This window comes from Silurus aristotelis (assembly GCF_946808225.1).
Source record: "Silurus aristotelis genome assembly, chromosome: 25".
NCBI classification, from domain to species: domain Eukaryota; kingdom Metazoa; phylum Chordata; class Actinopteri; order Siluriformes; family Siluridae; genus Silurus; species Silurus aristotelis.
Genome location: NC_139598.1, coordinates 11222682 through 11327524, shown reverse-complemented (window position 1 = coordinate 11327524; position 104843 = coordinate 11222682). Strand labels below are relative to the sequence as shown.

General features: G+C 37.4%; 4 protein-coding genes and 3 long non-coding RNA genes across 13 annotated transcripts; 4 read left to right on the top strand and 3 right to left on the bottom strand.

Annotated features, from left to right (window-relative positions):
• The first annotated feature begins 2697 nt into the window (after window positions 1-2697).
• LOC310719795 (receptor-type tyrosine-protein phosphatase H-like) lies at window positions 2698-76914 on the top strand. Of its 3 annotated transcripts, none has more exons than XM_083529902.1 (18): window positions 2698-3016; window positions 9231-9315; window positions 10434-10694; window positions 11024-11287; window positions 14275-14538; window positions 15594-15857; window positions 16321-16575; window positions 17130-17223; window positions 18316-18363; window positions 18462-18543; window positions 18658-18748; window positions 18873-18946; window positions 19114-19251; window positions 19964-20086; window positions 23341-23501; window positions 23619-23754; window positions 23870-23993; window positions 76847-76914. In XM_083529902.1, exons 1-18 carry the CDS (start codon window positions 2963-2965, stop codon window positions 76897-76899), a joined length of 2571 nt encoding a protein of 856 aa, XP_083386028.1. In that variant the 5' UTR covers window positions 2698-2962; the 3' UTR covers window positions 76900-76914. The 3 variants fall into 3 exon arrangements, with proteins under 3 accessions (XP_083386028.1, XP_083386029.1, XP_083386030.1); XM_083529904.1 differs by lacking the exon at window positions 2698-3016 and adding an exon at window positions 8916-8980; XM_083529903.1 differs by lacking the exon at window positions 76847-76914 and having other exon boundaries at window positions 2699-3016; window positions 23870-24586.
• LOC310719841 (putative nuclease HARBI1) lies at window positions 24657-43423 on the bottom strand. The gene is made up of 3 exons (XM_083530004.1): window positions 42451-43423; window positions 25324-26512; window positions 24657-24868 (listed from the first exon to the last, which is right to left on the bottom strand). The coding sequence occupies exons 1-2, from the start codon at window positions 43190-43192 to the stop codon at window positions 26049-26051; spliced, it is 1206 nt and encodes a 401-aa protein (XP_083386130.1). The 5' UTR covers window positions 43193-43423; the 3' UTR covers window positions 24657-24868; window positions 25324-26048.
• LOC310719905 lies at window positions 30848-31942 on the top strand. Its single transcript, XR_014531600.1, has 2 exons — window positions 30848-31620; window positions 31655-31942. It is a non-coding gene; the product is annotated as an uncharacterized lncRNA (long non-coding RNA).
• On the bottom strand, window positions 38654-40192 carry LOC310719895. Its single transcript, XR_014531590.1, has 2 exons — window positions 39474-40192; window positions 38654-39343 (listed from the first exon to the last, which is right to left on the bottom strand). It is a non-coding gene; the product is annotated as an uncharacterized lncRNA (long non-coding RNA).
• Window positions 45471-62977, top strand: LOC310719853 (enoyl-CoA hydratase EchA19). 4 transcript variants are annotated; one of them, XM_083530024.1, is made up of 7 exons: window positions 45471-45703; window positions 45949-46044; window positions 52349-52513; window positions 52698-52795; window positions 53232-53376; window positions 56108-56257; window positions 61832-62977. In XM_083530024.1, the coding sequence occupies exons 1-7, from the start codon at window positions 45667-45669 to the stop codon at window positions 62053-62055; spliced, it is 915 nt and encodes a 304-aa protein (XP_083386150.1). In that variant the 5' UTR covers window positions 45471-45666; the 3' UTR covers window positions 62056-62977. The 4 variants fall into 4 exon arrangements, with proteins under 4 accessions (XP_083386150.1, XP_083386151.1, XP_083386148.1 ...); XM_083530025.1 differs by having other exon boundaries at window positions 45480-45524; XM_083530022.1 differs by lacking the exon at window positions 45471-45703 and adding an exon at window positions 45727-45787.
• Window positions 54045-56099, bottom strand: LOC310719913. Its single transcript, XR_014531608.1, has 2 exons — window positions 54288-56099; window positions 54045-54242 (listed from the first exon to the last, which is right to left on the bottom strand). It is a non-coding gene; the product is annotated as an uncharacterized lncRNA (long non-coding RNA).
• Window positions 63519-97887, top strand: bmp6 (bone morphogenetic protein 6). 2 transcript variants are annotated; one of them, XM_083529995.1, is made up of 7 exons: window positions 63519-64478; window positions 80309-80498; window positions 88464-88612; window positions 91150-91344; window positions 95716-95792; window positions 97272-97382; window positions 97471-97887. In XM_083529995.1, exons 1-7 carry the CDS (start codon window positions 64073-64075, stop codon window positions 97618-97620), a joined length of 1278 nt encoding a protein of 425 aa, XP_083386121.1. In that variant the 5' UTR covers window positions 63519-64072; the 3' UTR covers window positions 97621-97887. The 2 variants fall into 2 exon arrangements, with proteins under 2 accessions (XP_083386121.1, XP_083386120.1); XM_083529994.1 differs by having other exon boundaries at window positions 63520-64478; window positions 95713-95792.
• Window positions 97888-104843: the final 6956 nt, after the last annotated feature.

The following is a 104843-nucleotide window of genomic DNA, read 5'->3' as shown; positions in this document are numbered from 1 at the left end:
ACAGTAACAGGATATAAAGTATTCTTTATACATTGTAAATGTTTTTTGACGATCACTCTTCTATGGTAGAGTAGTGGTTTTGCTATTGCAACATAACTACCATAGGAAAGGAAGCAGAAGCAGATGTTTCCCCTGTAAACACTGAAAGCTGATAAGGTTGAGAATGCTTTAAGGCTGACTTCACTTTTTTCAGAAGGTGCAGTTCACATTATCTTTGCTTATAACAAGTGCAAACATGGGTTACAGATATTGGTTCCAGATAATGGATCTGTCTCAAGGACCTCACAGAGCCTCAGGTCCACAACTATATTATTGTTTATTAGCAACAATAACTATAATCTATCATATCTTTTCATTTTTAAAGCAAAAACAGACACTCCTCATTTACTCATGTTAGTAGATTTTTAATTGTGTGTATTGTTTCCATCATACTGTGAAAAGTTGCATATTGTTTTGGTTTATCGGTATATGCACAAACAGTTGTGTGAAAAAGTGTTTGCCCCTATTTTTTTGCATGTTTGTCACACTTTAATGTTTCAGATCATCAAAATAATTCAAATATTAGTAAAAGATAACACAAGTGAACACAACTTGCAGTTTTTAAATGAAGGTTTTTATTATTGAGTGAAAACAAAATCCAAAAGTACATGGCCCTGTGTGAAATGAAGAAATTCATTGTATTAACATAATATAACTAATGTAATATGATTGTTTCTATTAATATTAGAGGCTGTTTGACACATATTGTTTCAGGGGGTCCCTGTCCAATGTCTCATCACCTCCATCACCTAAGGGGTCCTTGACCTGAAAAACGTTGAAGACCCCTGGAAAAGAAAAAGAGCAACAGTTCAAATAATACAGCACTGGTGGAAATAATACAGCACTGACCCCTAGAGGACATATTCTCGGGGAGTTTTTCCTTGCCACAGTCGCCACCGGCTTGCTCATCAGGGACAAACTTATTTATAAAGAACATATTCACTTTTAATCAACACATTATCTGTGTAAAGCTGCTTTGAGATAATATTCATTGACAAAGTGCTTTTGACAAATAAAAATGAATTGAAATTGAATTGAATATCCATGTTAAATTATGAAGAATGATCTCTTATTTTTATTTGTAATAGTTGTTTGTTTGTAATCACATAGTAACCTTCCCCACATGCACATTAGCCAATGCCCCAGAGATTTTCCATGCTCTGTAATGAATCTCATGCTACCTATGATTCAATTTAATTACTTTTTAGATATATAGAGGTAAAGCAGCTAAACAGAGATTAAGCAGTTAAATAAAATTATGTATACATTTGGTGTCTATAAGTTTGTTTCTTATAATTGTAAGTTTATTCTAAATGAGCATAACAGTGGTGACTGTAGCAAGGAAAAAGTACCTGAGAGGGCATGAGGAAATGAATGGATCCAGACTCAAAAGGGACCCCATCCTCATTTAAGTGGCACCAAATATCCACACATTACATTTTAATGATTATTCAGGTGTGCACTGATAGGCAGTAAATGCAACCTGGGGTCCTGAGCCACTGTAGTAGACAATTTATATTATTTACAGTCCAATCTGACTTCAAAGTTCTTAATTTGCTCAGTAATTTCATGGATCTTTAGGTTGTTGATGTTGAACCATCCCCAGCTGCACAGTGGAGTGGTCTCCAATTGAACAGAACTCCATCCAGAAGTAGGGCATCTGGAAGAATCAAGCTGATCCAAAGAGAGGAAAAGGAAAGAAACACTGGCCACTGGTACCTAAGCAGCATGTCATCACAGAACATAGACAGAGCATCATTACCTGCTAGCATTGTTTTTGGTTAAGCAATTTCACCAGAATCTTCCAAGTACAATTCCTGAAGAATCATATTAAGCAAAAAGCACATTTAATTGATTATTGATCAAATCATTCCTTCATCACATAATGATGAATAAAAAAGAAAAATAATCCCACACCAAACACCCAAACTGATATGCTGCAAATGGCATTTGTCATCATCCATACGTAAGTATGAAGAAAATCAATAAGAATTATGGGTTGTGTTATTCATAATTTTAAAATGTTTTAAATAATCCAAAACAAAAACATCCTGAACTTTTTTTATAATGCAACACATCTTAGCATGACATATTCTGTTTACCTCATACTGCTGCTTGTTCCAGCCTATATTAACTTAAGCCTCTAATGTTTGAATCATATATAATTGAAACTCTGAGTGTTAATATAAATTCTAAATACTTTTCTAAATTCTAAAGAATCATCATTCCCTATGTTAAAATCTAACACTCAAGTCCACAAATAATCTAAAATAATTTTAGTAATACATTTTGATACTATGCAAATATGCAAATAAGCCACTTGGCTATTTTTTGTAACATTATTGTTTTATTGTCCTAAAGAATACAATTTATATGAGTTCCCTGATCTGCATGTTAAAATTACATTTTTTTTTGTAAAACTGACAGAAATATTCAATCAAAGGTCATGTTAACATTTAGCAAAACACAATGTGCTTTATAACAGTTATGATAATAAAGGTTTAAAAGAAAAGCTAAGGTAAAAAAATGAATAAATAAATAAATAAATAAATAAATAAATAAATAAATAAATAAATAAATAAATAAAGGGAACTATGTGCATCAATACTGTTAGTACAATAAAATAGTTTCAAATAAGGAAGTATAATATAGGGAGGGCAAAGGTTGAAGTGCTTGTATATTCCCAGCAGCATTAAAAAGAGAAGTGCCATTATAAAAGGGTATGATTAGTCATTAAGTGAGAGCAGAGGACGACTGTGTGCCTACAGAAAAAAAAATAAGACAAAATAGGAAGTAGTTTTCTATTATTCTGTTGTTAAACAGCTGTTGAACTAAAACTGAAGCAGGGGAAGGTGGTTTTTGGACAAAGTGTGTAAACGGAGAGACTCATTACGCTTTCTGTGTTGCTTGAGCTGGTTTCATCATGGGAAGAATTTTGTTGTTGCTGTCTCTGTGTCACCTTTTGGCTCTTGTGTGGGTAAGTGTCATTTGTTTTGCACTGGAAAGAGAAGCAAATATATAAGATTAGACAGTTTCTAGACATATGCTTTCTACAGTTTAAGAGGAGACCAACGTTTATAGCTTCTGTCAAGTGTAAAACCAGTTAACCTTTGGACTTGGTTAATTTTCCTTTTTGCTTCAACATAATCATCAGGTAAATTATCCTGAAATATAGACCCTTTTATGGCATATATTGTAAAAATAATAATAATAACATAAAAAAAAAAAAGAAACAGCAGTTTGGCTGTTCGAACTGCTTTGGCTGTTAAATGGTTTTAATATTAAACAGAAATAGAAATTCATGAACATTCATTTTAACCAATATATAGGTTTGATAATCTGTCTGAATATACAGAACAACTGAACTTATGTCACAGGAAACAAGTATACATAAAGGCTTTGATTGAGTGAGAGATTGTTTTAAAGCTTGCTTTAAAACAATCAAAATGACAAGTAATTGAAAAGTAATTCAGACACAATTCCAAGTGTCATGGTGAATTGTGCGAATTGATTTTAGACTTGTGTAACCTTTTGTAACAAGCTTTTGCAACCTAATTTGGTTTACATATTTGAAATTTTACAAGTTGGGTAAACATTCAAGAGAGGAAAACAAAGCCAATTAAAACTGGAATTTTTGGGGAATTTTCATCTCATTGCCCCTAAGAGCTATCTCAAACTGTCCACTAAATTGCATTCATATAATTAAGGAAAGAATGTGCCTATTTTTATCCACTTCCTTATTGTGGTTTTGAAGTCCAACATTGTAGCTCTCATCTGACTGTGCTGCTATGTAAGCTTGTCCAAGCATGGCTAATTTCGTTGCATAGCTAAGATTAACAATAGATTAGTGGGGTTTTCTTTTTTTGATTGTTCAGAGAAGTGCGGTAAATACACATATAATCTACTCCACACAATGCCCAATATTACTGTTAAAAAAGAATGGACAAGCAAGCTTGGGAAACAGAAAACTTTATTTATATTATATATATTATTTGGAAAAATGCTTAACATAATGTACATAATACAATAAGAGAAAAAAATCATATATTACAACCATAAGATAGCCAATATGTCTGCTGAAGCTATGCACTAAATTTCAACAAACAATTTAAAATAGTCTAGAAACTGTAACAAAGATTCCAAAAGTTTTTAAGTGGACAAACATTTTGGTGGCTCAATGCTATGTGTTTACTGTAATTTCCGGACTATAAAGCACACTCTTATATAAGCCGCACCCACTGAATTTGACAAATATTTTTATTTTTTAACATAAATAAGCCGCACCTGTCTATAAGCCTCAGGTGTCTACACTAATGTACTTTACACAGGCTTTAACGAAAGACATGTTACACACGGTGTAACGGTTGAAATATGTTGCGCTTCTATTAGGAGCATAGCGGTATTTTGGGAATAGCATGCACTGCATTCTTCCGGTATTACTGGTGTGTGTAAGACTGAGGATTATGTCCATATTATTTTCTGATGCTCATTTTTAAGTTTCTTTGACTAACCCATAACGCTGTTGCCAAGAAAAATAAAAAAGCACGAGTTTTGGAAACCTGTCTGTGCTCATATGATTTCTATTGCAACTGGAGTTTTAGTGAGCTATCCTATGACCCATACTCAACGCGCTACAACGGCTTGTATCTAAACAGTAGCCGACCAAGTAAGTCATTGTTCCCTGTCTTCCTCCTTCCTTTCACAACTACAGTGGTACCTTGACCTACAAGTGCATTAATGTACGAGTTTTCCGAGGTACGAGCGGTCACTCTGTCGATTTTTTTGTTTTGTTACACAAGCAAAAAATTGAGGTACGAGCTCGAGACGCCACTGCTAGATGGCGAAGCGAAGCCAGAAAGCGAAGCTTGTGACGAAAATTAAGATAAGCAAAGAAGAAAAAGTAAAAATTTTAAAGTTTAGGGATACGTAGTGTACAGGAGTGATAGTAAAAAAAAAAGAGTTTTCCCTCCGCCTCCGCTTATCGCCTCTACCCCCCCTCCACACACACACACACACACACACACACACACACACACACACACCCCAACGACGTTTTCGTTAGCTCAAGTTGTCTTATCTCCAAGAAAAATACACTGAATAAAACCTTATTATAACTTTACATACTCTTTCTATTATGTTTTTATACAAGATTTGTTATTTAGAAATGTATTTTCCAATTTAATAACATGAAACATGAAAACGGAGTGTCATTTTGATGGGCTGGAACGGATTAATGGCATTTTAAGTATTTTCAAAATGGAAAACTGATTTGATGTGCGAGCAAATTGAGATACGAGCTCGTCCACGGAACTAATTAAACTCGTTGGTCAAGGTACCACTGTATTTCTCTGGGGAGTTTATCTTTTGTCATCGTTGTGCGCCACCGGTGGAAGTTTTTCTCCCGAAGCCATGCAGCTCAGAACACAGGTGAGGTTTTTTCGTTTCCGTTCGGAAATTTCAGTGGTCTAATATTATGGGGTTCAGTTTTTTGGCTTCAAGTTTGTGAAACCGGTAAAAACCCAGGAAAAAGCCATAAATTAGCTGCTTCTTTGTTTAAGCCGCGGGGTTCAAAACGTGGGGAAAAAGTAGCTTATAATCCGAAAAATACGGTAAATGAATGAATATTTTGGAGGACTCTTATGACATACACTGGCTGTCAAATCCTTTAACTGTTAAATGTGAAAAGAACCTTATGAATATTCATTTTGTGGCTGTTGTGTCATGATTGTTTAATAGGGCAAATAAATAATCTCTAGGTTATGCATGTAACCCTGGTTCCCAATGATCAATATAATTTAGTTTGCAGATGCCCTGGAGTCTCAGAGGAGCCAAAGCAGCGTCCACACACTTTTTGTACGGGGTGAGAGTGCCCGGCCAAACGGAAGAACCCAATATTGGTTAGCTTCGTGCCAAAAGCAAACCTCAGGGACTTCCTGTGTAGAGGAAGGATGGGTATATGGAAGTATGTGTCTCTTAGATCTATCGTGGCGAACCAATCCTTGGACCTGATCTAAGACACGGCTTGTTTCAGCGTGAGCATTTTGAACCTGAGCCTCATTAGTTCAGCCTATGCAGATTCAAAATGGGACCACCATCCTTTTTGGGAGCTATTAAGTACTGTCTGTAAAACACTCTGTCGCGGGGAGGGACCACATTGATGGCATGCTGACGAGACCCGAACTGAATCTTGTAGTCTCTTTCTACAGTGCGCGAAACCAATGGAGACACAGTTGGCAGGAGTTTTCAGGCTCTTAAGAGAATCAGTCCCTCGAGACCGACCTCTGGAGTGCCTAGAGCAGCTTGAGCCGTGCCCTGAAGCTGTTCTAGGGGCTGCCCAAATCAGCTACGTTTCCGGGCAGAAGCTGAGGGAGCGTTTTCCGAAGTTCACTGTGCCCTGAAACAACGGAGGTTGATAAGTCCATAGTGTGCAAACAGCCGCCAGCCTGACCTGCTGCTATATATGCCTTGCCCACAAAGCCGAGGAGGTCCTAAAGGGGCTTGGTGGGCAGTACCGGGGCCTTAAGGGACACTGCAGCACCGGGGAGAGATAGCCGGCGAGCCTCTCTTCGAATCGTCCCATAGCCACTCTTCCTCAGTCCCACTATGTTAGATAGAGACATTGGAACTGAAGATGTGGGCTGAATTAGGGCTGCCACAGGACCTGGACATCTCAATGTGCAGATCTGGAAAGAAGGGCAGGCATTGAGGCAGTGACCTCGGTCGCAGGAAGTGCTCATTTAATTTATTTAGAGGACGCTGCTCCTGATTCTTAGCTGGCCAAGCGATGTTAAGTTTGGCAACAGCATGAGTTATTACCTCCAAGAGTTACTTGAACTGGACTGGCTGTGGAGGCATGACCACTGGTTTGTCCAATATGGTGCCCCCCACATACCCCTCCTCAGAGGAAGAGAGGTGGAGCGTCGCACCCTTTCCACGGGTGAATACGTTTCCAATTCATTGTTGATACAGCTTGAGTCCCTGAAGGAAATTTAAAAAAAATTTTCTTACTCTTAGAGTAAAGCCTTCATGAACGGAAAAAATAATGCATTTATTATATGACATTTTAATGATTACCTTTGTTTTCTAACATTTAACAGAACTACACAAATAGTGGTATTTGTATTAGGTTTTTGTGATCATTCATAGTCTAATTTAGTTTACAATATAACAATCTGTTAAATAGTGGGAAAAAAACAGCATAAAAAACAGTGCGCAGAACCATATTATTATGGATATGGACTGTTAATAAAACAGTCATACAAATACAACATGTTTACAACACGATTAGCAAACAGCATAATCTGGGCTAGGCAAGAACAAGGCAGAGAAACCAAAAAAAAAAAGATCAAGAACCAGGAAACCCTTCACAACAAGAAAAGCACAAACAAGGGTAAATATACACAGATAGATCAGCATGGAAGCGACACCAACAACACATGAACATAATGACCAATGACACGATGGTGTGGGCATGTCATAATGGAAGGCCACACTCTAGCTTTCTTTTTATCATAGAAACCATACCAGACAAGCAGTGTCATTATTCAGACTGGTTCTCTTTAAAATGTACTTGCTCCTCTCGCCCAAAAATACTGCTATGTGGCTAATATCCCTGGTACCTTCGGTGCTGAAAAGTTTAGCTCACTGCTGAGCTGGGCCTGTAAGTTTTAAGAACATAAACATGAGCCATTGTCTCTTCTCAGGTTGTAGATCCACCCGACTCTTTAAATGAAATTGCTATTTTAAAAAGACATCCACAGGCTGGTAGAAGCCATAATGCCATAAGGTGGGGAAGAGGAAAAATAAAACTGAGGGGAACTGAACCGAGTCATATTCAGACATGAATTTCACACCAGTCTCACCCAATGCATCAAAAATTACAGTGAGTCAAAAACTTGTGTCAGACAAAGGTCAGCCGTTTAGGAAACAAAATAAACTGGGCTATGCAAAAACAAGAAAACCAAAACAAGATCAAAAACTGGGAAACACATGAAACAGAGCATAAATAGCCTGACAATCACAGCAAACTGAACAAGTCACTTGCTAACATGCAATGCACAAATAATTGTGTATTTAATAGTTACACACAAATCATCACAGACTGTGAATGAAACAAGATGTAAACAAGCTGACCAATGACAAAACAAACAAGAAGGAGCATGATTTCCACATATTATAGACAATACTGAAAGCAGAAGGCAGCCTTTACAAAATTTTGACAGTAGATGATTGCAGCAAAGGGCCAGTAAAGCATCTCAAGACTGGAAACTCCACAGTTGGTGATAAACATGAGTTCCGGAACTTGACCAGTCATCGATTGTGAAAGACGTATCCAAGTAGTAAAAATATTATATTCATAATTGTTTTGTCCAATTACTTTTGAGCCAGTGAATTGGTAAAACTATGTTAAAATGGCTGTAATTCCTTTAGTTTAACTAAACCCCTTGACCTAAAGCTGAAAGTTTATACTTTTGATACATCGATTTCAAAGCAGGTATGGTGGTGTATAAAAGGGAAAAAATATTGCTGGTGTCTAAATACTTATGGATAATGACTGTAGATTTACAATTAATTTCTTAAGCATTTGTAGGCACATTATCAGAATAAATGTTTTAAATCTATTTTATGTTAAGCAATCGGGATTTTGAAATATTAATATTATATACCTGATGGATGATGATGAATATTATTAAATAAACATTTAACTCACTCTGTTCACAGGGCTACTTAACTTCAAATCCTACATTAATTACAACATTAAAGGTAAAATTACATCAAAAAAAGTGCAGCAAATTCTGATAAACCCGACTGTAGATATACAATTAATTTCTTAGTCATTTGTAGGCACTTAATGATCATGAATATTATTAAATAAACATTTAACTCATTCTGTTTACATGACTACTCAACTTCAAATCCTACATCAGTAACAACATTAGAGGTCATATTACATCAAAAGAAGTACAGAAAATACTTATAACCTGACTGTAGATTTACAATTAATTTCTTGCTTTCTTGTAGGCACTTAATGATCATAAATGTCATTTAATAAACAGGGCTTCAGGCCTTTTTTTTGTTTGTTTTAATTTTATATATTGCTATACTGATGATGGGTGGTGATGATGATGATGATGATGATGATGATGATGATTAATATTAATAAATAAACAAATAATTAATTTTGTTCACAGGCCTACTCAAGTTCAATGCCTACATCAACATCAGAAATAACATTTAGTCCTACCTCTAATTTAACAGTAACACCCACCTTACCATGTAAGATTTATCTCTTTCTCTTGTATTTCTTTTCTTTCTGTTCCTCTTTGTATTATTATTATTATTATTATTATTATTATTATTATTATTATTATTATTATTATTATTATTATTATAGAATTTTATATGTATGTGTGTGTGTGTGTGTGTATGTGTATATATATATATATATATATATATATATATATATATATATATATATATATATATATATATATATATATATATATATATATATTATGTGTGTGTATGACCACAAACTATCTGTGTTAAGGTCAAGGTTAATTTTATATATATATATATATATATATATATATATATATATATATATATATATATATATATATATATATATATATATATATATATATATATATATATATAAAATTAGATAAATATAAAAAAAAGCATTCAAATGACAACCAATTATTTTGTTTTTGCTAAAGAAATTTTGTTGGGATCAAAAGTTGTATAGGCAAAATTTCATTTCCTGATGATATACATCTCAATTGCTTAAACTAGTCTTTGTATTATTTGAAGTAATGTAAAATTAAAAAGAAAAAGAGTAATAAAAAGAAAAAAAAATTGTATGCCATACATGTACATATATTGTTCTGTAACATCTGTAAAAATGTTGTACAAGTATAAGCAAGGTACCCCTGCTCCAAAATGTATATAAAAAGACTGGCTGAAGTTTGCATATGATCACTAGTTTTCTGAAGGATTTTTTTTTGGTCAGGAATAGCAGAAATGTAACCATAATTACAATAATGATCAGTAAAAGGTTCAAACTGACATTCAAAAGAGCACATACTATCTGTGGTTCATGGGGGAGACAGCATCATGTTGTGGGGGTTTCTACTGAAAAAAGGAACTGGTAAAAATACTTTTGCAACTGCTCCACACATCCAAACTTCAGCTAGTTACAAATTCTTCCAGTTATACAATGTTTCTAAAAATACCAAAAATTTCACTTAAAATGAAGACAACAAAATGACAATTACAACAGTTCTGTGGGGAGAGATGGACAAAATACTGGCAAAACAGTGTGAAAATTTTGTGGAGTAAAAAATGCAATGCAAATAGCTATAATTCTTTTCATTCTTTCTCTCTGTTAGTTCTTAATAATGTTGAAAACGTCTCTGTAATAAATCGCACAGAGACAACACTAACACTGGAATGGGATAAGGTTGATGGCATGAATTACAGTTACACACTAAGCTACAATGGACATAACAAAAGCATCAATGGATCAGGAGAAGATTTAGTAGTGAAATACATAGTCTTAAATCTTACTGCTGGAACTGAATACAGCTTTATACTCTACACTGTATTTGAAGGAGCTCAAAGCACTGGATACAACTTTACCAATGTCACTAGTAAGTGCAATCTCTGTTCAAATAAACTTAAGAGAAAAATAACTTTCAATAACTTTCAACTTTGAAATAGCTTTTGAATAATTTAATTTATTAAGGGAAAATGTCTTCATATTTTTAATTATAGAAGTCAAGTATTTTAGCATGAAATAAAGAATTATTTATTGGTTTAGAAACAAATAGTAATTGATTCTAAATTCCCTATTAGGTGCTTCCAAGTTCATATAATCCTGGGTACTATAATGATGATGGTGATCATAATAATTAATTAACACTGAGTAAAAGAAATTTCTATGTTTTCATTTTAATTTTTAACTTTTTATTTCTTGCAGCTCCCCTTCGTGTTACCAACATTTCTGTAAAGAATCGCAATGAGACTGCATTAACATTGGAATGGGATAAAGTGTGCAACATTTACAATTACAGTTACACATTAATCTACAATAATCAGAACATCAGCATCAATGAATCAGGAGAAAGTTCTAACGTGACATACACAATAACAAACCTTGCTGCTGGAACAGAATATATTCTCATTCTCTACACGGTATTTAAAGGAGTTCGGAGTGCAGAGTACAGTTTTACCACTGTCACTAGTAAGTGTGCTGTCTCTTCAGTTAAAGCTGAGTTTATATACATTTAAATTAAACTTTTAATCTTAAAGCTTTACTAATTAAAATTGAAATGTATGTTTAGTACATTATTAAACATTCTGACTATTTAATATTATATATTACTTATATTTTTCTGAATAAATATAAATATCTAATTAGGTAACGAGGTATTATATTGAGATGCCTTTAATGAATTATCATCTGCTTAGAACTGCAAAACCATCAAAAATATTTTATCAACTTTATAATAATGTGTGTCATGGCAGTGTGATGACATTTTATAATAGCTTCAGTTTAATATCATCTTAAAAATATACATATATTTATCATTATATATTTATAATATATTAACATATTCTATATTGTTACTTTAATTGAAAATAATTACACATGTACAGTTTAAGTCTATATGATAGTATATTACAGTTTAAGTTTATATTATTTCCGATTGTTGACTTTTTTGGGGATCAGATTTATTAAGTGAATCTAAGCAATAGAAATCTCCATGCTCTCATTTTGAACTTTTTATTTCATGCAACTCCCCGCCATGTTATCAACATTTTCATGAAGAATCGCAATGAGACTGCATTAACACTGCAATGGGATAAAGTGGGGAACATTTACAATTACATGTACATACTAAGCTACAGTAGTCAGAACAACAGAATCAGTGGATCAGGAGAAAATTCTACTCTACCGTGACATACACAGTAACAGATCTTACTGCTGGGACTGAATATATTTTCACTCTCTACATGGTATTTAAAGGAGTTCAGAGTGTACAAACTATATCAAATTTATTTTTAATCTTTTAACAAAATTAAGAAAATTCTTCTTATTTTTAAAACATATTTCATAATAATAATCATAAATTATGTTAAACAAAATGTTATTAATATTGCAACAAATTATAAATAGTTCAAGTCTCTTTAATGTACTTCACTGTTTATCTTATCCTGTGTCCTGATCTGTTCGACTTTACATTTAAAATTATTTTAATGTACTATCTTTAAGTGGTCATTTTTGCCATTTCATTGTTTAATCTTGTTCCTTAAATGTCCTTTTCTGACCTAAAAATAATTACCTAATAAGGGAGCTTATTATACTGTGCTGCAAGTTAGAGCAATAAAGGATGGAGATGGAAATGTGTTGACTAGTGAGGAGAGTGTGTTGAGAAGGTGGAGGGAGTATTTTGAGAAGCTGATGAATGAAAAAAATGAGAGAGAGAAGGTTGGATGAGGTGGAGATGGTGAAGCAGGAAGTGGATAGGATAAGTAAAAAGGAAGTAAGAGTAGCGATTAAGAGGATGAGGAGGGGAAAGTCGGTTGGCCCAGATGACATACCGGTAGAAGCATGGAGATGTTTAGGAGATATGGCAGTGTTTAGGAGATATGGCATAGTCTCTGGGACTATGATGTTTGTGGATGATGTGATTTGTGATGAGAGTAGGGGGCAAGTTGAGAAGAACCTGGAGAGGTGGAGGTATGCGCTAAAGAGAAGGGAAATGAAAGTCAGTAAGAGTAAGACAGAGTACATGTGTGTGAATGAGAGGGAGGGCAGTGGAGTGGTGCGGTTCCTCATTGGGGTGAGATCTAGAGTGTGATTATAGTCTTTAAAACAATACAGAACACTGGAGATTGAGAACTAAGATGAGCACTGGAATGTAAGATTATGAGTAATGTCCTTTCTACAGTCTTATACATTCATTTAAGGTTATGGAACCAGGAGCTACTAAGCAACTCATAAAATAGCTCAACACCAGCTTCTCCATGCCAGAGCCTTTAAACACTTAAAGAGGTCCAATGTCCAAACTCTACATAAGGTGAAATTCAAATGGTGCTGGTATGTCTCTAGATGGTTTCCTAGGTGTTTATAGGGTTGGCATCTACTTCTTTAAAGGTCCAAAATCTTCATTAGGTGGGACGTGACTGGAGCTTGCACAACCTCAAAGTTTAGGAGCTAAATGTGAGAATGCTCTACCACCTTTAGTGGACTTTGCTATTCTAGGAACTACTAGAAGTCCAGAGTTTTAAGATCTCAAGGAGCGTGACGGATTGTAGCGTGTTAGAATACTTGATAGATACATGGGAGCCAAACCATTTAGTGTTTTGTAAGTAGGTAGTATGTTGTAATCAATTCTAAACTTAACAAGTAGCCAGTGTAGGGATGATAAGATTGGGGTTATATGGTCATATTTTCTCGACCTTGTGAGAACTCTGGCTGCTGCATTCTGAACTAACTGTATATTGTTTATTAATGATGCAGGACAGCCCCCTAGTAATGCATTACAATAGTCAATACAAAGTAATGGAGAGTGTGTTAGAGAAGTGAAGAAAAGTGTGCAGGTATGGAATGGGTGGAGAAGAGTGGTGGGTGGAGAAGAGTGGCAGGAATGATTTGTGATAGAAGGATATCTGCGAAAATGAAAGGAAAAGTTTATAGGACTGTGGTGAGACCTGCTATGTTCTATGGTTTAGAGACAGTGGCACTGACTAAAACACAGGAGGTGGAGCTGGAGGTGGCAGAACTGAAGATTTCATTTCATTGGGAGTGACGAGGATGGACAGGATTAGAAATTAGTTTATTGGAGGGGCCACGCATGTAGGACATTTTGGGAACAAAGTGAGAGATGCCCAATTAAGATGGTTTGGACATGTGCAGAAGAGGGACATGGGGTATTTCGGTAGGATAATAATGAGGATTGAGCCACCAGGCAGGAGGAGAAGAGGAAGTCATAAAGAAGGTCTATCAATTTGGTAAGGGAAGACATGCAGGTCTGTAGTTGGTTTAAAATATGCAGGTGTAGAGGACAGAGTAGTATAGAGATGGATGGTTGTGGCAACCCCTAATAGGAGCAGCCGAAAGAAGCAGAAGAAGATTGACAGCCCTAGTATATATAGATTCAGTAAATAATTACGCTGCTTGTCCATGCTCTAATTTTGAATTTTTTTACTTTATATTTCTTGCAGCTCCCCTTCGTGTTACCAACATTTCTGTAAAGAATCGCAATGAGACTGCATTAACATTGGAATGGGATAAAGTGTGCAACATTTACAATTACAGTTACACATTAATCTACAATAATCAGAACATCAGCATCAATGGATCAGGAGAAAGTTCGAAAGTGACATACACAATAACAAATCTTGATGCTGGAACAGAATATATTCTCATTCTCTACACGGTATTTAAAGAAGTTTGGAGTAAAGGTTACAATTTTACCACTGTCACTAGTAAGTGTGAGCTCTCTTCTGTTTAATAACTTTCAATTGGTTGCAGTACAAACAAGTTAAATTATTATTATTATTATTATTATTATTATTATTATTATTATTATTATTATTTTATTATTTAATTTTTTTTATTATTATTATTATTAGTAGTAGTAGATAATATGATTAATCTATTTTAATAAAAAGTCAAATGAAATAGTATAAATAATGAGAAATTATTATTACATTTTACTCAGTATAGTGAGCTCAAACTACTCTGGGCTGGGTGTGAGCTACCTGACTTCATAGGTATCACAATTTTAAGAAGAATTCAAGAGCAGAAATATTGTGCCCATGCCACAAGATGCAACCACTCAGCAGTTACAATTGAAAGGACAGACTTAAATTCACAATAGAAATACAAACATGAGCCAAAATGTTTAAACATAGTGGAGGAAGCATTATGGCTTAGGCTTTAAAGGCTGCTTTTGGAATAGAATCAATAATCTTTATTGATTGTTATCATGATAATATCAACCGAATAAACTCAGTCTACAGAATCAGTCTGACTACCAATTTACAGAAAAATGCATGAAATTGAGCATGCATTTTACCTCCTAAAGAAGTGACTGACAGAAGGCAACCCTCAAAAAAACAACTGAAAAAAGCTGCAGTACATATCTGGAAAAGCATTGCAAAAGAAGATGCAAAGATTTGGTGATGTTAGTGGGTCACCAGATTTATGCAATTTTTTCAAGCATGAGATTATGGCAAATATTAATCTTCTGATTCTTAACTCACCAAGAATTTGGTGGTTTTTAAAGCAAAGGTGCCATGTTCTAAATTGTTTAAGAAATGTAGATGTAGCTAAATATAAGCAACTTATAGCTTATCATGATCCAAAGTTGCAAATTCATCTTTTGATCTAAATCTAAATTTAGTGAATAGTAAAAACAAAATAATTAAAGATTTAAATTATGCCATTAAAGATTTTTGAAAATAGTATATTAGCTGATTTTTTTTTTTTACCAAGTTTCTTCATTTTGAATTGTATATATTTTCTCCCATTTTTGCAGCTCCCCTTAGCATTTCCAACATTTATGAAAAGTCTTTGACTGAGACTACATTAACATTGGAATGGAAAAAAGTGAGCAACAACAACAAATATAATTACAGGATAAGCTATAATGATAAGAATACCAACCTCAGTGGATCTGGAGAAGAGTCTTTTGTGACATACACAGCCTCTAACCTTACTGCTGGGATGGAATACCATTTCACCATCTACACTGTGTTTAAGGAAGCAGAAAGCAGCGGTCACAACTTTACACGAATCACTAGTCAGTATGTCTTTTATTTTATATATATATATGTGAAATAACCCATTGTAAGCAAGTATTCAAAAGTATTGAATAAAAGCTTTGCTTTTCATTTTCAATTTTGGAAGTGAAGCAAAAGCCATGTGGAGTGAGGAAATTGTTATACATTGATTAAAGAAATTATGAAAATATTTGGGGTGCCATAAATAGCAGGTGCAACAGTACCACCCCCCGCCCCCCACCCCCATAAAATTACCAGTGCATTGGGTAATTCTGGCTGAACACCATGATATTCATTATTTTTTGTATTATCTTGCAAACTTTGAAAGATTAATGCCATAATTTCCTTTAAATTTGTAGGGACTCCACGATCTTTAATATTTTTTTTTGTCAAATCAGCTAATTATTTTGCACCTTGACTGCAATATTTTTCATTATTAATTTTGCCTGGGCTCTGTATTTACATTGGTTCTTTTCAACCTAGTTCCACATAGTGTTGCTGGGTTACACTGTCAGTATGCTTCAGGCGGTTATGGTCTAACTCTTCTTTGGGATCCTCCAAATGGAAAAAGGACAGCTGTACAGGTTAACATCAGCAGCCAAAGCTTTAGTCACACAGGTGAAAATATGTACATTGATGGACTGCTGCCTGCCCAGTGGTATACCCTTACCGTATCTGCACTCTCTGGACCAATGGAAAGTGCTCCAGTTTCAATTCCCTGTCAGACTGACCCAAGAGGTAAGAGAGACTTAATATATTTTACACAAAAAGCATAAAGAAACATACAAATTAAAAGGAAACAAAAGGAAAAAAGTTTCTGGTTTTGGGCATCTATTATAATCATAATTGTAATCAAAAGTACAATTGTGTAAATATCTTTTGGGGAAAATAGTGTTTATCTCTCTACTATAGTTCCAGAGACTTAACCTCCTATGATCTGGGTGTCCACATACGTGGACATTGTGCACAATGGTGTCTTTATTGTTTTCTGTAGATACAGACCGAGTGTCCACATAAGTGACATCATTTTTTTCCAAGAAGAGCTTCATGTTCAAAGAAAATATATGGTTGTTATAATTATTGGTTCTTCCTAACCCCAAATAACTGGAAAAAATCTAAAATGCAAGCCAAACCAAAGCTCAGGTCTTAGGAGGTTAAAGAATTATTCTACAGCATTTAAACTGCTCTGATGATTCATGGTTGTCCAGCATAATAGTTGCTTGTCCTTTGAACCTATTTGCATATTTGCAACCCCAACCTATGTATACCTAATTGTGACCACATTTTTACAGGAGTCATAGCGGGTGTTGTAACATTCCTTCTGCTAGCCATTCTCATCCTCTGTATTGGAATGTTTATATGGCATCAAAAGCCAAAGCTCTTCAGGTGGGTGTTACTATTGGTTTTGAGAGATAATCTTGTTCACTTGACACAAATGACATAATGACACACTTAGGAGGTTTTACTTCATGATTTATTATGTGCTGTTTCATTTAATGGAATGTCAATTATTTGAGGTGTGAAACAAAATGGAGTCTGCTGTAATACGAAAATATTCCCTGACAAGAATGTGTGGTGGGTGTGTGTGTGTGTGTGCGCGTGTGTTCATGTGTGTTTGTGTGTCCAATATTTTATTGGGGACTAAACAGTATGGCTGTAAGGGCCTGAATGCTGTCTGGTTTTCAAAAAACAGAAACAAATTTCAGCTACATTAAATTAGTTACAAACTAATTATTCAATTCCTGATTTAAAATTGTATTTTACTGTCAGATATTGCTTTACTAAATTCCAAAGTTAATCTTATTGGAGGCAGAATTTAAGCTGGTTTGAGCAAATAGTTAATTAAGTGAACAATCACATAGAAAATGGCAAAATAAGCAACCCTTATGGGTTTCATACTAAAAGCAGATGATTCTAATCATCCTATTAAAGACAATAAGGAACATGTTAAGGTCATGAAGCAGTGGATACTGGTTCAGGTGCAAGAAAGCAGAAAAGTTGTTAATTTGAGAACATTCATTGCAAGTTCACAAAAAAGTGACACTTATGCAGATTGTGTTTTATGAAAATCTGAAAGATCAGCAGTTTCTGAAATACTTACTTAATACCAGCCTGGTTCCTACATCCTGACATTAACCACCATGCCATGATTACAGAGTTATCAAGATAACACTTTATATCCATTCTAATATTTGATTAAATAATCTGAAGTATTTGACTGAAGTATTTGATTATATATGTATAAGCATGATTTTATGCATTGTGCTACTGCCACATAATTGTCTGATTGGATAACTGCATAAATGTACATGTACTCCTGTTAAAGTGTAGGTGATTGCATAGTTAAAAATAAAACAAATACAATTCAAATATATATTTTTAAATGTAGTTGGCTGTTACAGTGCTGGAAGATGTTGTTACACTGTTTAATCAGAATGTGTCCATTGTTCTTTCAACTGTTTATTCTTGTGTTTCTAGTAAGTTTAAATCCTCTAAAGAGACCAACGTTTCCAGTAATAAATACAAGTAAGTAGGATACATTGCACATTTGTATTATTATATTATTTACCACATATTATCTTGTTAAAGGTTGTACTAGTGAAACTTTAATGTATTTTCCCTAGACCAATTCCACTGAACAAGTTTCCAATGCATTTTAACTCCATGCAGTGTGACCAGAACCGTGGTTTCAGTGAAGAATATCAGGTACAAAAACGCAGGCTGTATGGATTTTGGAATTCATGCTAATCCATTTGTTTTGGTTATATGTACTCACTGAGATCAGTATAATCATATGGATAAATACTCCAATGTTTACAGGATTTAAGTACAGTGGGTACAGATCAGAGCTGTACAGATGCTACACTTCCTGAAAACAAGAGCAAGAACCGATTTATCAATGTACTGGCCTGTGAGTGTTAAGCACAAATAACAATCCACTTGCAACAGTTGGTGAAAACATGTGTTTCATTGCTATTTTTATAGTTTAATGGTTTGTGGGTTTATTAATTATTTATCCACTTTTAATTCTCCAGATGATTCTACTCGTGTGAAGCTTGCTGCCCATATTAGCTCTGATTCAGACTACATCAATGCCAACTACATTAATGTCAGTAATTTAGCAACACACTATATATGTAATAAAGCTGAGAAAATTAAAGAACTGTTGTAATAATGTAAATGCCATATTTGAGGTATTGTTAAGGATATTAAGCCTTGTTAAAATAACCAAATCTAAGAGAACAATATTTTTTATTGTGAGTGTCTGTTTGTTAGGGTTATGGAAAGAAAAACAAGCAGTACATCGCTGCTCAAGGTCCTCTCCCCTCCACTGTCAGTGACTTCTGGAGAATGGTGTGGGAGCAGAAGTCTTCAGCCATTGTCATGTTGACCAACTGTACTGAAGGAGGAAAGGTATGCTTGCAGAATTGCTACCTTAAAATACACTTTTAAAATGTTCTCCAGGGCATGAATATTGCCTTAATATGGTAACTTTTGTCTATTCTGAAGTGACTATGACTGCAGTATTTCTATGAAGGTTTTATACTTTACTTTAAACTGAAAGGTTTTAATTTGAAGGGGGAACCACTTGGACCTTGCTAAACTTGCTTTATTAATAAAGGTCATAAAAAGCTGGAGTCCTCTATTGAAAAAAAAAGCCAATCCTCTATTGTAACACAATCTCTGAATTCACCCTAATGGAGATGGCAGTCCATCAAGTCCTTCAGTCCATCAGTCCTTTACACACTGATACACCTAGGGGCAATTCTCCAACATGAATATTTTGGACAGTGGGTATAAAACAAAGAACATGAACCGTTACCTGAGCTGAGGATCTAATTGCAGACCTAAGAGCTGTGAGCTACCCAATACACCACCATGCTGCCAGACTCTAAATTCATTAGTTATGATGATGAGATGCAAACAAATAGAATTGCACAGGCTGTTAAAGTAATGATAAAACATTGTAGAATGATTATTTGGCACAACGAAACTGTCAGACTTGTTCCTTTTATTTTCCTAATGCTTAATGTGAAATGTCAGTATTAAGTGCTCTAAGAAGAACTCATGTCAGAATGGATTTTAATGTATGAATCTCTGGAATCAAATTTTTCTTTCTTTGCAGATTAAATGTGAGCAATATTGGCCAAAGGACAACATGCCCTGCCTCTATGGAAACCTGTTGGTCTCTATCCAGTCTGAACAAAAAGAGAGTTGCTGGACTCGACGAGAATTAATGATCAGAAATGTAAGCTCAAAATCCAAACTAACAATGTGGATGAGTGGTTTGCATCTTGTTATATGATCGCTATAGTTGCTTTAAGAAGACACCTTCAAATGATCTATTAGGGTTATGTACCCCATATATATATATAGTGGTGTGAAAAAGTGTTGGTTGATTCCTGTGTTGGTTGACACACTTTAATGTTTCAGATCATTAAACTAATTCAAATATTAGTAAAAGATACACAAGTGAAAACAACATGCAGTTTTTAAATGAAGGTTTTTATTGTTGAGGGAATACAAAATACAAAATTACATGTCTCTGTGTGAAAAAGCCCCCCTGTTAAAACTGTGGTTTATCACAACAACGTGCGTAAGGATATCGGGTCTTAGAGCAATCATTCTTCTGAGGTGATTTTCACAGTAAGGTACTAAACGAATGTTTGAAAGAGAACCAACCCTGGCGTAACTTCAACCCTTGACTGATTCTGGGTGGAATCTATGTGACCCTGAATGTTAACAAGGTTTCCTGTACCTGTGCATGCCACATAGACCCATAACATAATGGAGCCTTCACAAAAATTTACAGTAGGGAGTAGGTTCTTCTCCTAGTAAGCTGTGATCTTTATTCAAATATGCAAAGTGCTTCTCAATTTTATTTAATTGATTTTTATTTGTATAGCACTTTTAAAAATGGACATTGCCTCAAAGCAGCTTTACACAGATAATGTGGTAAGAAATAATAAATAATATTGTTCTTTATAATTGTAAGTTTGTTCCTAATAAGCAAACCGGTGGCAACTGTGGCAAGTAAAAACTCCCTGAGCATAAGGAAGAAACCTTGAGAGAAACCAAACTAAACAGGGAACTCATCCTCATCTCGTGGCAGCGAATGTCTATTTATTACAGCTAATGTTGAGGTATGCAGTGATAGTGATCAAATGCAAACTGTAGTCTTGAGTCATTGTAGCAGACTTCTGACATTATGTACAGTCCAAATCCTTCCTTAAAGCTCCTGTGTTATTTCATGGATCCCCAGGCGGTTGATGTGAAATCATCCCCACTGCACAGAGTGGCCTTCAATCAAAGAGAACACCAACCAGAGGCAGGCAAAGGGGACGAAGGGGGCTCATCCGAGGAGAGGGGAAGAACACTGGTACCCCAGGAGCTTGTTTAACTCAACTGAGAAAGAGATAGAGAGAGAGAGAGACAGAGAGAGAGGGAGAGATGGAAAGAAGAGGGGTGACAGGAAGAAAAAGATGTGGAATATTAAGTATCCTTGTTGTTGTATAAAAGTTAAGGACACGGTGCAGTTGGGCACTTGAGGTAACACAGGCATGAGAGATCTCTGGGATAAGAGACGGCCCACCTCACCACCATCAACAAACTTGATTGAACACTTGAGAGTAAGGATATATAATCAATATATATATATATATATATATATATATATATATATATATATATATATATATATATATATATATATATATATATATCAATCAATAATTGGAAGCCAAACTGATTAAAACAGGGTTGATGTAGACATATCTTCTAGATCTATTAAGGGCTCTTGCTGCTGCATTCTGGACTAAATGAAACTTATTCGTCACTTTTTCGAACACCCAGTCAATAAAGCATTACAGTAATCTAATCTAGATGTAACAAAAGCATTCACTAGTTTTTCTGCATCCTGTAATATCATATTTCAAATTTTAGCACTATTTTTTAAGATGAAAAAAGGCGATCCTGGTAATGTTATTCACATGAACCTCAAAGAACAGACCAGAGTCTATAATCAAACCAAGGTCTTTTGACTGCTGTACACACTGAGACAGAAAGACCATCCAGAGACGCTACATAATCGGAAAGTTTACTTCCAGCTGCATGTGGTCCTAGTAAAAGTACTTCTGTCGTTCCAGTTACAGTAAGCAATTAAAGCATAATGTTCTTTACACACATTGTTAAGCAGTATTGCTACACTACTCAGTACTTTCTTGAGGCAGTAATTCCAGCCTTGTATCTTTTTGCCTGATATACATTATCAGCTTTAAGGCCTTCTATAGAGAGGTGTGTGCCTTTCCAAATCATGTGAAATCAATTTAATTACCCACAAGTGGACTCCAATCAAGGTGAAAAATCTTAGCAACAATGAAGAGAAATGGGAGGCACCTAAGATAAAAATGTGAGCTGTACATGTGAGATTACAAGCATTTCTAGAATTCTGTTTTCACTTTGTCATTTTCGGGTACTGAGTAGGGATGGATATCATTTACAATTTATTGATACCGGTAATGGTGCGGATATTGCTCCATTAAAAATATCGATATCGATCCTAAAAAATACTGGATCTCGGTACCAATCCCTAGTACTGATTGTAGATTAATGAGAATAAAAAATTAATTTGAGTGATCTAAGTGTCAGGCTGCAACATAAAATTAAAAAAAATAAATCTGAATGGATCTAAGTACTTATTAAATGCACACACACATTTTATATACACATACATGTATAATCTTAAACATTTTTTTTTAATAAATTGACTAGATGGAGTAAATGTTAGGAATCAAATCAGACTAATATTTGGTGTGACCAACCTTTGCCTGCAAAACGCATGTACATTTGCACAGTTTTTAAACACTTGTACACATCTTGGAGAATTAATCGCAGTTCTTCTGGGATCAGGGTTCTGTGGGGGCCAAAACTATTACTTCCAGGACCCCTTGTTCCTCTCTATTCTAAAGAGAGTTCTGTATGACATTAGCTGTATGTTTGGGGCATATTTTGATATGAAACTGTCTTCTACAACCTCACCTTAGTAGGAGTTTGTCTGTTCCTTACACTGTAATTTGTGTCGCACACAGCTTTTTTTGTTTCAGTTAATGGCTGTGTTTCAACCTACATGTGAAATTAATCATTAACACCTGTTGGTATATTGGTTAATCATACACCTGACACTTATCCTACAAAACCCCTGACTTAGTGCAAGTGTACAAAGAGGGCAAAAGAAAGATTTAAAGGCCAAATACTAATCACGAGAAATATCAATTTGATTTGGATTTTTCTTCTGTTAATTTACTTCCATTTTTTTATTAATAAAAAAGAGAAAAGAATGAAAGAAACCACTTATTTTTTCAAAACATTTTTTTTAATTTACAGCATTTTATACTTTTATATATATACATTTTATAGCATTTATACTGCCTACAAACCTTTTCATAGTACTTTTTACATGTGTTTTTATATAAGGATTTTTTCATTCTCTCTCTCCCCCTCTAGGAATCTGCCTCTAAAGAGTGTGCAGTAACACACTTCCATTTCACAGCCTGGCCTGATCATGGAGTTCCTATAGGAACAGCAGATTTACTTAAATTCCGTTGGCTTGTTCGTCAGCACATTGAAACCTACCCCTTTAGTGGACCTACAGTAGTACACTGCAGGTAGACAGTACAAGTCTCGAAGAAATCTTCTGTAAAATGCATGTTACTACTTGTTTTGCAATGTCCTAAAACACCTCTAACCTTTTCATACTTGCTTTTGTACATATCTCTCTGCAGTGCTGGTGTGGGAAGGACAGGCACTCTAATCGCCCTTGATGTGTTACTGCAGCAGATGGACAAAGAACAAATGGTCAACATTGCTGACTGTGTACATCGCATGAGGCTTAGTCGGCCTCTCATGGTACAGACTGAGGTAGGGTTTATTAAAAGGACAGCACCGTAAAGACCATTATAAGTATAAACACTGGTCTGAAGCAAATTTACTGATTTAACTATTTACTGAAGCATTATCTCTGTCTCTCCCACAGAGTCAGTATGTATTCCTGCACCAGTGCATCATGGATTCTCTGACACCAAAGGAGGACTCAATTCCTGAGCCTATATATGAAAATTCTGAAATGTTCTATACTAATGCCATGGCTCTAAAGGAGTATAACGCAGCCAGTTTAGGAGTCTGAACACACCCAATTACATTTTTGACAAATTGATACAATACTATATTATTGCTCTTGTATAACTTATATTACCAGCATACACTCCAGTTTTACTATCCTTAATTGTTTTGGCTTGACCGATTCCCTATAATCATATTAAAATTCTCCATAATTTATTACAATTTTACGATTTCCTTGGATCATTTGATCATAGGAAAAACTTTGCATAGACCAAACCACTAGAGCTAGGGCCATAAACATGGATCGTTGTGCTACAAATGAAGAATCAGGTAACACCCTGGCAACCACTCTGGATATCTAACCAACTGGAATAGCAAAGTAACAATCAATACTCTTGAATATCAAAACAACGACAGAGTAACACCCTAGAAACCAACTTGGTTAGTATAGCACTCACCTAGACCTACCCCAGGAAAGCAGCTGGGTTAGCTGGGCTAGCATGGCCATATGTTAAAATTTTATTATTTTAGAGTTTTCATCTTTAAGCATGTTTTGACCTTTTGATGTTTTAAATTGTAAGCGCAGTGTTTCAGCATTTGAAGTTTTTAACTGAGCTTTAAACATACACTTACAATTGTTAACCACAAAAAAACATGAAAAATCAATGACAATAATAATTATAATAATAATAATACATCAATTAAACTTTTTTGCATGTTTAGTGGGCTCCATCAAATCACTCTCAAAGGCAAGCTTTTTCAAGACGTTACTTCAAGCCTATGTGGGGAAAAAACAAACAAATCTAGAGGATATTCAAAAATAATAAAAAGCAACTGTTAATTCAAACAAATTTACTATTCCTGGCTAAATGTGTTCCAGTTTACTACTACTATTACTATATTATTATGCTTACTGTACTAGGTGGTAACAAAAATTAGCAAATAACAGTGTCTGTATGCACATTTATTGAAATTTGCAATAATTTCCCCAAAGACCCAAAGTTCCACTTGGGGAGAAACCACATAGCAAAAGCCCTGAAATTGGAGACAAAGGTATTCCTATGTATGGTCCAGTGTCCAGGGTATAGTCCAGTGTCAGCTGTGATTGGGGAGAAGGAGGACTACACCAGTGGTTAAAGAGAAATTATTCCTACCTGTGTCTTATTATGGTCAGTTTTCTTGCCCTTTGTGGTTAAAGGCTGTAAACTTTATCTTCTGAAGTTGGAAAGGGAGGCAGCATTACTGAGCAGGGCATGACAACCACACAAACTGTCATAATTGTTGCAGAATAAATCGATCAGCATCAGTGATTACCATTCGTAATCACGAATCAGAAATGTAGGTTTATAACATTTAGCAGATGCTAACATATAGTATAGCTTTTAGACATGCATTGAAATCTTTATCAATAAATACATTCTAATACTGGCTCATTGGGTCACAAAATAAAAAAGCCACCAGTTTAAAACTCTGTTGGAATAGAATATAATTTGAAATGTCTTTTTAAAGAGAACTTCTAATTTAAGCACTTCTGGAAGAGTTGGCATTTGGATGCCATTTATACAGTTACAAAGTTATACAGTTGTTTGAACTTCTAGAGGAAGTTCCAGCACCTAGGTTCAAAACAAGTCTTGAAGCATGCCTACCCTACCCTTAAAGATGGTGTGACTAGTTGAACACTGATCTTTAAAGGTAGGTGGGTGCTGGTCTGTTTTGGGCTTTGTAATATTTAGACCATTTGATATCAGCCTGTGAAAAACCTTAAATTTGGTCATGGCTCTATTGCAATGACTAACTTTTGCAATGCCTATGTGTCATCAGCAAAATGGACATATAGAAATAACAAATAATATGTAAATAAGTAACTAAATTTAAAAATGATGTAGCAGTTGTAACTAGAAAGAAATAATTCAAATAAAAATGTAAATGACATAAAATATACATTACAAACTTTTACATTGTCAGCAAACACAATCAGAATTTTACACAACAGTTTCTACAGTGATTTGTAAAAGACCTATTTCTCTGTGAATTGGTGTTTTGTGCCGAGACTGGTTAGTAGAAGTCAGACTGCAGTTTCATTGTAAAATGTCTCAAGATTTAGGAGAGATCTTGTTTTGTTGGTGCCTTTTCTCAGTGGCTTCTATATCTTCTTGCTCCTCTTGATCCCCAGAATTTCCAAAACACATCTCTATCATGTCCTCTGTTGCCTCTTCTATTTCACAAAAAGTTTTCTGTTCCTTTTTTCTTATTTCTGGATGTGGGTGTAATTGCTCCAGGACCAGTTTGCTGGGTAATGGCACTGAAAACTTTTTAGAGATGTTATGCAGAACACAGCAAGCGGTGATAATGCGAGCTACAGGCTCAAGATTATCAACCAGAACAGTTCCAAGACTGTGTAAGCACTGAAAGCGGGTTTTCAAAGAGCCTAAGATGTGTTGAGTGGATTTCCAAACCAGAGAATGAGCTGTGTTGAATCGTCTGGCCGCATTGGTCTTAATCCGGGCACTTTCCACTGGGCTCAGCACATGTTTCGCTTTGCACAGACCTTTACCACCTGTGGGTATAAGAAGAAAGAATGGGTCCAGAGCATTTCAGCTAAAAGTCAATTTTTTTTTCGAAAAAAGATAGTTATCATTCATTACTTTTTGACAGTCAGTCACCCCGGCTCAGGTTACTATATGTGCAAACTCAATTGGCCCTCCAAATGATCAAGCATATATACAGACCTAGAGGACACATTGGCTTGGCCGCTGTGTGTTTAAAATGTTAGCATCAGTGCCACACTAGGGCAGTATAGAGCTGTAGTCAAATTTTGTGCTGATCATTGACAAAATGCCACAATATTGTATAGGTTTCACAAACCTATAAACAGTAATGTTAAACTATACAGTCTACTATCATAAATGTTCATGTTATTTGTCCAAAATATTATTTGACTAAATATTTGAATCGTGAATATATACAATTTGTGTATTGCTATCTAAATAGATAAATAAATAGATAGATAAAGACACAAAGTCACTGAACACAATCAGAGACACTAGTGCACCGACTTCTTTCTGCAATAGTGCAATGCATTGGGTAATGTTTACTCAATCAAACCTGAGCTTTCAGATTTTTACTGTAGCTGGTGCAAGATGGGCTGGTTCAAGTATTTTATTTATTTTATTTTTTTTTTTTAGTATAATTGCTTATCTTTGAGAATTTTCCCAAGCAAATGTATTCAGAATAATGCAATTAATTATCCAGTGACTAACAATTCTACAAATGGAAATTAATGTCTTAATTAGAAAGATAAATAGAAATTGTTCAATGCCGATCTTCTACGGCACACAAATGGTCTGGTAGGAAATTGGCCCAAACAGCACGTATCCATGGACACTACCAGCTTTGTATGAACAGTCCAGGCTAGTTAAACTGGTGTAATAATGTGGGGAATATTTTCTTAGCACAATATAATAGGACCTTTAAACCAGTTAACACCAATCAATTATCGATAAAATGACATGCTATTTGAGCATAGCTGCTGACCATGTGCTCTTCATCACTCCATTTTTTTAAATAAATCTCAAGAAAATTACATTTAGTGATAGATCCCTCAGAAAGGAAAATTCTGTTTTCTTTTATTTGTTTTAATATAATTTGATAATATCAAAACTGAAGGTGCCATGGTTAATCTAAAATATAATTACATAATATAAATAAATACATTATTAAATTAATAACTTTACTCTGTATGTCAGGGATTCACCCTGCCACGCCCCCCTCTGTAGCTGTCAGGGATTCACCCTGCCACGCCCCCGTCTGTAGCTGTCAGAGATCCACCCTGCCACGCCCCCCTCGATAGCAGTCACGCTGCTTCCCAAGATTACCGACAGCTGTGGCTCATGAAAGATCAGACTACATAAACTCACGTTCTTGAGTCACAGGCTGTCGGTCGTTATATTGTCAAGCTGGACAATCGCGTGGCTGCTCGACCACCGGCTGTATATGCGAATTCCACTTCCGACTTGGATTACTCATTGCCGAAGGCTTTATGGATTATGCTTGGGACATTCGAACTCATAGCGGACAACGCGTATCGAGCGGATGTCTTTGTTTGTTGTTTTCAACGGCTTATGAGTGTTTTTGTGTTGTACGGTTGTTGAAATAAAAGGACAATGATCGGACTATATCGGCTTCCGCGTCTGCAGCCTGACAGAACGACCGACCTATACCGAACGCGGATTCGCCATTCCGCGATTCCGACCGCAACGGATCGGCAGCTGAACCCGGCTTCGGATTTCCTCCGGAAGCTCAGTGCCGCTTCTCGCGGTTCAGATCCACAGAAGCCGGATCATGAGAGCGCGGCTGCGCCACGCCCCTCAGAGAGCGCGAGGGGATTACCGGCTCGTTACTCGGGGAAAAAAGACGAATTGGGCGGATTTCTGCAAGGCATCGGCGAGTATGTGGCTGTTAACATTTCCCGGTTTCCTTCCGAACGAGCCAAGATTGCCCTCTGTATTTCCCTCCTGTCTGGAGAAGTTCTTGCCAAAGCCAGCTCACTATGGAGCGCCAAAGGGGGCAAATTCGGCTCACTCGCCGAATTCAGCGGGCTGCTTCTGGGGAAGTTGGGGATAGAGGTGGTGGATCTCCACTACAGTCCCCTTGAGGAGGAAGGTGCTCCATTCCAAGGTTCTCAAGAGCACGCGGCTCCGTGCCGGATCTCCCATGAGCCTGCAGCTCAGCCCCAATGTTTTGATGAGAGGGCTGCTTCATCTCAGGGTCTCTACCAGCGTGCTGCTGTGTTCCGGGGTTCTCGTGGACGCACCACACCATCTCCGAGCGTTGGCGAGCACACCATGCCGTCACAGAGCTTCTACAGGCGTGCTGCTCTGTTCCGAGGTTCCCGTGGGTGTGCCGCGCCGCCACAGAGTCTTCACGAGAGCGCCGCGCCGCCACAGAGTCTTCACGAGAGCGCCGCGCCGCCACAGAGTCTTCACGAGAGCGCCGCGCCGCCACAGAGTCTTCACGAGAGCGCCGCGCCGACACCTCCGGTCACAGAAGGCGAAGTGACTCCTCCGAGTCCCTCTCCAGACGACGCCACATCCCAGAGCCCCTTCCAAGGCGACATCTCGCCCACGGAAAGCTCGGCTCTGCCCCAGGACCTCCAAGAGAGCTCCGCCTAGCTCCAGGTCCCTCCAGAGAGCTCCGCCCAGCTCCAGGTCCCTCCAGAGAGCTCCGCCCAGCTCCAGGTCCCTTCAGAGAGCTCCGCCCAGCTCCTGGCTCCTCAAGAGGGCACGACTCCGCTCCAGGCTCCTACCGAGAGCTCGTCTCCGCCTCCGAGCGACCCCACGAGCTCGTCTCCGCTTCAGTGTCCCAAAGAGAGCCCCACTGATGTCGTGGACCTCCAGGCGAGCCCTTCTCCGCTCGTGGATCTCCAGGCAGGCTTCACCTCATTTCCAGGCTGCTCAGTAGGCTCCGATCTGCTCCTAAGGGTCCCAAGGAGCGCCCCTACGCCCAGGGGTTTCCCTGTGCACTCACCCCGGCTCCAGGAGTGCGAAAGGGAAGTTGAACCGCTGCCCCACAGTCCCGCAGAAGGCGACGGCTCGTCTCCAGCGCCCGCAGAAGGCGACGGCTCGCCCCCGGGCTCCGCAGAAGGCGACGGCTCGCCCCCGGGCTCCGCAGAAGGCGACGGCTCGCCCCCGGGCTCCGCTGAAGGCGACGGCTCGCCCCCGGGCTCCGCAGAAGGCGACGGCTCGCCCCCGGGTCCTCTTCAGGCCGAAGAATCGCATCCAGGCTCCACGCAGGGTGAAGGATCGCATCCAGGCTCCACGCAGGGCGAAGGATCGCATCCAGGCTCCACGCAGGGCGAAGGATCGCATCCAAGCTCCACGCAGGGCGAAGGATCGCATCCAAGCTTCACAGAGGGCGACGTCTCGCCCCCAGGTCCTCTTCAGGACGTCCGTCCTCCAGGTCCCTCTGACGGCGACGTCCGTCCTCCAGGTCCCTCTGGCGGCGACGTCGGTCCTCCAGGTCCCTCTGACGGCGACGTCGGTCCTCCAGGTCCCTCAGAGGGTGGTACGACGTTCCTGGTCTCCGCCCGGGACGTCCTCCACTCCCCGGTCATTGTCATGGTTGGCGTCCAGTTCCGGTTCCCCGCCATGGAGATCGCTCCGGCTTCAATCCCCGCCAGGGGTTTTACTCAGCCTCCCGTCAGCACCGAGGGCGTGGCTCCGTTCCGGATCCTCCTGCAAGGTGTTGTCCCATGCCGGCTCTCCGCAGAGGATGCTCACCAGGCCTCCGTTGCTCCCAGGCGTCTAAGGAGGCCTTCCTCGGAGTGCCCTGGCCCGCCTGGCATAGGTGGGTTTTTGGGCGTCAGGTGTCGCCCCTGGAGGGGGGGGTACTGTCAGGGATTCACCCTGCCATGCCCCCCTCTGTAGCTGTCAGGGATTCACCCTGCCACGCCCCCGTCTGTAGCTGTCAGGGATTCACCCTGCCACGCCCCCGTCTGTAGCTGTCAGAGATCCACCCTGCCACGCCCCCCTCGATAGCAGTCACGCTGCTTCCCAAGATTACCGACAGCTGTGGCTCATGAAAGATCAGACTACATAAACTCACGTTCTTGAGTCACAGGCTGTCGGTCGTTATATTGTCAAGCTGGACAATCGCGTGGCTGCTCGACCGCCGGCTGTATATGCGAATTCCACTTCCGACTTGGATTACTCATTGCCGAAGGCTTTATGGATTATGCTTGGGACATTCGAACTCATAGCGGACAACGCTTATCGAGCGGATGTCTTTGTTTGTTGTTTTCAACGGCTTATGAGTGTTTTTGTGTTGTACGGTTGTTGAAATAAAAGGACAATGATCGGACTATATCGGCTTCCGCGTCTGCAGCCTGACACTGTAAGCTGCCAAATTAATATAGTTTCAGTGAATCTTAAAATACAATGAGAAACATTTTATTATTGAATTTATTTGAGTTCAATGCCCAACACAACTATTCAGTGACCTTTACAGAGGGACAAGAAGCTGGTCCTTATTTTTCTAAAGCTTTTCCAAATGGATTCTGTCCCATTTTTTCTTCTCATATTTGGCATGGCAGACCAAATCAAAGGTCACCATGGGCTAACTTTTGCCTGCAGTCCCTAGACCAAAAAAACCCCCCCAAAAAACTATTTGTTGACTCAACAACCATTACTTAATAAGCTAAATAGATTAAACTTAAAAAGAACTTAAATTTCACAACAGTTTTATCTCTACATAACATATATTAGTGTGTGCAATTAAATAAATACTAATTAAAAGGCGAATATAAATGTATGTGTAAAGTGAATAAAAAAACAATTAACATCAACTAGCATTGCAATCAGGTTAAAAAGGAAATACATTTATAAATACATTTGATGTACAGTATTTAACTGTGGGCTGCATCACATGCAAATATTCTATGCAGCCAATGAACTGTCCATTTTGAAGCACAATGTGGTGCAGAAACAGTGGAAACTGTTTTCAGGAAAGAAAAAAAAAAAAAAAAAGAAAAAAACTACATCTAAATCAAATATTAGTTTGACAGTTTAACATTTTTCAACGCTCATTTATTGCATTAATGTGACTTGTTCCGGAAATGGAAGTGTGATGCAGAATTTTCTGAATCACAATGTGAAGAGGTAAAAATAGGTAAGGGTTTTCTTTGTGTTAACAAAGATAAAAGTTTCAATTTTGTGTTTTAAAGTTCAGTCGTTTATTGTTTGTCATTTCTATGAATTATGCTTCAACAATTAAAAAAATGTAGTACTTTGGGTTTGTATTTACCTTTTTTATACACATGAATAGAAAAACAGATTTGCAGCGAGTATATTTTTATAAATGTGCATATGGTCGAATGTTTATATGAGTATCTTTGCTTTATTTTCAGGTATGACTATGCATCGTGTTGCATAAGCAAAGCATTGAGTTTTCACTCAACTACAAAATATGAAATATAAAGAAAATTGAAAAAGCTAGCGTAATCAAGTATTTTATGTCATTTAATACTGTTCTATTTTGTTTAAATATGCCTTAAAAGAATTCTCCAATTAGCTTAAAAATGTTGCATTAGCAGTATGTTTTTAAAGCTAATTGGAGAATTCTGGAAGTCGGTCACCTGACCATTGTCTTGGTGTAGGATATAGCATCAAAACTAGCAGAGTTGTCTCTTCACTTTTAAATTCATTTTTCTTTAAAAATCATTTGCCAAGAGTGGTTACACCATCAGTGAAGATAAGTCAAAATAATGTCCTTGTCTCAAAACATTATGGAGGTCTCATACATGTGCTTTTGTGTATCTACCATGAAAAGCAGATATTTTTTTTTTAATTCATGTACTTTGCAGACTAGTGCTGTAAAAATATGCAGAGAAGTTTTAAGTCCATGTTTACTGGTGTACCTCTTTGAGAACACTGATAATCTCATCAGACATTACCAGGTGAATCTCTCAAATACATTGAAACCTCTATTTTATTTTATTTTTTATTTAATGAGATCCAACTTGAAAGTGAACCTCCAAACCTAGATTACTTAAAAATGGCAATGATTTTCACCCAATTTAACAGAAATTAAATAACAGATGCACTTAATTTATTAAATATAAAAGGCGTGGTTTTTTATTTTTTTATTTAAAAATATTGTGTTATTTAAATGCATTTTTTACCATTTAAACAATCTGAATCATACAAATTAATTTTGCAAGTAAATATACATTTACTGGTCTCTTCTTTAAGTGTCTCTTCATCATGAAAGGTGGCTCCATGTATGATCCTTAACTTATAGTGCTAGAAGGCTTGTGCTTTGCTGCTTGGACTAATATATGCAATTAATTTTAGCAACCCCGAAGAACTCAGGTACATATTTGAATTTCTTCAAATTTTATTAGGGATTGACAGTGAAAACTTTTACTCTTTGAACAACAGGCTCCGTTAAAATAAAGAATTTCATTGTTGTTCTTTCAGCTGCTCCCATTAGGGGTTGCCACAGTGGATCATCCATCACACTTCTCAGTCCTCTACATCTGCCTCTTTCAAATCAACTACCTGCATTTTCTTCCCTTAACACATCCATAAACCTCCGCCTTCCTCTTTTCCTTCTTCCTGGCGGCTCCATTCTCAGCATTCCCCTACCGATATACCCCACATGTCTCTCCTTTACACATGTCCAAACCATCTCAATCGAGCCTCTCTCACTTTGTCCCCAAAATGTCCTACATGCACTGTTCCTCTAATAAAGTTGTTACTCCGCCCCCCAAAATATTTTCCCTCATTGCTGATTTGTGCAAATCTCCGCTAAACAACTTTTTTGACTGTCCATTTTTTTTTTTGTTTTCTTTTTTTTCTTAACAGAACCCAGTTAGCACTTGCTATAAACAGATGTTTGTGCAGAACCAAGAGCTGCATCACTTCCTGGTTTGACATTGCACGTGCTGCTTCGGCCAGTAAGAGTTTGTAAAGAGTAATAAAACTAAGACTCACACGTAGAGAATAAAATCCTCCCATATATCATAAAAATCCTGCACTTATTGGCTACATTGTCCATCAATCATTTTGTTTCCATAATGCTACTGGCTGGAAATAAAAGGTTTGAAATTATAGGTGGTGCATAATGAAACATCACGTCACCTGCATGAAGAGTGAATGCTCAAACCCAAGATTCCGCCTCTTTTACTGTTTTTTTTGTTTTTTCTTTTTTAGTTTGTGGTCTTATTTGTTTTGTAACATTATATTCTACCAGCCATATTTTTTTTTTAACCAGCAAAATGTAGTATTTTATGCAAAAGTTATTCAGAAACATATACACACACACACACACAAACACCAGCTGAAGTTTTGTGACATAAACAAATGACTAACCATCTAAATTACAACACTATTGTTGGGTTGAAGCAAAAATGCTTTATGGCATGTGGAGCCTTATCTTTCCTAATAAACCGAGATTAGCAACAGTGGATGTGTTTGTGACTCATTATAATTACAATAATAATGTAAGTAGTGTTTTTTATGCATGTTGTTTGTGTGTACTGCTTACACAATTTCAGCAAATAAATTTATTATACGTTTTCCATTGAAAAACAGTGATCTGAAATCGCTGCTTGAGGCTTAGACCTTTAGAAAGATGTATATTTAGTCATGGTTACTCTTCTCCCTTTTTATTTAATCTATTGCCAAACATTAACACCAAACATTAACATTAAAACATGAGAACAATTAAGATTAAACTGCTGCCGCATCTCCTTGTACTCCTGCCTACTTTTCTCATCTCTCTGCTGATCCCAATTCTGTTTTGCCCACCTCTTTTTCCTTATGCTCTCATGTACTTCCTCATTCCACCACTATGTCTCTTTGTCTTCCTTTCTCTTTCCAGATGTCACACCAAGTACCTTTTTAGCTGTCTCCCTTATCACTTTTGCAGTAGTACTTTTGCCCCTGTCTGACCTCTTTCCTGAACCTTTTCAGGAAAGGTTAAAGCCACCTCCAATGTTCCTGGCCTTACTCTCTTTCCACTTGGTCTCCTGAACACACAACATGTCTACCTTTCTTCTCTCCATCATATCAGCTACCTCTAATACCTCTAATACCTAGTCCTGCATGAAAAAAATACCGTCATATACCATGAAACCGGTATACCGGTCTTATAAAATACTGTGAAATACATTTCTGCTCATACCCCCCAGGACTATTGGAGTTTTTAACATACATGTTGATAATGAAAATAGTACATACTAGATCTGCGCGATTAATCGTTATTATTGAACAATTCTATTTTTTTTTACGTTTTACATTGATGTTCAAAAAAACGAAAATGGATTTTATAATTTCACTTTGGTTTGGCACAGCGAGCTTCCGTAGATCTGCGACGCGCTCAGCGTAGGTGGGAGCATTGTAACATGCCACAGGGCATGTCTCAAGCCTGATGCAGTGGACAGGATTGTGTTCCTTGCTAAAAACATGTAAAAATGCCCTCTGGCACCTGTTTGATTTTATTTAGCATTTAACCAAATAGTTTTTCTTTAGGGATTTATTTTTCCAGGTGACAACTATTTATTTTATATAAAGTGATTTCAGTTGTCTGCAGTTTGCACTTTACAAATCCCTCATATTTGTTATATTACTTTATTTTGCTAGAATAACCAGAAATTGTAAAGACAGGTGAAAGTTTGCACTTTATCAATCCCAAAAAGAGGTTTTTATGTTGTATTGATTGTTTTTGTAAAATAACAAGAAAACTTTTTAGCGAAAGTAATTTTGCACATTGAACTTTTAGTCCAAAAAAGCAGTTAATGTTAGGTTTTATTTAAAAAAAAAAAATCTATCCTATAGTCTCTAGTGTTTTATTCATTACATTTATTTTATCTAAAAAAATCTGAGATTTAATTTACAGGACACATCGCCCAGCTCTACATTTACATTTGTGGCAGACGTGTCCAAAGCGACATACAAAAGTGCTTTGAGTCTCTAGCAATAAATAAATCTACACTGCTACGCTAAATTACAAATGTAAAATAAATCAGATTACAACTCTTTTGATTTATTTCTTTTTTTAAACAAAGCAAACTTGAAAAGTGTTGGTTTAAGTCAGTGGTGTCAAACTCAAATTCACAGTGGGCCAAAATTAAAAACTGGGACGAAGTCATGGGCCAAACTCAATATTTATTGAAAAATTGACTGCAATTGTGCATGTTTTCCGTCTCTCCAGATCTGTAATGTTTAAGCTTTTTAAATGGAAACAAACTTTAGTTTTGCATAAACATTGAATCTGGAACAACCAAAGTTTAATCTGATTGGTTGAAGTCAGATTCCTGCATCTCTTCTTATATGCACGTGCATCATGTCTGGGGATTAGGCTCTGAGCTGAGGACATCCTCAGGATTAAGTGAAGGTGTTTATCAGTGAGACTCATCTTCATTAAAGAGAACAGTTACACACACAGATATGTGCTGGTGAACATAGAGCGCGTTTGAGCAGCTTGGGCACGGAGTTGGAGCAGTGTGTCGGGGAGGAAACATGGAAACTGTGCAGCACACACAGAGTCTTTTGCACAATTTATAAATTCCTTATGAATATTTTAGTAAATGATTTTGACACACGTAGGCTATTAAGTGTATTTTGGATTTTAATTTAATTATTTTGATTATTTTAATGATATTGATTTTTCAAGTTCATTTGTAAAGCGCGTTTCACACACGCGGGTGATTTTAGTTTGGCTTTCTCTGGCAGCACGCAAACATAGCCTAAATGCCTTGCCCTTGATAAAATTAGCTCTTCGTACCTTTTACAACAACATAAAGATATCAGAAAAAGGGATCAGTGGTCTCTTTCCTGCTCGTGTTCCACATCCCTCTCAAAGCGCAGAGCTGTAGGCTATAACCCGTCTTTGTGTGGAAATATAAAACTGTTTTTTTTTTTTCTTAAATGGATTCAACTTTATTATATTATGTAAGTTACCAGTATTTACTGATATTTATTTCAATGCTTTACAGGATTTAGTGTGTTGTTTCTTTGTTTTTTTTTTTTTATTATTATTATTTCAAAACAACCCCCCAACCACTGCAACACCGCCGGTATTTGGTCCACTACCACCGCGGTGGTAAAAAAAAAAAAAAAAGTGCCATCGTCACAGCCCTATGTTATTTTTTAAAATGTATTCTAAATAGGCCCATAGGCTTTTTTTTTTTTGTCAAAAAAAATAAATAAATAAAAAATTCACAGTCAAGTCAAGTTTATTTGTATAGCGCTTTTCACAACAGATATTGTCTCAAAGCAGCTTTACAGAAAACAACAGTGAAGGTGAATGGTGTGCGTTTGTCCCTGATGAGCAAGCCGTGGCGACAGTGGCAAGGAAAAACTCTCAGATGTAATGAGGAAGAAACCTTGAGAGGAACCAGACTCAAAGGGGAACCCATCCTCATATAAGTGACATCAAGAGTTTGATCATAAATCTTTCAACAATACAGAACACTGGAGAGAGAGAACTAACATGAGTACTGGAGTATAAGATTATAAGTGAATGTTCTTTCTACAGTCTTTGGTATGCACAGCACCCCCTGTTCAAAATTACTTCCAGCGGCCCTGCTGGGATTTGTAGTATTAGCGGTGTATGCGCTATACACTGGCGGGCCAGCACTAATACACATTTGATATGATCTCGCGGGCCAAAAATAATTACCCGGCCTGAGTTTGACACTCCTGGTTTAAGTGTTTCAGGAAGAGGTAGGACGTCAGTCTTTGCTTGAAGATAGCCAGGGACGCTGTTCAGACATTTGGGGGGAGTTCATTCCACTACCTCGGTGCCAGAACAGAGAAGAGCTTTGAAGTATACTTACCTCTCATCCTGAGAGAAGCTCTAGTACATACACAATACATTTTCTGTCTTGATAGTTTTGACATACAGCAATTACCCTACCTTTCCAACTTATCTAAAAGGCCATACACACTAGTCATCTTGTTTGTTGTTCTGGTATTACTCCAATCAATCTTCTGACCTAATGCTTTTTGACCATTTTCTGGTTTCCTTTAAAGCCTGCTTTATGCTATCAAACTCTATTCAATGTTGTACCATCTCATTCTGGAACAGATAGACTGGTATCTCACTAGAATGATGCACTGCAGTTATTACTCGATGTGCATGCACCTTTAAAATCCAGGTCAGTTTCATTTTTTATTCTGCCTCTGGTATATTTCAGATTTGCACAGGCTAAAAGCTCAAGGTCGCTATCTAGAATATCTATGTGTTAAAACGAGACTATTGTGGTATTAAAACTACTAATTTGTCCATAAACAAAAGTATGCTGAGCATCTGAAAAAATTGGCCCAGGTGCACAATCAACTATCTGTAAATAACTTATATGAACAATTGCATTCAGGTTCAGTTCTTGGCCCCTTAATATTTATCATTTATTTATTGCCACTTGGATGTATCTTTCAGAAACATGGTATTCAATTCCATTGTTCTGCTGATGCCATCCAGCTGTATCTGTCCTCAAAACCTACTTCTGACCTTCCTCCAATTAAAGCTTGGTTCTCAAAGAATTTTCTTAAACTAAACAGTAGTAAAACTGAATTACTTCTCGTGGGCACAAAAAATATATATATTTAAGACCAGTAGTTTCTCTATGTGTATTGAAAGTTCCAAAAATGTCATGTTGCGATTATTGTGGTCAAAAAGGCAAAATGCGATTGCGATATAAAAAATGGTATCATGAGTCCATTTGATTGGTTATCAAGATAATTGCACACAGATTAGTGATAATGCTGAAATGTGTATTTTTAAAACTATGAAAGTTTTCAGAATGATTTTTTTTTCTGTATTAAGGTAAAAATTATTCTCTAAGGTACAGCTAAATTAAATAAAACAATAAATAACATATCGCTATATAACAGGGGTTGCGTGTTTTTGGCGGACAGTGAAGTGTCGGTCTGCTCGGCATCCATCTTCACCTGGTCTCCGCGCCACACACCACACGCGCAATGCCTAAACTAAGACTGGTGTTTTTTGTTTTGTTAGCGGAACACACGCACTTATTTATTCCATTCAGTCGCAACATTTGCCATCATGTAATCAGGACATCAGCGGACACTGAGACACGGCGCGTTTAATCAGGACTGGACTATTGAAATGCTCTTTTTTTTTTTTTTTTGGTCTTTCCCATAAATCCACACACAAGCTACAGTTGGTGCAAAACTCATCTGCACGAATATTTAGATCTGCTGAGCTCTATGCCCAGGAGGATTAAGGCAGTGCTAGATAACAATAGCAGATTTCATCACAAATTTAGCTACTTCTCTAGACAAAGCATTAATTGTTGGTGATTTTAACATTCATTTTGATAATCAGGAAGACTCCTTAAGAGCAGCTGTTGTGTCCATTCTAGATTCAGTTGGAATTAATCAGAATGTTATAGGACCCACTCATAGTGGTGGACACACTCTCGATTTGTTGTTAACATTTGGATTAAAAATAAAAAAACTTAGTCATAATTCCACAGTCTGAAGCTATTTCAGACCATTATCTCATCTCTTTTAAAATTTGCCTCAGTCATTGCATTACTACTTCACCACGTTATCGTGTTAAGCGTACTTTCACGTCAGCTACAGCAGCGCGTTTTATTAACAATCTTCCAGAAATTACGATATTAGATAGATCTCCGTCTGACCCTGCAGAGCTCGACTGGGCCACTGAACACCTAGAATCAACATTACGTTATACCCTAGATGATGTAGCTCCCCTTAAGACCAAAATGATCAGGGAGAAAAAATTTGCACAGTGGTATAATGATCATACACGCACCTTAAAACAGACCACTCGAAAATTAGAACGTAAATGGCGTCAAACAAAATTAACAGTATTTCAAATAGCATGGAAGGAGAGCCTCCTAATTTATAGAAAATCTCTTAGTGCTGCTAGATCAGCATATTTCTCCACCCTCATAGAAAATAACAAGCATAATCCTAGATTTTTATTCAGCACGGTAGCAAAATTAACAGGGAATAAAAGCACTGCACTCACATGCACACCATCATTAGGTAGTAATGATTTCATGAACTTTTTTAATAATAAAATTGAAAACATCAGGCAAAAAATCCAGACGATTAATATAAATCCAAATTATTTTACAAGTAACCCTGTAGACAGCAGTGTAATTATAACAGACAATCAATTACAAAGTTTTACTCCTATTCACGAGAATGACAATTTCATTAATTTCCTCATCAAAATCATCAACCTGCATTCTCGATCCCTTGCCTACAAGTTTCTTTAAACAGATCATTCCAGAGGTAATTGAACCTGTTTTAAAAATAATAAACTCTTCCATTAGCACTGGTTTTGTACCAAAATCCTTCAAACTGGCAGTTATCCACCCCCTAATTAAGAAACCTAACCTTGACCCATGTCAGCTGTCCAACTACAGGCCAATATCAAATCTCCCCTTCATAGCCAAAATTTTAGAAAAGGTTGTAGCACAGCAGTTTTGCTCACACCTACTTATGAATAATATTTTTGAAATGTATCAGTCAGGATTTCGGCCTCATCATAGCACAGAGACGGCGCTAGTTAAGGTGGTAAATGACCTGTTATTGGCCTCTGATCAGGGTTTTGTCTCCTTACTTGTTTTGCTCGACCTTAGTGCAGCTTTTGACACTATTGATCACACTATACTACTTGCTAGACTTGAGAACGTTGTTGGAATAAAGGGAACAGCTCTCTCTTGGCTCAGGTCTTATTTGACTGATCGCTATCAGTTTAATGATGTTAATGGTGAGTTCTCCACACTCTCTAAGGTAAAGTTTGGTGTTCCTCAAGGATCTGTCTTAGGCCCTCTGATTTTTTCTTTATATATGCTGCCTCTTGGAGAAATTATTCATAAACATGGTATTAGATTCCATTGCTATGCTGATGATACACAGCTGTATATTTCAGCAAAGCCAGATGAGAGAGATCAGCTTAACAATGTTTAAAAATGTGTAAAGGACATTAGTACTTTTACTAGGACCACATGCAGCTAGAAGCAAACTTTCCGATTACCTAGCATCTCTGGATGGTGTTTCTGTTTCAGCGTGTACAGCTGTCAAAGACCTTGGTGTGATTATTGACCCGAGTCTTTCCTTTGAGGCTCACGTGAATAATATTACCAGGATCGCCTTCTTTCACCTTAGAAATATTGCTAAAATTAGAAATATGATGTCGTTACAGGATGCAAAAAAACTAGTTCATGCTTTTGTTACTTCTAGATTAGACTACTGTAACGCTTTACTGTCTGGGTGTGCGAGTAAGTGCATAAATAAGCTTCAGTTAGTTCAGAATGCAGCAGCAAGAGTCCTCACTAGATCTAGGAAATATGACCACATCACCCCAGTATTAATCAGTCTACACTGGCTCCCAATCAAATCTCGCATTGATTATAAAATTCTACTACTGACATATAAAGCACTTAATGGTCTCGCACCACCGTATCTGAGTGAACTTCTGTACCAGTATGATCCTCCACGCCTACTTAGATCAAAAGGTGCTGGCTATCTGTTGGTTCCTCCAATAATGAAGATTACAGCAGGGGGCAGATCTTTCTCTTATAAAGCCCCGCAGTTATGGAACAGCCTTCCAACCAGTGTTCGGGACTCAGACACAGTCTCAGTGTTCAAGTCGAGGTTGAAAACATATTTATTCAGTCAAGCCTTTAATCAGTAGATTTTTTCTCAGGTAAAGGCTCAGATCTGGAGGGAACATTGATATAAAGTGTTTGGTGAACTGGGATATTTGTACGCTGTCGTCCCCTCACATTCACGCGTTCACTCAGGTTTGTTGATGGTGGTGTGGTGGGTCGTCTCTTATCCCAGAGATCCCTCCTGTCTGTGTTGCCTTCTGGTTCTCCCTTTTAGTTATGCTGCCATAGCGAGTCTTGCCGGAGTCCAAACTGCACAGTGACTTTAACTCTCATGCAACAATAGGTACACTTAATAATCCATATCCTTCTCTTCCTGTCACCCTCTTCTCTCTCTCTCTCTCTCTCTCTCTCTCGGTCGAGTTAAACAAGCTCCTGAGGCTCCAGTGACCACTGTTCCTGCCCCTCTCCCCTCCGTGGATCTTCCCACTTCATCCAGGCCTGCCTCTGGATAGTGTTCTCTTTGACTGGAGGCCACTCTGTGCAGCTGGGGAAGGTTTGTCATCAACGCCTTGGCTGGTTCCATGAAATTCCGGAGTAAGAACGGGAGCTTTAAGGATGGATTGGACTGTAGTTGATGTCAACAGTCTCCTACACTGGCTCAGGAATACATTTCGCTTTTGATCATCATCACTGCACCCCGCAACATTGTATACCTGCCACAAATGGACATTCGGTGTAACCCAGATGAGGATGGGTTCCCTCTTGAGTCTGGTTCCTCTCAAGGTTTCTTCCTTATGCCATCTCGGGAAGTTTTTCCTTGCCACAGTCGCCAGTCGCCACCGGCTTGCTCATCAGGGACAAACTTACTCATAAAGAACATATTAATTTTTAATCACCGCATTATCTGTGTAAAGCTGCTTTGAGACAATGTGCATTGTTAAAAGCGCTATACAAATAAAAATGAATTGAATTGAACTGAATAGTGCTCACACAAAATACACTTATTTTGACAATAATGGCTGCATGTAGATTTATTTTCAGAGGACAGTAAATCTTTACTGCTATTTAGGCTGCACACTGACTATTCTAAATATATCCAAGTTTCATTTGTATAGTATTATAGAGAAATACTATACCTGAGAAAAAAGATAGACTAATATTCACATTTATGTTTATACACACTTGATGTACTTGCTAATTTTTCACTGCCATAGATTTTATCTCTTGCTATTTGTAGTACTTCAACAGTGGTTCAATAGCCCTTATATTTATTTGCTGTACACACAAACACACACACTTTTAAAATAGCTCCCTGCCAGTTAACACCTTTGTTGGACATAACTGTGCATCCAGTTTGTGTGGTATGTTGATGTACTCACCCAGGACCCAGGTCTGACCATGCTGAAGTCTGTTAAACTCTTGACAAATATCTGAGCTTTCCCAGACCACCTGTTCGTGAGTCCCCCCAGGACAACACTGTTGCACACTCAGCAGATTTCCATCCACATCGCTTATGATCTGCACCATGACAGAATGGTCACCCCTGGTGGTCAGGAACAAACTTTCTTCAGATGGTGAAGGGGTGACATTGACATGTAAAAACCCTAAAAGCCCCACCACGTCTGGTATGCCACTTAAACGTTTAAAGCCCTGCGCAACGCCCATGCGATCGTCGTAAGTGGCGGGGAAAGTGATAAAGTCCGAGCTCATATCCTCCAGGACTTTAGAGACAGTGTTCACGGCGTCGCTTGCGTTTGCGTGCTCCAGTCCCAACGCGTCCGTGATCTTCTTGGGGAGGAAACCGTGCGCGTAGAAATACAGCGTCGCGAGGGTCATGGCTTCAACTGAAGCGGCGTCGCTACTGGGTCTGAACACATCTTTCTTCATTCGGGCTTTAACGCAGTCCACGATGAAAGTTAGACACTGGCGAGTACAATGAAAACACTGCGATAAGAAATGGTCATCAAACAAATCCAGGCGGCTCGGTGACTCGTGGCTGAGCCGCTCCCTGCCGCGGCATGCTGAACTGCTCCTGCTTACAGGTGGAGGAGGCAGTGTGCTGCTCTCAGCCCTGTACAGATCCTCCTGAACAGCGAGCCACACCGCCCCGGCGTAAGACATGCCGACAAGCAGCTACAAAGCTGCAACCACCGCGACCTCAAACCCGAAACACACCCAAACCCCAGACACGCAATACCGCAATAATCAGCACTGAACTGATCCTGCTGCAGCTTACATCAGTAAACAGTTCACTTCTGTTCCAGGTGTTGGAACCAACAGTTCTAATCACAACAATACCTGTACACACACAGCATCCTGCCAACAACAGTCAAAATGATTTTACTTCCGGTTGAACGTGATAGGATTTTATCAAAATAAATGTCTCATATTGTAAAAAAAAAAAAAAAAAAAAAATAGAATAATAAGACAAGCAATCTAATAATATTATAAACACAAGACAAATACCACTGTAAAAGCAATGTAAGTAAAGCAAAATAAGTAAAGATGTGAAAACTGAAATTATAATCAAAATGATTTTATATCAAAAGATTGTATATATACTGTATAAATCTATTTAATATACGAGTTTCACATTTAGTATTGAATCAATAAAATAAAAAACTTTTGAATGATTCAATACTAAATGTGAAACTTGTAAATTAAATAGATTTATACAGTATATATACAATCTTTTGATATAAAATCATTTTGATTATAATTTCAGTTATAATATATATTATGTATGTATGTATATATATATATATATATATATATATATATATATATATATATATATATATATATATATATATATATATATATATATATAAATCATCACTGTGTCTCTATAAATTAGAATATCATTTAAAAGTTGATTAATTTTAGTGATTCAATACAAAATGTGAAACTCGTATATTAGATAGATTTATCACTGAAAATCCAAAATTCAGTATCTCAGAAAATTTGAATATTGTGAAAAAGTTCAATATTGGAGACTGGTGGTGTCAAACTCTAATCAGCTTATTAAATCCAAACACCTGCAAAGGTTTCCTGAGCCTTTAACTGGTGTCACAGTCTGGTTCAGGCTACAAATTAATGGGGAAGACTGCTGACTTGACAGTTGCACAGTCAGTGGTGGTTTGGGGGATCGTTTTGGAGCGCTTCATGCTTCCCTCTGCTGACCAGCTTTTTGGAGATGCTGATTTCATTTTCCAGCAAGATTTGGCACCTGCCCACACTGCCAAAATCTATAGGTTATTGTCAAGAGGAAAATGAGAAACAAGAGACTGAAAATGCAAATAAGCTGAAGGCCACTGTCAAAGAAACCTGGGCTTCCATACCACCTCAGCAGTGCCACAGACTGATCACCTCCATGCCATGCTGAATTGAGGCAGTAATTAAAGCAAGTATTGAGTACATACAGTATATACAGTAAATAAACACACTTTCCAAAAGGCCAACAATTCACTAAAAATGTTCTTTTGATTCGTCTTATGAAGAATAAGTTTTTTTAGTGGGTTTTTGTTAATTGTGAGCCAAAATAAACAAAATTAAAAGAAATAAACACTTAATCTATCAGCCTGTGTGTGATGAATCTATATAATGAGTTTCACTTTTTGTAATAAATTACTAAAATAAATAAACTTTTCAATGATAATCTAATTTATTTAACTGCACCTGTGTGTGTGTGTGTGTGTGTATATATATATATATATATATGTGCATATATATATATATATATATGTGCATATATATATATGTGCATATATATATATATATATATATATATATATATATATATATATATATATATATATATATATATATATGAATAAACAAAAAAAATACAAAAGGACCAGAATTAAAACCTTCAATGCAACACACATTCATTCACGACGTTCTTTCTTTACTCAACAATAAACTTTAGCAAAAATAAAATGTAATCACTAAACGTTTGTTTTACTAAACCAGCCATAAGGGTTGCACAAGTCAGTGCACTCTTGGCGCCGGTCCCAAGCCCGGATAGATAGGAAAGTTGGGCTAGGAAGGGAATCCATCATAAAACGTGCCAAATCACAAACCTGAATTTCATACCAGATTGGTCGTGGCCTGGGTTACCAACAACCACCACAGGTATTGTTAACCAACAAAAAACAGCCCATCCTCATCTTTTTACGCAAAATCTGTACACATTTAGAAGAATGATTGAGACAAACTTTATTTAAATAAAATAACAGGCTTAAATGAATAATATTTCATACATAAACGACTGTACGAACAAGCATTAAATAAACGAGGCCCAGTTAAGTTCAATGAAGTTGAAAAGTATGGAAAGAAGTACGCACTCCAATAACATGCCCATAGAAAAGAAAACGGCTTTTATTTTGATGGGACGAGTGACAAAACAATGTATTACTTCAGGCTTCAAGCAGGTTACATTTCCGTGCGAACCGTAAATAAATTTTGTGCAGATTTACATTTACAATTTGACATTCAGCTGGTTAATAATTCAAGCCTGTTTGTTTGCTTAACGTTATTTATAAGTAGAGATTCAGACTAAAACTGTTTACTGGGACAGATTCAAAGTAGCTACAATGATCTTGAAGTTTTCTCGACCTGCGTTGTTTATTAGTAAGTCTAACCAGTGTGTGAAACACGTGATTGCTCGTATGGCTTTACTCATGGCTCCCCAAGCACGAGCCTTGTTTCTCCCGGGTTCGTGGAAATTTGTCTTGTGGAAAACTGGTCCGTGGTGCAAATAAGTTTGGGGAGCGCTGCTACAGCTGCAGTTTGGAATCTTAATATTATCGTTTAATGTAAGAGTTTTAAATGATTGTATGTTATCTTGTCTAACGCCGTTTGTCTTTTCGCGGCAGATTTGTTGATGAAAACCGGCCAACTTGACAGATGTTTTCTTGGCGCAGGAACGCGACCCTGGAGCTCAGGAAGCGCTTCTCAACACCCTACAGCAGGTAATGCGCTCTGCGGGCGCTAGGGGGCAGTACTAACATTCGATATGAGTTTTAAACTTGCGTCGAGGCCACATCTTTAGTGTACACTCCATAATAGTGCTTCATTTAAGGTTCACATCAAATATGTGTGTGTCAGAATCAACGATTTATGTTTTAATATACTTTTGTCCATAAATATGTATTCAATCAGATTAAAGTTTTAGTTGGATTTCAGCCGTCACTCATTGCCAGGGTCAAAATAAATTACTTCTGGTTTTTTTTGGTTCATTAAATAATACTAAATAATTTTTAATCACTAAACATTTGTTTTACTGATATGCCAAGTCTCAAATCAAGCACCAAAATCTGCCCTAATGCACACATCCAACACATATTTTAAAACACCATTTTTTACTTCTTCTTCTTCTTTCGGCTGCTCCTATTAGGGGTCACCACAGCAGATCATCCTTCTCTGTACATCTGCTTTTTTCACCTCAACTACATGCATGTCTTCCTTCACCACATCTATAAACCTTCTCCTTGGTCTTCCTCTTCTCCTCCTTCCTGGTAGCTCCATTCTCGCATTCTCCTACCGATATACCTCATGTCCCTCTTCTGTATATGTCCAAACCATCTCAATCGAGCTTCTCTCGCCTTGTCTCCAAAACGTCCTACATGCGCTGTCCCTCTAATAAACTAATTTCTAATCCTGTCAATCCTCGTTTCTTCCAACAAAAACCCCAACATCTTCAGCTCTGCTACCTCCAGCTCCGCCTCCTGTCTTTTACTTAATGCCATTGTCTCTAAACCATACAACATCGCAGGTCTCACCACAGTCCTATAAACTTTCCCTTTCACTCTTGCAGATATCCTTTTATCACAAATCACTCCTGCCACTCTTCTCCACCCACTACACCCTGCCTGCACTCTTTTCTTCACTTCTCTAACACACACTCCATTACTTTGCTCTGTTGACCTCAGGTATCTTAACTCCTCCACCTTCTCCACCTCTTCTATCCGCACCACTCCACTGCCCTCCCTCTCATTCACACACATGTACTCTGTGTTACTCCTACCGACTCTCATTCACCCTCTCTCCAGTACATATCTCTTCTCAACCTGCTCACTATTCTCACCACATATAACAATATTGTCCGCAAACATCATAGTTCAGGGAGACTCTTGTCTGACCTCGTCCGTCAACCTGTCCATCACCACTGCAAACAGGAAAGGGCTAAGAGCCGATCCTTGGTGCAATCCAGCTTCCACCTTAAACCAGTCTGTTGTTTCTACTGCACACTTCATTGCTGTCACACTGTCCTCAGACATATCCTGCACCACCCTCACATACTTCTCTGACACAGCTGACTTCAAACAATACCACAACTCCTCTCTCAGCACCCTGTTGTTCTACCGGTATGTCATCTGGTCCTACCGACTTTCCAGTCTTCTCTTCTTCTCTTCATCCTCTTATTCGCTGCTCTCACCTCCTCCTTTCTAATACTAGCCTACTAACTATTACTAGCCATACCTACCCATCAGTGCCTCATCACTTGTTTTCTTCACCTACATGCCCATTGAAGTCTGCTCCAATTACCAAACATTTATTCCTAGGTACACCTTCTACCACTTCATCTAACTCACTCCAGAATTTTTCCTTCTCCTCCATCTCACAGCCGACTTCTGGAGCATAGGCACTGATGACATTTATCACCCCTTCAAGTTCCAGCTTCATGTTTATCACCCTATCAGAAACTCTCTTCACCTCCACTACACTCTTACTGTATTCTTCCTTCAGAATCACCCCTACACCATTTCTCTTTCCATCCACACCATGATAGAACAATTTAAACCCCCCTCTAAAGTTTCTGGCCTTACTCCCTTTCCACTTGGTCTCCTGAACACACAACATATCTAATGTTCTCCTCTCTATTATATCAGCTATCTCTCTCACTTTATCAGTCATAGTACCAACATTTAAAGTACCCAACCAAACCTTCACTCTCCTACACCTCTTTTCGTACACTCTCCTTTTCCTGCCGTCTCTGTAGACGTCTTCCTCCTCTCCTTCTCCTCCTACGGCCAACAGTAGCCCAATTTCCACCGGTATCCTGTTGGCTAAATACCAGTGGCGGTCGTTGGTAACCCGGGCCTCGACCGATCCAGTATGAAATTCTGATTCCTGATTCGCATTTTTGATTTGGCACGTTTTACGCTGGATGCTCTTCTAACGCAACCCTCCCCATTTACGAACCCGATTCCAAAAAAGTTGGGACATAAAAAAAAAATGCAATAATTTACAAATTTTATAAAAAAAAAAACTTTCTTTTGGCAATATCAGATAGGAGGTTCTCAGAGAAAAATTGCAGAGTTTGAAGTTATCATTATCTACAGTGCATAATATCATCCAAAGATTCAGAGAATCTGGAACACTCTCTGTGCGTAAGGGACAAGGCCAGAAAACCATACTTGCCCGTGATCTTTGGGCCCTTAGACAGCAATGCATCACATTCAGGAATGCTACTGTAATGGAAATCACAACATGGGCTCAGGAATACTTCCAGAAAACATTGTCGATGAACACAATCCACCGTGCCATTCGCCGTCTAAAACTCTATAGGTCAAAAAAAGAAGCCATATCTAAACATGATCCAGAAGCGCAGGCGTTTTATCTGGGCCAAAATCTGGGCAAAGTGGAAAACTGTTCTGTGGTCAGACAAAACTAAATTTGAGGTTCCTTTTGGGAAACTGGGACGCCATGTCATACGGACTAAAGAGGATCAGGACAACCCAAGTTGTTATCAGCGCTTAGTTCAGAAGCCTGCATCTCTGATAGTATAGGGTTGCATGAGTGCGTGTGGCATGGGCAGCTTAGACATCTGGAAAGGCACAATTAATGCTGAAAGGTATATCCAAGTTCTAGAACAACATATGCTCCCATCCAGACGTCGTCTCTTTCAGGGAAGACCTTGAATTTCCCAACATGACAATGCCAGACCACATACTGCATCAATTACAACATCATGGCTGCATAGAAGAAGGATCCGGGTACCGAAATGGCCAGTCTGCAGTCCAGATCTTTTACCCATAGAAAACATTTGGTGCATCATAAAGAGGTAGATGTGACAAAGAAGACCTAAGACAGTTGCACAACTAGAAGCCTGTATAAGACAAGAATGGGACAACAATCCTATTCCTAAACTTGAGAAACTTGTCTCCTCAGTCCCCAGAAGTGTGCAGACTGTTATAAAGGAAGAGGGGACACAGTGGTAAACATGGCCTTGTCCCAACTTTTTTGAGATGTGTTGATGCCATGAAATTTAAAATCAACTTATTTTTAAACGATTAATTTTCTCAGTTTAAACATTTGATACGTCATCTATGTTGTATTCTAAATAAAATATTTTAATTTGAAACTTTCACATCATTGCATTCTGTTTTTATTCACAATTTATTCAGTGTCCCAACTTTTTTGGAATCGAGTTTATATATAATATGCTATTTCAGGGCTGCTGCTATTGATTATTTGATTGCTATATGATTATTCTGATGATTTTCATCAATTAATCGAGTAATATGATAAGTACTTTTTCTTTTATTAAAGAGAAATACTAAATGAGAGCGAAAATAAGACTGACCTCTTAAAATGAACAACTAATTTGTTTTTATTTTTAGAAAAAGAAAAAATGTTATTGCTGAAATTGCATTAAAGAATATCAGTGAAAAATAAACCATTAAATAGTGCATTTAATAGCCATATTACATCAAAACACAAATACGGTGTGTTCAAAAACTACATCTGCAGTGGCCGTGGAGAGTAAGTAATGGCAAACTATTCGTTTAATAAAATTCAGTTATTCTCACTCATGTATTTATTTGTTAAATCTTGCACAGTATCGTGATGTGGTATTCTCGTCTGCTTTAAAATTTCCACAAACTAAATCAGTGTATTTATCGCCAGTGCTCCAAATGTGCTCCACTACCTGCCCTATGCGACCACAGCAGAGGGGCTTTTTGAAAGCTGTATATATATATATATACACAGTGTTGTGCTCGTTACAAAAAAAAAGAGTAACTAGTTACAGTTACTAGTTACGTCATTCAAAAAGTAACTAAATTACTTTGTTGATTACTTACACCAAAAAGTAATGCGTTACTGTTAAAAGAAACTTTTTTAGTTACTTTTTTAAAGAACCTTCTTTAATGTTCCCATTAATGCCCTTTTATGCTTATGGTCTATACGAACACAAAACGGACTTAAACACAAAGTAATTTTTAAACACTATTTCAGACCAGCACAAACTGAATATATCACAAGGATTTCTGAAATAAATAACAAAACAAGCTGAATAATATATTCACAATCAAAAACTAAAGTGGCTTCTGCTGTTGTGTTGAGCTCTTAAAAATGTTCCTTTCACAGCTTAAGTATGAAAACTATCAACAATGTAGAACAGAACACCGGGTTAGCTTCTAGCTTCGTCGAGGCATGGAGTTTCTGGAGGAGCTTCGGCAGATTGGAGTTGCTGTTTATCGCAGTAGATACGAGCTTCGAACCAGAAAGGCGCAGTTTACATTTGACATTTGATAGCTTACATTTGACTACAAAGTTTTTGTATTTATAAAAGTAAAGTTTTTGTATTATTTATTTTGTATTTATTGTATTTATCATTACTCAACTAAAGTGAAATAATGAGCGTCTTGCTCTCGCCTCTACTCGCCATTACTGCCGCACAGACCTGAATAAATGGAGACACGCCCACAGTGCATCTTCTTCGTGTTACAGTATTAGTTACTGTCAAAAGTAACTTCGTTACATACACTGTGTGTGTGTGTGTATATGTGTATGTATGTGTATATATATATATATAGTGAGGAAAATAAGTATTTAAACACCCTGCTATTTTGCAAGTTCTCCCACTTAGAAATCATGGAGGGGTCTGAAATTGTCATCGTAGGTGCATGTCCACTGTGAGAGACATAATCTAAAAAAAAAATCCAGAAATCACAATATATGATATTTAAACTATTTATTTGTATGATACAGCTGCAAATAAGTATTTGAACACCTGTCTATCAGCTAGAATTCTGACCCTCAAAGACCTGTTAGTCTGCCTTTAAAATGTCCACCATGCTGTTTCCGATCCAGACTGACTGAGGTCTCCCAGTCAGGAAGTCCAGGATGCAGTTGCCAGTAGGCCTGAACATCTCAATCATGTGTTGATGAATGATTGTGTAAAATGCTGAACTGGAGTCTGAACAGCATTCGTACGCTTGTGTCCTTATTGTCCAGGTGGGTGAGGACCAGATGGAGGGTCGTGGTGATGTCCTCGTTTGGATGATACGCAAACTGCATGGTGTCTATTAAGGGTGTTAGCTGGGTCTTGATGTGCTTTATTATGATTCTCTTGAAGCACTTTATTACAATAGTCATAAGTGGCAGAAAACTGTAGACTTCTTTGTCACTTTCAGAGTGATCATCATCTTCTTGGTCATCCTCCCTGGCTGAGGTCATTCACCCCTGATCACTCAGTCCTGGTGCTTCCAAACTTCTTCCATTTACCAATAATGTGGCCACTGTGCTTAAATGATTTCAAAGAAACTTCTTTTATGTTGTCATTATGGTGTTTTGTTTGTAGAATTTTGAGGAAAATAATGAATTTAATTCGTTTTGGAATACAGCTGCAACATAACAAAATGTGGAAAATGTTCAGCGCTGTGAATACTTTCCAGATGCACAGTATTTAATATACTGTATATTTATATATATGTGTGTGTGTGTGTGTGTGTGTGTGTGTGTGTGTGTGTGTGTGTGTGTGTATGTATGTGTGTATGTATGTGTTTTGTTTGTTTGTTCAAATGTGATCTTCAATCATGATCACAAAGATTTTTTTTTCTTTACCACATTTCTTCCTCAAAGTTATGAAAATGATTAACCACTATCTAGGTTTTAATACTGTGTTGGGTAGTTCTTAACCCAGTTGTAAAAGTTTCAGCAGTCTCTTTAGTTGTTTACTTTGCTGATTCAAGCGAATAATTTGACCCTTCTAAAACAGAGTAGCATCTTTTTCACGACTACAGTTCCGATATGGTTGTTCAATAAATTAAAAGCTCCTCCTTGCATCAGCTACTCGCATATATACTCACTACACACACACACACACACACACACAAAGAGATCAAACTAGTATGTAAAGCTACATACTGATGTGCACATTACATGTATGATGTGCACATTACCAGTCCAGTCAAGTACAAATATGATATCTGGAGATCACTAAGTGAAGTAATCACAATTAATTGTCTTTAATTTCTGTCACTGCAGGTGAGACAGTGGTTATTGAAAAGCATGGTCCAGTGCTTACTGTAGGTATTAACAGGCCAGAGGTGCGTAATGCAGTGAACCAGGAGACATCTCGGTGGTTATTTGAAGAGTTATCCGCCTTCAACTGCGATGATAAATTAAGTGTAGCTGTGCTGCATGGAATAGGTGAATGCTGTTCTCCTGAAATTGGTAACATGTTCAAACATGATAATATTGACAAAATCAATTATTTAGTTTTGTATACATGAAAAGAAGTACCTTTCTTTTTGGCTTTATTCTATTTATCTATTATCCATGCATATCTTCTTTTCTGCACATTGGGGCTGATTTCTTTTCTTTCTTTTTTTAGGAGGGAATTTTTGTGCTGGTTATGACCTTAAAGAACTTTCAAACGATTCAGTAAACCTCACATTAGAGCAAAATGTTACCAAAGGACCTGCTCCAATGGTAAGAGGAGAAACGTAACCTAATTGCTTTTCAGATAGACCAAATACTAACTTTAAAGCATTATAGTAATTGTATTATAGTATATCATTACATTGGGTACTAGAATTAGTGTAACCAGAGTTTGAAAAAGCATCAGTTCTGTTGACTATTTCTTCAACAAGATGCTTCAAATTAAATGTTACATTTCTGTAAATGATAAACTATTATTTTTGTCAGAGTTGCTATTATGTAGTGTTTGTTCTAAATACAAATTTTAAGCATTGATGAATAGAGAAAAAGAACTGAAAAGCCCGCCTGATAACACTTAAGAGATAAAGTAACTCATGAAAAGTTGTTCTTTCACCTGTTTATTGCATCTATTAATGATTCTAATAAAGCTGTGCAAAGCTGTCAGACACCTTTTCTTACAGGTCTTCTCTGTTTTGTTTGCTTGAAGGGTCCCTCTCGCTTAAGGCTGTCAAAGCCACTGATTGCGGCAGTGAGTGGTTATGCTGTAGCAGGGGGGTTGGAATTGTCCCTGCTGGCTGATCTCAGGGTCGTGGAAGCCAGTGCCATTATGGGAGTTTTCTGCCGAAGATTTGGTAAAATCCTTATATTTTTGCTGCATACTGTAAATAGTAGTACATGGAACAATGCTCATATTTCTGCTCCATAAATAATAAAAAACATTATGATCTGCAAATATTACATGTTTGTCAGTCACAGCATGTAGGGAAAAAAACCCTTTTTGATGATTTCTTCTCTGATTAGCTAAAAGTTTTTCCAGTGTGTTCTGTTTTTGACTCATATTATATGCACTATAAGGTTTCGATTGTGGAGCAGAGATTGTAATTAGAAACTGCTAGTTAGTCTGCTGTGGAATAAATAGTAGTGAGTTTCAGCTCTCTATATACTTTGTTTTCTTTACAAAAGCTTCAGAATTTGGAAGATTATAATGTGATTATCTCTCTGCCCTGATTACTATCAGTTCTTGGTGAGCAAACAAACTTTTGAACACTACGAGAGCTTTTTTTTTCTAAACATAAAATGAAGTTTCTCACTGGTTAACTGTCTGTCAAAATGCTTCTTTTGGTTTCAGACAGTTGCTGACTTTCAGCAGCTTCTAGAACACTTAATGCACACTCCCAATTGTGTGGTTATACAGAATACCAACATGGTTGTGAGCATGTTCTAAGCATGAGGCTGCAGGTATTGATTACAGTTTAAGTTTGTTTTTATCCAATAATTTTATTAAAAAAAAAAAACAAAAAAAACATTGCTTGTGTGATCATGCTTTAATAAGTATTATTGAACATTGGATTGTTGCATTGGTGGGCAAAGTTCAATATTTCTGATGTTGAGTAAAAGTTTTATATTACTCTTTTTACATTTATACTTTTTTGAATAAAAAAGTATATTTTCATATGCATAACTATTTAAGGAGTGAGAATAACATTACATTATCAAACTCTTTAACTATTTAAGGAGTGAGAATAACATTACATTATCAAACTCTTGCAAGAGCTATGGTATTATGGTTGTGGTCTTGTAAAATGCTGTCAATTAACAAGGTCACTGATGTTGGATGAGGAGACCAGGAATGCAATCAGATCAGACAGCTGTTCACTGGGGTTAAGGCTCTGTGCTGCCCCCACATTCTTCTCCTTCATGGCAAAACCATGTCTTCACAATGTAAAGTCAGGACTTTACATTGTTCACAATCATGCTGGTCCAAGTTTTTTCAGAGAAATGTATTTGTACTGTAAAAGAAAGCTATTCCATACCATTTTAAAGTTTTTTCCCAAATTTGGGAAAGGTTTGTATATAGGTGTTAGGGTCAAGTGTGCATGTGTGCTTGATATTTTGATTAGCTTTTTGATTCACAGCGGATTATCCGTGGCAATATTTCCAACCCAATAACAGCGGTGGATTATAGAATAGAGCAAGATGTTGGAGGATGATTCTGCTTTGCAATTTTTTCTATACATATCTTGGTACAAATTGTCTCTAAATGTACATATTTCTATAAACATGAAGCTTACAATGACCAGGCATATCTTTATGGTCACCAATTTGGCATAACATTAAGACCACCTGCCTAATATTGTGCTGGTCCCCTTTTGCTGCCAAAACAGTCCTGACCCATCAAGCAATACCTTCTTGAGCAATTCTTGCTACAGTAGCTCGTCTGTTGGATCAGACCAAAGGGGCTTGGACCACTTTTGATAGATCTTGGTCTCTGCAGCCCAGAAGTACCTCAAGAGCTGCAGTTTTGGAGATGCTCTGTCTCAGTTGTCTATCCATTTCAATTTGGCCCTTGCCAAACTCACTCAAATCCTTACACTTGCCCTTTTTTCCTGTTTCTACCACATCAAACTTGAGGACAAAATGTTCACTTGCTGCATAATATATCCCACAAACTACCAGTTGCCATAATGAAGAGATAATCAGTGTTATTCACAGAACCCTTACCTCAACCGGTCATAGTGTAATAATGTCAATGTTATGCCTGATCGGTGTGTAGCACAAATTAGATTTTTTAGATGCTTCATGCCTAATGCAAATCATGCTTAAAATTATGCATGAAATTACCTTAAGTCACCTGTTGTCAGGCTAGTTCCTGAGAATAAAGACTAACATGGTTATTTATATTCCATTCAATTCATTTGAAAGTTTTTTAGATAGGTAAGGTAAATGCAAGTAAATTTTTTGCAATAAACATTTAGATTTAGCATGTGGCAAAGTTCTTGAAAACTACAGACTTAGTTTAGACTGATTAACAAGTGTATATAATTACTAAATGTGTAATTTTGTGATGTTTGCTAAAATATGTCTTCTACATTTGTAGGTTCTCTGCTTTTATGGCAAGAAAGGAATTACATTTATTTTTACCATAAATGAATGAGTGATGAAAACTAAGTTACTAAAACTGACCATAAAGACCAAGACCAGAGGACAAAACTCTATTTTAACTGCAGTTTTAGAAAACATTAAAATGTAGATTATTGGGATCTCTTTCACCTCTTTCCATTTTAAGTGTGAGTGACCAGTCACTCTCAAGGTACATACTATTAGCAAACATGTTAACCCTGAAGAGGGGAGAAAAAATTACATATCTATTCTGAGGAGAAAGTTTAAATAAAATTAAAGAAGTCATGTAAAAGTCTGTAACATTTTTATTCATTTGTCATTTACACATTTAATGTGTATTATGTTAAATATATTGAAATTCTGCAATAATCAGTATGGTGTTTAGAACAGGCATGTATGTGTATTTGTCTATAAATGATTGAGTCACACTGTGACCTCTTCTAGTGTCTTCTATCTTTCTAGGTGTGCCACTGATTGATGGAGGCACGGTGCGGCTCCCAAGGTTAATTGGCTTGTCTCGAGCTTTAGACCTCATTTTGACTGGAAGACCTGTAGGATCTCAGGAGGCACTGGCATTTGGACTAGCAAACAGAGTGGTGCCAGATGGACAAGGTACAGAGATGCAGTTCATCCATATCCATATATACAGTGAGGAAAATAAGTATTTGAACACCCTGCTTTTTTGCAAGTTCTCCCACTTAGAAATCATGGAGGGGTCTGAAATTGTCATTGTAGGTGCATGTCCACTGTGAGAGACATAATCTAAAAGAAAAAATCCAGAAATCACAATATATGATTTTTAAACTATTTATTTGTATGATACAGCTGCAAATAAGTATTTAAACACCTGTCTATCAGCTAGAATTCTGACCCTCAAAGACCTGTTGGTCTGCCTTTAAAATGTCCACCTCCACTACATTTATTATCCTAAATTAGATGCACCTGTTTGAGGTCGTTAGCTGCATAAAGACACCTGTCCACCCCATACAATCAGTAAGAATCCAACTACTAACATGGCCAAGACCAAAGAGCTGTCCAAAGACACTAGAGACAAAATTGTACACCTCCACAAGGCTGGAAAGGGCTACGGGGAAATTGCCAAGCAGCTTGGTGAAAAAAGGTCCACTGTTGGAGCAATCATTAGAAAATGGAAGAAGCTAAACATGACTGTCAATCTCCCTCGGACTGGGGCTCCATGCAAGAAATCACCTCGTGGGGTCTCAATGATCCTAAGGAAAGTGAGAAATCAGCCCAGAACTACACGGGAGGAGCTGGTCAATGACCTGAAAAGAGCTGGGACCACCGTTTCCAAGGTTACTGTTGGTAATACACTAAGACGTCATGGTTTGAAATCATGCATGGCACGGAAGGTTCCCCTGTTAAAACCAGCACATGTCCAGGCACGTCTTAAGTTTGCCAATGACCATTTGGATGATCCAGAGAAGTCATGGGAGAAAGTCATGTGGTCAGATGAGACCAAAATAGAACTTTTGGGTCATAATTCCACTGAACGTGTTTGAAGGAAGAAGACTGATGAGTACCATCCCAAGAACACCATCCCCACTGTGAAGCATGGGGGTGGTAGCATCATGCTTTGGGGGTGTTTTTCTGCACATGGGACAGGGCGACTGCACTGTATTAAGGAAAGGATGACCGGGGCCATGTATTGCGAGATTTTGGGGAACAACCTCCTTCCCTCAGTTAGAGCATTGAAGATGGGTCGAGGCTGGGTCTTCCAACATGACAATGACCCGAAGCACACAGCCAGGATAACCAAGGAGTGGCTCTGTAAGAAGCATATCAAGGTTCTGGCGTGGCCTAGCCAGTCTCCAGACCTAAACCCAATAGAGAATCTTTGAAGGGAGCTCAAACTCCGTGTTTCTCAGCAACAGGCCAGAAACCTGACTGATCTAGAGAAGATCTGTGTGGAGGAGTGGGCCAAAATCCCTCCTTTAGTGTGTGCAAACCTGGTGAAAAACTACAGGAAACGTTTGACCTCTGTAATTGCAAACAAACAAATATTAACATTGACTTTCTCAGGTGTTCAAATACTTATTTGCAGCTGTATCATACAAATAAATAGCAAAAAAAATCATACATTGTAATTTCTGGATTTTTTTTTTTAGATTATGTCTCTCACAGTGGAAATGCACCTACGATGACAATTTCAGACCCCTGCATGATTTTAAAGTGGGAGAACTTGCAAAATAGCAGGGTGTTCAAATACTTATTTTCCTCACTGTATATATATATATATATATATATATATATATATATATATATATATATATATATATATATATATATATATATATATATATATATATATATATATATATATACAGTGGGGAAAATAAGTATTTGAACACCCTGCTATTTTGCAAATTCTCCCACTTAGAAATCATGGAGGGGTCTGAAATTGTCATCGTAGGTGCATGTCCACTGTGAGAGACATAATCTAAAAAAAAAATCCGGAAATCACAATATATGATTTTTTAACAATTTATTTGTATGATACAGCTGCAAATAAGTATTTGAACACCTGAGAAAGTCAATGTTAATATTTGGTACAGTAGCCTTTGTGTGCAATTACAGAGGTCAAACGTTTTCTGTAGTTTTTCACCAGGTTTGCACACACTGCAGGAGGGATTTTGGCCCACTCCTCCACACAGTTCTTCTCTAGATCACTCAGGTTTCTGGCCTGTCACTGAGAAACACGGAGTTTAAGCTATCTCCAAGGATTCTCTATTGGGTTTAGGTCTGGAGACTGGCTAGGCCACGCCAGAACCTTGATATGCTTCTTACAGAGCCACTCCTTGGTTATCCTGGCTGTGTGCTTCGGGTCATTGTCATGTTGGAAGACCCATCTTCAATGCTCTAACTGAGGGAAGGAGGTTGTTCCCCAAAATCTCGCAATACATGGCCCTGGTCATCCTCTCCTCAATACAGTGCAGTCGCCCTGTCCCATGTGCAGAAAAACACTCCCAAAGCATGATGCTACCACCCCCATGCTTCACAGTAGGGATGGTGTTCTTGGGATGGTACTCATCAGTCTTCTTTAGTGGAATTATGACCCAAAAGTTCTATTTTGATCTCATCTGACCACATGACTTTCTCCCATGATTCCTCTGGATCATCCAAATGGTCATTCTCAAACTTAAGACGTGCCTGGACATGTGCTGGTTTAAGCAGGGGAACCTTCCGTGCCATGCTCTTTTCAGGTCATTGACCAGCTCCTCCCATGTAGTTCAGGGCTGATTTCTCACCTTCCTTAGGATCATTGAGACCCCACGAGGTGAGATCTTGCATGTAGCCCCAGTCCGAGGGCGATTGACAGTCATGTTAAGCTTCTTCCATTTTCTAATGATTGCTCCAACAGTGGACCTTTTTTCACCAAGCTGCTTGGCAATTTCCCCGTAGGCCTTTCCAGCCTTGTGGAGGTGTACAATTGTGTCTCTAGTGTCTTTGGACAGCTCTTTGGTCTTGGCCATGTTAGTAGTTGGATTCTTAATGATTGTATGGGGTGGACAGGTGTCTTTATGCAGCTAACGACCTAAAACAGGTGCATCTAATTTAGGATAATAAATGTAGTGGAGGTCGACATTTTAAAGGCAGACTAACAGGTCTTTGAGGGTCAGAATTCTAGCTGATAGACAGGTGTTTAAATACTTATTTGCAGCTGTATCATAGAAATAAATAGTTTCACCAAAATCATATATTGTGAATTCTTTTTTTAGATTATGTCTCTCACAGTGGACATGCACCTACGATGACAATTTCAGACACCTCCATGATTTCTAAGTGAGAGAACTTGCAAAATAGCAGGGTGTTCAAATACTTATTTTCCTCACTGTATATATATATATATATATATATATATATATATATATATATATGTGTGTGTGTGTGTGTGTGTGTGTGTGTGTGTGTGTGTGTGTGTGTGTGTATGTATGTATGTATGTGTGTGTGTACAAAAGTAAGTACACCCCTTACATTCAGCAACCATTATATGTTCTCAAGGGACAATACTATATAAATAAATTTTAGATATACTTTATAGTAGTCAGTGTGCAGCTTCTATGGCAGTCCTCTATATTAAATAACTCAACATGCAGCCATTATTGTCTAAATAACTGGCAACAAAAGTGAGTACAGCCTAAGTGAATGTCAAAACTGTGTCCAAGTGTCAATATTTTGTGTGGGCACAATTATCTAGCACTGCCTTAATCTTAATGGGCATGAAATTCACAAGAGCTACACAGGTTGTTGCTGAGATCCTCTTCTACTCCTACATATTGATATCATGGAGCTGCTGGATGTTAGACACATGGCGCTTCTCCACCTTCCACTTGAGAATGCTCCACAGGTACACAATAGGGTTCAGAGTCTGAAGACATAGTTGGCCACTCCATCACCTTTATCTTCCTCAGCAAGGCAGTTGTCCACTTGTTGGTGTATTTGGGGTCATTAATATGTTAGAAAATTTGTTCGGCCCAGTTTCTGAAGGGAGGGCATCATGTTCTGTTTTAAAATTTTACATGTTGAAATCCATGTTTCACTCATGCCGCCCCAGACCATGACCATGCAACCACTATGCTTGACTGTGCGCAAGACACAATTTCTTGGTACTCCTCATCGGGGTGTCATGCTGGACAACATCTGAGCCAAATAAATTGACCTTAATCTCATTAGACCACAGGACATGGTTACAGTAATTCATGCTCTTGGACAGGTTGTTTGCAGCAAAGTGTTTGCAGGCTCTCTTGCGAGACAGCTTCAAAAGAGACTTCCTTCTGGGATGATGGCCATGCAAACTGACTTGTTGCAGAGGGCGGTGTACTGAGCACTGACAAGCGGACCGCCCGCTTCTGCAACCTCTAAATCAATGCTGGCAGCACTAATGCTTCATCCCTTGCGAGGCTTTTTTTGAGTGGAACACGTCTCGGGAAAACCTTCTGTATGATCCTGTCCACTGTACTGTAACTGGAGATACAGATCTTCTTATCGCCCAGGCGTCTTTGTGGAGAGCAACAATTCCAATTTTGAAATCCTCAGAGAATTATTTGCCATGAGGTACCATTTTAAACATTCAGTGGCCAGTATGAGAGAACTGTACTCAATACAACAAATTCTAACTGCTCTAATACAAGAGACATGAATTTGTATGGTCCTGCCAAGCAGACAAAAACAAGAACATGAATACCACATTGTTAAGTGCTGTTAGCACTTAGGGTGTACTCACGTTTGTTGCCAGCTATTTTGACAATAATGTCTGTATGTTAAGTAATTTTCAGAGGAAAGTAAATCTATGCTGCTATACAAGCTGCTCACTGACTATATCCAAATATATCCAACTTTCATTCCCGTAGTATTGTCCTTATAATAAAAGTGTTTTGTGTGTGTGTGTGTGTGTGTGTGTGTATATATATATATATATATATATATATATATATATATATATATATATATATATATATATATATATATAAAGTTGGTATTTTTGTACTATTATTGGGATTAAATGTTTTTCAGTATTTGTTGTATTTACCACACTATTTGCCACACTCACCACTCATGTAAACAGTTTTAAAAATGGCACAATGTAAAGTTTCACAGGAAAGGAGTTTTATTTGTTTTTTTATCTTTCCCTAGGTAAACTACTCTCTTTTTTTGCCACTATTAGCATTGCGAAAGAGTAACACATTTAGACTTGCCTGTCATTTTGCTGCTTATCTGCTGAATTTAGCATGTCAAAATGTTGCCTCAGTCTTTTCAGGAACATGTATATGAATACACAGTGAATTTTATTGATTGATTGATTAATTTTATTTGTTTTAAATTCAACCAGTTTAAATAGCATGTAACCAAATGAATCAGTAAGTGTGCTTCTTTATTTCTGCTCAATTTAATATAAAGAGTTTAATTTGTTCACCTTAACTCGTTCGGCAATTTCATTGTTCTAATGTTACAGGGCTCAGTTTTTTGTCGGCATTAAGCTTGTGAAACCGGGAAAAATCCATAAATTAGCCGCTTGTTTAAGCAGTGAGGTTCAAAGCGTGGGGAAAAAAGTTTATTATATTATATATTATTTATTATAGTCTGGAAAATACGGTGTGTATATGTATGTGTATGTGTGGCTCAATTACTTTCTATTTTTCTGTCTGTCTGTTTCTTTTTCTATCTCAGCACTAAAGGTATCTATTGAGCTTGCTGAGCAGATAAGCTCCTTTCCTCAGCTCTGTCTCCGTGCTGACCGCAACTCTGCCTATCATGCAACTTTCGACACCACCTCATTCACCCAGGCCATGCAGTATGAGACTGACCATGGCCTACCGATAATCACAGTTGAAGCAGTCCCTGGGGCAACCAAGTTCAGCTCTGGCACTGGAAGAGGTGGAAAATTCTCTTGAAAGACGTTAAATGTGGTTTTGTCCTACAAGAATAATGAACAATTATTTACTACTGTTTATAGTATTTTATATGCAAAAAAACATTGATAAAAGATTTATCTTTATATAAAGTTATATAAAAATAATTTTGACAAAGTTGAACAGCACATAATTTGTTTGTGATTCTCTTTCTTTGAACAGCCAACATGTGTGGTTCCTAGAAAACAGCTAATAGTTATTGGGCAAGAAACTTTGACTGCCATTGCAGCTGAAACAAAAACATGCATCTGTTTTTTTTTTTCACCTATTTATTGTATTATTTAATAATAATATGCTTATTGAACACCAATTGAAAGTGGACAGGTTAAATTGTCCTCTCCAGTGCAATTGTTAAAACACTAATTGAGGGATTTTTTTTAATGTTGTTTTATCCTACTTGTACAGTTGGAGACTGAATGTATTTATAACAATGCATGAATAACAAATAGAATCTACACTCAATGGTCAATTCATTTGAAAGACCAGCTGTGCACTTCAAAGTCATGGAAGCACAGGCTTTAGGTAATGTTCACAGAAAAAAGAAAAATGTGACCTCACTGACTTCTTAATTTTATGTCAATTCTAAGGCTTGCACCCCACCAGTCCTGTATTTACTAATCTAACGATTCAACTAATTAGCTACTGAACAGCCCACTTTGAGTGGGTGTTAAGAGCATGAAGGAAACTAAAATATGCAGAACAGGGTGGACACCAGTACAGGCATATTTTTAATAACAGCAGCAAACAAAATTGTGCGGACAGGTATAATATATGTAGGAACAAACTTACTTATAAAGAACATATTCACTTTTAATCACCACATTTTCTGTGTAAAGCTGCTTTGAGACAATGTTCATTGTTAAAAGCGCTATACAAATAAAAATGAATTGAATGTAATAAATGATGTATGGCGAACGCTCACCAATTAATCTAAAAATAATAAAGGGATAAAATAAACCCATGTGGTGTTATGAATTCGTTGATAATTTTTTTTTTCCCGCCAATGCGGAAAAGTCTTAAGTCGGTCATAAAACAAAACTAGGCTTGGATTATTTTCGTGTAACAGAGCGACTTTTATTCCTAATGTAATTTATGCACAACGCCTTCTAGAACATGTAAAAACACGTTTTCCTTGTCTGAACATTAAGTCTGTCGCAAGAGGTCGTGCGTTGGCCAGAAAAAGTTCAGAGAAAAAGTTTTTTATTTTTTTTACTTCACACACTGTATACTTTACAACACAGTAAAATCTTTCCTTTGCATATTCCAGTGATGTAAGAAAGCCTGGAGCACAGAGGGTGAAGGGCCTTGCTTAAGGGCCCAAGAGTGGCAGATTGGCGATACTGGGGCTTAAACCCTCGACCTAGGTCAGAGCCTTAAACAATGAGCTACCACATATATATATTTTTTGCATCAAACAAAAGTGGTCAAATCCATATCGTTGAAACAATAAACGGGTTTTCTGCGATAAAAACTATTCAAAAACAACCGTCGAGCAGTTTTGAGATGGAACAGTAGTTTGGGTGATGGATAAAGAGCTCCACCTTTAATCCAGGGCGGATACGACAGCTGTTATTTGCGTTTCTTCACAGTGCGCACTTTACCGTGGACCGAAAGTGCTACTAAATTTTCCCTGAACAGTCGAATGGAAATTTAACTGTATTTAATTTTATTTCGCAATACTATCTACTGACACTTGTTTTTGCGTTTTAGCCATTATTGCCAGTGAGACGAGCTTGAAACCTACCCTCAGGTGTTCCCGAGCTTTTTATCCCAGAAGCCAGTCTTTGCGCTTTGGACTTCATGGATTTAATAGTGAACACGAATTCTTTCATTCTCTGCCTCCTACAGAATGGTACCTGCTCTGGCGTGAATGCTGGTCGATTTTACTATAAAGAAAGTTGATCAGTCCGCTTCTCACCCGGACTAAAGCTTATATACAGAAGTTTTGAAAGTCCACAGACGCCCACTTTATAACGACATACAGGGTCGGGAAAAAAAAATGAAAAGCCGCTGTTTTGTTTTGGTGGTGTTTTGGTGGAGTTCCTGTTGTATGGTCCTTATAGCTGGTGGCAGTTTTTTGTTTGACAGCGCCAGCGAGCTCCAGTCGAGATCCATACATCGGCGTTTACGGACTCATGAAAAGAGAGAGATGCAGAAGGAGATCTTGTCTATCCTTGGACTAACACACAGACCCAGACCGCATTTATGGAATGGCAAATACAACTCAGCACCCCTGTTCATGCTGGACCTGTACAATGCATTAAACGTTGACAAGAAAAACGAATTAGATGCGAGTTGGAACCCTTATAAATCAGTGTTTACGACGCAAGAACACCATTTAGCCACAGTTCAAGACAACGCTTACTTGAATGAAGCCGACATGGTGATGAGCTTTGTGAATTTAGGTGAGCCCACGTCTCTTTTTTGCCATCTTTCGAAATATTTATTGTTCGTGAAACATCAGTGGTTATGACTTTGCAGTCGGATACAGGGGCGTTCTAAGATGCGACTTCTCTGCCTATCATAACCGTAATCTGTACAGGAAAACTTATTGCCTGTGCACATATTTAGCTGCTATACTATTGTAGTCATCCACCACATGTCTGTGATGAAAGTACAGTAAATAAAAAGTGACTTATATTTTATGCTCAAATATAACAAGTCCATCAGTCCTGTTACTGCTGTAGTCTACTGAAGACATTATCTAGTTATGAAGCCAAGCAAGATTAAAGTCTTGTTTTATTACCTGGGCTGGTGTTGGAACAACATGAACAGGTTGATAGATTAGGTGAATGCTACCCAAACTCTGTCAAATCTTAATTTAAGTGGCACCATGAATGTATTAGAATCAGTATAGAGTAGTAAATGAGCAGCTTTACAACCCATTACACATCCACTGTGATTAATTGCTAAACTCATGTTTTGAATAACTAAATCACAGATCCTTTTCAATTTCTCCAAACTTCTTTCTTTTCATTACGTTGATAGAGGTTAACTTTGTTTCCAGAATTTTTGTCTCTATATTTCTTTGCAAATTCCAAACTGGCTTTCTAAATGTTAATGCTGGTAAGTGGTTTGTTTCTGACACCATAGTCTTATGGTGTCATACTTCTCCATCTACTTAATTCTTATAACTCATAATTCATATTCTGACTCCATTAGCCTGGTGCTATTTTAGTGTACAATATGCATATTTACGTTCCAGTCTCTCCTTCTCTGTTTCTATTTTCTGTTTTCCGGGATATTAATGCACTAAGCCTCTTGAAACATAAAGAAATGAATAAATTGCTCAATTCTAAATTAAGATCTCGTCCACCAAAACCAAACCTATCTCAAACCTAAACTCTTGCTATCTTCATCTGTGTCAGGATCTGGGTAATTCCATACTGGTTATTGAACTCTGCTCTATTAAATGTGTGAACATCAACCCTGTATTATCTGCACCGTGTACTGTGGTCTCACTTTGGGCCTGGAGAGTGCATGTTTCAAAGTCAGAAAACCACTTTCCAACTGCTTATGTGTTTTAGTGCACACAGGAGACCAACTGACCTTGTGGTTTAAAGAGACGCTCCACGTGTACCCTAATTTAATAGCATGTTTATTTGTAGTTACTTCTATGGCTATGCAGCACAAAACAGAATAATATGAATTTCTAACTATTTCCCAAACTTGATTATGTACCAGGTCACAAAATCCATACATTGACCAGATTTATAGCTTTTAGTGCTAAAATCAGTGTCTTAGATCATTTTGTGATTTACCTCTTTTGTGAACTGAATGAAAGCTTGATGGATAGTTGACATGCAAAAAGAAATAAAAAATATGTGTATGTTAAGAAGTACAAACGTTTTTGTTGTGTTCTTTTCTGAAGTTGAGAAAATTAGAATACCACAAACTTGCACTATTTACTGGTTTAGGGATTCGCTTAGGACCTCATTTATGAATGCTTGAAATTCCAAAGCAGTATTTGCTCAGGCCCAAATGGCATGAGCAAGTATTAATAGTGATCAGTGTTTGGGATGAATGTGGTCTTTCCTTCTTCTTTTCATATAAGACTTGATTTTAAGCACTTCCTTGGTGAAGTTTGATGAGTATTGTTGCTTCTGTTATCTATTCAAAGACAGAGACCAGAGGAAGATGGTTCCAGCAAATCAACAATTGATGCAAGGTTGAAGGCTGTCATGTTTTCTTTCCACAAAGTGGTTGTCCTTCAGTCAGGAAAACATCAGTAATCTTGAGAACTGCAATGATCATATAGGCTGGCCTTATTGGCACTTCAACCATATACTGCTGGTACACAGTGAAATAAAACATTGTTCATTTAGAACCATGCTGCTACTTAAACAACACAGAACTATATAAGAATTAGGTAGTCAAAGTAATGTTTTAGTCAAGTTGTTTTAGCACCAATTTAGGGAAGAAAACAACTTTTGTAGAAAAACAGGTAGACTGTTCTTTAGTATGAGTAAGTTTGTATGTATGTGCTGAGCAGAGGTGCAGGGATGTCAGTCCAGTCTCTGGTTATTGAGTAGTCTCATGGATTCAATACAATACATTTTTATTTGTATACTGTTTTTGATAATGGACATTGTTTCAAAGCAGCTTTACATAGGTAATGCTTTAATAAATAATGAATAAGATTGTTCTTTATAATTGTAAGTTTGTCCCTGATGAGCAAGCCGGTAGTGACTGTGGCAAGAAAAAACTCCCTGAGATGGCATAAGTAAGAAGCCTTGAGAAGAACCAGACTCAAGAGGGAACCCAACCTTATCTGGGTGCCACCGCATGTCCATTTATTACAGCTAAACATTGTTGAGGTTTGCAGTGATGGTGATCAAATGCAACCTGAAGTCCTGAGTCACTGTCGTTGACTTTTGCCATTAAAAATACAAACCCGATTCTAAAAAAGTTGTGACACTGTACAAATTGTGAATAAAAACAATGCAATGATGTGGAAGTTTCAAATTTCAATATTTTATTCAGAATACAACATAGATGACATTAAATGTTTAAAAAATATATAATTTTAAGGGAAAAATAAGTTGATTTAAAATTTCATGGCATCAACACAACTCAAAAAAGTTGTGACAAGGCCATGTTTACCACTGTGTGGCATCCCCTCTTCTTTTTATAACAGTCTGCAAACGTCTGGGGACTGAGGAGACAAGTTGCTCAAGTTTAGGAATAAGAATGTTGTCCCATTCTTGTCTAATACAGGCTTCTAGTTGCTCAACTGTCTTAGGTCTTCTTTGTCGCATCTTCCTCTTTAAAATGCGGCAAATGTTTTCTATAGGTGAAAGATCTGGACTGCAGGCTGGCCATTTCAGTACCCGGATCCTTCTTCTACGCAGCCATGATGTTGTAATTGATGCAGTATGTGGTCTGGCATTGTCATGTTGGAAAATGCAAGGTCTTCCCTGAAAAAGATGACGTCTGGATGGGAGCATATGTTGTCTTAGAACTTGGATATACCTTTCAGCATTGATGGTGCCTTTCCAGATGTGTAAGCTGTAACCCCATACCATCAGAGATGCAGGCTTCTGAACTGAGCGCTGATAACAACTTGGGTTTATCCTCTTTAGTCTGGATGACATGGCATCCCAGTTTTCCAAAAAGAACTTAAAATTTAGATTCTTCTGACCACAGAACAGTTTTCCTCTTTTCCACAGTCCATTTTTAATGAGCCTTAGCCCAGAGAAAACGCCTGCGCTTCGGGATCATGTTTAGATATGGCTTCTTTTTTGACCTATAGAGCTTTAGCCGGCGACGGCGAATAGCACAGTGGATTGTGTTCACCGATAATGTTTTCTGGAAGTATTCCTGAGCCCATGTTGTGATTTCCATTACAGTAGCATTCCTGTATGTGATGCAGTGCCGTTTAAGGGCCCGAAGATCACGGGCATCCACAGTATGGTTTTCCGGCCTTGACCCTTATGCACAGAGATTGTTCCAGTTTCTCTGAATCTTTGGATGATGATATGCACTGTAGATGATGATAACTTCAAACTCTTTGCAATTTTTCTCTAAGAAACTACTTCTGATATTGCTCCACTATTTTTTGCTGCAGCATTGGGGGAACTGGTGATCCTCTGCCATTCTTGACTTCTGAGAGACACTGCCATGCTGACAGGCTCTTTTATACCCAATCATGTTGCCAATTGACTTAATAAGTTGCAAATTGGTCCTCCAGTTGTTCTTTATATGTACATTTAACTTTTCCGGCCTTTTACTGCTACCTGTCCCAACTTTTTTTGGAATGTATAGCTCTCATGAAATCCAAAATAAGCTAATATATGGATTGGTCTCACTTTCAACATTTGATATGTTATTTATATTCTATTGTGAATAAAATATAAGTTTATAAGATTTGTAAATTAATGCATTCCTTTTTTATTCGCAATTTGTACAGTGTCCCAGCTGTTTTAGAATCGGGTTTGTAGTCCAAATCCATCCTCAAAGCTCCTGTTCTTACTTCGTTATATTATGGATCCCCAGGCCGTTGATGTGAAACCATCCCCAGCTGCACAGAGTGGCCTCTAATTGATAAGAACCGCATCCATAAGCAGCCCTGGACGAAGCGAACAGATTCGAGAAGAGGAGCGGGACAGAAACACTGATCACTGGTACCTCAGGAGCATGTTTTACTCGACCGAGAAAAATAGAGAGCGAGAGAGAGAGAAAAAGAGAGAGAGAGCTATAAAATAATTTCAATTTAGTTTGACACCATTTATGTTCTAATTTCCGAGTGGTCTGTTTTAAGGTGTGCGTTTGATCATTATACCACGGGAACAATTTTTTTCTCCCATTTTGGTTTTAAGGGGCACTACATCATCTAGAGCAGTGGTCCTCAACCTTTTTTGCACCACGGACCGGATTAATGTCAGACAATATTTTCACAGACGAGCGGGGGGGGGCCTGTTACAACTACAAGAAATTAAAATGATACGACCGGCATCAAAATTTGTTCATTTTGTTAGCTTGGGGGTATTAATTTAGTGGTGAAGTATTATGTGTTAGCGGCCGGAGCAGCCCCTTTAAGAAGGTAGCGGATGTAGGTAAGACATGTGACTGAGGCATCTTGACATGCATCAAGAGTGAGTCATAGACAGATGTGGTGGAGAGAATCCGGTAATTTTCTAAAATAAAAGATCATTCAGAATCAGACAATAAATAAAATGTAAATTATGTATTCTTTCTGTGTGGCCCGGTACCAACTGACCCACGGACGGGTGCCGGTCCGCGGCCCGGGGTTTGGGGATCACTGATCTAGAGTGTAATGGAACGTTGATTCTAGGCATTCAGTGGCCCAGTCGAGCTCTGCGGGGTCATAAAACTCGCTGCAGTAGTTGACATGAATGTACATTTAACACAGTAATGTGGCGAGGTACACATTATCCTATCTTATTATTACCTTATCTCCTTTAAAATCTGACTAAGAAAGATGATCTGAAATAGCTCCACACTGTGAAATTATGACTATATTTTTTTAGATTGAGTTTATCAAATCATCCTTAATATTTGCAAACCAGTAAGTGCATTCTAAAAACAATGTGTACAAACAGCAAAATATTGTCTTGCAAAAGCCTATATTTTTCTCAAAATCCTTAGTTCATCTCTTAAAAGTAAGTATTTGTGTCAATGAACATCTCATTCCCGTCAGAATAAAAAGTCCCTTTATCTTTGTTCACAAACAATGTCTTCAAAATGTTTAGTCATGTTGTCAGTATGATGGTGCACAATTTTAGGATTTCTTGATATAAGCTACAGTTTGGATTACAATGATTGAAAACGGACAAAGATGAATTTCTTCTGTACGGCATCTATGAATTTCAGCAGCACAAATTTCTTTATTTGATTGCATATTTGATTTATATTAATTGCAAGAGTATAAGTAAATAGTAAATAGTTATAAGGCTATGGCAGTGCTATGGCAGTGAAAAATGGGCAAACACTGTTGTAAAGGTACAAGTAGAAGTTTATAAGGCTATAGCATAGAAAAAAATTTGCAAAAGCTTAACAAACAAGTACACTGTATGTATACGTAAATGTGAAATACTAGGCAGGATGTACAGTAGATATAGATACACAAATAAAATAGTTGTGCAGATGTATGTAAGGCAAAATATGTGTAGAGAATGAAGGGTATAAAAATATAAATAATCAATATGTACATTTTATGTACAACTGTACAGAAGTTATATACAGTGTTTATACAGTGATTTAACAGTGTGGTGGACAGTTCAGTAGGGTAATAGTGGACGCAAAGAAGCTGGTCCTGAACCTGCTTGTTCTGATGCGTATGTTCTTGTATCTCCTTCTTGATGAAAGGAAGTTAAACAGTTTGTGACTGGGATGTGAAGAGTTCTTGATGATGTTGTGAGACATCACAACAGACATCTGCTGTGGTGAAGGTGCTTAATGGCAGAGAGTTGGGTGCCCGTGATGTGTGTGGCCGTGGTTCCTACATGCCAGAAAACTACAACTATCATACCAATCTCTAAGCATTCAAATTTAAATTATAAATTCAAATTTTATTTGTCACACATACATACAGAGTACGACATTGCAGTGAAATGTTTTTATACGACTGTCCAACATTTAGTGTCCATGTGCTGTATAGTGTGGTATAAAGTGGCACTGTGCTGTGCAAGTTCAGAGTTTAGAGTTGAGTGACAGTCCAGAGTTAAGGTGTCATATAATAGTGCAAATTTGTGCACAAAGTTTTGCAGTTGTGTAGCAGTTGTGCATTCAGGTGCAGAATGCTACAATGCACCCCTATTGTTATTAAGTGCTTTGAGAAACTGGTTCTGAAACACCTCACTGTGGGCCTACCACCCACACTGGACCCACACCAGTTCACCCGAACAGGGTGGATGCAGTTTCCACGGCTTTTCATTCAGCCCTCACCAACCTGGATAAAAACAACACCTACATCAGAATGCATTGACTTCAGATCTGCGTTCAATACAGTCCTCCCCACTAAGCTCAGTGACCTGGGTATATGCACCTCCACTTGCAGACTGATTCTGGACTTTCTCACTGACAGAACTCAGTCTGTTATGTTGGGCAAATAAGTATCCTGAACCCTTATTCTAAACAACTGCATCCCACTTGTGTTCTGAGCCCACTGCTTTACTCCCTGTTCAATCCATGATTGTGCTCCTCTGCATAACTCCAACATCATCATCAAGTATGCAGATGACATTACTGTGGTCTGCTCATTGTAAAGTTTTGCAAATCTAACAACAGGAGACCCTACCCAATCTACCTCAAATGTAACTTAGGTAGAGAGGGACCAGTTTTAAGATCTTGGGAGTTCACATCTCTGAGGCTCTGTCCTGGCACCAAAACACTTTAGCTATGGTTGGTAAGGCACAACACTGCCTGTACTTCTTGAGGAGTCTTAAGAAAGCTCATCTAACAAGTTTTTACCGCTGCATCATCGAGACCCTCCTGATCAACTCCATCACTGTATAGTATGGAGGCTCCACTGTGTGTGAACACAAAGCCCATAATTAATGGAATTGACTGATTAGATTTGCTTTTGGATGCAAAATATTTAATGTTGGTGTAAAGAACTTGAATGTGTCACATTTGTGTTTTTTGTGTGATGCTTAGATTATTATTATAAATATGGTGCATCCGGAAAGTATTCACAGCGCTTCACTTTTTTCACATTGATGTTACAGCCTTTGCCATGACACTCAAAATTGAGCTCAGGTGCATCCTGTTTTCACTGATAATCCTTGAGATGTTTCTAAAACTTCCAATTTCAATTCAGTTGATTGGACATGATTTGGAAAGGCACACACCTGTCTATATAAGGTCCCACAGTTAACAGTGCATTTCAGAGCACAAACCAACCATGAAGTCCAAGGACTTGTCTATAGACCGCCAAGACAGGATTGTATCGAGGAAAGGGTACAGAAACATTTCTGCATAATTAAAGGTCCCAATGAGCACTGTGGTCTCCATTATCCGTAAATAAAAGACGTTTGGATCCACCAGGACTCTTCCTGAAGCAGGCCTCCCAGCCAAACTAAGCGATTGGGGAGAAGGCCTTAGTTAGGGAGGTGACCAAGAACCAGATGGTCACTTTAAAAGAGCTCCAGCGTTTTTTCTGTGGAGAGAGGAGAACCTTCCAGAAGAACAACCATCTCTGCAGCACACCACCAATCAGGCCTGTATGGTAGAGTGACCAGACGGAAGCCACTCCTCAGTAAAAGGCACATCACAGCTAAAGGACGTCCTGATCATGAGAAACAAAGATTGAACATTTTCAGTAGACTAGTCAGAATTTGAGGGAAAAAAGAATGCAGCAATGTACATTCTTTGATGAAAACCTGCTCATCATTAAAGCGCTCTGGACCTCAGACTGAGGCAACGGTTCATCTTCTAACAGGACAACGACCTTAAGCACACAACTAAGATTACAAACGTCTGGTTACAGAACAACAAATGTCCTTAAGTAGCCCAGCCAGAGCTCAGACTTGAACCTAATTGAACATCTCTGAAGAGATCTGAAAATGGCTGTACACTAACGCTCCCCATCCAACCTGATGTAGCTTGAGAGGTTCTGCAAAGAAGATTGGGAGAAACTGCCCTAAAATAGGTGTGCCAAGCCTTGAAGCTGTAGTTGGTGCCAAAGGTGCTTTAACAAAGTATTGTGCAAAGGCTGTGAATAAATATGTACATGTGATTTTTTGTGTTTTCTTTTTTATATACATTTGCAAAGATTTCAAACACTTCTTTCATGTTTTCTTTTTGGAGTATTGTTTTTAACGAATTTAATTCATTTTGGAATAAGGCAGTAACATAACAAAATGTGGAAAAAGTAAAGTGCTGTGAATACTTTCCAGATGCACTGTAGCTGCGACACCACCTCCTCTGCCATTTAGATGGGGCTGGTGGGTATAACTTTACCTAGGAGGACCAGCTTCATTTAAAGCTAGATATTCATTCGGTTTAATCCACGTTTATGTCAAACACAGAACATTAAACTCCTGATCGTTAATAATTAAATTTATGGTCAGTGCTTTTAAATTCAATTCATTTTTATTTGTTTAGCACTTTTAACAATGACCATTGTCTCAAAGCAGCTTTACACAGATATTGTGGTGATTAAGAATGAAAAAGAATGTTCTTTATGTGTAAGTTTGTCCCTGATGAGAAAGCCGGTGGCGACTGTGGCAATGAAAAACTTTTGACATGAGAGATCTAATATTCAACAATCCTATCTTTAGATCGGAGGTGCTGCCTGTGCATTTAATCTTATTTAATCTAATGTTAAAGTTACTTAATCAGACTTTCTGAGAATTTCTACATTTTGGTTTTACTCGGGAGACAGACATAGTCTCAATTTGGTGGACCCTAATTGACGACTCGGTGCCACTAACAGACGGTTGGTTTAAACTGTTCGTCTGCTTCCTGGCCTTGGCTCTGGATAGTCACTAGTTAACTAGTCCTGTTCTGAGACTATGACCTATACTATAAAAATGAGAGCAGCACCCTCCTGAGTGGGGTGGATACCTTTATCTTAAAGAACCTATATTTTTCTAAAAACCTAATTAACCTAATTAACTAATTAATCTCCTGTGCCCTGGCTCCCATTATAAACTTAACCTGTGCTGCTGCTGCCCCTAAAAGCCTTGCTAATTTCATGTGTCTTAGAATAGAGTCTTTGTTAACCAGATCTCTTTAAGGTTTCTCTTAAAGGCGGAGAGCAAACCTGTTTGAGACATGAAGCAGAGAGGAATGTTGCTCCCTTAGGCGAGCCTTAGCTTTGGCTTTACGTGTATGCTGCCGAGTCGTCATCCACTCACCCCGCTGCGAGGGCTCTAATGCCGGAGCTGGGCAATGCTAACTCTACCTAAGGCATTCAGACTTTCCTCTGCAGAACCTAGACTGCTCTTGCTCTCAATGCTCTCTAGACTCTGGATGTGCTCCTCAAATGCTTGAATCTTCCCCATCAAAGAGCTATTTAACTTACACTTCTCACAGATAAAATTATCGCTAGCGACAGAGAAAGACTGGCTATACATACCAGACTCCATTCAGTGGATGAGATGGATGCTTGTGATTTCAGAGAAATTACATAACCTTAATTTTGGTTACTGCAGTGTGTGTTTTTGCAATTCTGCTGGGAAAGGCCTCCACTCACTGCTTTTGAACAGAAAAAAAGCGCTCTTCCAAAAAGAAAAAAGTAAAATGCATCTAATGGAATGTAGAGAATACAGGAAAACAAGATGAAATTTCAAGATTGTTTAAGGTAAGAAAGATAGAAAACTGTAAAACGTAAACTCTGACACAAACACGAAATTTGTGGCATACAAATCAACAAGAGGAAGCTGCGTCACACGGCTCAACTGTGTGGATTGGAAGTAGACTGGTACCCAATCTGGAAATGCAGGCCCAAATGCTTAATGCCTTTTGACAAATGGCAGGTGGTGGGAGATTTTCTTTAAAGACATGCTGAACATCCACTTTGTGTGCTGACTTAAGGTTCTTTATGATGAGACCCACCATAGTCATGTAACGGTCAAACCTAATGTAATTCAAGCTGTGAATTTACACAGTCATGAGTCAGCAGAGAAATTGTTATGAGCAGAGGGTTGTGGTGTTACTCCCAATGTTTCCTTGGTCAAGCTGCAGAGGGAGGAGCTCAGGAGGTACAGAGCAATGATTGTGGTGAATGCTGAACTGAAGTCTGCCACATGTTCTTCTAAGTCAGATGGGCATGTGCTAACTTTGACTCTATGATGGCAAGTTTCTCAGGGCTGCTCTGAAGGTGGGGTATTGGGTCCTCAGCAGTATACTCATCTCTGTGGTAATTCAGGTTGTTGCATGTAATAATAGTCTAGGAGACAGTCAGGTTTGCCCCCCATGGATCAGAATTTTTTGTCCAGCATATCCCACATATGGGGATTTGTAACACCTTGAGAAAAATGACAGAGCAGGGCATATTATTGTGCTAAAAGAGGCCACTGCCATTAAGGAATACTGTTGCCATGCTTTAGTGTAAACTAAACTTCAAACTCGGATCTCAATTTAATCAAGCGTCTGTGGGATGTGCTGGACAAACAAGTTTGTTAACAGTCCCCGTTTTTAAAAAAATTATCAAATTGACAGTTCTCAAATAAATAATGTTACTGCTTCTAGTTATGGGGGTTTGTTTAAGAGACAGACTTTCTGGGTTGAGAAAATGCAAATAAATATTTATTAATTTTCATAGTGTATGATTATTATTTAATAACAACAATTCAAATAAAATTTTTTACATTATACATAAAAAAGAAATCCTGCTACCCAGTCATATTCACTTTGAGTGGTCTCAGATTAAATAGAAAATGACAAACCAGAAGATGCTAAAAAAAAAAAAAAAAAAAAAAGCTGTTTGTTGTATTCTTAGGTTGGTTTTGTGTGTGTGCGTGATTCTAATTCTATAAGAACTCTTGCACAGAGCTCTGACAAAAAATGGCCTACAGAAATGTGCAGTCCACATTGGGGACAGTAAAACTTGGGACAAAAAAAAGAGCATTTGGCTGAGGTACTTGTATCTCTGGAATGTGAACCACCAATATTTTGACTTCTCCTTTGGAAACAGCTGCGTTTCCTTTTTCAAAGATATTTTTCCTTATTTATCAGCTCCCTTAGGAGAAATCCATCTCTGCTGTCTGACAGTAGCTTCCTCCTTACATTTGCCCCTTTGGCCTGCTTTGGGCTTGCATATACAAACATATACGCACACACTGCAACACTTAGATAATTCTAGCAGGCCTCCACATGATATAAGTACAAAAGCAGTATATGTAAATGTACTTGACCAATAGACCTCTACATTGTCATATAATAGATGTATAGTTGTTCCCCTAATTGTTACCACTAAGTTGAAGGCACACAACTGTACAGTGTCTCTGGAACAACATTTAGACCAAGGAGCTTTTGCAATAGCATAAAACTTTCCCTTCAATTGAACTATTTTACCTAAAACCTTTTCTATGAGGACAGTACCACTGTGCACAAAGCAGGCAAGCTAGTTTCTTTTCTTACCACCATTTGGATGATGACATACAGAAGTTTGGCATCTTTTGCTACACCCTTTAAAACAATATAATATAATATATAATTATCCCAAATTACTTTAAACTCACTTTGCCTTTTTGATCCTTCCATACGGCATATCCAACAGTATCTCTTATATGGACAAACACAGCATCCCTTTTTTCCCCATTCCAAAACAATTTCTCACATAACAAAAACAAACAGTATTATTTGTGACAGGTTAACTAGAAGGTAGAGTCAGGAGTGAGGGCACCAAGGGACATTGTGGCCAAGCACTCAACTCTCAAGTCAAGGGTTTGTACATCCAAATGAAGTAAGATTTACAGCACTTTTTAAATGTGCTCACACTTTAAAAGGGCCAGACTTCTGATTCTCAAGCATGCTATCATTGGTGCTAAGTTTGCTATAAATTTGAGAATGAAATCAGTGGGATTGTGGCTTTAATTCCCCATTCACACTCAGCACCCTCAATGAGAGCAAATTTCTTCTTCACTTTCAAGACTTACTGTCGGGATTCCCATGAAATCAGCTGATTCTCTGACAGACGCTCTGTGCTGACTGGGCATGATTTCTTCTTCCTGCACCTGTAGATTGTCCCTTGGGGATAGTCTGTGTTTTTTTTAAGTCATTGTTGGATTTGGCAGCACAGTACAACTCCCAGAATACATTGCTGTCTACAATCATAGCCATTGCACACTATGATATCCACACACTAAACACACACATTTAAACACAGTCACATACACAGTAATAAATGACTCCTAGGTCACATGCTCTCTGTAAAGTATATTATTTTGTTACCAGACATTACCGGATCTTGTTTTTGGTTTTCCTGGTGTCTGATTCATGTGATGCTAATTGTCCATTGCCTGATTTTATTATTTTGTTTTATTATGTATATTGGTTTGCAGTTATTTTTATAATTCCTTATTTTAGAATATTTGTTACTTATCCTTACATTTTATTTAAGTTTGTAGATATTGTCTTTTTTAATTTAGGCTTTGTTTGGTTAAATAAAAACAATTCTGAAGAGATTTGGTTTGTTGATATATTTAACAGACACAGACACTAAAATGTTGGAATAGGTTTTGGTGAAACATTTAGTAAATCTACAGTAATAAGTTAAGACAACAATTGGAAAGTTTTATTGATGTAATAAGAAATTAAATAGATGTATAAATAAATTAGCCACAATTAACAAATTTATTTTGCCAAATAATGCACTCAGAATTTACTTACTTATTTGTGAACTACACCATTCATTATTCACTGAACAATAAAAAAGATATTCAGTAGATATTACCGTAATTTCCGGACTATAAAGCGCACTCATATATATATAAGCCGCACCCACTGAATTTTACAAATATTTTTATTTTGAACATAAATAAGCCGCACCTCTACACTGTCTACACAAGTCTACACTGAAACTAATGTACTTTACACAGGCTTTAACGAAAGACACGTTACACACGGTGTAACGGGTGAAATATGTTGCGCTTCCTTTAGGAGTATAATAGCTGTATTTTGGGAATAGTCTGGCACTGCATTCTCCGGGATTACCGCATGTATGCAAGATGAGGAATATGTCATTATTTTCTGATGCTCATTTCTAAGTTTCTTTGACTAACCCGTAACGCTGTTGCCAAGAAAAATAAAGAAGCATGAGTTTTGGAAACCTGTCTGTGCTTATATGATTTCTGTTGCAACTGGAGTTAGCGAGCTCTCCCTTCACCCTGACTCAACGTGTTACAACGGCTTGTATCTAAACAGTAGCCTACCAAGAAAGTCATTGTTCACTGTCTTCCTCCTTCCTTTTACAACTATTTCTCTCTGGAGTTTATCTTTTGGCATCGGCGTGCGTTAAAAAAAACTTTTTTTTCACCCGATGCCGTGCAGCTCAGAACACAGGTGAGGTTTTTTCGTTTCCGTTCGGAAATTTAATTGGTCTAATGTTATGGGGTTCAGTTTTTTGGCTTGAAGTTTGTGAAACCGGGAAAAACTCATGAAAAATTCATAAATAAGCCACTTCGTTGTTTAAGCCGCGGGGTTCAAAACGTTGGAAAAAGAAGAGGCTTATAGTCCGAAAAATACAATAAATAATAATGTCTTAAGGGTTACTGAAACATTATTCATCTGTTTCTAATAATTGTGTGGTAAACATTCCAATATTTGTTTTTCCTCCCTTAAAAATACATTCAGACAGACACACATGCCCCATTTACCCTAATGTTTGTCCAACTCCAAATATAAGTAGACAGTATAGGAAATGCAAATAAATAAGAATTAGCAGAATAGTATCTTCAGTGACTATGTTTTCATGGAAGAGAGATCAAGATTTCTGCGTGTGTGTGTGTGTGTGTGTGTGTGTGTGTGTGTGTGTGTGTGTGTGTGTGTGAGAGTGTGTGAGTGACTATTTTCCATCTGTTGTCTGTGTCACTGTGTGGGCTAATGACTATACCACAAAGGGGGCAAAAGTTATACAAGTAAAAATATGAAATGGGATTTATTTATGATTATCTAAGTTGGGTCCTACTATTTAAATTTATTTAAGGAAAGAAGTAAAAAAAAAAAAAATACAGGTCAGTCTGACCACACAAAAATATTTTTTCTCTAAAGAAAACACTGCTCTTATTATAATAATAAATTGGAATTCAAAATAGCAGCATGCTAGGATATTTGTGCATCTGAAGTGGTCATCAACTCATTTATTATCACCAGACATTGCAGGACATCTGAACATAATGGAATATAAATATCTTAAATCAGTTTGACAATTGAGCTCTGCAGCCCCATGTGCTGTGTAAACCAAGTCAGGAGTCTAACCAAAAGGCTAATCCATTCAGACCAAAACGGGCTGGATTACACTCCACAGCAGACCACACACTAAAAAATGAGCAACTGCTAAATTTTCTTTTTTATAGAAACATTAAACTCATGGTTTAATAACCACCATCCAACATGACAGAGATACTTCAGTGATCAGTAAGTCCTGTGCAGGAGGATCTCTCTACTGACCAGAGGCTGATTGTGACTTCTGGCCTTATCACTCATGGAAAACTAGAACTTTCATTTTTAAGAAAAATAGAAGCCACTGTCATAGCAAAGTGCCTGAATACTTACATCAATGTGATGTTTAGTTTTTCTTTAAATACCCTTTGTATTCTATTCAGCTGTCTAGTTTAAATTAAATCCTTATTGTGGTCTGATTACAGGTTGACAGTACCACAGGTTGGATGTAGTTTATGGTATTTGTGGGCTGTCCAAATATGATCACAAGTAATGCTGAATATGCACAGCAAAGACGTGGTCCATCATAAACTCTTGAGTTGCTTCTGAAATATGCATATTATGTTCATGTGCTGGGAATGAGTAAAACACCTTTGTTTAAAAGATGAAGATTAGCCACTCCTTGTGGCACCTCCATATACTGATTTTGTCAGTCAAAATGGAGGAACTGGGGTGTGAACAGCAGTGGTAATTTTGCTGTATATAAAAATTATTTACTAGTTTAATTTACACTTTGTTCTTTTACTTGCCTTTTTTTAATCCTTTGGTTTTTGTATAAGGATGCCGTGGGAGTGTGTTTTTTTTTTTTTTTTACCTCCATGTGGTTAGGAGACATGGAAATCCAATCAGCACAGAACATTTCATCTTGGAACAGTGGTATCCGGTTTGACATGTACTTCTGTGGCAAGAATGACAGACCATGTGCCAAGCCTGGGAAGCAGAGCAAGGGTTTGGTGGTGATGGTTTTGTGTCTGTCTGTGTGCTTGTGGGTGTGTGTGTGTCTGAGGTGGATGAAGCAGCTTTACCAGGAGATGACAAATTTGTCATATGGCTTAAAGGCAAACTGTGGATATCATTCATTATTTTTTCCTCTTGTTGTACTGACTGCGTTAATCCGCATAACAGAACCTCCTTTGAGCTTCTATCTGTCTGTCATAACCTTTGCTGTGGGAAATAATTTGTTCAAATGATTTTTTGATTTGTATCAGAGATAAAAAAAAAAAAAGCATTATCTCACAGCAGACTCTCAGTGGGCACTCTCTAATAACAATGTCTTAATTAAATAAACTATGTGTGAATGCTGCATTTAAAATGTATTATGTGTTCTGCTGTCTAAAAATGTAAGTTCTTAAGCTCCTGTGTTCCCATGTGTCTCTTTGGGCAGTTGAGTATGACAGAGAGTCTCCTGACAGAAGACACCATAAGGAGTTCAAATTCAATCTATCCCAGATCCCTGAGGGAGAGAAAGTTGCAGCAGCAGAGTTTAGAATCTACAAGGAATGTGTGGGCACTGCTTTTCACAATGAAACCATACAGCTGAGTGTTTTTGAGGTGGTGGGCAAACGACTTGACAGGTAAGAAACAGTTTTGAAATAACATGAATTCTTCTTTTTGTATTGTCAAATGCAGTGTATGCATAAATGCATTAATAGTGACTACATGCTTTGAGACTACATTTTCTTGTAACCACCTCTACATGGAATTTAGAACAGTGCAAATACACATACAAGAGGCACTGGTTTCAGTTTTGTACCATGTAGTTTGTATATTTTAAACCATGACCGCAATGCCTGACTGAAAATAGGTTGATGACTAAAAAAGAACCAAGTTAAACATGTCAGATGTTGACGTTGTGGGAGAAAGGAGGCATGATTTCCATGACTCATAACAAGGGCATGATTGGATCTTGTGTCCACTGTTAGAAAAGCAACCAATTAAGTGACTATTTATGGTTTGTCACCAGGCTGCTTTACACAAAAAAATATATTTTTTTCCCCACTCAAAACAGTGACTCGCTTTTCTGTTTAGTGTGAATTTTGTCCAGATGAACTTTTTCACTATTTCATTCACTGATTTTTGGCTTCAGACTAATTACACATCTTTATCTTATTCTACCTCAAAATCCTAACTAGCACCGATTAATTCCTAAGATGTACTTTGGTCAAGGTGGACCTCACCATGACTCTGGTTAAAAAGAGATACATTTCAAGACAAGATTTCTCAACTCAGAAATCATCACAGAATTTAATTCTTTATTGGCCACCCTTACTTCACACATCAATTTTCTGTGAACTGAAATACAATACATACAGTGTTCCATTATTAGTTCCAAGCAATACTTATCCAAGTTGGAGCTGACATTAAAAAATTCTGAATGTGGCCTAATTTACTACTGTCTACAGCTCAAACAGCACCATAATTCAGGTGAAAGGACTGTATTTTTGCTTTAAACTCAGTGGTGGGCAGTCAGGGCCAGCAAAGACTTCTCTACTGGTCTTAACACTATCAAAAGCACTGACCTACATTTACAACTCAAACTTTCTTTTGGCTTCTCTCATTAGGGGTCGCCACAGCGGATAATCCTATTCATGATCCACATGTTTAATTTGGCACATGTTTTTACACTGGATGCCCTTCCTAACGCAACCCTCCCCATCCCCATTTATCCAGGCTTGGGACCGGCACTAAAAGTGCACTGGCTTGTGCAACCCTAATGGCTGTGGTTGGTTCCCTGACCAGGGATCGAACCCGGCCACAGCGGTGAGAGTGCCGCATTCTAACCACTAGCCCACCAGGGAACCCACCTACATTTGTAACCTAAATTCAAAAATTTGTTCAATAAAATTGTATTAATTTTTTTTTTCGTCATTTCATAGTGTTTCTCTTGGCTACATTGCTTCCAGTATGTGTATGTGTATGTTAGATTTGTTTTGTCCAATCAGATTTCAGCCTCTATGTGCTGCCATGTCAATCTAATCTGCCCAGGGCCTGCAAAGTCATTACTGCTGCTGTTTTTACCATTGTCTCCTTAAGAAATAGCTCTGTTTCTTTAACCAATCAGATTTCATATTCGCCTCACAGGGCAGCTAGCTGGCCCAGAGTAGCGTTAGCATTTTTCCATCCTCTGATTGGTTGGTTAGAGGGAAACAGTTACAGCCAAGTTTGGCTGGCAAAAGACGTGTGTAGCACGCTGCACACATTAATACATCTGAGTTAGACTTTTTTTATGCCTACGGAAGAAGAGAAATTGATTTGGTCTCGAACATACTTAAAAATACATTTTGAAGAAAAGCTAGACATCGTGAGGAGGTTGGCCGACCCCGAAGCTAGCTAGCTTGTCTTAGCCTGGGAAAGGGTTCGTTCACCACTTATAGACCAGTGAATACAAGCGGTACCACTGGCTTACAGCCTCTGAGGAGCGCTGCAAATTATGAGTCTGCATCTCAGGTGAGTAGGTTGTATTTTATTGACATTTTTAATGTTTTTGTCTTGTTATTAGATTATGTTATCAATAACATAATGTAGGTACACAGTTGCGGTGGTAGTGTATTGTATAGTATTGATGGTTTCTATAATCGCGACATGATAGTGGTGGTATTAAGAGGTGGATAAAGTCGGGTAAGTCCCCACTGAAGGCCCAGGTACCAAATGCACCACCCGGCGCTGTTTAAACTACCTGTTTTCTCCACATTGGAAACTGTTCTATAGAAAACACAACATGTTTGATAAACTAAGACAGTCCAAATTTATGTTTCTACATAATATTTCTAGCATCTAGGAACTATCTAAAACTAGGAACTATATTGAAGGGTTGGTTGACAATTTTTCTTGTATATACAGAGAAAATGTGAAATTGAAGCTTAGTTGTGTAAAATTGTCCAAAACCTGCAGTGTTGTAAATATCAGATAATGATTTATGTGCACCTGCAATTGATTTTTACAGCTAAAGGTGAAGTGCAGATTATGGTATGTTTCGTTGAAAAGAATTGTGTGCTGAATTTGGCCCTCTGATATTACAGTTTTTCTCAACTGCTTTCAGTCATTTCTCAGATCAGAATTGAAGTTTGCAGATCTCCAAGTGCATTTCTCAAAACAACACGTACAAACTGCACAACATAGTGGATAACCGGAAAATACGCGTCACCTGCTCAAAATGCTTTGTCTATCGTGCAAAAGCGTGTTTTTTCATCAATCATTGTGTCAGAGGCAGCAGAATCCTATGTCATTTTTTCAACAATGTGAACGTGACAGGCAAAATTATTAGTCATGTTGTCAGTAGAACATCATATTCAGTTTTAGTTATTTAAATTATACTCAAGTCAGGTTTTGATGACTAGAAACTACTAAATTACGGTACTGGTGTGTGTCATAATTTACAGTGTTCCTCCGGTAAAAAAATAAGTTACTTTTGCAAACCATTGTGCATCAACCAGGTGTTACAGTAATTTACATGCTATGAATAGATAATTGAAAAAAAGAATCGAAACAAAAGATCACACTGGATTCACATTTTTACTGTACTGTCAATAGTGGTACTTACATACAGAAAACAAAGGAAACTACACATAGGCTATTTACCAACAAATGAAAACCTGAAAAAGACAAAGTGGGAAAAACTATACATGTACAGAAGGTAAAGGTGAAATTATATGGCAGTTTTCCTATATGTCATGTCGGTCCTCTCTGTTGGGCCACAGATTCTCATCCACATCACAACATATATTTTCCCTTGCTATGCATGGTGGAAAGAATCTTCTTGAGCGCCTAATCCAGCCTCTGCATGCATCTGCTGAGATGTCGCCACATACTGCATCCATGGCAGCCAGCAGTGTCATCCGTGTATGTGGCTGATGATCATTAACCTTCCACTACGCAGTCTTAATCCTCTTTTTCTTCCTTCAGCTTCCATTATCAGAAAGGGGAACACTTGTGTTGTGCACTGTATATATATATATATATATGTGACCCTGCCAAATCAGTTTTCATGAGTTGCACCTCTGAGCTATTTCACAGAACTGGATGATCATTGGTTAGTCTAGAGTTGCACATGTTTCTCTTTGTTAACAAAGGTGAAGACTCACCTGAGAGCAATTTGTCAATTCTGGACATATTTCTTAGCAAACATGTACTCACAATTTGTAGAAATCTGTATAGACATACAATTCTGAGAACATGTTCACTCATTTTGATAGTACAGACATCCAACCTGAGAAAAAGACTAATTGGTTTGGTGGTTGTGACATTTCAGCTGAGAACCAGGACAAGTTATTTTGCACAGCAGGACAAAAGCAACAAGAATTGTCAAAAGCAGCTGACAGATGTACAGAACCATTTGCATGTTGTCCAAAAGCAATTGCAAATTGATGAAAACAACAAGACATTGCTGATATGATGTAAAGAACTGACAACAGGTTCTGACGGTGGGACGAGTAGTTTTGAGAAATGCAGTTCTGTTGTGAGAAATGACTGAAAGCAGTTGAGAAAAACTGTAACTTATTGTTGATTGATGTTTTATCTGATTAGCTGTATGTAGCATGTTTTATTGTATTGTTAAGGTGTATACTGAATTTGGAACTTTTTGGTGTTTTCTTTGTAACGGTTTCTTTGGGGGAAGGGGGAAAGAGGGTTACAAGTGTAAACAAAAAAGATTGTCTTCTTACTTTGAATTTGTTGCCATTGTCTGAGCAGTAGATGAGAAAATGTGTGAGAAAAAGATTTTCACTTGCAAAATCAGACACCTTTAGAGAAAATATGGACTGTTTTGAAAACTGTTTTTAAAATATTTTGTGCATAATTGGCATTCCAGAAGGGCCTCTTTTCATGTCCTCATTTTTCATAGCTCAAGATTATACCATTATTAAGATTAAACAAGCTAATAGGTTGACAAACACACAGGTTTTTAAACTAGTCTCTAAAGACAAAGGGATGAAGCATCTCAACTCTATCTGCCAACTCCAGAGTTTTAGGGTTTAGTATTGTCTTTGACACGAAGCAAACACTGTGCATCTTGTCTTCACTGACACTGTAAATTTACTTAGCTTCCAAGGTGACGACATTGTTTAAACAAAAACATTCATCATAATATAGTGATGGAAAGCTTTTTTAGGACTGAGGTACAACTTTTTGAATAAATGTATGTGTCTATCATCAAATGGAGTTAACCTGTAACTTGTCTGTTTGTTTAAGTTATGTTTACATAGCTCTCACAAGAACAGCATTTGGTGGATTTTTCAAAATAAAACATTTGAAAAATCCACCAAATGCTGTTTATGTGAGAGCTATGTAAACATAACTTACGCACTGGAGAGAAGGGAAGTGAAAGTCAGTAGGAGTAAAACAGAGTACATATGCGTAAATAAGAGGAAGAGCAGTGAAGTGGTGTGGTTGCAGGGAGAAGAGGTGTTGAAAGTGGAGGAGTTCAGGTACCTAGGTTCAACAGTGTAAAGTAATGGAGAGTGTGTTAGAGAAGTAAAGAAAAGAGTGCAGGCAGGGTGGAGTGGGTGGAGAAGAGTGGCAGGAGTGATTTGTGATAGAAGGGTATCTGCAAGAGTATAAGTGCAGAGCTGAGAATGATGAGGTTTTCGTTGGTAGTGATGAGGATGGACAGGATTAGAAACAAGTTTATTAGAGGGACAGCACATGCAGGACATTTTGGGGACAAGGTGAGGGAGGTGAGATTGAGATGCTTTGGACATGTGCAGCGGAGGGACATGATGGGGTACATCGGTAGGAGAATGCTGAGGATGGAGCCACCAAGAAGGAGGAAAGGAAGTCCAAGGAGGAGGTTTATGGATGTGGTGAAGGAAGTCATGAAGGTAGTTGGTTTGAAAGAGGCAGATGTAGAGGACAGGGGGGTATGGAGACGGCTGATCCACTGTGGTGACCCCTAATGGGAGCAGCCAAAAAGAAGAACAAGAAGATCCTTCTGTAAACACCATCAGCGAAAAAAAAATAAAAAAAATAAAAAAATAAAATAAAATCATTATGGTTTCTGGGTTAGGGTTAGGGTTAGAATTAGAATTCGACAAATTTCAAGATTTTGTTTATCCAAAGCACCCTTTAAACAAAGGTTGAATGAATCATTTCCATATGCTGTGCAAATTTAGATTTGTTGAGAGATTGTTTTATAGGTACAACATTTATATTAATTCCATCATGCCTCTTTTTATAGTAATAAGTTACATTCTAAACATTTTGCCCTAACATGCAGCACCAGACTGACACCAGGCAGCGGAAAAAGGGAGTAAAACAAAGTGTAGTTTTATTGACCTATAATAGTCAAACAAAGGAAACAATGAAATGAGAGTGCAGGGAATAAAGAACTTAACTGGAGCAGGCGTAACAAGGAGCACGAAATCGTCTGCAGGCGATTGCAGTTTTTTGGCAATGCAGAGTAACAGGATCGATCCAGTGTACAGTAATACCCAACGTTCTGTCTCAATTCCCATATATGCCTTGTCCAAAAAGTTTGTGAAGGTTTTGCGATTGGGCAGCACGCCCCCCGGCCTTTTCCCTGTCACTGAGATTTTGCTGATGATATTATGAAATGTGGGCGCCTCCACAGTGGACAGCTGCTGCATCTCCTCAACAATAAAAGCAGCAACCAATTTGTTGAGTTCAGTTGAACTAATTGTTTTACCTGGTGGTGAACGTGAACTGAAATCAAGCCTTTGTTGTTCAGATTGAGGCGTGGTGCAGGTTTCATTTGGCTCTCTCTCTTCCACACATTCCACATAGTGCTGTGGTTTGCATGCAGATATTTTTTTTATAGATTGAAGTGATATTTTTTGCAGTTGACAAGAGCTTTACAATTCTACGATCTACACTTAACGATTATTCACTTCTCCTTTTCCTCGACTATTTCAAAATAATGAGAATAATTCCATCGCAGTAATGTAAAGCCCTGCCATCTCCGCTTCTGACTAGCTTCTGTTCCCACGGCTCGCACGTATGAGTGCGCGATTCTACGTGACTACGTTCGTTTTAATTCAGTATATATATATTTTTTTATGCAAAATAATTTAAGTAACTTGCATTACTTTTAAAAAAAAAGGAACTCAGATATTAATGTGTAAATTTATAAAGTGCTACTTTAGTCGTTACTCCAGAAAAGTAATATTATTACGTAACGCATGTTACTTGTAACGCGTTACCCCCAACACTGTTTATGATGTGGTGCGGGCCGATTCACTGGGAGCGTGCATGATTTAATATAAAGAGTTTCATTGGTTCACCTTAACCCGTTCACCAATTGCATTGGTCTAATGTTATGGGGCTCAGTTCTTTGGCGGCAGGAAGCTTGTGAAACCGGGAAAAACCCATAAATTAGCCGCTTCATTGTTTAGGCCACGAGGTTCAAAGCATGGGAATTTGGTCTCCAGTTTTATTTAGAATAAAAAAATTTAAACAACAACTTAGAATCCATAAGCAATGTTTACGTAATCTATAAGCATCATGGCTCTAGATTTTTGTATTAGGTATCTGTATCCGCTATTAACATTAAGGCTACTTTTGGCATTTGTGACTGTGCTGTGGCCATACAGCTTGACTCAAGTAGACCATTTTCTCTTGAGGCTTTGAAATGCTTACCTTCATCTCACACTGGTATCTGCACATTATATTTGATGCTAATTTATATTTTATTTTGGACTACAATACTTCTCAGTATCTGCCTCTGGTACACAATGAAACATAATTCAGTGAATTTTGTACAGCAGTTCTAACAATTCACAATGTCACAAACCGGCTTCACAAAAAGGAAAACCCCAATTAAAAAGAGATCCAGAAAAGCAATTTCAAAGGATATCACAAGCTAAGTCTGAAAGAAGGCAAAATGTAAAATTGGATGCATTTTGATCTCAATATACTAATTATATGCATTTAACTGTAGAATTGTAGAAAAGTTATACCAGGGCTACTTGATGCATCATTAGAAACAAACCCTGTATTATACCAGGCACTGTGAGTGAATTTTAGCAAGTTTACTCCAAATTTGACTTATGAACTCAAAGAGGAATGCATGTCAAACAGCTATAATTAGTATTCTGTAAAATGGGATTGCTAAAGCATGACTGTAGGGGCATTCTCTAAAACACCTGTTTGTGGGAGCTTTGAAGTGGCACAAGGAGGAGAAGGAGGCATTCGGCTTACCAGCTTGCCATATCATTAGTGTAATTAGTATAGGCCTTGTCTAGAGCACACAAGTAAATACATGTGAAGACCTCAAAACAAGAAAATGCCTAAAATTACGTAATTCTTCTGTTTATGTAAAGGTATACACAAATCTTTGATAAGCCTTTAAAATAATGGACAATTGTTCGAATGCTGACATGCCTTTGTGCTTCAATAGTTGCATAATTTCCTCTATAATACATATAGACATAAAGTAGAAGTAAAACATGGCAGTGTTGACCGTAAAGACTAACATTTTTTTTTGTGATATTTGTTCAAGGTTCCTGCATTTGTCAAATAAAATAAAATAAAATCTCTTAGCTGCAATTCAACTGACAGATTGTACATGTAATATGTTTCCTATGTAGAGATGCAGACCTTTTGCTGTTGGAGTCCCGCCAACTGTGGGCAGTTGATGAAGGCTGGCTAGAGTTTGACATCACAGCCACCATAAACCTCTGGGTTATGAATCCACATCATAATCTGGGCCTACAGATAAGTGTACAAACCAACATTGGTAAGAAAATTAAGAGCTCTAAAAACTCTAAAGCATTAAATCTCAGCATGATCATGATAAAATAGTGGGTTTAAAATAAGTTTTTATTTAGATTACCAATTTTTAATATTGAATGCAGTGATTGAGATCAGTCACAACAAAGTTTATTTCTGATCTTAAAAGAGTTGACCTTAAATGTTTTAATATTTTGAAGCTTTATAAACTTATAAAAATAAAAATATCTTGTTTGTGTCATTGTGTATATGAAAAATAGTTTGACAGTATAGTTTGATCACTTGTACATAAGGTGCAAAATCTGACTCACCTTGATTAATAGTTCAATGGGAAATTATTGTTGTGTAAATAATAGTTTGAATAATACATCAAAAAATACTTCTCAGTTTAAATAATAAATGTAAAAATAAATGTAATAATAAATATAAATGTATATAAATATATAAATGCTTATGGACCCACTCTATCCAAATGTGCACTATTGGAAAACACAGCACAGATTAGGGCTGCCAGGTTTACACTAATTTTGGAATTTGAAAATTTAAAAATCGGTTATATGCTATTTATGCCCAATCATGTTGCCCTGTTGCCAATTAACTTTATCAGTTATGAGATGTTTCACCAGGTGTTTATTTTTTAACGTTGCACAGCCTTTCCAGGCTTTTGTGGTACATATCCCAGCTTTTTTAAACACTTTGCTGACATAAAATTTTAAATAAGCAATCAAATTTTATATTTCCAATATTTGGTATGTTGTTTTTATACTTCCATTTAATCTTAAAATGTTTAGTTAAATATGGGTTTTGAAATTTTTTTTTTAAAACATTGCAGTGTTATTATTTACATTTTATAGTTTCCAAATTCTGATGCCAGATGAGTGAGTGCAGTCAATTACTGTAGTGGAACATGCTAATGGGCCACAATCACTCACTATTCTGTTTATGGGCAGAATGGATTAGTATTAATTTAGGTTGATTGATAAACATGATTTCGTTTCCCTTAATATTTTAGAGGATATTTCTGCTTATGGGCAGAAGGGATTAGTAGTAATTTAGGTTAATTATATGGTATGCCCAGATAATGCTGTGGACTGTGTAAACTTCTCAATGTTCCAGGGTCCTTGGTTTTACCCTTGATCAGTTTTTCATAAAATCAATGTACAGATTAGAATAAAGCAAATTCAGCTTATTCTTTTTCACAGTGGAGAGTAATTTTAGGATTTAACAGTTGTAGTCGCAAATAGGCATCCTGAAAGAATTTTGCCATATTTAAAAGTAATAAGTGGGTAAAAAAATGTAAAGTATTAATATATGAGTCTAGTTGATGTTTAGTTCAGACACACATCTCTATCAGTGTGCTCATTGGTTTTCTTAACACCTGTGTCTATCAAGCACACTTCTTTATCTTTGTAACTATTTATATTCTGAGTAAACTACCCATGTTTCATCTTTGCCATGTGTCATTCCAAAACTCTTCTTGCATGTCTTACTTACCCATTCATGGGGTCTTATCCCTAGATGAACCCAGCTCCAACCAAAACCCCAAAGCAGAGATTGCAAATGCTCTTTCAGTCAAAAGCTGATTCTCCATCCTCTCTTTCTTACCAAAAGCTGAAGGGCTTAACTGACAATTTAGCCAGCCCATAGGAGTTTGGAATCTATTCAACTATAAATGAAAATAGACAAAAACTGCTTTCATTCTTTTATCCATATTTTAACTCCTAGCACTTCTATATCACTCAGTCCTGCCTCAGTGCTACCTTTTAGTCAAAACCCCCTCAAAAAGAAGCCTTTCACAAATTGAAATCTGGGCTGGAAATGTCCAACATAATCAAGGATTCTCTTAATAGACTGGAAAACAAAACAAAAAAGGGTTTAATCACTTCCTTGTTCAAGTGTTACTTCTCCACCCCGGAGTATATCACTATGCCACAGTCTCAAGACAGTTCACTGGCATTCAGCAAAACCCCTTCAATCCAACAGCAGCAGCCTGAAAAATTGGAGAAGCCAGCTTCTAGCACAAACTCTGCCACATATGCTCCGAAAACTATGCCCCCTGTTCTGCAAATTAAACCTGATTGAAATCTCCCACCTTCATATTTGAAAGAGGGATGAAATTATGTGAAATTGGGGACAGCTAAATCCTTCTGGAAAGTCACAAATACTTTTTCTTTGTTTTGATCTGTTTGCTTTCAATCCTTTTCCAAAAAACTTTAAGACTTTAAACACATTCTTAGTCTACTATTCCTCCATTCTGAGTCTACCATTAGCATCATCGCTGTGCTGGAATCTTAATGTGCCAGACTTCTTCAAAAGTTAATTCCATCCACCTGCTCCCACAAACAACATAAAATGTATCATGTTAATTACTGCATCATATTACATTTGTCAAGTAATTGTAGTGTAACAAAAAGTAATAATCAGATACTAAGATGTAGATAGAATTTTGGGTTAGCAGTGATGTTTTTAAATAAAAGTCAATATTGAATATTCAAATGTTGTGTGGCACATTTATTATGACAGATTTGAAATCCCTTCTTACAGGAGAGAACATTAACCCTAAAGAGGCAGGGCTAGTCAGTCAGGGTGGCCCTCTGGAGAAGCAGCCCTTCATGGTGGCCTTCTTCAAGGTAAAAGAGCTCCACATCCGCACACCACGATCTGTAGGAAAACCCAGGCAGCAGAGCCGAAATCGTTCCACTTATCCACAGGAGGCACAAAAAGGCCCAGGACAAACAGGTTGGTTCCACAATCTACTACTGCTAGGAGAAAATCTTCAGATACTAAGCAGTATAGTTCTTGCTGTTTTTTTAAAAATAGCAGTTATGCTCATTTTTAGCATGTTTGAGCTAAAAAGGTATTACATTTTTGACATGCTGTCATTCATTTAGATAATAATAATAAATATAAATTAATAAAATATATTATATAAAGAATTCAGACCTTCACTTTTTGCAATTGTATATTGCAGCCTGTTACTACTATCGTTCAAATATGTTTTTTTCTTATTAAACTACACTCAGTACCGCATAATGTACCCCATAAAGTACCCCATAATGACATTGAAATGAAATTTCAGTATTTTTTATTTTATTTTATTTAAAACACCTGAATATCACATGTACATATTCAGACCCTTTGCAACAATACCTGAAAATTAGCTGAGGTGACTCCATTTCACATTATTGTTGCTAAGATTTGTTTATTGGACATATTTTGGAAAGGCACAGCTGACAATGCATATCAGAGCAAAAAACCGAGCCATGAGGTCAAAGAGTTGTTGCAAGGAACAGATCTGGGGAAGGCTATAAAAACATTTTTGCACTGAAGATTTCCATGAGCACAGCGGCCTCCATAGTTCTCAAATGGAAGAAGTGTGGCACAACCAGGACTCTTCCAAGAGCTGGTTTCCCAGCCAAACTGAAGAATTGGTGAGAAGAATAAGAATTAGTAATAGAAGTGACCAAGAACCTGATGGTCACTCTGACAGAGCTCTGGAGATCCTGTGTGGAGTTGGCACAAAGTTTCCAAAGGACAGCCATCACTGCAGCCCTTCACCAATACAAGCTTTATGGCAGACAGGCTAGATGGAAGCCTTTCCGCAGTGCAGAACCAATGGAAGCCTGCTTGGATTTTGCCAACAGGCACCTGAATGACTTTAATCTGTGTGGAACAAGATTATGTGGTTTTATAAAACTAAGATTGAATTTAATTATATTGAAGAAAAAAAAAAAGGTTATGCCTAGACGAAACTAGACACCACTCATCACTGGCCCAAAACCATATAAGTCAAGTCAAGTCAAGAGTCAAGAAGCTTTTTATTGTCATTTTAACCATATATAGCTGACGCAGTACACACTGAAATGAAACAACGTTTCTCCAGAACCCTGATGCTACATAAAACAACATAAAACAACAATCACAGAAACAGAAAAACACAGGGCAAAGGACTAGTAAGTGTCCTCGCCACATAAAGTGCATGTGTGCAACCTGGTGCAAACAGTGCAAAGACAACACAAGACCGTGCAAGACAATACACAGAACACAAAATAGCTCCGCCAGTAAATGTGCTGTAACGAGACAGTGAACAGTAGCAAAAATGTAAACAAAATATTGTGGAAAAGAGCAAATAGCACCAATCCAGGAAAGATGTAAACAGTTTATGGTAATAAAGTGATGTAATGTGAGTGGTACTGAAGTCATGGGTGTGCGAAGTGAGTACGAGAGTGCCAAAAGTGAAGCATGACAGCAGCAGCAGGTTGAGGGAAAACTGAATGGAGCAAAGAACAGAAATATCCTCAATAAAAAAAACTGTTCCACAGCACTCAGGTGCTCAGTCTCGGACTAAGGTTCAACATCCTACATAATAACAACCCTAAGCACACGGCCAAAACAACACAGGAGTATCTTAGGGACATCTCTGTGAATGTCCTAGAGTGGCCCAGCATGCCATGAAGAATGGCAGAAAATCCCCCAATCCAGTTGTGCAAAGCTTATTGTGTCATACCCAAAAAAGGCTTGAGGCTGTAAATGTTGGCGAAGGTGCTTCTAACCAAATACTAAGGGTCTGAATATAAAATTCCCCTTCTTCTTCTACAACTGTACAGATAAGGGCTGTAACTGGAAGATGACTATTTTAAGTTTCCATAAATAATGCAACTGCAATCCTTTTACAGCTATTTTTCATTAGAGATCAAGTAATATTCAAGCAACGAAATAAAGTTTACCTTTTTAGTGTGGCACACTGTATATTTCTTTAGGGACGTAATATAACTATTATTAACTGTTTGCATCATTATGCTATATTTATTTAGTACTCAAAATACCCGTCAAAATATCTCTTTTTTGTATTTGGATAAAATGCTCATGTGGTTGTGGCATATATCAGAATTTACTAAATCATAACCTTTTTCATTTTATACTTTATTTTATACTCTTGAAACTGTTGTTCTTCGGAAATTTTCATGTTCTATCTAATGTGACTGAGAAAACAAGCTGTTTCATGTGTTTGTATGTACGTTGTATGCATTGCAGTATGTAGTGTTGTTTGTCCCAAATCAATAAACTCTGATTTAGTCAAGAATTATAAATGTAGCAATTTCATAAAATAGAGCTTGATTTAACTTTTACAGACAGTTTATGAAAATATGTCCTCTGTTTGTAGAAATTTATTAATAAATTAGGGGAATTCTTTTGGAGTACAGTAAGGCATTGTTTAGACCAGTATAATATAGAAATATCTTATTCCTAGATAGGTAGATAGATAGGTATATTATATTATTTATTTATATATATATATATATATATATATATATATATATATATATATATATATATATATATATATATATATACACACACACACACACACAGTATATATACAGTGAGGAAAATAAGTATTTGAACACCCTGCTTAGAAATCATGGAGGGGTCTGAAATTGTCATCGTAGGTGCATGTCCACTGTGAGAGACATAATCTAAAAAAAAAAAATCCAGAAATCACAATATATTATTTTTAAACTATTTATTTGTATGATACAGCTGCAAATAAGTATTTGAACACCTGTCTATCAGCTAGAATTCTGACCCTCAAAGACCTGTTAGTCTGCCTTTAAAATGTCCACCTCCACTACATTTATTATCCTAAATTAGATGCACCTGTTTGAGGTCGTTAGCTGCATAAAGACACCTGTCCACACCATACAATCAGTAAGAATCCAACTACTAACATGGCCAAGACCAAAGAGCTGTCCAAAGACACTAGAGACAAAATTGTACACCTCCACAAGGCTGGAAAGGGCTACGGGGAAATTGCCAAGCAGCTTGGTGAAAAAAGGTGCACTGTTGGAGCAATCATTAGAAAATGGAAGAAGCTTAACATGACTGTCAATCTCCCTCGGACTGGGGCTCCATGCAAGATCTCACCTCTTGGGGTCTCAATGATCCTAAGGAAGGTGAGAAATCAGCCCAGAACTACACGGGAGGAGCTGGTCAATGACCTAAAAAGAGCTGGGACCACCGTTTCCAAGGTTACTGTTGGTAATACAGCAGCTACCGAATTCTATTTTCAATTCAATTAATTTGTATTAGTATAGCACGTTCAACAATGAATATTGTCTCAAAGCAGCTTTACACAGATATGTGGTGATATAAAGAACATCTTATTCATTCTTTAAGTGTAAGTTTTTCCCTAATGAGCCGAATGTCCATTTATTACAGATAAACGATGTTGAGGTGTGCAGTGATGGTGATCAGATGCAAACTGTAGTCCTGAGTCAGTGTAGCAGACATTAACTACAGTCCAAATCCATATCCTCAAAGCTCCTGTTCTTACTCCGTAATTTCATGGATTCCTAGGGGGTTGATATGAAACCATCCCCAGATGCACAGAGTGGCCTCCAATCGAAAAGAACACCATCCAGAGGCAGGCAGGGTCAAAGTTGGCAGATCTGAGGAGGGGAGAGGGGCAGGAACAGTGGTCACTGGAACCTCAGGAGCATGTTTAAACATGTTTCAAGAGAGAGAGAGGAAGAGAGAGAAGAGGGGTGACAGGGAGAGAAGGATATGGATTATTATGTGCCCTTATTATTGTGTTAAATTTAAGGACACTCTGCAGTTTGGATTCGGGCAAGACTCGCTATGGCAGCATAACCAAAAGGGAGAGTCAGAAGGTAACACAGACATGAGGGATCTCTGGGATAAGAGACGACCCACCACACCACCGTCAACAAACCTGAGTGAACGTGTGAGAGTGAGGGGACGACAGCATACAAATATCCCAGTTCACCGAACACTCTATATCCATAATCCCTCCAGATCTGCTCCTTTACTTTAACAAATAAAAATTAATGACTTTCCTATTGATTCTGTGCTGTACTCCTACAAAACCTCAAAAACCTCCTGGAAAAACTCACAAAAATAGAGCTTAAGCAAATGACAAATGAACGTAACCATATAAAGATGCATTATCATATAAACACGTTTGTTTATGTTTGTATGATTGGAAATTTTATATTGGATTTTTATTTTTTTATTTTTTTTACAGTACACTTACAGTTTTATTTAGATGATGTGCTGTTCACAATGTTCACTCTTTCTTTTTTGTAGTAGATCATAATAGCAGTGATCAGAAGACAGCCTGCAGAAAACATGAACTATATGTCAGCTTCAGAGATTTGGGCTGGCAGGTGAGAACAGACACACACATTTAAACATAGTCGTTGTTTTGGTGACTATAATCTACAACATGTTGAACCATGTGTTGGATGGGCTACAAAATAAAAGACAACCAAGAACAGGAATCTAAAGTAACGTTAGGCTCAGGCTCACAGAAACTAATGATATGAAATATTGAAAAAAATGGAGAGGCTTCTGATAAGGCATATAAAGCACCAGGCATCAGGCCATGTCTCTGTGTTTATTATCTATTATTCGGCTCTTATTTTGCACCTGGAAATCTCTCTGAAGCCCCAAATAATTTGTTTTATTCAGTGCCTGTCTGTAGCATGAACATTTATATTCAGTTAGCTTAAATGTGGTGTCTTTTTTTTTCAACATGACAAATAAGGTTTAAAAAAGTGTGTTTTGTCATTACTAGTAACTGAACTGGTAAACCTTTGCTGAGGGTACTGTCATAAGAGGATATTTTATTTAATGGCTAAAGTGGCATAGTGGAAGATAATTAGCATGCAGTATAGCCAAGTCAAGTCAAGTTTATTTCTATAGCGCTTTTCACAACAGACATTGTCTCAAAGGAGCTTTACAAAATGTAACAGTTAAGGTGAATGGTGTGCATTTATCCCTGATGAGCAAGCCATGGCGACTGTGGCAAGGAAAAACTTGTATATGAGTATACTCAGGAGACTGATTGGTCTATTTATCAGTCAGAGAGCAGTGTAAATGGAAACATAATATTAAAGTGCAATGCATTGAAGGTAGAGTTGTTGTTATTCTATTGAGTTCTATGGTCTGATGACCTGTAGGAAGAAGCTGCCCTGCAACCTACTGGTGTAAGATGTGATGCTGTGATAGTCTGCCTGCAGGTAGCACTGAGAGCAGTCCAAGGCTTGGATGAATAGATGCTGGTGAATTGCATCAATATAAATGGATCATGGCTTCCCATTAGAATCCAGTTGATCGTGATGGGTGTGCTCCCTGTTGTCTTTTTGATGTTGAGCTAAAGCTTGTTTTCCTGGCACCAGTGTATCAAAATGATCAACTCTTTTCTGTTGGCTGTTTCATTATTGTCAGCATTCAGACATACCACCATTGTGCCATCCATAAATTTGAGAATGACATGGCCACACACGTATCTCTATTTTGTTTCTGTACTGACACCTGTTCTAATGGTTGTCAAGAGGACACAGCTGTCTTTTTTATACTCTGCCACATTGCTGGAATTAAAGGCTGTCACTAAAACTGAACACTGACTGGAAATCAGTATTTTTCAGCTTGCAGATGGCATGGAATATAATGATGGCTATTAAAAGGTACCACAAATAGTAACAACTCAGGTCACTTAAAACTGTTCTGTGCCATATACTGTATATATAATGTGATGTGAATTATGATGCAGGTTTTAAATCAAGTGCTAGCATAAACCAACTGCAGCCGGATAATAACTACTATTTTCATGACTAACTTCACTTGTCTTTGTCTGATGCCAGGATTGGATTATTGCACCTGAAGGATATGCAGCTAATTACTGTGATGGAGAATGCTCATTCCCATTAAATGCTCACATGAATGCTACAAATCATGCTATTGTACAGACACTGGTGAGGCATGGAATTATCATTCACTCAGAAATGCACAAACAATATAACTTTCACTACTTTTAAAATAAAAAAAATACCTTTCCCACAGGTCCACCTGATGAATCCTGAAAATGTTCCGAAGCCATGCTGTGCTCCAACTAAGTTGCATGCCATATCTGTGCTGTATTTTGATGACAACTCCAATGTCATCCTAAAAAAGTACAAAAACATGGTGGTGCGTGCATGTGGCTGCCACTGACATTGAGGAGGACATACAAGATTGCCTCTGCTAAACAGTTTGTGTGTGCATCTTTTTCTTCACTATGCATGCACAATGCAGACTAGAGGTGTGGTTATTAAGGACTGAGCTGCTTTTTCATCTGTTTTCTGATCCGTTTTTTGAGGAATCTGTCTACATTTCTATGTAGAATTTTTTATATTTATTCTGTATTTGACTAAAGTTTTATTTTTAGCAACTCAATTATATGTCAAATACATCTATACAATAAAAACTAGAGCTATTTAATTTTTTCTTGTTACATGTTTTGTAAAAAAAAATATATCAAATTATTTTTCAGAAATGTTTTCATCTTGGGTCTTAATAAAACAATATTTTAATTCTTTAAGATGTTAATTTATACCTCCAGTCGTTTGCCTCGGCCAAGCATCAGTGACACCTGAGAACAGAATTTTCTGTATGTATGTTTGTATGTACAGTATCTCACAAAAGTAAGTACATCCTAAAAGTGAGTACATTTTAGTATATCTTTTTAAGGGACAATACTATAGAAATGAAACTTGGATATATTTTACAGTGGTCAGTGTGCAGCTTGTATAGCAGTACATATTTACAGTCCTCTAGAAATGATTTAACATACAGCAATTATTGTCAAAATAACTGACAACGAAAGTGAGTACACCACAAGTGATAACAGCTGTATGTTGTTTAATCATGCAAAGCCACATGTCCCATTCATCATGTTCATGTTTTTATCTGCATGACAGGGGCATACGAGTTTGCGTATCTTTTATTAAAACAGTTAGAATTTGATGCTTTGAGTACAATGTTTCAAATGGCACCTCATGGCAAAGATCTCTAAAGGATTTGGGAATTAGAATTGTTGCCCTCCACAAAGATAGCAGAGGCTATAAGAAGACTGGTAACACCATAAAACTGAGTTACAGTGGACAGGATTATACAGAAGTTTTCCAATATGGGTTCAATTCAGAAAAGGCCTAACAATCAAAGATTTGATGAAGTTAAATCCTCTGTGCTGTGCGTCAGGTGCAGAAACGTTTTTTTTTTTCAAAAACCTACACATGAGTGCTGCCAGCGTTGCTTTAGATGTTGCAGAAGCGGACGGTCTGCTTGTCAGTGCCAAGAAAAATGTGTCTTGCCTACAGTTAAGCATGGTGGTGATGGTAGTAGCATCATGGTCTGGGGCTGCATGAGTGCTGCTGGTACTGGGGAGATGCAGTTCATTGAGGAAATGGATTCTAACATGTACTGTGACATCATGAAGCAGAACATGATGCCCTCCCTTCAAAAACTAAGAGAGTTTTCCAACATGATAATGATCCCAAACACACTGCCAAGATGACAACTGCCTTTCTGAGGAAGCTGAAGGTGAAGGTGATGGAATGGACAAGTATGTCTCCAGATCACATGGGGGCATCCTGAAGCAGAAGGTGAAGAAGTGCCATGTGTTTCAAATCCAGCAGCTTCGGGATGTCATTATGGAGGAGTAGAAGAGGATCTCAGCAACAACCTGTGCAGCTCTAGTGAATTCCATGCCCAGAAGAATTAAGGCAGTGCTAGATACAATGGTGCTCACACAAAATATTAAATCTTTGGACACAGTTTTGACATTCATTTAGGGTGTACTTACTTCTGTTGCCAGTTATTTAGACAATAATAGCTGTATGTTGAGTTATTTTTAGTGGACAGTAAATATGTTCTGCTTCTGCTATACAAGCTTCACATTGACTAAAGTATATCCAATTTTTATTTCTATTGTCCCTTGAGAACATATAATAAAATGGTTGCTGAAATGTGAAGGGGTGTACTCACTTTTGTGAGATACTGTATGTATGTATGTATAAATCTTTATTGACGTACAGTAGGAATATTTCTTCTGTATAGCTCTTATCCAATGGACATTGCTCCAAATCAGCTTTACAGAAAAAAATAATCTAAAATGTACCAGACCAGACAAACCTAATACAAATTACACAGGCAGCAATCAACAGTCAATCAATGACCTGAGAAACAAATTAAGCACATAGAAAGAACACAAAAGAAATCAAGAAAACAAATACTATATAATTGAGTTTACTCATTTGAGGATAAGCAGATATAACAGAAGGAGGCCCAGAAATACCCTGCACCACACCAGAATACACATTCTACACACCCTAAAAGTTATATGTAGGTGACAAGCACAGCACTAATTAAGAAAGAAAACCGCAGAAGAAAGCTAGCCTGCTATTTTGCACAAATATAAATTACATTATCATGAGTCATTAAAACATTCATTAATACTCTGTCAATGCAGTGATTGAAATGCAAAATAATGACAGAGTTAAACATAGCGACCATGGCAAAAGCATAATCATATGCTGTATATCAGTGCAACATTAGTTATACATTTGATTTTATTAAACATTGGATTTAGTTAAACAATGAAAGAAAAGCATTGTTTTACTCTTCACTATTCACTCACAATATACCTTTGTTGAAGTTAATTAACCAACTATTAAATAAACGTAATTAATTAAACAAAGAATTAACAATTATTGGTTTTACACAAGAATACCCTCAAGTTATGTGCTTGTGAATGGATCACTCTTGTCGATACAGCAAATATCTTTGAAGAAAATACATTTAAATTCAGTTTTTATTTGTATATTGTTTTTAAATGGGCCTCTTTACAAAAATATATAAAAATCCATGTTTACATTTTGATTGTATACATTTATATCCATGTGTACCTATAAATGTGATCCATTTAAAGGCACCAGTGGCAAAGAAGATTTCTGAAGAAACCATGTGACACCAGATAGAGTATATATATATATATATATATATATATATATATATATAGTCAGAAAGTGTCATTGTGTAACTAACTTATAAGCAACGTATGATTGTTAGAATCTGAATTATTTGTGAATCAATTAGTTTTAATATCTAACAGTCTATTTTGTTGAAGATATAAAATGCTTAAATATTTTAAACAATTGCAGCCCAAAGCCATTTGATTTGTGAATTCTATTTTTCACAAGTGTAGTGATTTTACCACTGTAAAGCAATTTTTTTAGTGCTTTGAGACATAACTGACTGAGCTGCCATGTGGTATCTTGTTAAAATTGGCAAATGTATTATTTAAATCAATGTAATGTATGAAATATGCTCTTTTGTGCTCCGCTTTTCTGTGAGTAGCTTTCTTTAGCAGTACAACAATTTGGAATATCCTGCAATAAAAATAAACCACTTTTGTACTAAAAAACCAGTTTTAAACAGGTTGACCAAAGAAACCAATGGCAGTTAATAACAACCTCCAGTAGTCAGGGGTGATTATGTTTGGAAGTCCACCTTCAGACCAGCACTAAATGAGAATGGTATGCATGACAGAATAGAAAGGAGGAAGCCACTACTCTACAAAAACAAACACTCTGCCTGTCTGAAGTTTGCTTAAGAACCCTACTGAAAGAATATCTAATATACTGATAAATTAATAAAATAAGTTTTTGAATTCAGTAAAAAGCATAGAATGCATGACTTGCCATTATTGATGGACCTCTTAATTCTCTATTGTACCAGCAAATCTTACAGAATGCAAAGGTATGGAATTTTGAAATGGGCATGCTGTTATGAGCAACATGACAATAGAGGCTCTCTAGATGGTGTCTGAAACATTTGTCTTTAATTTTGCGACTAGTTTTTTTTTTTCTAGACAATCACCAACTATGAACATCCAAACATCACAAACAATCTAAAAGGCATGCAAGTGAGCTTTAATCCTGTGACTTCCATCCTTCTTACTTCAAGCAGGTCTCCCTGTCCTGCTCTATGATCACTTGCTCCTGTACTGTTCTTTGAAGCACATGCAGAAAAGCATTCGGTGAAGTAAATCGCAAAACAAGAGATCAGTTTAACATTCAATGTATTCATATAATTTGAACAGTACTTCAACAGTATTAAGTACTTTATTTTTTATTTTTAAACTATGCAGTTCTGAAACTAGCGCAGTGCCATGCTAACTAACACACATGATGTAGCTTACCTAGCTACCCAATGCATGCTAACATTAGTCAAGGAACATCAGTAACTAAAAAACTAGATGGCCAAATTAAAATTAAAAAACTGTCTTCTCCATGTCTGTCCCTGCCTCTTCCACATCAGATGTCAGAGATTGAGTCAATCAGTGAAAGTTATCAGGTACTGCCATTCCAAGTGGAACTCAGTCAGTATTTAATCACTGCCTGATGATAAGCCAGAGCTAGCTATAAGTAAAGCAGGCAATTGCCTAGGGCCTCGGGCTTGGATAGGGAGGCCTCCATAACCGCAACAAACTTATAGTTCACAAATCAAGATGGGCAGCATAAGATAAGGCTCTTTGTCCATGAAATACCCATGAAGTGAAACCAGTTAACATCACCTTTAATGCGAGTCCCCACCCTCTGAATGTATGAAGTGTACTGTCATGAAAAAAATCTACCTTTTCTGCAGACTGACCTGGTGGTGCCAAAATGAATACATAAAATAAACAGAGCCTTATTTAGCCGATTGGTGTGAGCACCATTTGAAGGTGGATCAATATTTGCAGACGGTTTCAAAACAGTGCGAGTGCCGTGACGACTTTTAAAATACTAACAAAATAATCAAATTTTTGTAAATTAAAACAGCAATCGCATCTAGGCTAGAGCATTGTTTATTATTTCAAAAAAGTACCTCAAACGTCTGTATATCTAATACATTCTGGTGATGTTGACATGATCATAATAGCCTACTTCATACTTACTCGTTCTAGTTTTCAACTAAATTGTGCTGTTGTACAGTATTTATATAAATATATAAATAAATGCAATGTAAGCTTAAAATCAAATTCAACAAGTTAACTGTTCTTTCTGCTTAGTAGTTTCTCTCTTTTAAGTCCACTGTTAATTTGCTTATATAGTGCATATTTATGGTTTTTAAATGCAATAGGTAATATGATCTATATTACTATGTCTGTTGTTGATATTGCATTAGTATGATGTCCATATCCAGCTGGAAAAATCAGATTTTACCCCCATTTTACTGTCCACAGCAGGCAAAAATGTTAATTATCCCAAATATTGTGTCAGTGTGTTGGAAGATCCGCTGTGGCGACACCTAATGGAAGCAGCCGAAAGAGGAAGAAGAAGATGCAATGAGTTCAGGTACCTGGGGTCAACAGTGCAAAGTAATGTAGTGTGTTAGAGAAGTCAGGGTGCAGGCAGGGTGGAGTGGGTGGAGAAGAGTGGCAGGAGTGATTTGTGATAGAAGGGTAGCTGCAAGAGAGATTTTCAATGGCAGTGACGAGGATGGACAAGATTAGAAACAAGTTTTATTAGAGGGACACACCGTGTGTGTGTCAGCGAGTTACTGTAAATAAATTACTGAACAAATTTAAAAAACTCCTGGTTGGTTTAATGTGTGCCTATGTGAGAAATTTATAATAAAAATATCTTAAACTTACTAAAGTTAGCATTGTAAAGTAATGAGAAAAAAAACCCCAAAGAAATAATATTTATTAGTGGGTCGAGTCATTTTAAAAAAAAAAGTGAAACATGGTGATAGTTTAAAACAAAAGAATGGCAATTATCACCATGTCTGTATACATGCTTATTTAAAGAAAACGAGATGAAAGGAAACTTCAGGGTAGCTTTCAAGTTTTCAGTTAAATAATTAGCATTCACAGAGGTCTAATCCCAAATTCTACTAAGAAAGAATGGAATAAATATGTGAAAAGCATATGATAAAGTCACAGCATGTGCCACGTTGTAAGCTGCATTGCTGATTAATTGGAACGCATCATGGAAGAGGCTTTAAAATCAAATTAGATCTCTGTTTTAACTGACTGCTAAACAGATCATTCAAGTATTGTAGACATTTATCTGATGGAACACCTGTGACCCATCTAGTATTGTTGGCCAAACTTGATCACTGTTATGTGGAAGAAATCATAACACTATTAAGCAAAGCAAAGCAAATAAATAAATAAATAACAAACAAAAACAAGAAAGCTGACTTAACCACCCCAGTTGATGGGTACACAAATTGACTGCTTTAGGAGCACATGGTGCATGCATAAAGATGGACACTATTGAGGGAAAACATATACATGCCTTGATCTTCCAGTGAAGTGGCGATGCTAAACACCAAAAAGTAAGCACCAATAAGAGAGAGAGAGACTCTATAACCTTTTGTAGCTGATATGAAAAACAATTTATTTCCCAAAACAAAGTAGGTGCTCAAGAACATGCAAAGAAAGTACTGAAACCCATAGTCTCAATAAAACTACAACACCTGTCATTCGTCTCCTGAATTTTTTGTACCTTTTTTCAGGGGTTTCAATACTTAAAAAATACTGTTGCTACTTTCAGAAATGATTTGAAAGCAGTAAGGAAAGAAAATGCTAGAAACATTAGTTAATAGTTAACTTATGGAAAATTGTTAAGTGCTGGCTGTCAGCAAGCACAAAAATTCCAGACCAAACTTTACTGGTTAACAAGTTACACTGACAGTGAGCCTGAGGACCATGCTAAGACCAAAAAAAAAAAAAAAACACAACAAAAACAATTTGAAAAGGCAGCATTAGGATGCATTGATATATAGGTATTTATCTATAGATTACATTCATACAATAATACAAAATGTATATTCTTATAGGTTATTAATTGTATAAAGGGTTTTATGTACAAGATGATTGGTGGAAGTGTTGCATAGCGTTGATGTGCCAAACAGACCCAATTTATTCGCAGAATTCATCCTCTGAGCTTTAGTTTTCAAGTGACAGCCTGATATTTAATCATCTGATGAAACAGTTCAGCCTGTCCTCAATTTATATCACTTTATTTTATACCCTTATCTGGGTGGTACAGAATGTCAATTTTTTATTTATTTATTTTTTTTTACAGTTAAACATGTGATCAAATGTAACCTGTAGCCCTGAGCCACTGTAGCATACTGTTGACAAAGTACAGTAATTACTCTACTCCTTGTTCACCCATGACTGCGTTCCTCTGTATAACTTTAATATCCTCATCAAGGACACAGATGACACCACCGTAGTCGGCCAGATCAGCAACACCGATGATCCGGCCTATAAGGAGAAGATCCAAAGCCTGGCAGCATTGTGTGCCACCAACAACCTCACCCTCAATGCCAAGAATAAAGAGCTCATTGTGGACTTCTGGAAATCTAACAGCTGGATAAATTCCCCTTGTCTACATCAA

Excerpts from the sequence above, each read along its gene's own strand:
- LOC310719841 (XM_083530004.1), bottom strand. The coding sequence starts at position 43,192 with ATGTCTTACGCCGGGGCGGTGTGGCTCGCTGTTCAGGAGGATCTGTAC. Across the intron at positions 26,513-42,450 it reads TGGTCAGACCTGGGTCCTGG|GTGGTAAAGGTCTGTGCAAA; the intron begins GTGAGTACATCA and ends TTATACCCACAG.
- LOC310719795 (XM_083529902.1), top strand. The coding sequence starts at position 2,963 with ATGGGAAGAATTTTGTTGTTGCTGTCTCTGTGTCACCTTTTGGCTCTT. Across the intron at positions 11,288-14,274 it reads CAGTTTTACCACTGTCACTA|CTCCCCTTCGTGTTACCAAC; the intron begins GTAAGTGTGCTG and ends TATTTCTTGCAG. Across the intron at positions 18,749-18,872 it reads ATTTATCAATGTACTGGCCT|ATGATTCTACTCGTGTGAAG; the intron begins GTGAGTGTTAAG and ends TTAATTCTCCAG.
- bmp6 (XM_083529994.1), top strand. The coding sequence starts at position 64,073 with ATGAAAAGCCGCTGTTTTGTTTTGGTGGTGTTTTGGTGGAGTTCCTGT. Across the intron at positions 64,479-80,308 it reads GATGAGCTTTGTGAATTTAG|TTGAGTATGACAGAGAGTCT; the intron begins GTGAGCCCACGT and ends CTCTTTGGGCAG. Across the intron at positions 88,613-91,149 it reads AAGTGTACAAACCAACATTG|GAGAGAACATTAACCCTAAA; the intron begins GTAAGAAAATTA and ends CCCTTCTTACAG.
- LOC310719853 (XM_083530023.1), top strand. The coding sequence starts at position 45,742 with ATGGCTTTACTCATGGCTCCCCAAGCACGAGCCTTGTTTCTCCCGGGT. Across the intron at positions 46,045-52,348 it reads TTCTCAACACCCTACAGCAG|GTGAGACAGTGGTTATTGAA; the intron begins GTAATGCGCTCT and ends CTGTCACTGCAG. Across the intron at positions 53,377-56,107 it reads AGTTTTCTGCCGAAGATTTG|GTGTGCCACTGATTGATGGA; the intron begins GTAAAATCCTTA and ends CTATCTTTCTAG.